At 43.1% G+C, this 144,179-nt stretch overlaps 3 protein-coding genes and 1 pseudogene across 7 annotated transcripts; 2 read left to right on the plus strand and 2 right to left on the minus strand.

The window, feature by feature from the left end:
• The first annotated feature begins 17,267 nt into the window (after nucleotides 1–17,267).
• CDC16 (cell division cycle 16) lies at nucleotides 17,268–46,072 on the plus strand. 5 transcript variants are annotated; one of them, XM_038570146.1, is made up of 18 exons: nucleotides 17,269–17,414; nucleotides 18,971–19,025; nucleotides 19,126–19,223; nucleotides 20,236–20,274; nucleotides 20,632–20,772; nucleotides 22,420–22,579; nucleotides 23,541–23,632; nucleotides 24,019–24,152; nucleotides 25,007–25,086; nucleotides 26,425–26,474; nucleotides 27,367–27,440; nucleotides 29,512–29,637; nucleotides 36,545–36,697; nucleotides 38,258–38,321; nucleotides 40,679–40,740; nucleotides 41,782–41,917; nucleotides 43,411–43,501; nucleotides 45,592–46,072. In XM_038570146.1, the coding sequence occupies exons 1-18, from the start codon at nucleotides 17,367–17,369 to the stop codon at nucleotides 45,849–45,851; spliced, it is 1,863 nt and encodes a 620-aa protein (XP_038426074.1). In that variant the 5' UTR covers nucleotides 17,269–17,366; the 3' UTR covers nucleotides 45,852–46,072. The 5 variants fall into 5 exon arrangements, with proteins under 5 accessions (XP_038426077.1, XP_038426076.1, XP_038426075.1 ...); XM_038570150.1 differs by having other exon boundaries at nucleotides 17,350–17,414; nucleotides 19,110–19,223; XM_038570149.1 differs by lacking the exon at nucleotides 36,545–36,697 and having other exon boundaries at nucleotides 17,268–17,414.
• An 8,349-nt stretch (nucleotides 46,073–54,421) lies between these two features.
• Nucleotides 54,422–87,936, plus strand: UPF3A (UPF3A regulator of nonsense mediated mRNA decay). The gene is given in 12 exon segments (XM_038570154.1): nucleotides 54,422–54,508; nucleotides 54,510–54,626; nucleotides 55,234–55,340; nucleotides 56,832–56,938; nucleotides 57,805–57,903; nucleotides 58,021–58,131; nucleotides 61,032–61,087; nucleotides 61,178–61,336; nucleotides 75,195–75,352; nucleotides 77,348–77,642; nucleotides 79,220–79,367; nucleotides 87,164–87,936. Coding segments are annotated over 11 exon segments (1,428 nt in total). The 3' UTR covers nucleotides 79,352–79,367; nucleotides 87,164–87,936.
• LOC106557591 lies at nucleotides 69,372–69,740 on the minus strand (annotated as a pseudogene).
• A 12,830-nt stretch (nucleotides 87,937–100,766) lies between the features above and the next one.
• CHAMP1 (chromosome alignment maintaining phosphoprotein 1) lies at nucleotides 100,767–111,949 on the minus strand. The gene is made up of 2 exons (XM_038570152.1): nucleotides 111,828–111,949; nucleotides 100,767–104,337 (listed from the first exon to the last, which is right to left on the minus strand). The coding sequence occupies exon 2, from the start codon at nucleotides 104,281–104,283 to the stop codon at nucleotides 101,809–101,811; it is 2,475 nt and encodes an 824-aa protein (XP_038426080.1). The 5' UTR covers nucleotides 104,284–104,337; nucleotides 111,828–111,949; the 3' UTR covers nucleotides 100,767–101,808.
• Nucleotides 111,950–144,179: the final 32,230 nt, after the last annotated feature.

Raw genomic sequence — 144,179 nt, forward strand, 5'->3', positions numbered from 1 at the left:
TAAATAAAAATAAGATTCCAGAAATATGCCTCTCATTGACTTGGCAGAGAAAACTACTCTTCTCTCCGAGAGCCTGGCTCCTTCTCTTCAATCAGTGTCTCCTAAAGCAACACTTCCTTTCTTAATTTGCTGAATGGCTGCACTGCCAGCAATCCTGGATGCCTCAGCTTTTTTTTTTTTTTCTAGTTTAAATATTAACTTGCAATATATCAAAAATATTTTGAAGGAAGGATTTCAACTTTCATCCTCGTTTATCCCTAACTCCAAAGAGAAATTACTTAGCTAACTTGGTACCCGTTTTTACCCAGAGAATAAGATTTCTATAGAATCATCCCATAAAGCTCATTAGCCAAGAAACAGACTCTTAACTACAGAGAACATGCTGGTGAGTACCAGAGGAGATGGGGAAATAGGGATGGGGATGATGGAGGGCACCTGTCCTGATGAGCACCGGATATTGCATGCAAGTGTTAAATCTCTACATTGTGCATCTGAAACTAATATTACACTGTAATATTACACTAATATTACACTGTTAACTAACTGGAATTAAAACCTTAAAAAACGTTATAAATCATTAGCTGACCTGAAATCTACAAGAACCTCAGTTAACTGAAAGTATGTATCCCTCCAATCCAGTGCCCCAGCCCCAAATAACCACACACACGAGAAGGAAACACAAATGAGACTCAGCCAGGGAGCATTAGTCAAACGTTGATACAAGTTATGCAGAGGGGTGTGCAGCAAGCTTGCTCAGCCCAGTGAACCTCCCAGAAGAGGATTTGAACCACCTCCCAGAACTCAGGTCAGGAACAAAGGAGTAAAAATGACTATAGAAGTGCCTGAGATTAACTTGGCAAGTAGTGAAATATTTCTTTCTTTCCTTCCTTACCATATGTATCTTCCACACAGAATAAAAACGTTACAAAAAAAAAAAAAAAAAAAAAAACCATGGTCAAGGCAGCATTATTCACAGTAGCCAATAAATGGAAACAGCCTGAGTGTCCATAAATAGGTGAATGGATGAATAAAATGTGAAAAATAAAGAAAAGAAAAGGTAGTATATACACACACACACATCCACAAATACATACACACTCACACAGACATCCATACACACATGCACACACATACATACACATGCATCCATACACACATACATGCTTCCATACACACACAGATGCACACATATACAACAGAATATTACTCAGCCACAAAAAAGAATGAAATCTTAACCATTTACAGGAACATGGATGGACTTCGGGGGCATTATGCTAAATGAGGTAAGTGAGACAAAAACAAACACCATCCAATCCTTCTCATGCGTCAAATCTAAAAATAAAACAAACAAACAAAAACAAGCTAATAGATACAGATAACAGACTGGCAGTTGCCAGGGTGATGGGGGTGGTGAATAGACAAAGGGCTCAAAAGGTGGAAAAAAAAAAAAAAAAACGTAAAGACAGCATTTAACATTTGTGCAAACCCTAAGTTCTGTTCATAGGAAATCATTCAAGGTAACATGAGATAGGCAAATAGTACCTTAAGTCATTGACTCATCTCAAGTATTTTATTTCAATGTGTGTGTATGTGAGTGTGCCTGTGTATGGATGTGTGTGTCTGTGTATGGATATGTCTGTAGCTATGTGTGGATGTGTGTGTGCGCGTGTTGTAGAAATGCATATGGAAAGAAATGGGATGATGAAAAGTAGGTGTCTTGTTAAGTTTATTCAATTTTTATATGACAGTATCAAACCAGAGATAGGGGAACATTTTTACTTAGATAGTTGGAATCAGAATTTAATTATTGAAATATTTCTGCATCATCATTCAACAAGTGTTCCTTGAGAACCTGCAACATCAGGCATTCAGTAGAGCTCCCAATAGGGACTTATCATTTTTGGTTTGTGGTTAGAGCCAGAAGAGAATCCAATAGGTTCTTTTGAAAGGTATTAACCATTTACAATATTGGAAAAAAACCTTAATGTGGTTTATTTCAAACCATAGAAATATCTGTTACTGTGTTTATTGATATGGCTTTCAGCTTACCCCTTGACCTAGTAGGTAGGTTTGGATAATATTTTGTGATCATCTTGGCCATCCTTTGATGGGTTCTTTGCCTGATTATATCTTAACTATATAATGAAAATAAACAAAACTGTAAGAATTCCACCCCTAGCATTTTAGACAATTTGTGCACTGTAGCCCCACATACACCATGAAAGTCAGGTAACTGGACTATCTCAAGTGAAGAGGTGGCCTAATTCTCCCCTAAGTCCAGATGGTCCTATAACAGAGAAAGAAACCCCATTCCACCTCTTCTCTGAATGCCCTACCATCCAGATTTCTCCACAGATGATTTCCAGCACAGCCTTCATAGAAGGATGAGGGAAGCAAATGCAAAGAACCTGAGGTCGGTGACATTCTGAAGACCCTGTACCACCCAAATCAGTGAGCCAATGGGTCTCAAAGTGCAATTGTAGAAGCACTGGTGTAAAAGTACTTCAGCGCATTTTAGAAGGATATTCAACAACAAAATTAAAAGAATAAATGATCATCTATTATTTAAATAGACATTTCTTTTAAAAAAGAAGCACAAATGGCCAGCAAGCCCATGAAAAGATTCAGTATTATTACGGAAATGCACGTCAAAACCATAATGAGACCTCATTTCATACTCACTAGTTGACCAGAATCAAAAGACAGAACATAACCAGTGTTGGTGAGGGGTATGGGGAGCTGGAACTCCCCTCGTCTGCTGGCAGGTGTGTAAGTGCTCAATGGAGGAGCCAGGTCTGGCTGTTCAAAAATGTTAAGCATAAAGATACCATATAACCTATCAAGTCCACTGCTTAGTAAATACCCAAGGGAACTGAAAACACATGCCCACACAAAACTTGTACAAGGATATTCATAGCAACATTATTTATAATTGTCAAAAAGTAGAAACAACCCAAATGTCCATCAACTGACAGATAAGCAAGATGTGATATAACCATCCAATGGAATATTATGTAATCATAATAAGAATAAAGCTCTGATACATACTTCTTTGTGTGGGTAGTCCTCAAGGACATTAGACTCTGTAAAAAAAAAACAGATACAAAAGGCTGTGTATTGTATGATTTCATTTATATGAAATGTCCACAATGCAAAAACCCACAGAGATGCAATATAGATTATCAGTTCCAGGGGCTGTGGGAAGGGAATTAGGGAGGAGGAGCTAAGGAATACTGTTCGTTTTCTTTTGGCAGGGAAGGGTAATAAAAGTCTTCTAAAATTGGATTTGGTATGATCGCACAGCCCTGAATATACCAAAGCCACCTGAGTATATACCTTAAAAGGATAAACTTTATGGTATAACATCATGTCTTGATAAAGCTGCTATGTTAAAAAAAAAAAAAAAGACTATATGATTGATTCTAAATGAAATTGAATTGTCAGTAAATTGAAATATACCATTTGTATGAAATTGAAATGCACCATTTCCTTTGCATTCTAGTAAATTGATATTTTACTGCCCTTGCCTAAGGAAAGTGTTTGTTTCCAATATGTAGTTTTGATCCAATAGGAACTGAAACTATTTAGCAAGGCATATCCAAGCCTGAACCCAAAAAGTGAAGGGGGAGGGAAGGACTCAAGACACAAACTGGAAAACAAAGTCAAGTCTGAGAAGTGTGGCAGGGAAAATGACAAGGTGACCGTGGGCTCCTCGAAGCCACACGCCCTCTGGGGTGCCAGCTTCTGAGGCCAGCCAGGCCCTCCCCACTGTTATCACACTCGTTGTGCATGAGACAGCAGTCTAAAACCATGCATGTTTACACAATATGCCTGACCTGATGATGCAGCAAAACTATTGTTTGTACTTCTTAAGTTGGTAATTGGAAACCAGTTACACAGAGGAGTAACATTGGGAGCTATAGGGTTTTGAATTAAATTTTTTTCTCTAGCCACTAATACTTGATTACCTTATTTAGTGCCGTTGGGTATTTGTTAATGATTCTCAGGTGGATTTGTATGTTACCTTAAAAACCTGTGATTGTAACTTGAACAAATATCTAAATAAAACAGATAAAAACTCCTCCATGTGGAGAAACTACACCAGACTCCAGAGCACACAACCCTGAGACATAAAAGGAATCTGGGGTCTTGGTTGGACCAATTGAGTGTTAACAAAACTATCTCAGAAAATTCTTACTTTCTCTGTCACACCCAAAAAGACCTCCCTTGTGCTGCTCTACAGCAATGAACATCTATTGTATAGGTAATGCCTCAAGAAAAAAATGATCAAAAGACTCATGCATACCTCCATTCATTTATTCAAAAATTAAATCTAAAATTTAATTTGGGGGCAACCCGGGTGGCTCAGCGGTTTAGTGCCACTGTTGGCTCAGGGCGTGATCCTGGAGACCCAGGATCGAGTCCCACGTCGGGCTCCCTGCATGGAGCCTGCTTCTCCCTCTGCCTATGTCTCTGCCTCTCTCTCTCTCTCTCTCTCTGTGTGTCTCTCATGAACAAATAAATAAAATCTTAAAAAAAAATTCCCAACTTATACAAAAAAATAATAATAATAAAATAAAACTGAATTTGGTAATGATTGCATGACTCTGAAAATAACGAAACTACTCAAATATACACTTTAAAACGGTGATTTTTATTGTATAAAATTATGACTCAATGAAGCTACTATTTTAAAAAAGATTGTATGATTAAGTTGAGACAAAGTGCATGTGCCAGGCACTGGGTAGGCCCAGGATTCAAGATGAAGAAGATAGACATGACCCCTGCCTCACGGAGCTGGACTCCTTAGAATGTTGCAGAACCTAATCACTCCTCACTAGATTTAACTCATACTGTAGATTTAGGCTGAATTCTTTATTTAAAAAACAAAAAACAAAAAACAAAGAAAGAAAAAGAAAAAAGGAGTTAATTTCATTCCTTTATGCACAAACCCTTGAGAGTATATTTGAGCAACACTAGTTGAGTCTGCTTTCAGGTTTCTGTGTCCAAACAGTGTCATTCCAGGTCCTTCCCTGCAGCTTGCAGGCAGGACTTTTCTGACAGTGGTGTTTCAAACCATAGCTCTAGAGTCAGATGGACCAGGACATGCATTTTGACTCCTCAACCGATTAGCTGAGTGGCATTGAGCAGATGACTCACCGTGTCCAAACCCCTCATCCACAGAGCAAGGCAGAGCCAGAACCTGGCTCGCAGCTGCCCATTAGGCCTTCTGCGTGCCATCGGTGTGATGTTCCTGTCCTGGAACCTCACACTGGGCACAGAGCTGTGTTGAGTCTAGCACTCAATTTGGTAGAAAAGTGGCATCTTGGCAGTGACAGCGTACTTGCCTTACAAGCCCTCATACCTGCATCTCCTTTTTAACTGTGGCAATTGAGAGGTCAATCAGTAGCCCTCCCTGACTGTACGGCCACTGTTTTTCATGTCTCGCTCCTCATCTCAATGACTACATTATTCTCAGAGTTGTATCTTATTAACCTACTCTCTTCAGCCTTCTGCTGAAAAACCCCCATTTGTGAAAGTTAAACTATCTCTCACAGAGCTGGAGACTCTGATATTTGGTCATAAAAACATTATTCCATTTTTCTACCTACCACTTCCCAGGGAACCGACAGGTTCTAAAGGCTACCAAACCTGGTTGAGCCCTTACTTCACATGCTCAAGAAACAGCTCTCTGCCAGAAATGGCACAGGTCTCCCCATTACAGGGTGACTTTGGCCCTTACCTCCCTGAACTTTGCTCAGAGTCTTTAGTTGATGAATGGGTCTTATTTCACACATGACTCTTAGGGAGCTTTGATTTTATTTTATTTCATTTTTAAAAATATTTTGTTTATTTATTCATGAGAGACACAGACTGAAAGAGAGGCAGGGACACAGGCAGAGGGAGAAGCAGGCTCCACGCAGGGAGCCCGATGTGGTACTTGATCCCGGGACTCCAGGATCACACCCTGGACCAAAGGCAGGCACTAGACCACTGAACCACCCAGGGATACCCGGGAGCTTTTATTTTAAAGGCAACTTGAAAAAACAAGGTACCAGGTGTGTTTTTAGGTGAATAGATGTGTTTGTCCCATCACACTGTGCATCAAATTAGTTTAAATTATACATTTAATTGGACATTGGAATGCTTTAAAATCACTGTAACTATAATGAATGAGGACAGCGATGGATGGGGAAGGATGGCGAGGGTGATGGGGAGGATGAGCAGGAGAAGAGGTGCTCATCTGTGCAGCAGGCAGAATCGAGGAGACACTCCCCTGGGGGACATCAGGGTCTGACTGTACTTGGGATCCTCATTCCCTCTCGATCCCTAGGCCCCTCCTCTGTGTCACCCAGCATCCAGAGACAGCTCCACAATGCAGTGGCCACTCTCTCTTTTGTCAAAGACAGTGAGACACGGGACTGCCAGAAACTTCAAAGTCTATTTTAGGACCAGAGTAAATTTTATAAGAGTTCATAAAATCTACTCATAAGTAGATTAGGGGTAACCACAAGCAGTACTAACCTTCCAAACAGTGGCTGAAACAGAAAGAACCCTAGGAGCTGTTAGGCTCGGAGTTCTGGACCTCATGACGACCTTCTGATGTCCTTAGCCTGATCAATCGCCTGTCAGGCCAGAGACTCGCACAGAAATGAAGTCCTGGACCAGCTATGGTCCCCTGAAACCCTTAGCGGAAAACCAATGGATGTGTGCAGAAGTGGTGGTCACTACTGGTGCTCCCTGGAACTGTGGCTCTAGCTCCTGAGCCAAGATGCCCAGATGGGCAAGAGGCTCAAACCATGAGGCACTTCCAAATTGTCCAAGGACCTTCCTGTTAAGATCTTCTCTCTCTCTGCAAGTGTGATGATGCTGTTTATTTTCCCACACATCAGACCCAGCTCCCCAGCAGAATGACTCCTGAGCACAGACAGTAGTTCCTGGTAAGGTTCCTGTCAAGTCCTATGGGCATGAGTTACCTTGATTCCCACTGACATGCATATGTGATGTGCCCCCAATCATGTGGCCTAACTTTGACCAACTGAATAAAATAATAAACGAACCAATAGTATTCCATGATGGAAACATGCTCAACCATACTGCATACACTCATACACTCAGCTGTTAGAGTGTCACAATGAACAAGTTATCAATTTCCCTGTGCTCAAGTGAGCACAGGTCCCAGAAGCAGTCAGCAGTACTCTGAAGATTCTGAAATGATCATTTACCCTAAACTATTTCCCCCAGAACTTGCATTTTTTTTTTTTTTTTCAGAACTTGCATTAACCGCACTTAGAGTCGCTAGTGGACAAGACAACAGAAGTCATTGTTGTCCTTATATCCACCTTTTAGCTGTGGCTTTGTGGTGATTGGCTCTGTGATCCTGAGCAGGCAAGTTACTCTTGCAAGGGTCTCAGAGCAGGTATCATAAGGCTGTACATTTATGAGCCAACATAAAATGTCAATTTAAGTTAACATTTATTTATCAAATATTATTTATCTATATGGAGATTAATTTAAATGATACTTATTAACTAAGAAGATTTTGTTTTCTCCTCAGGAAAACAAAACTGGATTCTTGCATTATCACATGGAGCCTTCCTGGGGCCCTGGCATCTGGGCAGGTAGCACTCCAAACTACCACTGCCTAGCTCTGCTGGAGACACTGACAGCTCATCAGAGCTTACAAAGAGCCAGCTGACCAATGTCTAACCAGCTGTTTGGTGTAGATGCTTAGGAAGCCTGCAGCAAACCCAGCATGACACAGGAAAATGTTACCAGTAGGAGAGAATGGAGGTCTTGGTTCTTGGATTCCCCATGAAAGATTTGCATGACAATAGACATCGGGGGTGGGGTGGGGGTGGGGAACCAGCCAGAAGGAAGGTAACAAGCACAAAGCAGTTCATTAAGGACAGAACACTTAGGGTGTGAGATCAGGCAGGCCCAGAGGTGGGGAGTGCAGGGGGGTGTCTTTTCTTTTTCCATTTGCAGAGGTTATGGGTCATAGAAGGGGGGTGTCTCCGACTAGGTTGTTTCCACCTCCTCCTACCAGTTGTGAGGTGAGTATTTGGCCCTACAAGCTTCTTGCTGAACTGTCAAGGCCGTCTGTCTGGGGGAGAATGGGTCAAAACCACAGTGCAAACATATGATAATGAAGCTGTAGGTCACCCTAGGTCAGAGGTGGAAGAGTAGAGCTCTTGTTCTGCACCTGTGGCTCTCTGGCTACAGCCCTGGGGTGTTGGAAGCTCTGAGGCCAGAATGTGAAAAACCAGAGTCAGGATGTTGTGTCATCTAATATCTTCTAATATATCATCTACTTATCACCTTCTTTGCCTCTAGCAAATGTCTAACTAACTGCCCACTCTATCAAAACCATAATGAGTGGAGACTTGAAGTTTGGTTAATTCCAAATTTGTACAATTGTCATGTCTGGGTGGCTCAGTGGTTCAGCAGCTGCTCTCAGCTCAGGGCGTCCTGGGGTCCTGGGATAGGGTCCTGCATCGGGCTCCCTGCAGGGAGCCTGCTTCACCCTCTGCCTGTGTCTCTGCCTCTCTCTCTGTGTCTCTCATGAATAAATAAATAAAATCTTCAAAAACATTGTCATGCAAAGTGACAAGAGAGATATTTGCAAATCATTGGTGTTCTAATAAATTTATATCCTTTCAAAGCCTCAGTATTTTCCAATTTCAGCCAATAAGAGTCTACCAATTCTTAAATTACTCTCCTGTGGTAACAATGTCACACTTTTCAATCCAATGAATAAGACTATTGTTCTCTCTTTATTTCAGAGAATTTAAATTCTTGAGAAACTACTTGAGATATTTAATATTCTGGTCATACTGAAAATCCATGCCTTGAGTTCCTGACTGTATTCCATGGGCAGTTTAAGAAAGGAATCATAAAACAGAAACAAAAACAGCAAGACAGATTTATGTATATGAAATTTCACAAAATTTAGACTTGCATACAAATATCAATGTACAGCTGTTCCCCAGTATTTGGCTGACTTCAGACTAGTTAAGACACCAGAAAAAATCTTGGGTTAGGGGTTTAGAAACCCTTGAATGAAAATGTATTACTATCTAATATAATTTGTGACTTGATTGGTGACCTCAGTAACCTGTTCTCTTTCTATACATGACTCTTCATCGTCCCATTTTGAAGACAGTGAGACTTACTCCTGTAGAAAAGCAGACTATTTGAGGGTAAGCCATCTTTCCCACTGCCCCATGTCACTCTGCTGGCCCTTGCAAACAGTCTCTAGCTGTTCCTTGGCCTTTACTATACCCTGAGACACCTGAGCAGTGACGCCTGACTGGTGCATTTAGGTCACGGGTATAGGTATGAGGGATAAAGTGGAGGGAAGATTGTGCCCAACACCAGCACATACCCTCCCTGGTTGTATATCTTTTTAAATTGCTGCTACCTAAAATAATTCAACTATCCCTGCATGTGCTGAGTCCAATGAACACCATGGGTATTGGATACCATTTTACTTCACATCCTTGATTAGAACTGTGAAGATGAATAGGGTGGTTAGAAAGTCCACAGGTGGTGATCTGATGAAATGTGAAAGGCAGGGAAAACAAATTTAACAAATTCAAATCCTGATTAAACTGTTATTCCAGAAAGAAAAAAGTACTGTTCTTTCTGTGGTAGGATTCCAATGTAGTCAAAGTGCCATGAAGTAGCTGACTGGGCCAAGGTACTCCAGGGCCCGTGAAGGCTCAGGATTACATGCCTGGCTATGAAGCATCAGGTGAGGGAAAGCATCAGGTGAGGGAAAGCATGCCACCTTCTTACTAACACCGTGGAAGGAGAAGGAAGAGGAGGAGGAGGAGGAAGAAAAGGAGGGGAAGGGGAGGAGAGGAGGAGAGGAAGAAAAGGAATGAGAAGAAGGGGAGGAGGAGGAAGAAGGAGGTAGAGGAGGAAGAGGGGGAAGAGGAAGAGGAGGGGAAGGAGAGGAAGAAGAAGGAGAAAAGGGGAGGAAGAAGGAGGAGGAGAAAGAGGATGAGGAGGAAGGGGAAAGAGGAGAAGGAGGGGAAAAAGAAGAGGAGGAAGAAGGAGGAGAAGGAGGAATAATGGGAGGAGGGGGATGTATAACCCCTTGTATAGCTGACAAGTTCACCATCTGGCCAGATGCTCCTTGAGTTAGACCTTCCATCATTGTGTTTCCCCTCCTACACTTACTAACTTGGTAAAGCCAACTGATATGGCTTATAAATACTTCCAGCAACAATGTTTGAAATGAGAAATGATAGTAACTAGAACATTCTGAGACTCACAGTCATTTTACAATAGCAAGTACCCTGCCTGTGCCTCCTGGGGAATGTCCTGCAAGCTCAAGATTCAGAGTGAGCCAGTACCCTGGTGCCAAGTGCATCCAATCTCTGAGACTCAGAGCCCATTCTCCACGGTGAGGCTGATGCTCCACAACACAGGAAGCTGTGAGGGGAATAACATGCTACATGGGGAGGTACTTTGGAAGTGGTTGGTATTAATGGGTTTTTATCTCAGAACTGTATCGTGGATCCCGGAATTTCCCCCAAATCCATCTATATCAAATTTGTAGAAGTAGAGAGGGATTTTCTTTCCGCTGGCTCTTTAGTCGAGTGCCTGGAAAAAGCCATTGGGTACCCCTTAAAATTTAACAACTGAATGTCATCCTTCATAAGGATTTGGGCTCTTACCTCCCTCTTCTCTACTCACTTGGCATTACTCAGACTGCCTCTCATCCAGATGCTGCCATCAGGCTCTTCATGGGAACTCTTACCACCATTGGGCCAGTACAACTTCTACAGAATCATACTAGACTTTGGGCAGAAAAAAAAAAAAAAAAAACAGACCTCACCTGAAAATGCTCATTTTGAGCAAGCAAGATATACAGTGAACTTGCATGGTGGGTTAGCTGTTTTCTTTTTTAAAAACAAAAAACAATTTTTAAATGGATTTTAGAGCCCTGATATAAACAAATGTAGGTACATTCCATATTGGACAAAACTTATACTTTGAGTTTCATATGAAATTGAAAAATTGTATTTTTTTCACAATGTTTCATTTTTACACATCTCTATGTCTCTATATAAGTATTATTTACAACCCTGAATAAATAAGCAATAGATAATGGCAAGTTAAATCTTGAGTCACAGTAAATAAGACTGTTTTTCAATATCACCCTTAGCTACGATTGTATATAATTTAGAGTCTCATTTTTTTCACCACCCAAGTGTTTTGCTATTCCCAATCAGTGTTGCCTGCAAAGACCTTTGTTTCTGTGATGTACCAACTTTACGGTTGTGTTGCCATTTAAACTTTTTAAGAAAAAAAATATTAAAGTAATTCTTGACCTCTTAAAAAAAAAAAAAAAAAAAAAGGAAGTGGAGAAGCCTCCTATAGAAATTGGTTACTACTTAAAGATCTTGAGGACTTTGAAAAGAAATGGTCCATGGTTCAGATTCTTCAGATAGTCAGATGTCTCAGCAATCCCCTGATTGAAAGTGGAGAGGACACTGGAGCTGCCCTCAAGAGCAAGAAAGAACAAGGTGGGGGGAAAAGGATAAACTGTACCTTCAAGGGTATGTGTGTACTCTATGAAGTCTCTTTGCAGCAAAGCTTTTAATACAAGAAGACAGTGGGAGAGCCTGGCTGTGCAGAATGGAATAAGATGTGTGCACTTCAACACATCTGGGAAACAGCAAAGTGATTTAGTTACTAAGGGCTTGTAACCCAGGTGGCCGGTTAGCTCAGTTGGTTAGAGCGTGGTGCTAATAAGGGCTTGTAACCCAAACTGAATTCACTATTTTGTCTTTTTAGAAATGAGTTTGATAGAGAGAAATTTTTAGACTCTATCTGTGATTTTGTTATTCATCTCAAATATGTAACTGGGACATATATATTAATAAAAAATGTTTGGGATGCCTGGGTGGTTCAGTGGTTGGGTGCCTGCCTTTGGCCCAGGGCGTGATCCTGGAGTCCCAGGATCGAGTCCCACATCAGGCTCCCTGCATGAAGCCTGCTTTTCCCTCTGCCTGTGCCTCTGCCTTTTTCTCTCTGTGTCTCTCATGAATCAATAAAATCTTTCCAAAAAAATGTTCAATAAAGACTCTAAACTTGAAAAGTCACCTGGCCAGCCTTATCACAACAGAAAAACTCCAGACCGATCTGAGTTTGTTTGGCAGCTTGGTCACTACTTTTTAGCTGTTACATAGAGTGGAATAGCCCAGAAAGTAAACCAGAACTGTCATGGCTCAGAGACTTCAAATGACACGGGAGTAAAGTGTCCAATTTTGAGATGGACCTGGGAAATGGCCAAGATAAATTTCTACGCTGCTACTTTCTGTTCCTCAGACTTGCTTTCAAGACTACTACTACTCCCACTACTAATAATTGCCATTAAAAATGTAATGCAATGGAATGTAATGCCATATATATATATATAATTACAGTATGTTCAGCGAGATCCTAGCACTTTAAATTATCTCATTGAATCTTTGTATGTATCCCTACAAAGTGTGAGCTGTTATCATCCCCATTTTACAAATGAAGAAATCGATGCACAGAGAGGTTGAGAAACGTACCCAAGATCTGAACCACCACAGGGCTATCCTCCAGCAAGAAGTGGGTAAATTACTGGCTATGGTGTTGAAAAGAAGAGATGAGATGGTCCTTGGAGGGGTAGTCTACGTACTTTGAGTTGGTTTCAAGGCGGAAGGGTGGGTTTTCTCGGATCCACCCATATTTTCTGACTCTTGTAATAAAGGCATACCTTTCGGTTGGTGACTTGGTTAGGTAGGGTGGAGGGCAGAACAGCCCCAAAGATATTGAATTCCTGATCTAGTTAGTGTTACCTCAAATGGCAAAAAGACTGCAGAGGTGATTCAGGTAAGGTTGTTAAATAAAGCAAATATTCTGGGTTATTTGGGTAGGTGCAAGGTGATCACAAGGATCATCATAAGTGAGACCAGGTCAGAGTCAGAGAGATTTAAAGATAGAAAAAGAAGCCATACAAAAAAAGAAAAAGAAAAAGAAGTCATGCAGGCAGCCTCTAGAAGCTAGTAAAGCTGAGGAATTGGGTTCTTCCTTAGAGCCTCTAGAAGGAAAACAGCCCTGCCAACACCTTGACACTAGTCTGATGAGACTCATTTCAGGGACTAATTGAAGATTAGGAAACAAAATTAGAACTCTGCCAAATGTTTGAATACCCAAGTGTGGTTTGATTAATTGAGGAAATTCTATTTTCCTCTCCTTACATTGTCCCACAGTACTTACCTTCAAGAACACAGATATGGAAAAATGAACAGGTAGTTACGATTGTGTTTCTACGAGGAAAATACAGTGTTGGGGGATCCCTGGGTGGCGCAGCGGTTTGGCGCCTGCCTTTGGCCCAGGGCACGATCCTGGAGACCCGGGATCGAATCCCACATCGGGCTCCCGGTGCATGGAGCCTGCTTCTCCCTCTGCCTGTGTCTCTGCCTCTCTCTCTCTCTCTCTCTCTGTGACTATCATAAAATAAATTTAAAAAAAAATTAAAAAAAAAAAAAAGAAAATACAGTGTTGGGATCCCTGGGTGGCGCGGTGGTTTGGCACCTGCCTTTGGCCCAGGGCGCGATCCTGGAGACCCGGGATCGAATCCCACATCGGGCTCCCGGTGCATGGAGCCTGCTTCTCCCTCTGCCTATGTTTCTGCCTCTCTCTCTTTCTCTCTCTGTGACTATCATAAATAAATAAAAATTAAAAAAAAAAAAAAGGAAAATACAGTGTTATAAAAAGTATAGGAGGGACACATAAGCCCAGCTTGGGGACCTCAAAGACTCCTTAACTGAAATGGCCATTGTATTGCTCTGAGTTTCCCCAAGAAACTGAACCAGTAGGAGAGAGGAGTGTGCGTGTTTACATACGCGATTTGTTATAAGGAATTGGTTCATGCAGTTACAGAGGCTGAGAAGTCCTGAGATTGGGAGTCGGCAAGCTGGAGACCTGGGAGGGTCAATGGTGTGAGTCCCAGTCTGAGTCTGATTCCCAAGGCAGATGATCAATGAATGTCTCCACTCAAACAGTTAGGTGAAGACCAAATTCTCTCTTACTCTACGTTTTTGTCCTATTCAGGCCTTTAATGAATTAGATGAGGCCCACGTTAGGGAGGGCAATCTGCTTTACTCAGCCTACTGATTCAAATATTAATTTTATCGAAAACACCTCACAAACCCAGGATCACATTTGACCAAAGATATGGGCATTCTATGCTCCAGTCAAATTGACACATGATCTTTTTTTTTTTTTTTTTTTTTTTAATTCATGAAAGACACACACAGAGGCAGCAACATAGGCAGAGGAAGAAGCAGGCTCCATGCAGGAAGTCCGATGTGGGACTCGATCCTGGGACTCCAGGATCACACCCTGAGCCAAAGGCAGACGCTCAACCACTGGGCCACCCAGGCATCCCAATGACACATAATCGTAACCAACACAGCCACTTAGGTGTGACTTGAAGGATTAGTTTGTATGGCGTCATAACCCAGCCTGGTCTAATGAATATGACATAACACACTTTTTAGTTGTTGAAAAGATAAAAGGAGGTCCCGACAGGGAAAGATCTCTAATGTATACCAGTGAACCAGGCAATTCTCAGAATAATTATATGTCATATCATCCCTTTTTTTGTAGAAAAGCGATATTTGTACATTAAAAGTACAGAAAGTATGACAATAATTGACAGTGTACAGCAATAATTGACAGTGATTATTTCTGGGAAGAGGTGAAGAGAAGGGAAAGATATAGAAATTTCAACATGTTACCAGTGTATGTGTATGCACAGAAAAGGACATGGCAGATTACTCACAAAAGTGCTAAGAATTTTTGAGTGAAAGGGATGCTTTATAGGAAGTTTTATGCTGTTTTCATTTCTCTGCAATTTTTTTGGTGTTTTCTCTGCATTTTCTTTCTTTCTTAGGCTTTTATAACGATTATATCTACCTTTAAAACGTAATATATGTACATGGTCAGAAATTCTAGAGGCACAACAAGATATCTAGGGAAAATCCTCTCTCACAGTTCCTCACAGCTCCCAGTGGTCATCTTGGAAGGCACTGCACTGTGCCAGGTTTCTAATTTGTCCTTCCAGGGTTAAAGGATCTTCTTACTTATTCTTTGGTTAGTTTCCTATTTTACCCAAATGGATGCATATGAGAAACACTTTCCTAGGCCTTGCTTTGCCCCCCTTAGTATTTGTTGGAGATTGTTCCATATCCATACACAGAACTGCCTTGTTCATTATATATTTTGAAGTTTAAGTAATCTCTCTACCCAACATGGGCTTTAACTCATGACCTTGAGATCCAGAGTTCCATGCTCTTCTGACTGAGCCAGTCAGGCACCCGTGCCTTGTTCTTATAAGCAGTTGCAGGGTATTCCACTATGTGAGCACATTGTGACTTCTTTAATGGGTTTCTACCTGTCAGATTATTAAATTGTTCCTAACCTTCTATTTTGACAGACAGCTCTATAATGGTTATCCTTAAAAAGCGGATCATTCTACACATGTGAAAAATGTATCTCTAGGAGGTGTTTCCCAGAAGCGGAAGCATTAGAGCAGAGTATGCACATATTTAGTTTTGGAAGACATTCAACTTGCTCACCACAGACAGTAGACCAACGTCACTTGAAAAAATTAATATGTGAGGGAGTCTGTTCCCTCACGCTCCAAGCAGCAAAGCGTCACCAATATTTTGATCTTTGTTGTTGTGTGAGAAGTGGCATCCTACTATAATTTTAATTCTTATTATTATGAAGTTAAGATTTCTTTCATTTATCTAGACTCCATTTGCATTTCTTTCCCTGTGAACTGTATTTTCACCCATTTGCCTATTTCATTTCTTGAGCCTCTGGTCTTTTTATAGTGCGTTTGCATCTAAAGGAAATGAGCATCTTACGACAGGTTTCCAATTTATCTTCTGACTTCATGTGTGGTTCGTTCAATTACGTTAAATTTCTTTCTTTCTTTTTTTGGGGAGTGGAAACGGAAGTGGGGAGGTACGCGTCACTGGTCAAACAAGGTTCTGGCGCGCGGTCTTTGGGGTTGCTGCTTGGGCTTCGTTTTGAGGTGTTTTTGTAGCGGTCTTTGTCGTGATGTTGGTCTTTTTCTTTCTTGGTCGTCCTTCTTTCTCTTCGCCTCCCTCCTTTCTTTCTTTTCTTTCTTTTCTTTTTTTTTTTTTTTTCTTTCTTTTTCTTTCTCTTTTCTTTTTTTTCTTTTCTTTTTCTTTCTTTCGTAATGAGAGTGCATTGCCTTTATTTTAAAACTGCAGCGTCGTTAGGAGGAAAGGCTGCTCACACCCGGTCCACCTCCGGCGGGCGGGAGCTCCTCGTGGTCCGCGCTCCCCGCGCCTGCTCCCTCCTCGCGCGCCCACGTGGGCTCCCCTGCAGGAGGCCGAAGACCTCTGTCCGGGCACACGGGCACACGGGCACACGTCGGGCGGCCCCAGGGCAAGGCTCGCGGGCAGGGCGGGTGAAGCTTCCTGTCCAGCTCCCGCTTCCGACTCCTTCGCAGGCCCGTCTCCAGCCTCGCGGCCACACGAACCCGTCCGCACCCCTTCCCGAGGCCCTACCCCGACCTCGACCGCACCCCTGCCCCGCTCCTCCCCGACACCCATCCGCACCCCTGCCCGCCGCCGCTCCACCGTCTCCGCGGGTTGCCTCCTTCGGGAACTTCGCCCCAATGGGTGAAGAACAGACCGGACGTGATGCCCCTGGAAGCCCGGCAAGGAGGGCCTCGCCCAGGGCCCCAAAACGGCAACGAGCGCGGGCTCTGCCCCGACAGGCCTGGGGCCTCCAGCCGGCGCAAGGGGCGCAGGGGCCGCAGAGGGCGCAGGGGCCGTAGAGGGCGCAGGGGCCGCAGGGGCGCAGAGGGCGCAGAGGGCACAGGCGCAGAGGGGCGCAGGGGCCGCAGAGGGCGCAGGGGCCGCAGGGGCGCAGAGGGCGCAGAGGGCACAGGGGCCGCAGGGGCGCAGAGGGCGCAGGGGGCGCCGAGGCAGCCCAGCGTCTGCGGTCTCGGGGCCCCGCCGCTGGTGGGCACCGCGTCCTCGCGGCCCGAGGGCGCCCCGGCACGACTCGCTCTCGGCTCCCGGACTCGGCCACAGCCCCGTGCCCCCGGGGTTCCGCCGCAGGACAGCGCGCCCGGGCTTAGCCCGGAACTCCGGCCACCTGGGGGCCGAAGGGGCGCCTCGGAACCAACGGCTCGACGCCGGCTTCCACGCTAGAGGGGACGCGTGTGCGGAGGACTTCCGGGGCGGGGTCCGGCGGGAGCGGAAGAGCCCTGGGGCCGCGCGGGGCCGGGCGGGGAGCGGGAAGGAGGCTGCGGGTGCAGGGGCTCGGCCATGAACTTGGAGCGGCTGCGGAAGCGCGTCCGGCAGTACCTGGACCAGGTGGGCCGCCGACCGGGAAGGGGGAGCCCCGGGGCTGGGGAGGCCGGTCCGCTCTGAGCCCTGGCCCGCGGGGGTGACTGTCGTCGCGGTCTCGGCGGCGCCGGGTCCCACCCGGCCTGGGCCCTGGACCCGGGGTAAAGCTCTCCAAAGGAGGGGCGCAGCCCCCAGCCCGCAGGCCCCGGCCCCCAGCACCGCAGCCCCCAGCTCTTCAGCCCTGCCGGGTCCCAGCCCCCAGCCCCCCAGCCCCGCACCCGCACTCCCCATCACCCCAGCCCCACAGCTCCCCAGCCGCCCCCCCCGCCCCCGCCCCCCGCCTTGTGGATGAGGGACCGTCAGCCGCGCACGTGCCGAGTCCTGCAGCTGGCCTCCCTGCTGGGCACAAAGTAGCTGCTCCGTAACACAGTGCTCGCTGCAAGGTGTAGGCTGGCCTTTGAATTTAGCTGGTTAATGAACATTTTTGAGAAGTTTAGTTGTGATTCTTATTTGGCAGGACTTAAGTGAATAAAAATACAAATAAGTGTGTTTTGTGGGGTCAGTATTCTTAAAAATTCATGTTAACAATATCTGCATTCCCTGCACTGCCCTTGAATGAACAGCAGCAGTGTTTAAGAAGTGATTCCAGCACTTAGGTTTTGTCAAGCTTATACCCTCCAAATAAGCTGGAAACCAAGAAGGGGAGGGAAAAGCATATTTGATGTGAGATGTTTGGAGTGAATCTGAGATTATGCTGCCAGATGCCTGCCGTACACTGGAGGCTGTATTTTGGCAAGTCAGTTAAATGGAGCAAATGCCCTGAGCACTTTCCCTCGGGCCCTGCAGACTGAATAGGAAGGAGCCTGCCTGGTTTCCACCCTTGGGGGCACCTACAAGTGAGCAGAGGTTTTTTTTTTTTTTTTTTTTTTTTTTTTTTTTTTTTTACAGTGAGCAGAGTTGTAACCATTCTGGAAGCATTCCTCTTCCCAGATTGACTGGCTACACAGTACCTAGTTGGCACTCAAGAACTGAGAACCATTGCTAACCAGATACTGCAAAATAATTGTTTAAATTTTCTAGTGTTTTAGGTACCTACTGATCTATTTTTCCAAAGTATTTTTTTTTTTTTTAATTTTATTTATTCATGATAGTCACAGAGAGAGAGAGAGAGAAAGGCAGGCAGAGACACAGGCAGAGGGAGAAGCAGGCTCCATGCAGGGAGCCCGACGTGGGATTCGATCCTCGGTCTCCAGGATCGCACCCTGGGCCAAAGGCAGGCGCTAAACCGCTGCGCCACCTAGGGATCCCTATTTTTCCAAAGTATTAAACTTCTACAAAGAAAAGAAATCCTACCTTCTTGAGCTATAATTATCAAAGATCTTACAGTAATGTTCTTATTGCACCCCTGAACCAAAACTCACCTAGCTGCAGGTAAAATGGAGATATGATTGGTAGATCCCTGGTACATGTAAACCATTTTTGTATTAAGATGTCAATTTATTGTATAGCAGTCCAATATTAGATATCTGTTGAAAATTATTGAAATAACAGCAGTTACTTTTTTTTTTTTCTTTTTAATACAGCAACAGTACCAAAGTGCTCTATTTTGGGCAGATAAAGTAGCTTCACTTTCTCATGGTAAGTGACAACTTTAAATTTTTTTTCCTGATTTCTGTATTTTAAAAGGCTTTATAGTTTTCCTTGTACCTCTGACCAATTAAGTGATTTTGTCTTCCAGAGGAGCCCCAGGACATTTATTGGTTGGCTCAGTGTCTTTACCTAACAGCACAGTATCATAGAGCAGCTCATGCACTTCGGTCACGAAAACTGGACAAAGTAAGTGTGTGAACTTTAAAGCTTCCCAAAGCTTTTCAAAATTGTCAATAGATTCAATGTCAAAATTATTTTAAAGGATTCAGTTTTTCTGATTGAATGAGACATTTTCTCATTCCTAATCTCCATTTTGTCCCTCCAGCCGAGTCACTTCGTTTTTAAAATTCTGTTTTCTAAATAACCCTGAAATGATGGATATTCCTTTCCGTTTCATTACTCCTCGTACTTGTCAGGTCTTTCGTCTGTTTTGTCTTAGCCTCTTGTCTCTCTAGTAACATCTTTCCTACTTCTACTTTCCCTCTCTCTTTTTTTTTTTTTTTTTAATTTATTTATGATAGTCACAGAGAGAGAGAGAGAGAGAGAGAGAGAGAGGCAGAGACATAGGCAGAGGGAGAAGCAGGCTCCATGCACCGGGAGCCCGACGTGGGATTCGATCCCGGGTCTCCAGAATCGCACCCTGGGCCAAAGGCAGGCGCCAAACCGCTGCGCCACCCAGGGATCCCCTTTCCCTCTCTTTTTAACTGTCCTTTAAACTATCACAAGGGTGATCTTCCCAAAACACAGAAACACAGTCCTGATTATAGCACTCACCATATCACTAAGTGATTTTCCATCATCTACAGGGTCAAATCAGATGCATTAATAGTCCTCTGTGATTTCTCTCCAGTCTGTGTTGAACCCAGTCATACTGACTACTTGCAGTCCCTTAGACCTACCCACTTTTTTCTCCGTTTAATTGGCTAGTATTGCTCATGCCCTTCTTTCAGAATTTATGTAGTTTATGTCTTCCTTCCAGAACCTCCTCGAGGGCAGATCCTTACTCCTTTTTGAATCCTAGGTGCTAGTGAGGAGTAGGTTCACCATGAGTATGGTATTAAAAAGACTGGATTTGGGTTTTCTGCAAAAGTAAAAGGACAAATTAGGAAGGTTGCTTTCTTCATTTTATGCTTATAGCTTTCTTTTAGAATGGGAGTATGTATTATCTTGATCTCTTTTTTAATAATTTCTTTCCTAGCTATATGAAGCATGTCGCTACCTTGCAGCTAGATGCCATGTAAGTGTGCCCTCAGTTTCAATTTTCTTTGGTAAGAGTTTAATTATGTGAATGTTATGCATTCCTTACATATGTGTAAGGATTCTGGTGATCGGGCTTGGCAGATTAGTAAAATACTTCATGAGGAAATGTTCTTTTCTTTAGTATTATTTGCTATAAAATATCCTCAATTTACTAGAATCTGACATGCAAGAAGAAAATTGTTTTAGAATTTTAAAATTTAAATTCTACATTTTAAATTTAGGTAATGAGTTGGCATGATATATTATTAACTTTTGAAATATACACATAGTATTCATGTGTATATCTAGTGTTAGAAGTCATGGGTGATAAACAGTATTTCTGGTTTTTACACAGTATGCTGCAAAAGAGCATCAACAAGCTCTTGATATTCTTGATATGGAGGAGCCAATCAACAAAAGGTTGTTTGAGAAATGCTTAAAGGATGAAAGTGGCATGAAAGACCCCTCTAGTGACTGGGAAATGTCACAGTCCTCGGTAAGTCACACTGTAGTAAGCATGCTTCAGTAACTTTGGTGAGAATTACCCACAGGACATGGCAAACAAAAACCACCTTCTTTTCTTTGAGTATCACCATGTTAAAACAGTTTGCTTTCCAACTTATTTGTCGCTGAAACACAAAAACATACTGAGGCATTTCTGAGTCCTTAGTTGGAAGCTGTAGTTATGTCCTCCTATGCCTGAATCTGGAATAGGGTGACTTGGTATCTTTCTTCTCATACTTGATGCCTTAAGCTACTTGGGCAAGTGGACCAACCCTTCCCCTTCTTTTTTTTTTTTTTTAAGATTTTATTTATTTATTCATGAGAGACACAGAGAGACAGGCAGAGACACAGGCAGAGGGAGAAGCTGGCTCCATGCAGGGAGCCCGATATGGGACTCGATCCTGGGTTTCCAGGATCAGGCCCTGGGCTGAAGGCAGCGCCAAACCGCTGAGCCACCTGGGCTGCCCTAACCCTTCCCCTTCTTACTGTGTTGCAATGGCCTACCTGCAGCCTGCAGAAAACCTTGATTACCTTAGTTTGCTTCCTTCCAGGGAGTGGTCAGGTGTTACTATTTATGTTATGTTGTATATTTTAGTTTGTAGACTTCATATCTGCCCGCAAATTCCTTGTTGACAGAGGTTATATAATGTAGCCTAATCAATAACGTTCACAGTCAGATTACTAATCTGGACTGTTATTCTTGTTTTCTTTCTTTTTTTTTTCTTTCTTTTTTTTAACAGCCTTCTTGAGATAATCTATTTATGTGCTAAGAAGCACATTCATTTTTCTGTTAAGAAAGGTATTTTTGAGGGAGCTTGGTTATTACCATTATTATTTTTGGACTGCTTATCTGTTAATTTATCTAAGAAATGCATGGTTTGTTTGTAATGTGTTATTTATGAAATCACTTTTTAAAAAAAATTTTAACAAGTCGTAGGGTACTGAATAGGTCTAAGATTTGCTTGTTATATCCTCTGATATTTTTAGGTTTGGATTTTCTGATGAATCTTCTTTGCCCTTTACCAGTTTTAGCTGCCTATCTTTGGATCATCTATAAGTCTAGTTACATATTTCTTGAGGGTCACAGTCTGAAATATGGATTACCATACCCTCTTGTTAATGGTAGTGCAGTGGCGACTGTGCCTACACCTTAATGTGTGCTTACACCTTCTGGTTCTCACAAGACCTTGTAAGTAACGTGAGGGAAGGAAACCTGTCTGGAGTCACTAGTAAGCATCAGAGCTGGGATTGGAACTCAGGTCTGCCCAGTACTACAAGCCCATGACCATTGTGCTGTGTTGCTACATTAAGTTTCTTTCACTGAGATCTGCCTATCAAACTGAGTTTGATTTAATATTTGTATGCTCTTTGCTATCTCAATCATTACCCTCTCTGAGACAGGATAGGAACAAAGTGGCAGTGACATGTACTCTAGTTATAAAGATTGTTGAAGTGAGGAGAGCTTAAGAAAGATTAGTTTTACTTTGTTTTCCTGTTTTAATTTATACTAACAGTTGGGATGGAACAAATCCTTTTAAAGGTAAAGAAAAGTCTCAGCCTTCAGGTAATATATAATTCTTGATCAAAAATTAAGTTTAGAAGTATTGATTTAGTATGTGACTCCTCATTTTTCCAACAGATAAAGAGTTCTATTTGTCTCCTACGGGGGAAGATCTACGATGCCCTGGATAACCGAGCCCTAGCTACTTATAGCTACAAAGAAGCTTTGAAGCTGGATGCCTACTGTTTTGAAGCATTTGATCTTTTAACATCACATCACATGTTGACAGCCCAAGAAGGTTTGGAAACTCAAGTGTTTTCATGTTTAGCACAATTAATAGTGTTTGGATTTTTTTTTTCCTCTGAAGTCTGTAGAATCGAGCAGACAATGTTGCAGGTTTAAATAGACCTCTTAACTTCCTTAGCATCTTCAAATGTGAAGCACATTACAAAGGACAGTTTTTTACAGTGTCCCCTTGCTGTCAGAGTCTTTAGGGGTTTTGATGTATAAGACCATCTTTTTGAGAAGTGACTTAAGGTAGTGTCAGCCGAGTTCTCAGCTTCTGATTCAGAGGTGCCCAACCCGGCTGCACCTCAAAGCCCTGAAGAACTTTAAAAGCATCAGTGTGCAGGTCCCGACTCCAGGCAAGTGGAATGGAATCTCTGTTCTTGGGGCCCTGGGTCAGATGTTTTAAAGTTCTCAGATGACCCTGAGGTACAGGTAGGGCTGAGAACCATAGACCTAGTATGTGAGCAGTAATACGAAGGGAACATAACGCAAGAAATGGAGAGAAGGTGGAGATGTTGTATTAATGGGACTCAAGCACATTTTAGCCTAAGGCAGTGGTTTTGCCCTCTAGGGACATTCTTGATTTTTACAAATTGAGAATGGTAGTGGGAGGTTTGCTACTGGCATCTAGTGGGTAGAGGTGAGATCCCGCTAACCATTCTGTGGTGCTTAGGACAACCAACATGACAGAATTGTTCACTCAGAGTGAGGCTGGGAAACTAGCCTGGTGGTCCTTGTATCTGGTGATGTGCAGCATCGCTTAAAAGGCTTCATGGCTCAGCCCTCCAGGTAGTTCTCACCACCTGGGTCTGGAACCACTGTCCTAGTTTTTCTAGTACATTTTGATCTTGTTATTTTCTCTTCTGAGTTTGATTTACTTAGAACAAGAACTATAGAAGAATATTTTTCATCGCTGATGTTTTTTTCCCCCATAAATATTGTGAGGATTTTTTTTTTTTAACATTTTTAAGAAAAAGAACTTCTTGAGTCACTACCTCTTAGCAAGCTCTGTACTGAAGAACAGGAATTGCTACGCTTTCTGTTTGAGAACAAATTAAAAAAGGTAAGTGAAAACACTGTATTTGCTTTATGTAAATGTTTTACTAAATTTGGCCTCTGTTCTTTTACTAGCTAAATTTTTAAAAGTTAATTTTTATTACCTTAGTACATTTGCAAGAATAGATTTAGATTGCTTAAATTAAATGATGATTCCTAAAAAAGCTTCCAAAAACGTGTCTTTCTCCTACGGACACATTCCTACCCTGGAATTCCGTTGATAAAATTGAGAGGAGAGTTCAGCTAATTGAGAAGAGGACGAATGAGCAGGAAGTTAAGAGCTTCTGAATCTCACACTTGCCCTGTGCACAGCCTTGAGCCCTCGAGCCAGATTGAGGCTGTCATTTGATTTGTGTCACTCATTGAGTTCATGTCTACCTTTCTCTGTTGCAGTATAATAAACCTAGTGAAACTGTCCTCCCCGAGTCTGTAGATGGTTTGCAAGAGAATCTGGATGTGGTAGTGTCTTTAGCTGAAAGACATTATTATAACTGTGATTTTAAAATGTGCTACAAACTTACTTCTGTGTAAGTATATCCACTGTTTCTATGTAGGAACATAAGAGTCCTGTCCCGTTTTACCTAAGGAGTGTATGGGACTGCTTTCTGAGTAATCTTAAAATGGGTGATAATTTAAGTTGCTTTTACCTTTTATAGATTACTAGAGGGGTAATTGTTTCTTAAAAGAACAAATTACAGGTTTATGCATGCTTGTAGTTTTATTCCATTACTTTAGGAATAGACATGTCCCTCATCTCAGTCTTCTATAATTTGCAAGTTTGAAAATACCGTTCTGGCACATAGTCTTATAAAATCCATTCTTTGTTAAAGTAAGGACTAGTAAAATCCTCTAGATACTGGGTATTCAGTCAGTCTCACTAACTAGCCAAGCCATCCCTCATGCCAGTTTTCCAGTGCACCTGATTCAAACTTGTCTCTTAGCTATATTATACATGCTATTTTTACTATATGTGCTGTAGAAGTGAACACACATATGCTATTTTGAACGAATCTTTAGGATTGCTTTAAATCCTTGATTTCACAAAAATTTTAAGTGACAAATACTTATCTGTTTAATATTTCGTATTGTTTTTAATCCTAAATAATTGGATTGTTCATTTTATGTTATAGTTTTAATGATTTAAAGTAAATATATGTGATAGTGTGTATTTTTATTCCTAACAAATAAACCAGAAATTTCTCTTTCACTTGTGAGATAATTAATCATTACCTTAACTGAATCAATGTGAAGTAAGAAAGTAAAAAAGTATTGTACCCCACAGTATTTTACATAATGACTGTTTAGACGTTGCTAATTTTAATGAGTTATGTTCTGTTACATACTGTTTCTGGCACAGTAAGTCTGTTGTTTTGACTTTCAGAGTAATGGAGAAAGATCCTTTCCATGCAAACTGTTTACCTGTACATATAGGTACACTTGTGGAGCTGAATAAAGCAAATGGTAAAAATTTTTTTAAATGAAAATAATTGTTGGGGTGCCTGGGTGGCTCAGTTGAGCATCTGACTCTTGATCTCAGCTCAGGTCTTGATCTCTGGGGTCTTGAGTTCAGGCCCTGTGTTTGGCATCAAATAAAATAATAATTGTTAGGACAAAAAATTTCTGTAACTCTTGAAATTTTGTCTCAAATCCTGGATATTTGAGATTGCAGGTGACAATATAATGGAGTTCTCCAATAAAAGTAGTAGGGTAAGAAAAGCTTATTAGGGCACCTGGGTGACTCACTGGTTGAACATCTGCCTTTGGCTCAGGTCTGTCTCGGGCTCTCTGCAGGAAGCCTGCTTCTCCAACTCTGTTTCTCTGCCCCTCTCTCTGTGTCTCTCATAAATAGATAAATAAAATCTTAAAAAAAAAAAAAGAAAGGCTTATCAGAGTGACTGAGGATCAATTCTATTATGCCAGCAGAACAGTTTCTTTATCTGTGCCTCCTTTTCTCAAATGTAGTTTGTGGTTTAAGTTATTTAAGCTTTATAGTGTTGAGGCCAGTTTTTTCCGTTTTTTTTTTTGTTTTTTTGTTTTTTTTTGTAAATATCTAAGAAAATTGATAAGATAGCAGGCAGTAACTATTTAGAAACTGGAGGGGGACAGACTTTTTTTTGCTTGTGCTTTCCATATTTTAACATTTCAGAAACATTTAGTTATATTTGGATGATATTTGCCCTTAAGTCTTTTAAGCTGAATAGTGGACTCTGTCAGGATTTTAAAAAGCCAGACACTCCCATTCCAGACCCCTGCTGCTCAAACCGTGGTTTGTGAACCAGCAGCATGACATTTCCCAGAGGTTTGTTATGGATGCAGTCACTGGCTATCTTAGTCTAATGCGTCCAAGTCTGCATGTGGGAAACATCAATGGCATGTTATGACTTACACATTCCTCAAGAAGAAATCATTGTGCTGATTTGATAAACTTGAAAGTTTGGTTACTCAGATTGATTGTGGATGATATGGATGCTCCATAAGGCCATAGGGTTAGAGACCTCAGTTTTTAAGATAGGTCAAAAGCTGTGAAACTACTTTTTAAGTACCATGACGTGCTCTCTCATGTGCCACTCCAGAAGCACTCAGCACCCACTTACTGGGTAAGGAATGGGGGGAGTGAATGAAAAATCTGTAACAGCTGCCTTGTGCAGTTGGTATATCTCCTTACATAGAAAGAAGGAAAAATATAAAATTTTTGCTGTGAGAACAAAATCTGTGTGATTGTGAAGAGTTGTAACTGGAGGAAAGTCGTATCTTAAAATTCATTGGATCTAATTTTTTTTTTCTTTTTCTCTAATGTAGAACTTTTCTATCTTTCTCATAAGTTGGTGGATCTATATCCTAGTAATCCTGTAAGTAAGTGTAAAACTTTTTTTATTATGGTATTTTTTACGTAATAGCTTATATTTAAGTTCAAGCAAATAATGTTTTATTTCAAGGTGTTGGAGGAGAACCTCCTAGCGCTATGATAATTAGAAGCAGCATTAGCTTTATCAGTCCATGAGCTTTTTTATTTTTCTAAGTATCTTCAAACAAGAGCTTAAGACAAAAATCCTTTTTTCTGGTTATAGAAATTATATACACTTATTTTAAAATACTTGACATACAGAGAAAGAAAATATTGAAAGTGAAAGTCATACTCTCACCTCTTAATGAGTAATGCTAATGCTTTTTCACACTGCACATGTAAGATACCTTACTGAACAATGCAGTGATTGAAATCAGTGTCTCCACTGCTGTGGGTCACAACCACCCAGACATTGAAACTGGAATCAGGAACTAGGTCTTTAGAGACAGAAGTCAGGGATCAAGGCCTAAGGCTCTCATAAGAATCCATCCTCGGCCAGCATGAAAGTAATCTAGAAGAAAGAGGCAAAACCAGTGCAAGAGAAGTCAGCTAATGAGGTTGATCCTGGTTTGTTCCTGCTTGGAGCGAGGGTCGAGCCAGGGAAGACATGACGCAGGCTGGCATTTGAACTCTGGGAGCCTCATCTTCTGTTGAACGCTACACAGACGTCATTGAAGGCACTTTGAGGAAGAATCTGTTCTTTTTTCATCTAGGACTCTTTTTTCATCTAGGACTTTTAATAGCCTGTCTCAGAGAAGTTTCTAACTTGAACTAGAGTAGCTCGAGCTAGAACATGTATGTGATGGAACATCTAGTCCATGCTCTGGCCTAATCTGTTAGAGATTTCCATTTCCAACGTAAGCATCTTTGGTTACAGTAAATTTTGAACTTTGTAGGTATCTTGGTTTGCGGTGGGATGCTACTATCTCATGGTTGGTCATAAAAACGAGCATGCCAGAAGATATCTCAGGTACGAATCTGTTGTCTTCCTCCCCCTGTAATAAGCCCCTATAGGCTTCCTATAAAATGATTTCTTGTTCATCCTTTTAATATAGTAATTAGCTAAGTAATTTAAAAGCAATATGAAAGAATGATTTGTTTAGCAGATTCAGTTCAGTTGTATCAATTATGTACCTTTTTATAGGATGTCATGAGGGGAGATTCAAGTCAGTGGTCGTTGACCTTGTTCTCAAGGAACTTACAATACATTTAAATTATTATTTATAAACTTGAAGAAATATGAAACAATAATGTAATTTGAAACTTGTTTTTCATTTACAAAGATAATAAATATTATAACCTTTTACTTTTAGGACTTCTTTTGTTAACAGTTGTGAAATTATATGAAACCCTGTGAGATTAGGATCACTAAATGTGACTATAGAACAGAATTCTTGGGGGTGCCTGGGTTGCTCAGCGGTTGAGCATCTGCCTTTGGCTCAGGATGTGATCTCAGAGTTCCGGGGGGATTGAGTCCTGCATCAGTCTCCTGTATGGAGCCTGCTTCTCCTCCCTCTGCCTATGTCTCTGCCTCTCTCTGTGTCTCTCATGAATAAATAAAGCCTTTTAAAAAAAAAAAAAACAATTCTTGCCATAGCGAACTGGTTTATATGAGGGTCTGTTGTGGTCTTACCTTCAGGAACTCCATGCAGCCAAGTGAAGCTAACCAGTGTTAACCAATTATTATTAACCAGTATTATTCAATTATTCAAGTACAGAAAAATGGGAAAGTGTATGGACTTTGGACCCAGATTTGAATTCTAATGCAAGTCTTGCCACTTACTAGTTAATTTCTCTGACCCTGTTTTCTTTAAAATGGAAATGATACAATACTTGTATCCCCGGCTTATTAGGAAAACTGGCAGGTGACACGTAAAGAAGGATTTTGCACAAGGAAGAAAATAGGGAGAAGTTCTCTGATCAGTTGAGTTTTGCATTTTAGAAGAACTTACTGTGTTTTTCGTGGAGTAGGAAGGTATGCTTCTCTGATTTAGTGGTGGACTCTCCATGAAACAAGAAATATTTGAGTAATAGAAAATAAAATGCTGGGAAATGAGAATCTCATCCTTTGTGTTTTCCATGTTTTGTGGTATGTGTCACCAGTATGTCTGCTGACTGAATACTACTTATAACTGTTTGAGACCATGCAGTCCAGTCTGCAGAATCAGAGTGACTCTCTTACCACCATCCATGGGATGTCACTTAATGTTCTCAGGCTCAGTATCCTTATCTTTAAAATATAAATAATTGTGGGGATCCCTGGGTGGCTCAGCGGTTTAGCGCCTGCCTTTGGCCCAGGGCGCGATCCTGGAGTCCTGGGATCGAGTCCCACGTCGGGCTCCCTGCATGGAGCCTGCTTCTCCCTCCTCTTGTGTCTCTGCCTCTCTCTTTCTCTCTCTCTCTCTCTCTCTCTATGTCTATCATAAATAAATAAATGTTAAAGAATAAAATAAAATAAAATACAAATAATTGCAAGTTATTAGAAGTAGGTGATGCATATAAGGCACCTAACATGGTGCCTCATTAAATGGTTGCTGCTACCACCATTAGTGAAACAAAGCTCCTAGATTAAGTAATATTTCGGTACCAGATGCCGTTGGGTTCAACTATTTTAGCTAAAAAACAGTGGATCTCGGGCAGTCCTGGTGGCCCAGCAGTTTGGTGCCGCCTTTGGCCCAGAGTGTGATCCTGGAGACCCGGGGTCGAGTCCCATGTTGGGCTCCCTGCATGAAGCCTGCTTCTTTCCCTCTCCCTCTGCCTTTGTCTCTGCCTCTCTCTCTCTGTGTGTCTGCAATGAATAAATAAAATATTAAGAATAAATAAATAAATAAATAAATAAAAATAGATCTCTTAAAATTTCTTAAAATTTTGCTTGTACTATTAAGCACTTTTATTTCAAATGAATTAACATAGTTGTTATGTGTTTAGTATGTTGGGAGCTCATTTATTTATTTAATTCTAATATCTTCGAAGCCATCAGCTTATATAAGATTAACAATTTAAGAATGAATATATTACTAGAATGGCATCTCTCGTTTCAGCAAAGCAACAACACTTGAGAAGACTTACGGGCCTGCGTGGGTAGCATATGGACACTCATTTGCAGTTGAGAGTGAGCACGACCAAGCCATGGCTGCTTACTTTACAGCAGCACAGCTGATGAAAGGGTATGACAGAGCAGGTGGTAAAATCCATGAAGGATTGCTTTTGCTCACAAAATGAGAATTCCACTATTACTGCCACTCCCATTTAGTTACTGAATCAAATTATCTTACTTGTGTCTTGTTAGTAGCTTATGATTTAAAATAACTATTGGAAGTTGAGGGAAAGAGAGGCTGCTGTAGTGATTTTGCCTAGCAGTTCACCTTAACCAATACAGAAGGGAAATAGGAAATAAAGCTGAGGGAAGAGGTGAGGATACAAACTCCTTCTGACATGCTTATGCAAGAAGGAAAGTATTCATGAGCAAATTGTTAATTTATAGTCTATTTAAGTCCAAAAGGTATTTGCTCTGGGCTTAGTGGACTATATTTGCCAGTGTTCCAGATTTCTATTGATATATCAATATTAAGTATATTGATATTCCGTGATGTAAGTGTGCCCTAAGAGTATCTTACTTTGGGGAGTGGAGTATTGCTGTTACTCCTATCAACTCTCTTTGGACTCCCCTCACCCGAGGCCTACCATATTCTTTTGTGTGGACTGCCTCCATCTCTGGAGAGGCAGTAGGAGTACAGCAGTTCAGAGGGCTGGTCTAGAGTCACTACCTGGTGATCTTGGCAAACTATGTACCCTCCTGAAAATAGGTGTAATCACAGTACTTATTCCTGGGAGTCATTGAGACAATAACAAAGACTTTGAACAACACCTGACATGCAGAACATACTCAGTGAAAGTTAGCTGCCTTCATTTGTTTGCTCGTATTATTCAGGAAGGGGATCATCTATTCATTTGCACTAAATGTCCTTTTGTTAGGTTTAACCCTTTTCAGGCTATCAGACTTATTTTGGCACCCAGTTCTGCATCTAATATTCATGATCCCCAGATTTTTTTCAATTCTTTTAGATTTGATGTATATGATTTTTATATCTAACTTGTCATCCCTGCACATATTGTAAAGGAAATAGCTCCCTAGTTGCGGTAGTCTCTTTAGCCTGCCTTAACAAAGTGCCAAAGACTGGGTAACTTAAAAGAATGAAAACTTATTTTCTCACAGCTCCAGAGACTGGGAAACGCTGGTCAGGGTGCTGTCCTGTTTGGTCCTCGTGAAGGCTCTTCCTGACTTGCAAATAGCCACTTTCTCACTGTCCTCATGCGGGGGGACAGAGCTTTGGCATTTTTTCTTTCATAGGGGCACCAGCCCTATTGTGATCATTTAACCTTTATTATTTCCTCACAGGCCTTCTCCAAATGTAGTCACATTGGGGTAGGGCTTAACATGAATTTGGTCGAGGTGGGGGATGTATAAATTGAGTCCTAATACCAGTGTACTAGAAACAGTCTTCAAGAGGTACCTGGGTGGTTCAGTCCGTTAAGCATCTGCCTTCCATTTAGGTCATGATCTCCGGGTCCTGGGATCAAGTCCCATGTCAGGCTCCCTGCCCAGCGGGGAGTCTGCTTCTCCCTTGGCCTGCCCCTCCCCTCCAATCAATCTATATCTGTATCTGTATCTATATATCTATATCTATATCTATCTTAAAAAAATAACTCTCCAGGTTAAAATTGTTCAGCCCCTTATCGATTTACCTACATCGTCCTCAATACTTAGCCCAAGATTCTCCAGTTTATCCACCAAGACGTGTGACTTTTTCCAGTGCTTTGCTAAAGCTTGGCTCCCATATCTATGTAGACAGACCTAACAAATGACAGATCTAATCTGTCAATCTGATAAATTGGCAGGAAAAAAAAAAATCTCCATAATTTGCCATGGGTTGTTTCTTAGGAGCACAGGCTAGAGTATGCTTTCTTTTTTTTGTGGATGCTCACAAACCCACAAGAGTTAGTTGTTTGTTAGTTCCTACCTAAAAATCAAAACCAGTGATACTTTCCCAGTTTAACAAACTTTATCCAAGTAAATTTTCAAATCAGCTCATCAAGATAAGCATTATTCTTTTTAGTTCTTCTTCATCAGAAAAACTTTGCATTCTCTTAACTTGCCCTGTGTTCAGATAAATGTTTGACATTGTGTAAATATCTTAAGTTTTCTGTATGATTCCTTCTTTGAGCCACTGGTTATGTAGAGTATGTTTAATTTCCACATATTTGTGAATTTCCCAAATTTCCTACTCAGGATTTTTCATTTAATTCCATTGTGGTTGGAGAACATACTGCATGTATTTCAATCCTTTCAAAGTTCTTGAGGCTTGTTTCATGATCTAACATGGTCTACCTAGAATGTTCTAGGTGCACTTGAGAATTCTGCTTTTTTCCAGTACAGTATTATCACTGTAATCCCTTGGGTCTGATTGCGTTTCCTTTTTTTTATCCTCCATCCATTATTCTACCAGTTATGACAGATGGAGTATTGAAGCCTCCCAACTATTACTGTTAAACTGCCTCTTTTCCCCTCCAATTCTGGCAGTTTTTGCTACATGTATTTTGGATCTCTATTGTTCAATTCTCCATGGATTGAGCCTTTTATTATGGAAGGTCATCCTTCATTGTCTCTGGTAACAGATTTTGTCTTTAAGTCTATTTTGTCCAATATTAGTATAATCACCTCAGTTCTCTTTGTTACTGTTTGCTCGGTCGGTCATTTCCCATCCTTTTACTTTTAACTTGTTTGTGTCTTTGAATCTGAAGTATGTCTCATAGATAAAATGTAGTTGGATTGTGGTTTTATTATCCATTCTGTGAATGTCTTGCCTTTTGATGGAATTTTATTCATTTATGTATTATAAAATTACTGATAAGTTTAGAATTTATGTTTGCCATTTTGCTCTGTTTATGTCTTATGTCTCTTTTGTTCTTTCTTGTTACTGCCTTTTGTTTAGATATTTTGTAACATACATTTTAATTCCTTGGTTTTTCCTTATAGTATGTTTTTTGAGCTCTTTTTTGTGGTTTTCTTGAAGATTATAGTTAACATCTTAAACTAGTCTAATTTGGATTAATACCAAAAATGGGACTTTCCAACACCAACAACCAGTTCTCTGATTCTCTGGACATGAGCTAAGTCCTATAAGTCAATTCAGTTCTTTTTTATTTTTTATTTTAAAATTTTATTTAAATTCAATTAACATATAATTATTATTAATTTCAGAGATAGAAGTCAGTGATTCATCCATCTTAAATAACACCCTGTTCTCATTGTATCATGTGCCCTCCTTAATGTCCATCACCCAGTGACCTCATCCCCCCACACTTCTCCTTCCAGCAACCCTCACTTTGTTTCCTATGGTTAAGAATCTTTATGGTTTGTCTCCGTCTCTGATTTTTTCTTTTTTCTTTTTCCATCTCTTCCCCTATGATCCTCTGTTTGTTTCTTAAATTCCATATATGAGGTCATATAATTGTCTTTCTCTAATTGACTTATTTCACTCAGCATAATATCCTCTAACTCCATCCATATTGTTACAAGTGGCCAGATTTCATCCTTTCTGATGGCTGAGTAATATTCCGTTGTATATACAGACCATCTTCTTTTTTTTTTTTTTTAATAGACCATCTTCTTTATCCATTCATCTGTCGATGGACATCTGGACTCCTCCCACAGTTTGGCTATTAGGGAGATTGTTGCTCTAAACACTGGGGTGCAGATGCCCCTTTGGATTACTACTTTTGTATCTTTAAGGTAAATACCCAGTAGTGAATTGCTGGGTTGTAGGGTAGCTCTATTGTCAACTTCTTGAGGAACCTCCACACTGTTGTCCAGAGTGGCTGGTTCCTACCAACAGTGCATGAGGGTTCCCCTTTCTCTGCATCCTCACCAACCTCTGTCGTTTCCTGACTTGTTCATTTTAGCCATTCTGACAGGTATCTAATGGTGGTTTTAATTTGTATTTCTCTGTAGCCGACTGTTGGCTCAGTTTAGTTCTGACATTAGCTGGACTTAGTGTAGACCTCACAGGTTAAGTGCTTGGCCCCACAGGACTGCCCCTCCCCACTTCAGATCCCAGTGATAAGTCCCAGGCCACTTTTACTTCTGACTGTCTATGAATCAGAGGTTCCCGTTTACCCTCTCCTGAGATTTGATGATTTGCTAGAATGACCTACCAAACTCAGGAAGGCATTTTACTTACATTTTCTGGCTTATTATAAAGGATACACTCAGGAATAGCCAGATGGAAGAGACACACAGGACAAGGTATGTGTGGAGGTGCGCATGGCTTCTACTCCTCTTCAGGCATGCCACCCTTTCAGCACTGCTTTGTGCTCACCAATCCAGAAACTCTAGGGCTCACTGTTTGAAAGTTTTTATGGAGTTCAATCTCCAACCCTTCCCTTCCTGGGAGGTCAGTGGGTGGGAACAAAGGTTGCAACCCTCTCATCACATAGTCCATCTGGTGACCAGCCCCATCTCCAGGCTATTGCAGGGTCCTACCCTAAATCACCTGAATTAGCATAAACAGATATGATCAAAAGCGGTCATGAATCACAAAAGAGACTCCACTCCCACCACTCAGGAAATTGTGAGGGTTTTAGGTGCTCTGTATGAAGAACACGGGAAGACCAAATATATTTCTCATTTTACCACAGCAACTTAATTCCAGTAGTACATAAAAACTTCACCCCTATGCATCTCTGTTTCCTCCTCCCTCCTTTGTGCTGTTGTCTTATGCATTACATTTACACATTGTAAATCCCTTAACACATATCTAATTGTTACGTTATCTATTAAATCAGACAAAAATACATTTGTATTGTCTTATGTCGGGGCACCTGGGTGACTCAGCAATCGGGTGTCTGCCTGCGGCTGGGTGTGATCCTGGGGTCCCAGGATCGAGTCCCACATTGGGCTTCCTGATTCTCTGGACATCCTCCTTTGTCTCTGCCTCTCATGAATAAATAAATAAAATATTTTTAAAAATGCATTTATATTGTCTTATGTTTACCTATGTGGTTACTTTTAGTAAGCTGTTTTGTTTTTTTTTTAATGTGAGATTTGAGTTACTGTCTAGTGTCCTTTTCATTTCAGCCCGAGGGATTGATTCCCTTCAGTGTTTCTTTTTTTTTTTTTTCCCTTCAGTGTTTCTTATAAGGTAAATCTGCAACAGGATTTCTCAGCTTTTTGTTGCCCTGAGAAATTTTTGATTTCACCTTCATTTTCAGGAATGGTTTTGTTGGATATAAAATCTTGGTTGGCACTCTTTCTTTCATCGCCTTGAATGTCCTCCATCTGCCTTCCTGGTCTCCAGGTATTGGATTAGAAGTCAGGTGTGAATCTTAATAGGAATCTCTTGTGTGTTATTGGTTGCAGTTTCTTTTCTTTCTTTCTTTCTTTCTTTTTTTTCTTTTTAAGATTTTATTTATTCATGAGAGAAACAGAGAGAGAGGCAGAGACACAGGCAGAGGGAGAAGCAGGCTCCATGCAGGAAGCCCGACGTGGGACTCGATCCCAAGTCTCCAGGATCAGGCCCTGGGCCTAAGGCAGGCGCCGAGCCGCTGCGCCACCCAGGGATCCCCTGGTTGCAGTTTCTTATTGCTTTAAAGGTTGAGGGGTGCTTTATCAGTAGTCTGACTATGGTGTGTCCAGGTGTGGATCTCTGAGTATTCTATTTGGAGTTTTTCTTTTTCTTTTTTCTTTTTCTTTTTTTTTTTTTTTGAGCTCAGATACTATTTGGTTTATATTCTTCCTGCCCCTTCTGTCTCCCTTTGCCTTCTGGGGCTCTCATCATGCAAACTCTGGTGTGTGTGGTGGCATCCCATAGGTGTCTAAAGCTCTGTTCATTTTTGTTCACTCTTATCTTTCTGTTCCTTAGACTGGGTAATATCAGTTGGCCTGTCGTCAGGTTCACTGATTCTTCAGCCTGTTCAAGCTGCTGGCAAACCCTTCTAGTGAATTTTTATTATTTTACTTTTCAACTCAGAATTTTCTATTTATTTCTATTTTCATATTTAAAATAGCTTATTTAAAGTGTCTAGAACATCCAACATCTGCCCTTTGTCACAGACAATTTCTGTTGACTGATTCCCTCCTTCACCCCTAGCCCCTAGATTGCTAATTGTTCCTTGTGTCTTTGCACACTTCAGCGGTTTTTCTAGAATAAACACCCCTCAGATCATTGGTGCCTTTGGTTAACTTCCAAGTTTTAAAAAGTTTTCTTTTGATAATTTAGCAGTGTTGTTGCTTTTTATTGAGTAGTTTGGCCATTTCAGATGGACTTTCTCTAGCTAAATGACCCCTTCTGTAAGTGATTGAGTCTTTATCTGAGTCATGATTCTTGATTAAAACCAAAGCACATACTAACCAGTTGGTTACTATTTAGACATTCTTAGATCTGTCTTCAAAGAAATACTATTATGTTTGTTTTGTTGTAATTACTGGTCTGACAAGAGATGAAGATTCAGTTAAGAAGTGGTTGGTACTTTTTGCCTAGAACTCTCAGAGGATGTGAAAATGGGGTATATACGATATATTTCTGAACTGATAGTAATTGAGATGATAGGAATCCACACAAGGGAGGATCTAACCTAACATTTAGGTTAGAAAGTCAGAAGCATTTCACAAAGGGAAGTGGAACTTGAATACATCACGGTGTATCGAATCAAAAGAAGAGAGAGATTGTCTAAGCTAAGGGTGTGACATTAGCATCCTGGAAGAAAACAGGAAGCACACATCTGCCCTTCTGCTTCAGACAGTTCCAGTTTTGTTTTTTGTTCTGTTTTGTTTTGTTTTTACTGTAGAATGATGAAAAATAAAGACAAGTAGGTTGCTGATAGATTCTAGAAGTGGCAGCTGATCAGTCTAAAAATTATTAGACTTTGATTAAATATCAGTAAATGAAGTGTTAGAAAAAAAGGAAGTACCTTGTTTTTGGCTGTTATCTTGCAGACAGGATTTAAAGTTGGTAAATTTCTGCTGAATTACCAAGTTTTAGGTGTTGAATATGTGAAATTTTCCAATATTTTTAGGTGTCATTTGCCAATGCTGTATATCGGATTAGAATATGGATTGACCAATAACTCAAAATTGGCTGAAAGATTCTTTGGCCAAGCACTAAGCATTGCCCCAGAAGACCCATTTGTGATGCACGAGGTTGGTGTGGTTGCATTTCAGAATGGAGAGTAAGTACTGAAAGGCTGGGAGCCCTTCCATTTTCCTTCTATAAATGAAGTTAAATCTCAGTCACGAGAGGTTTTACTCTCCTCAGTGATCTTTCATTAGATTTTTGTTTTTAAATATACCATTTTAGGAGAAGGAGGTGGGCAGTTTAAAAAAAAAAAAAAAGAAAATACAAAGTGTTATCTTAGATTTCTTTAAAATACTAAACAGGAGTTGGTTTCCATGGACATGCGCTGCCACAAGCTAATAGTTCCAGGAGCAGGAAAGTTGTTGCTGAAGGTGAAGAGTGGCCTTAGGGTTGCTTGGAGGCGTGGCAGACCCCTTTGTCATCTTGTTGATTTGGGAGCTGGAGTCTTATATTGGAGAAGGATTTCTTTCCCACAATTGTGAAACAAAAATGCTCGTTTAGTTGCTGGTTAATCCGAAAATTAATCAGAATGGCTCAGTCTCAGAGTTTCCTGGTCATCTGAGGCAGTACTGCATCCTTGGATATTTATAGAATAAGTAATTCAGCGTTACATTCTAAAGAGAAAAATATTTGAGTGCTTCGCACTAAATTATACATAAATTTAAAAAAATAAATCAGTACTACTGTAATGTTTTTTTATGGCACGTGTGTGTATTCTAAAAATTGGATTATCTGCTATATTTAAGAGCAAGTTTGAAGCTGTTTTAAAATAATATATAGGGCAGCCCGGGTGGCTCAGCAGTTTAGCTCCGCCTTTGGCCCAGGGCGTGATCCTGGAGTCCCAGGATCGAGTCCCACATCAGCCTCCTTGCATGGAGCCTGCTTCTCCCTCTGCCTATGTCTCTGCCTTTCTCTCTCTCTTTCTTTGTCTCCCATGAATAAAATAAATCTTAAAAAAAAATAATATACAGTAATGATTTAATATGTAGTCCATTGATTTGTAAGCCAGAGTCAGCTCTCCTAGCACTTACACATTTGTAGACAGATGTATGTTCCTAGCTGAGGTCAGAGATGACATTCTGCCTTCCTATTTCTGCACCCATACTGTAAATGAGCATTTTTTTGTGCAGTCTATTATTTTGTGCTACATTTTCCACATTTGTATGCTTTCTGTTGATGATGTTACTATTATAAATGATCCCCAAGCCTGGTGTTGACGTGCTGTTAGTCGCCCTAATCATAGGAAGGCTGTGATGAGCCTGTAGAGGAAGTACCTGTGCCAGATGCGCTTCTTGGCTGGCCATGTTCAGTGTTAGCATGTGGAAAGCAGGTTATATGTTGGACAGTTGACCACAGGTTTGTAGGAACCTGACCCTATATTTCTGCCAGGAGCCATAGTTCAGTATTTGCTAGAACACTGTTTACAGTGACTTTATGGAATATAATTACCAGGAATCATGAGAATTAACTCTCTTAAAATCTTGATCTCTTACAATATTAATGCCATAAAACTATCTGACCTTTAAATTTGAATTTTAATAAACTGTTTATAGAAATTTATTTCATTTTCCTTTCATTTTTTAACCTCATTTTTTCTTACAATGTTTATACTTGCTAGTTTGGAATAATCTGTAAACTTTCCCTTCTATTTTAGATGGAAAACGGCAGAAAAATGGTTTCTTGATGCTTTGGAAAAAATTAAAGCAATTGGAAATGAGGTATTCTTTGTAATACCTGTAACTCAAGTATGTTTGCTGTTGAATGAGAACGTTAATGTGGACAATCTGTTTTGCCTGGAAGACAATGGGCTAAAATTTATACTGGCAAATGGCTTGTTAATATTTGGATTTCAGGCACTTATTTTGCTACATGGTATAAAATGAGTGTGTTTCTAATTGAAAGGGTAAGTGTGGGCTCTTTGCTTTGTTAGAGGCTGTAGTTTTGATTTATGGGAGTAATCAAAATGTATCTATTGGTTATTTGATATAGGGAATATGTGGTAGTGAACGCTGGTAGACACCGTACCATCTAACATAAGATGTCCTTCTCTGGACCTGAGGAGCCTCCTCTTTGATTAATGAGTAAATATATAGGCCATGTATCACTTTGTTCAGACCTATCATGGCTTTTCCTTACCTTGTACTTAATACATATTTAGACCTCTCAGTGTTTGAAATATTTAACTAGGTTTTCCCATATGAGAGATGTATGCTCATAAATTAACTTTCCAGCTAGTTTGGATGTATATACATGGGTATTGTTTTAAAATAATAATGATGTTAGATATTATCAATTTCTGTAGGTAAAGGATTTGCATATTGGTACTTTTCTGATTATTGATTCTTTTTATTTACATCTATTTTATTTTATTCTGATTGCCACTTCCCATTTTCACTCTGTTCCTTTTCTTACTTATAGATCACATCTTCCTTGGCTGTTGGTTCCTTTTTACTGACACAGACACAGCTCTCTCTGGACCTGTGCCAGTTGACAGTCCACTTGCCCCTTTAAACAGCTTTATCTATTTTAGTCTTTTATTTGTCCTGTGAATTTAAAACACCCTGTTTCTGTGTGTTGGTATGTGTATGCATGTAAAACAGGTTCTTGAACAGCTCAGTCTTGGGCAGCCTGGATAATGTCTTTTGTTAATACGGGATTGTCACATATCACCTTGCCAATTTTTAGAGTTGGATACCTTAAAACCTTGCTACTTTAACTAGACCAACTGCATCAGCTTCACCTGGGAGTTGGTTAGAAGTGCACAATCCCAGTTCCACTGAATCACAGTCTGCAGTTTTAGCAGGATCCTGAGATGATATGCACAAAAGTTCAAGCCCCACTGTCACAAACCACACTTAGAGTTGGAACTGTTTTTTGATGATCTGAGGACACTGGATTCTTAAGAGAAATTTACAGTAATGGCTTTAAGTACAAATGCACAATACTATTAAACTGATAAAATGCCTATTAGAAAGTTACTTGAAAAGAGGGAGATATTGTTTGTCCTCAATTATTAACTGCAGCAAATGTCAAAATAGCCACAGGGAAGCAATGGTTCGTAAGGATCAGAAAGAGTTTGTTTTTTGTTCCCATGGGCTGTACCTCCTAGAGTCAGGCTAGGGAGCTGGAGCATGTGGCTGGAGTCCAAGCTGTTTCTGGTTAGCTTGGACTGACTGAGGTGTGTTGATTGTGTCCTAAGCTCTGAGTGAGATGTTGGGAGGCAATAGGAAACTAGTGAGATAATTCCTGCCTTTAGACCTGTTGGGGATTACAGATAAGTAAATTGCAATAATTATACAGTGCACAAAAAGGGCTGTGATTGAGCAAATAAAAGTGCCTACACAGAGGGGCCAGTAACCCAGACTTGAGGATGGACCAAGAAGGCCCCTTGGATATGGCATCTTAAACCTCCTAAAACAGGAGCAGACATCAGCCAGGCATAAGTGAAGAGAAAAGGTCATAGAAGAGATAGAGAATGGCATGTACTGAGCTGGAGTGAAGCCAGTACAGCTTGGAGTTTAAGTTCATAGAGAATATCGAGGAATGGAGCAGAAGGTTAAGTGTGGATCATTAAGGGCCTGGTATCTTATCCTGAGGTGGTGGAGCGCAGATAAGACTTGTCACATGGGGGTTGGCGTCACACTGAGGTGTCCTAGGGGTTAAGGATGATGTGGGCGCCAGGCATAAGAAAGCAGGCACTCAGAAGGGCTGGAGGTTGGGGAACTGGGATGGTAGGACAAGGGATAAAAGGTTAGTGGGTGACACTGGATTTGCAGTGTTTGTGAGCTTTGTAAGTAGGAGTATTTAGAGGGCAGCTGGAAAGCTTTGGGCTAGAAATACAGAGGTTGAACTACTTAAGCATAGAGGGGCTCATTAACAAAGTGGTGTTAATAAAATAATAGCATCCTCAGGAAGTCTCTTTAAATAGGAAAGAAAGAGAATCCAAGAAATACTCTGCTTTGTGCTGTGTAGGCTCCGGGAAAGAAGGCAGCCTGCACAGGTGCGGGTGATGATCAGGTGGGTCTGGCTGAAAAATGCATCTGTGAGTCATGGCTTTGATGATGCTTTGTTTTAGGTAACAGTGGACAAATGGGAGCCTTTGTTGAACAACTTGGGGCATGTCTGCAGGAAGCTTAAGTAAGTAAAGTAGAACATTTTCAGAAATATTCTTTTTTACTAAGTTTATTTAATTTTGGGCAGTCTTGTCCATATCTTTTTTGTTTGTTTGTTTTTAGGATTTAAAATTTTTAAGTAATCTCTACACCCAATGTGGGGCTTGAGCTATGACCCCAAGATCAGGAGTTACATGGTACACTGACTGAGCCAGCCAGCCACCCTTTAACTTATTTTCATTTTGAGATCTTCCAACTGTGTACTTTGCTGCTCAGATATAGCAAGCACCAAAATAATTATCTCTAGTGGCTTTTGTTATTTCTTTATTTTTATATTCTGGTGGTACATTTATTCTAGAAATTTGAAGAATTATAATAACTTTTCTTTTATTAAAAAAAATTGGTGTTCAAAGTTAATTTGGAAGAATTAGGATAGTAGGGTTTAGTTAAAACCATATGCATATTCTAACTTTTTTTCTCTAGATACCAGTTTTATGGTATGATAAGCAGCAGCATTTGAAAAATAACTCTTTGGTTAAATAAGTTTAAGGAACTCTAGGCTACTCAAAATAGAATAGGCTTTTCTGTTTCAATATATCTTGGAGTCTTTACTATTTATTAGGAGTGCAGCATTTCCCAAACTTTAGTGAACTTTTTTTTCCACAAAAGATTTACAGGCAGGTATTCCAGGGAACTTTGGGAAATGCTGTCCCATGTAACTTGTTTGGACCTTAAAGCAAAAATGTTTGGTTGCTTTTAACCACCTGTGGCGTGGGAGGTTTGTCTCGCCACAACGGAGGGCTTGCAGTGTATTGGGATTCTGGCTCATCTTGGGTCCCTGCTGGAGTGGCCTTGGCTGGCTGGCTGACTGGTGGGTGTCCAAGTACGCAGTGCTGGATGTGAAGAACCATTACCAGTCTAAACTGTTACTCTGATGTCCCAAAGTGTTTCTGATGTTCTTACATGGATGACCTAACAACTGAATGCTTTCACTGTACCTACTAATTGTTTTTTCTTCCTTCCCGATCTCCCTGCTCCCAACTCAGTCTTTCATCTTCTCTTACAGAAAGTACGCTGAGGCCTTGGATTATCACCGTCAGGCACTGGTGTTAATTCCCCAGAATGCGTCCACCTATTCTGCCATTGGGTATATCCATAGTCTGATGGGCAATTTTGAAAATGCTGTTGACTATTTCCACACAGTATGTCTAGTTAACATTTACCGCCTTTTTTTAAAAGATCTTTTCTAGGCAATATTGGGAGTGTTTGTTCGTTTTTCTAGGCAGTGTTTATTTTGCCATCTTAAAGTTCTTCAGACGACCTTGTGCTTTCTTCTTTCCTTTCAGAGAAAAGCATGTGTGTGTTGTGCAGTACTCATCCAACTGCAGATAAATGTGAGACTTGTCCTAAGTGTGCAGTGAGACAGACATGTGTCTGTGCTATTTGTTGCCCTGTCTAAGCAGGAGAAAAGAAATTTAGGATTTAGAATTAATTCCCTTAGTTACTTTGTTCAGTGAACGAAACAGTCTGTGTTCATCACAAGGAAAGAATTTCTCCTAAATTCACATGCCGTATCTCACCAAATGTAAGACACCATTAATAAGCAAGTTGCTCCCCCCCACCACACACACATTCAGACAGACACACACAAATAAACCTTTCAACTTTACATAATTCTAATCTCTCAGTTTTTAGGTACTTAGAAAAAGTGCTCTTTTTGAACAAATGAGGACATAGATTTTCATCAGGAATCACTCTAGTATCTACATAAAAAAGAAAATATATGTGAAACAGATACTTATAGCACTCTATTCTTCACATTCAGAATTTGGTTCTTTTAAATCACTTTTGCACCAGGTGGTCAATGTCTCTGCTTTCCTGGTGCCAGTATTCACACCCTGTTCTTTACTTGTGTTTCTCCCAAAGACATTGGCTCTGCAAAGCTTATTCTGCCAGAAAATGTCAACAACAGGTTTTTAGACAAGAATGGCAATTCCTGTATTTTTGAGTGTTCGTATGGTTTGTGGTCTAGTCTATATCTTCATGGTTGCCACATCTAGGCTACCCAAACAGGCCACCATCATCATGGCTGTGGCCAGCTGACAGCAGTAGTAAGAAACCACCAGATATTTAAGGCATCGAAGTTCAGAAATGTTAGAATTGGGGGGGGGGGGCGGCAGGAGTGCGTCTTAGAATCAATGAAATAATGGTATTTGAAAAGAAAGATAAAAATATGAGAAAACACGTAGGGTTGGTTAAAGATTTTCAGGTGAGATCAAGTCCTGAAAGTGCCACTATGATAATGAGAATACTGAGCTAGTAAGAAGTGTGGACTAGCAGCTTTTCTGGTTTGTGTGATCTTTCAAATGTGTACGTTTGAAGATTGTATAATTCACCTCTGTTCTGTGATATAATTAATCCAGAAGGTTTAGAAGGCTCTATATTGAGATATGATTTTGAAAATCTTTTTTGGAGGAGTGTGATTTCAAACATAAAAGAGAATGGTGTAAAGACCCTCCACATGGCCATCATCCAATTTCAAAAGACATCAACTTGTGGCTACTCTTGTAGCCCTCCTCCCCTACTCCCCCTAATTCCTTGGAGTGTTTTGAGTTGAGTCCTGCAGGAATATTTTTAAATGAAAGAGAAGGAGATACATTTTCTTGTAATAACAATGCTGCATCTTTTCTGGCAGGCCCTTGGTCTTAGACGAGATGATACATTTTCTGTTACAATGCTTGGTCATTGCATTGAGATGTACATTGGTGATTCTGAAGCTTACATTGGTAAGATTATAATTATTCTAATTGACATTTTATTCTATTCTTTAGATTGTTGTATATCTCTGTTTAGTTTTCTCAAATCTCATGTAAGGTTCTCAGTTTATCTTTCTAACTATTTAACTATATTAATATCAATAAACTCCATTTATATTGTTGGAATAATGCTGTAGGAATTAATGACTCATTAAGTATTTGTACAGTTTAAAATTGAATACTCGGTATATGCAAAATACTATTACAGAGTACATGTAGAGTGCTGTTGTGATATAGGAGAATATAATTGATAGAAAAAATCTTGGAGACTTTTATTTTCAAATAATTTCTAATATATGAAAAGGCTCTGGCCTTAATACTTTGTAAAATGGGGCTTATAGCATATTAACTTTTAAACTTCAGTGGAATATTAAGTTGGCTTACATTCACATTATAGTACAATGTAATTTAAATAATTTTTTGGTAATAAGCAAGTCTTAAGATAAATCTGGATAGAATGCTGCACTTGGGCACTCATTTGGTTACAAATTTTGTAAGGTAACAAGGGTATGGTGAGGTTAAACCTTAAGACAATGTAAAACCATGAGAAAAAATGTTAATTTAATTAGGCTTCAATAAAATGAACTTCTGTTCATTAAAAAGGCAGGTCATAGACTGGGAGAAGTTATAATTTGTAGACTGTCAAAGAACTTGTGTTTAGAATACAAAAAATCCTATAGAGCAATAAGAAAAAGTTAAATAAGAAATGGGTTTATATTATACTACATATTAACTAGAATTTGAATAAAAATTTGAAAGGGAAAAAAAAAAGATCCAAAATGAGCAAAATATTTGAACAGGAGCTTCACCAAAGAGGATATCCACTGAAGCAAATAAATATGCTCAGTATCGTTACATAATCACGGAAATGAAATTATAAAACCATTCTGAGATGTCACTGCATACCTGCCAAACTGGCTATAGATAGAAAATACTAATAATGACTAATGTTGGTAGTGATACGGAGCAGCTGGTACTCTTGTGTATTATTGGTTGTCGGTGGACTACATGCAGGTAGAGCTACTTTGGAACACTGTTTAACATGTCTGCTAAAGTTAAATAGGCCAATTAAATCCATTATGTGTTGCTGCCTGATGAATCACTCCAACCGACAAGGATGTATTAGTTCTCACAGCTCTCTAGGTTGATTGGTGGTTCATTTGCTGGTCTCATTCAATGCAGCTGTGGTCAGCGGGCACCTGATGGGCTGACAGTCTAAGATGGCCTCATGCATAGATGGGGACCTCAGCTGACACTGAGAGCTAGGCCTCGTACAGGTCTTCTATCTCGGGCTTCTTCATAGCGTGGAGACCTCAGGGTTCTAAGGACAAGAATGAAAGCCTCAAGACCTTTTGAAAGCTGGAAGTGTCACAAAATCACTTCCATCATATTTTGTTCAGTGTGGGTCACATGATTGAGGGCAATGTCATCACGGGTGGGGCTAGGAGGTGTGGTTCATTGGGGTGTTAGGGTGGCAACCTGCCACGCTGCTCTTAGGATGTAGTAATTCTCCCAGGTGTGTGCCCAGTGGTATAGGGGCCTCAGGAAGCCAATGCTCACACACAGGATTGTTTCCAGCATCTATGTTCGTAATCACACCTAACTGGAAATAACTGAATGTCTACACGTATGTAGCAGAGGAGAAAGGAATGCTAGCAAGCTTACCCAGTAGAGTACTACACACTTAAAAAGACCATTAAGTCATGTTGTAACATAGGTGAATCTCCTACATTTTGACAAAAAGAATATACGCCAATTATTTATTTATTATTTATTTATTTTTTAAATTTTATTTATTCATGAGAGACAGAGAGAGACACAGGCAGAGGGAGAAGCAGGCTCCATGCAGGGAGCCCGATGTGGAACTCGATCCCGGGTCTCCAGGATCAGGTCCTGGGCTGAAGGCAGGCACCAAACCGCTGAGCCACCTGGGCTGCCCTGAGCTGTGCTCTTAAAAGTACAGTTTTACTAAGTGGTGGAGGGAGTGCTGTGTAAACATGGAAATGATGGATAAATGACGGAGTGTCTTACTTTATTTTCCTTGTGGTGTTTCTTTTTAGGAGCAGACATTAAAGACAAATTAAAATGTTATGACTTTGATGTGCATACAATGAAGACACTAAAAAACATTATTTCACCTCCGTGGGATTTCAGGGAATTTGAAGTAGAAAAACAGACTGCAGAAGAGACAGGGCTTGTGCCCCTGGAAACCTCACGGAAAACCCCAGATCCCAGACCTTCTTTGGAAGAAACCTTCGAAATTGAAATGAATGAAAGTGACATGATGCTGGAGACCTCAATGTCAGACCACAGCACATGACTGCAGACAGGTCTCAGCTCCATTTTGTCCTGGGGGAGGTCACGGTTTCCTCATATCCTTGTCCCATCTTCAGAAATCCCCACTTGTTAACACAAATGCAGACAGCACTTCTCCACTGAAGAGTGGAGACCTGCCAAGAGGCTGGACCATACACCTTTGGAGCAGATATTTTCTCGTCCCACAAAGCAGTTTTGTGTAGAGGAATAAAGAGGTAAATTGTGTATTATGTCTTTTTTTTTCCTTTTTCAAACAGTGTTTCTTTTGGACTGATTTTAGGTTTTTGAAAAAGCTACAAAAGGTTTCTCCCTGTTCACGTCTTATGTGACCGAAGAATCTTGTCATAAAAAAGAAATGCATGTTGGGGATCCCTGGGTGGCTCAGTGGTTTGGCGCCTGCCTTTGGCTCAGGGCTTGATCCCAGGTTCCTAGGGTCCTGCATTGGCTCCCTGCGTGGAGCCTGCTTCTCCCTCCGCCTCTCTCTCTGTGTCTCTCATGAATAAATAAAATCTTTAAAAACAAAAAACCAAATGCATGCCTGTACTCCACAAGTAATGCCACTCCAGGCTTAACTTGGATTTCACTTTTTGTCCATTAATGTCCTCTCAGCTGTGACCGTATCCCAGGCTTCTCTGGTCTTTCATGACCTAGATGGATTGCAGAGGACTGGTCAGTTATTTTGTAGAATGTCTCTTGATTTGAGTTTGTTTGATGTATTTGTCATATTGGACTAGGGTTCTTGGTTTTGGGAAAAAAGTACCACAAATGTGGACAAGGTACCTTTCTTATCACATGTCAGGGGGTCACAATATCAACATGACTTATCACAAATGTTGTTAATATTGATTACTTGGTTGCCGTGGTGTCAACCATTGGTTTTTCCACTGTAAAGTTACAGTTTTTCCCTGTCTGTAATGCATGCTTTAGAAGCAAATTATGAAGTAGTTTTTGTTTTTAGGACCAAGAGGTTTAAGCTCCACCCTCTGGAGGGGAGATATTTATACATATTATTTTGGAATTCTTGTGTAATGCAAATTTGTGTCTCCTATTTATTCAACCATCTGTGTGGACTCATGTATATATATTTTTACATTTTAGGTTATGATCCTATACAATATTATTTTAGGGCTTCAGTTGTTTCAGCATTGACCATTGGGAACTCCTTCAGGTTGGCTCCTATCTCCTTGTGATATACCCCCATCCATTTTTCTTTTTTTGTTTTTCTTCTGGTAAAATATACATAACATGAACTATGGACTTCAGTTAATAATAATGCATCACTAATGATACAAATACACCAGTGCAAGGTGTGGATACAGGTGTGGGTGGGGAGTACTTGGGAATTGTGCCTTTTGTAATCCTAAACTCCTCTAAGAAATAAAGCATGTATGTGTTTATAGATGGACAATGATAGCCATCTTAACCATTTTTTTTAAAGATTTTATTTATTTATTCATGAGAGGCAGAGATACAGGCAGAGGGAGAAGCAGGCTCCATGCAGGGAGCCTGACGCGGGACTCGATCCTGGGTCTCCAGGATCACACCCCGGGCCGAAGGCAGTGCAAACCGCTGCGCCACCGGGGCTGCACTGTCTTAACCATTTTTATGTGTACAATTCAGTGACATTTATTTCCAGGTTTTTTTCATCATCGCAAATTTTGTACCTGGTAAGCATTAACTCCATACTCATCCCTTGTGCTGGTCCCAGATAACCTCTAATCTACATTATGTCTCAATTTGCTTATCTAGACCATTTCATGTAAGTGGAATCAGACAATATCTGTCCTTTTGTATCGACCTTACCTAGCAATTGTTTTTTTTTTTTTTTAGATTTTATTTCTTTATTCGAGATAGAGTGTGATTAGAGACAGCACAAGCACGGTGGAGGGGCAGAAGGAGAGGGAGAAGCAGACTCTCCACTGAGCAGGGAGCCTGACATGGGGCTCATCCCAGGACCCTGAGATCATGATGAGAGCCGAAGGCAGACACTTAACTGATTGAACCACCCAGGGGCCCCTATGTAGCATATTTTTAAGGTTCATTCCTGTTGTAGCTTTTACCAGAATTTTATTCCTTTTTATGGCTGAGTAATATTCCACAACATCAATCACGTATACCGCATTCATCTCTGGATGGACATTTGGGTTGTTTCCACATTTTGGCTATTGAGAATAACATTGCTGAAAACGGGAGTGGATAAATACCTGAGTCCCTATTTTCAGTTCCTTTGGTATATGCCTAGGAGTGGTATTGTTGGCTCCTGCGCAAAGTTGTACGTAATTTTTGAGGAACTGACAGACTTCCTACAGTGACTGCCCGTTTTACATTCGCACCACTAGTGCATGATGATCCACTTTCTCTGCATCCTTACCAGGGCTCTTTACTCCTTTGTTATTATAATCATTCTAGTGGGTTGGAAGTAGTAGCTCTTTTGGTTTGATTCCTATTTCCCTGATAACTAGTGATGTTGAACATCTTACCCTGTACATTTGCCATTTGTATGTCCTCTTTGGAGAAATGTGTTCATATCTTGTGACCACTTTTAAATTGGGCTGTTTATCTTTTTGTTGTTGAGCTGTTGGAGTCCTTTACCAATTCTGGATATTCTCAGGGATGCCTGGGTGGCTCGGTGATTGAACGTTTGCCTTTGGCTCAGGGCGTGATCCCAGGGCCTGGGATAAAGCCCCACATCAGGCTCCCTGCTTCTCCCTCTGCCTGTCTCAGCCTCTGTGAGTCTCACGAATAAATAAATAAATCTTTTAAAAAAAATTGATACTCTCAGATATGTGGATTTGCACATATCTTCTATTATTTGCATTCTTCTCATTCTCTTGATAATGTCCTTTGATGCACAAATTTTTAATTTTATGAAGTTTGTTTGTTTACTATGCTTTTGGTATTATATTTACAAAAGTGTTGCCAAATCCAAAGTTACACAGATTTTCACTGTTTTCCTCTAAGATTTCCTTTTTTTTTAATTTTTCTTTTTTTTCTTTTAATTTTTATTTATTTATGATAGTCACACAGAGAGAGAGAGAGAGAGAGAGAGAGAGAGGCAGAGACACAGGCAGAGGGAGAAGCAGGCTCCATGCACCAGGAGCCCGACGTGGGATTCGATCCCGGGTCTCCAGGATCACGCCCTGGGCCAAAGACAGGTGCTAAACTGCTGCGCCACCCAGGGATCCCCTCTTTTTTTTTTTTTTTTTAAGATTTTATTTATTTATTCATGAATTCATGAGAGACAGAGAGAGAGGCAGAGACACAGGCAGAGGGAGAAGCAGGCTCCTTGCAGGGAGCCTGATGTGGGACTCGATCCCTGGACTCCAGGATCACGCCCTGGGCCAAAGGCAGGTGGTAAATCACTGAGCCACTCAGGGATCCCTTTAAGATTTCCATAATTTTAGCCCTTAAACATAGGTCTTTGATCCATTTTGAATTAATTTGTGTAAATGTTGTAAGTTGCATTCACTTTTACTCTTTGGAGTGTAGATATTGTTTTCCCAGCACCATTTTTTTTTTTTTTTGAGATTTACTTTTTTTTCAAATATGGATTCCTTTATTTCTTCTCCTTGCATAACTGCTCTGGCCAGAATTCCAGTGTTGTGTTAAATAGAAGTGACAGAAGCAGGCTTCCTTGTCTTGTTCCTGATCTTAGGAGGAAGGCTTCAGTCTCACCACTGAGGGTGATGCTAATCTCAGGTTCTCACTGACACCCTTCACAGTGTTGGAGAAGTTCCCTTCTATTCCTAGCCTGTTAAATGGTTTGTTGTTGTTTATTAGAAGGTTGCAGATTTTGTCAAATGCTTTTTTTTTGTTGGATCAGTTATGATAATGAGGCGTAATGAGTTCTAGGATTTGGGGTCTGTTGAGGGAAAAACATGACCAGTAGCACATTTTGTTTGGCAACTATATTTGACAGCTCTTTGGGGGCAGTGTGGTGGCGGTATAACAGTGAGTCTCAGGGTTAGAGAAGTCTGAAGTGCAGTGGTAGTGTGGTCTTTCTAGTCCTGAGGTTTGTCTTTATTTATAGCTAGCAGATGCTGGGTGTAGATTTGCCTGGTATGCAAAACAGGCTTTAGATGGCTAACGATATGCTTGTTTAAGCTACATTTAAAACAATTGCATAAAAAAAAAATAAAACAATTGCATGTACACTTGATGGGATGAGCACTGGGTGTTATGTGTTGGCAAATTGAATTATTGAATTTAAATTTAAAAATGTAAAAAATAAAACAATTGCATGTGAAAAATTGGATTTGGCATGTTGGGCTTGAGCTAACCATCTCCACCTGCTGTGAAGAAGTAAACAACATAGTGGTCAGTATGCAGGGGCCATCTCTGGTTCATTTATATGTCTTGTAGGCTTTTTCTTTCATTCTGCTAATGTCCTCTATTATACTGATTGGTCTTCATATGTTGAACCACCCTGGTGATCCTGGGATAAATCTTGTTTGATCATATTGTATGATCCGTTAAATGTAATGCTGAATACAGTTTGTTTTTTGTTAAGTTTATGTATATATTCATAAGAGATATCTGTTGGTCTGTAGGTCTCTTGTAGTGCTTTTGGCTCTGGTATTGGAGTATTACTGGCCTCATAAAGTTAATTAAGTAGTATTCTCTTCAGTTTTTTGAGAAGAATTGAAATTAATCCTCTAAATATTTGGTGGAATTCACCAGTGAAGCCACCTGGTCCTGAGCTTTTCTGTGTTGGGAGATTTTTGGTTATTGATTCAGTCTCCTTACTTGTTATAGCTGTTTCTTTTTGAGTCAGTTTTGGTAGTTTGTAGGTTTCTAAGAATTTGTGTTTGAGTAATCCCAATTTAGCATTGATAGCATACACACACTGCTGCTATGCGCCTCCCTTCCCCCATCTTTTTTTTTTTTTTTTAAGATTTATTTATTTATTTATGAGAGACCCAGAGAGAGAGAGAGGCAGAGACACAGGCAGAGGGAGAAGCAGGCTCCATGTTGGGAGCCTGATGTGGGCCTCGATCCCTGGACTCCAGGATCACGCCCTGGGCGGTAGGCAGGCGCTAAACCGCTGAGCCACCCAGGGATCCCTCCTTCCCCCATCTTAATATTGCTATTGTTACATTCATTGTTTTTATTCATTGTTCCCATTGATTTATAATTATTGTTTTAATCATTTGCCTTTTAAATTATACAAGGAAAAAAAAAGCGTTACAAGCCAAGAGTACACTAATACTGGCTTTTATATTTGCCTATATAGTTATCATTACCATTGTTCTTTATTTATTGATAGGATTCCATATTAGTGTTTAGCATTCTTTCATTTCAGGCTGAACAGCTCCCTTTGGTATTTTTTGAAGGGCACTTGGACCCTTCAGTGACAAACTCCCTTAACTTCTATTTATGGGGGATGTCTTAAATTTCTCCTTCCTTCTTGAAGAATATTTTTGCCAGATAAGAAATTTTTGGTTGACAGTATTTCTTATTCAGAGCTTTATGTCATCTAATAAAGAGGATTATATGCTTCATTTGTTGAAATCCTCGCAGGTCCTCATCCTGATACTGGAAGGTACAGTATCCTACTTTTTGACGGTTCCTGAGACATTTATTCAGAGTATGATTAATGTGTTGTACAGAAATGAATTTTCTGGGGTGTCAGGGTGGCTTAGTTGGTTGGTTATGCCTCCAACTCTTGATCTCAGCTCAGGTCTTGATCTCAGGGTCATGAGTTCAAGCCCCATATACTGGGAATTGAGCCCACTTAAGAAGAAAAAAATTTTCCTGACATCTGAAATGCTGTCTTAAACACCAAAACTTTATCTTCACCAAAAGTATTCCATATATATCTACCTTAAGGTGAGGCAAAACAAAACAAAACAAAACAAAAACAAAACAAAACAAAAAGGCCGTCATCCCTTGAGGTTACTGAGTGCTAACTCCAGGAGGTCTTTGTAAGGCTCTCTACATTTGAGGAATCTGAATGCACCTCTCATGCTTCCAGGGCCCAGCATCTGGACTGTTCTGTTTCAGCTCTCTCCACAGTGACTGTCAGCTTAATGTAGTAATGCATTTGGATCCTGAGTTCCCTACTGTTTTTTAGACTCAAATAGTGAGGTTTGAGTTTTCATTTTTCTATTCAATGGCTTTTCTCTGTCTCCTCTGTCAGTATCACATGTGCCTATTTTTATGCCTTCTGTCTTTAGCTGGGGCTAGAAAATCAAGTGACTAAACTTAAAATAGTTTTCAAATAGGTAAAATGAAGGTATTAATACTGTTTTCACATTTTTTTGCCTTCCAGACCAAAATACTGCTTCACGTAATTTCTTCATTGATCATGTGGTGTGATTTTTTTTTTCTTTTAGGTTTCTGAAAAAGCAGACTCCTGATAAAGGAGCTATTTCCATATTGACAGTGCCTTAAGAAATAAAAGGCAAAATCCAAGCTGTTTTTCAGATCAGCAGTTAATACCAATGTTTAGGCTTCAGAGTATCAAAGAAAGGTAATGTGTAGTTGTACTGTCAAGTATTTTTCTATTACTACCTAATTTTTACTCCTTATAGTTTCCTATATAGTTTCCTATATAGTTTCCTAAAAAGGCATCCTTTTTGACAACTTCAAAGTGACCATACTGTCATTTTCAGAGGAATATGGGAATGTTATGGTCACTGCTGCTTTAAACCACATGAAGCATGTCCCTCATTTCCCGCGGGCTGGCTACTGGGCCGATCTTAGAGGACTATCAACCAGAAAATGAGTGTGTGTATTTGGGAGCAAAGAATTGCAGTTTCAGGAGCAAAGATCCAGATGGGGTGAAAGGAAGGGAGGAGGTGCAGTTACAGGAGTTAGGAAAATTTTCTGGGCAGCCCGGGTGGCTCAGCGGTTTAGCGCCACCTTCAGCCCAGGGCCTGATCCTGGAGACCCGGGACTGAGTCCCACGTAGGCCTCCCTGCATGGAGCCTGCTTCTCCCTCTGCCTGTGTCTCTGTCTCTCTCTCTGTCTCTCTCATGAATAAACAAATAAAATCTTTAAAAAAAATAAAAAAGGATTTTCTATGAGTGTTAATATATATTGACTGACTACTAATTGTATCTTTAGAAAGTTCACAACTACCAGACTTGTCATCAGGTTGTTCTGCAGACTTCTCAAACACTTGCTTAAAACTGCCATTTTGCCCAGTCCAAAGGCAGAGAAGGTGGTTTCTTTCCAATAGCTGTTCAGACTCGACTTTATTTTTTTTTTAATTTTTATTTATTTATGATAGTCACACAGAGAGAGAGAGAGAGAGAGAGAGAGGCAGAGACACCAGCAGAGGGAGAAGCAGGCTCCACGCACCGGGAGCCCGACATGGGAATTCGATCCCGGGTCTCCAGGATCGTGCCCTGGGCCTAAGGCAGGCGCCAAACCGCTGCGCCACCCAGGGATCCCCAGACTCGACTTTAAAATCGCTCCAAGGCAGCCCGAGTGGCTCAGCGGTTTAGCACCACCTTCAGCCTAGGGTGTGATCCTGGAGTCCCGCGTCGGGCTCCCTGCCCGGAGCCTGCTTCTCCCTCTGCCTGTGTCTGTCTCTCATGAATAAATAAATAAATCTTAAAAAAATAAAATCGCTGCAGTCACATCAGTCTCCCATTTGTTTAGTCTGGATGAAGTCTACAAGCCAGAGAGTAAAGACTTGCAGACAGGTTGAGCGCGGTCCCCTAAGAGATGGTCCAAGTAGGCTCTGTATTTAAGAACTATGGAGACATTCGTGTTTAAATGAACGGTTTCCACACTTTTCACCATTAGCCGCTTCTGCATCTACTTCCTATTAAAGTATTTTCTCTGGCAACGATACTTTCCTTTTCACCACCAGAGTTTGGTTTGAGCGCGCAGGCGTGGGGCGGGAAGGGGGAGACGAGCAGACCCCACGCGGGTTCCAGCCTTGCAGCGGGAGACCGTGGGCTCCCCAAAACCCAGCGAGGCGCCCCCCAGCCTGACTTTTTTGATCGACATCCCCATCTCTGTATGGAGCTAATTGGAGACCAAAAAAAAAAAAAAAAGAGAGAGAACGGTGGGGAGGTGCCCGGGTAGCTGCCTCCAGCTCCAGTGCGGACCCCAGGGTGCTGGGCCCAGCCCCACGCGGGGCTCCTGCTCCCCCGCCCCCTCCGCCCCTCCCCTTGCCGGTGCTTGCGCGCTCCGACCAGTAAAATTTCAAGAACAAATGGAAGCCGCGGATCCCGTGTGTGAGGACTCCCGGGGGCTGCGGGCAACTCGCCGCCCGGCGCCGCACCGCGGGTCGCAGCTGCAGGAGGGCCGAGCGCCCCGAGCGCAGTCGCTCCTCCGCGGGCCTGGGACACAGGCAGCGCGACGCCAGCAGCCGCGACGAGCCCCCGGGCTTCCCGGCAGGCACCTGCTCGGCCTCGGGCCACCGTCCGGCGCCCTCGGAAAATGACAAGTGGCCGTAGACGCTCCCCGAGGCGCGCTCCCGGTCTCCCGCGGGGGGCAGGGGCCCGCGGCGTCGGACGGGGACGTCACGGGCCGGGGGCGGGGGCGGGGGCGGAGGCCCAGTTCTCGCGACGTTTGGAGCCGGGCGGGAGGCGGCGGCGGCTCCGCGGCGGGTGCGAGATGCGCTCGGAGAAGGAGGGGGTCGGAGGCCCTGGGGCGGCAGTTCCTGGGCGGGGCCCGAGCGGGAGGGAGAGGCAGTCGGCTGTGGGAAGTCCAGTTCCGCCGGGAGTCGCCGTGGCGAGAAGCAGAGGCACACCCAGCCTTGTCCTCCGGCGGAGGGGTCGGCACGGGCAAACCTCGCGAGGAGAAGACGGCTCTGAGCAAGGTGGGGAAGGGGCGGGGAATGCAAACCTCGCGAGAGGAGGAGGTCGGCAACCGCTGAGACGACGGCGGGGGCGGGGGGAGGGTGGTGCTTGCAAGTGTCGCGAGAGGACGGATGGTCTCGACCGGGTGGGGGCGGAGCCGAGGGGTGTGTTCCGGAAGCAGGTGGGCGGGGCGGGGCCAGGTGGGCGGGGCCGGGTGGGCGGGCGAAGCTTGCGGGATGAGGGATGCTCCTGAGCAACCGAAAGGTGGGCTCGGGGTTTGGGGTGCGCCAAGGGACGGAGGCCGCCGGCCGTGTGGTCAAGGGGGCGGGGCCGGGCCCCTCCTCACCGCCGTGGCCGTTTCCGCTCGTCCGGACGCGGCCAGCGCCTGGAGCCCGCGGTGATCCCGGAGGGGGCTGACGCCGTGAGGCGCTGGGCCCGGGCCGCGGGGGTCGTCGGTCCCCAGGGAGGAGCTGCTTGTGCGCGCCGCTCTGACCGCACCGGGCCTTCCTGACAAATGCGTGGGTTTCTTGGCCTTCCCAAGAACGCGGGTCAGATCTGAGCCTGACGCGGGGGCGCCAGGTGATGGGAGCGCGGGAGGGACCCAGCGCACCGCCGCCCTCTCCGCAGGTGGTCATCCGGCGGCTGCCCCCGGGCCTCACCAAGGAGCAGCTGGAAGAGCAGCTGCACCCCCTGCCCGCGCACGACTACTTCGAGTTCTTCCCCGCCGACCTCAGGTGAGGACCCGGGGGCGCTGGTCCCTTGCTGGGAGCCGTCTTCCCCCGCAGGTACCCAGAATCCGCGCGGAGCCTACTTGGAGCTCTCCCCGCCTGGGCCGGCCCCTCGGCTCCTCCACGGGAGGTTGGGACGATGCCGCTCCTGGCACCGCCGCGGTCTAAGAAGAAAAACAAACACCGAAACGCTGTGCTCCTCCCACGCGGTCGCCCTCCCCCCACCCCACACCTTCCAGGTTGTTCCTTTTTTTATTCCCTTCACAGCTTGGTGGAAGGGTGACTCTGAGACCTCCTTTTATTAGCAAAGAGAGAACCCAGCCAGATTGTGTGATTTTCACTGTGTTTACTACACCTTTTATGATCATTGTTACCCTTTTTAGCTCCAGTGTGTGAGTTTGCATTTGGGATAGCCACATAAGGCCTCCTGAATAAATACCTTTAAGTAAAGACTTAAGTCGGCCTATTCAAAGAAAAATAGCACTAACGGTGAAATACAAATTTGATCTTAAAAAAAATAATAGGTGATTTTCAAATGACTAAAGTTGAAGAAAACTGGTACAGTTAAAGGACAGGCCCTGGACACTCGGAGTGATTCGGTTGGAATCCCAGTCCCGCCTTTTAACTTGCTGCACCTTTTGCACATACTGAATTTCTATGAGCCTCAGTGTTCTCGTCTCTGAAATGGATTGAAAGTTCCTCCTAGGAAGGATGTTGGTAGTTGTGAAATACTAACTACCACATTACCAATAGGAGAAAGGCTTAGTTCTTCTGTAGTCCCCAAACCGTGTGCTGTGGTTCAGAGTCCCTCTAAAGTACATAAATGTGTTCTCTAAGTCAGTGAAGAAGCTCTTATAGGATTGAACGTTTTCATTATGAATAAATCATGACTAGCTGGTGTTGGGTCTTGATGTGTGCTAAGGAATGACCTTTGAATAAGCTTTCCTTTGACTTTTCAACCTTGGAAGACCAGTATTTTAACTCTGGTTCTGTGTAGTAGAGATACTGACCTTACATGTCTTTTCCAAGTTATTAAAAAGATTTCCAGTAATGTTTATTTTTGCTTTTTTGCTAAAGAATACCCGGATTGGAATATAAATAATAGTGAAAGGGAATATAAGGGAAGGGAAAAGAAATGTGTAGGAAATATCAGAAAGGGAGACAGAACATAAAGACTCCTAACTCTGGGACACGAACTAGGGGTGGTGGAAGGGGAGGAGGGCGGGGGGTGGGGGTGACTGGGTGATGGGCACTGAGGGGGGCACTTGACAGGATGAGCACTGGGTGTTATTCTGTATGTTGGCAAATTGAACACCAATAAAAAATAAATTTATTATAAAAAAAAAGAATACCTGGATTGTTGTATTTAGCTGAGAAGTGATTCTTTGGCATATAGGTTTTATCTGAAATAGTTTCTTGTGCCCAGAAAAGAAAAAAAAAGCAAAATTAAAGAAGTCTTGCAGTTTTTACAATTTTCATTGTTATCTTTTATTTCAGTCTTTATCCTCATCTCTACTCAAGAGCATACATTAATTTTAGAAATCCTGAGGACATCCTTCTTTTTAGAGATCGTTTTGATGGCTATATCTTCATTGACAGTAAAGGTTGTATCATTGGCTTTTTAGACTCTTTATTATCATCTCAAAGCATGTTAATAAAGTTTTGCTGGAATGTTTGTGAATTATAAGTAAGTTTTCAGATACCAACCTATTTTTTTTTTTTTTTTTTATTTGACAGAGTGAGTGTGCGTACACACATGCACAAGCAGGGGGAGAGGCAGAGACAGAGGGAGAAGCAGGCTTCCTGCTGAGCAGGGAGCCCAATGCTGGACTTGATCCCAGGACCCTGAGATCATGACCTTACCCGAAGGCAGACACTTAACTGATTGAACCACCTCAGATGGTGCCCTCTCAGGTACCAATCTAAAACAAGTTCATAAATTTCGATTGTGTTACTGTGCTTGTGTGCTTATGTTGAAAATTAAAATTATACCTAAACCAAAGAACTCTAGCAATTCTTTGTATCAGTGACAACCTAATTATCATTGGAATGATGTTTTTCACATAAATGAGTTTTCTAGATAAGTGATCTTCAATTATGTACCCAAACTAAATCACTTTCCTCATGTTCAATAGAAATTTTCTAGGATATGTTATTCATTTACATCTGTGTCCTTTTAAACAGTACTCTTGGGGCACCTGGGTGGCTCACTGTGTTAAGCATCTGATCTTGATTTCATAATCTCAGGTCATGATTTCAGGGTTGTGGGATCGAGTCCCGTGTCTGTACTGGGGTTCTGTACTGGTGTGGAGCCTGCTTAAGATTCTTTCCCTCTCCTTCTGTCCCTCCCCACCCCCACCCCCACCCCCCAAAAAAAAGAAAAAAAGAAAAGAAAAACCTAAATCATTATTTTCCAAAATGAATATAGTGGAATTTTAGAATGGCTTTTGCAATTTCTTTTCTGCTAAAGGCCTAGAATATCCTGCAGTGGTAGAATTTGCCCCATTCCAGAAGATAGCCAAAAAGAAGCTAAAGAAAAAGGATGCCAAAACTGGAAGCATTGAAGACGGTGAGTCCCTTTATAAAGACTGGCTTATGAAACTGCCAAATTAAATATAGTGATCAAATATAATTTCTCTCTCATGTGGGGAGGAACGTGTTTCTTTTTTTCTTTTTTAATTTATAGATCCAGAATATAAGAAGTTTTTGGAAACTTATTGTGTGGAGGAAGAGAAACCTAATGCGAATCCCGAAACACTTCTGGGAGACATAGAGGCAAAGACAAGAGAACTTATTGGTCTGTTTATTCTACTTTTCTTCTCTTTACCTTATTGAGATATATATTTATTTCTTTTCCAATTACTTTAAAATTCACACTCATGACAGGTTTACCAGGGATTTAGAGTTTTTTCCAGTTGTAACAAAAATATGGCAACCTGGGAAGATATTTCTGAGCATCAGTTGAAGGAGAGTGCCAGAGCTTTCAGTAAAAGAGCTTCCAAATGAGCAGTGGAGAAGACGTGTGAGTGGCACATGGCCATGGCTTCATACGTGTTGGATTGTGGATGCCCTGAGCAGACATTAGGCTTCCAATGGGAAGGCTTTGCTCCAGCCCAGGGTGGACTGCTTGCACTAGCTGGCAGAGTCCGTGTATGCTCTGGCCAGTTGGGTGTGGGAAGAAAGGGACAGAAGGAATCCAGACTTCAAGGAGTATGACTGGAATAGATCAGTGGATGAAAGCAGCATCATTGATGTGGGACAGACTGGGGGAGAAACATTACTGGGAGGAATGCAAGATCTCACTATAGAGCATGTTAAGTTTAAGAGCTAAAAAAAAAAAAAGACAAATTAGAAATTCTAGGACTCTCCACTCTTCTTCCTTTTCCACTTTGCTGTAAATGCCCTTGTATAGAATAGCCACAGAGAAGAACCAGAGTCTTCTACTTATGGGCAGTTTTGAGGCAGTCCTTGGTGGCCAGACACACACACCATCCAGCTCCCGTCCCCAGCCCAGCTCCTGGTACACAGTAGGTTTCATAGCATTTTACAGAATGAGTAAGTGTGATTCACAATCTACTAGTCCAAGATGAGGCTAGGGAGCTTTGATCCTGTTTCTGCCCATCCAAGTTTGGATCTTAAGCAATTCAAGGCAGTTTGCCTTTTTTTTTCTTAGATTTTGGCCTTTAATGGATTCTTATGATCTAATCTGAGGAGTGAGGGTTAAATGGAAATAGGAATCCCCTCGTAAGTGGCAGGTTAGTGCAGTGTCCTAGCAGGGGACACAGAGCAGACAGATCTGGGCTCAGTGTCCTGTTCCCTCCCAGGTGGTTGCGACAGTGCCCAGTAGCTCTCTAAGTGCTAACAGTTAGACTGTTGGTTAAATTAGTGTTCTGTTACACAGCCATGCAACCTTCTGTTGAACAAATGATATACTTCTGTGGTTTGTAAAGCACTTTCATAAACAGGTCTCATTTACCCTTCACATTGATCCTTTGGGGTAACAAGGCAGGTATTTTCTTCGGAGAAGGGGGAAGGCGGGTGTGGTCTTGGCATCAGCCCCTCCACCCACCCAGTCTTGGTCCTGCTCTTTGCTGATAAATCCAGAACTCCCACGGTGCAGAGCAAGAGTCCTCCTCAATTTAAAGCAGGCTGCGTATTACAGAGCCTGTGCTCATCCTGGGTCAGAGCTCATGGTTAACACAGGAGCCACTCAGGGAGGGAATGGGCTCTTGTCTTGGCCCCTGTACCTGGGATGAAATGTGGGCATTTTCACAGCCTTATATCTGGGGCAGAGCTTTCCTGGCAGAAGCCATTTGATACATTGTGTTGAGGTGTTCAGGAGTTCTTAATTCCCTGCCCAAAGTCTCTCTTACAGAATTCCTGATTAGTTCCTGATCTAAGAATTTGAGAAATGTCATGGCCAGTCTCCAGTTTTTCCAGGGAATTTTCCTTCCCCCATTTAATCTTAGGTTTTGAAAGAGCTGTAGAATAGACCCACTCTTCCACCTGTATCCTCAGCTACTGCTATAGGGAACACATTTCTCAGAACCAGTCCCTCTGAGAGGCTATGCCTTGAGGCCCACCATATTTGGGTGCCCCATTCCAGGTTAGGTCAGACACATCTGGTGCCTGAAAGCTGATGATGGAGTTTGAGTTTACAGAGAGGTTCATTCCTGGGTGGTTAGTGCTGCTTAGATGAAGTGCCATGTGAGATCACTGTCTAAACTTTCACATCTGGTTTATTTTGGTTTGTGGAGCGTATATGATAAGAATCCACATTGCTTAAAATCATTGTCAAGAGAGTAGAAAAAGAAGAAATTTCCAGAATATGTTCTGAATCGAAGTGAATCTATAATGTTATGTAATGTTTAAAATATCTGCAAACATGTGAAGATACTTATAACAATTGGAAAGTTTTTTTATTTATTTTTATTTTTATTTATTTTTTTCAATTGGAAAGTTTAATGTGTTGTACTCATTTTTCTTTTTTTTTGCTTTTATAGTCTCTTTGTAAGTAATATGAAGAGTCCTTGAGAATCAGGAATTTGTTGCTTACTATTTATAGAGTTGTCAGTACCTCCAAATAACTTGACTTTATAGTGATGGAATAGGAACTCCCTATTACTAATACGGGATATTAGTATTCCCTATTATTATCCCTATTATTATTAGGGATAATAGGGGAATACTCTCTATTCCTAATAGGAACTCCGAGATACAATATATGCTCATCTAAATTTTATGTATTTATGTATGTAGGTATTCATTCATTTATTTATTAGAGATTTAATTTTTAAGCAATCTCTACACCTAACATGGGGCTCGGATTTACAAGCTGGAGATGAGGAGTTACATGCTCTTCCTTTTTTTTTTTTTTTTTTTTTTTTTTAATTTTTATTCATTTATGATAGTTACAGAGAGAGAGAGAGAGAGAGAGGCCAGAGACACAGGCAGAGGGAGAAGCAGGCTCCATGCACCGGGAGCCCGATGTGGGATTCAATCCCGGGTCTCCAGGATCGCGCCCTGGGCCAAAGGCAGGCACCAAACCGCTGCGCCACCCAGGGATCCCGTTACATGCTCTTCTAACTGAGCCATGCTAATTTATTTAAACATTAAATTGAAAACAAGTATTTAAAATGAAGGAAAAATAAATCTTATTTTAGAGTTAAATCTTGCATAACAATTTTTGTGTTTTAGCTAGAAGAACTACACCTCTTTTGGAATATATTAGAAATAGAAAATTAGAGAAGCAGGTAGGTCTGCCCTCTTACCTGATGAGTATCCTTCCTGTCTCTGCCGCGTCCACACAGATCATTTATACACATGCTTTCCCACGTCTCTAGAGGATTCGAGAAGAGAAGCGAGAAGAGCGAAGGAGGAGGGAACTGGAGAAGAAGCGTTTACGGGAAGAAGAAAAGAGGAAGAGGAGAGAAGAGGAGAGGTGTAAGAGGAAAGAGGCAGACAGAGAGAAGAGAGCTGCTGAGAGAGAAGTAAGGATTAAGGTAATTTTGAGGAGATAGCTCATTTCTTTTTTCTAAAGCCAGTTCTGCTACAGTTATGCCTTTTAGGTATTTAGCTCTTCCAACTTGTTTTTTTTTTTTAAATATTTTATTTATTTATTCATGAGAGACACACAGAGAGAGGCAGAGACACAGGCAGAGGGAGAAGCAGGCTCCTTGCAAGGAGCCTGATGTGGGACTCAATCCCAGGACCCCGGGGTCATGCCCTGAACCAAAGGCAGATGCTCAACCACTGAGCCACCCAGGCATCCTGCTCTTCTGACTTATAAGGACATTTCCAGTTAGCCCTTTTGTTATTATGGTACTGTTTCTCTGGAGTACAACATTGGTTCTCAAACTGTGTTCCCTGCGCCCTGGGGGTTCCTTGGCCATACTGTGGGGGAGGGGGCCCGGCCTCCTGGGTGTGAATGATAGCACTTCACCCAGAGGAACCCCACACTTACTTGTCATGGATTGGGTTTCTGCTTACATTTTCCTTTAGAGAAAAGACTCCCTGACTAAAATGTACACATTTGGAAACCACTGGCTTGGTGTGTACACTGGCTTTTCTAGACAAAGGCTTACTCCTGGAACTGGTTTTTATTGTTTCTTTTACAGTAGTAGCAGTGGTTTCTACACCTCTTGCCCAGTTTCTCCTTTGACGGATATGTTCATTTAGAAGGGTGGGTTAGTGCATAGAAGTTGTTCTTCCCCTGTGTAAAATATGTTGTTCCAGTGTGAGTCAGCCCTTCTTTGTTAGTATTCTGCTCAGATGACCTTATTAAACCTAGATTTCGACCTGATGTGCATCTTCCCTCATTCCATAAAGGGTTTGAACTGCTCTTAGAGATTCTTTGAAATTGTATCATAAAAAGAAAGAAAATAAAAGATCAGTACTTTGGGGGAAGATAGAGTAGAAAGGGAGAAGATGGGGAAGAGGTCAGAGTTGCCATAGATTAGTTCCTTTTTTTTTTTTTTTTATTTTTATTATTATTTTTTCATTTATTTATGATAGTCACACAGAGAGAGAGAGAGAGAGGCAGAGACATAGGCAGAGGGAGAAGCAGGCTCCATGCACCGGGAGCCCGACATGGGATTCGATCCTGGGTCTCCAGGATCGCGCCCTGGGCCAAAGGCAGGCGCTAAACCGCTGCGCCACCCAGGGATCCCTCTTTTTTTAAATATATTTATATTACATATATTTTTAACTTCAATTAATTAACATATAACAACATATTACTAGTTTCAGAGGTAGGGGTCAGTGATTCATCCATCTTATATAGCACCCAGTGCTGATCCATACCACGTGCCCTCCTTCATGTCCATCACCCAGTTACCCCGTCCCCCGACTCTCCTCCCATCCAGCTACCCTCAGTTTGTTTCCTGTGATTAAGAGCCTCTCATGGTTTGTCTTCTGCTCTGATTCTGTCTTGTTTTATTTTTCCTTCCCTTCCCCCATGATCCTTTGTTTTGTTGTTTAAATTCCACAGATGAGTGAGATCATACAATAATTGTCTCTCTGATTGACTTATTTCACTCAGCATAATATCCTGGAGTTCTGTCCACATCATTGCAAATGGCAAGATTTGATTCTTTTTGATGGCTGAGTAATAGTCCATTATATATGTAGACTACATCCATCATAGATTAGTTTCTGATATGCTTGATCAGAAACATAGTTTCATTATCCATGAGGAGAAAACATGTCATTTCTTCAAGGGAGGCAAAGCTTTTTCTAGGCCTTTGCTTCTAAGTCACTTTCTCCTGAAGGTGGTCATATGGGACTCACTAGCAGGAGGGAACAATTTCTTAACAAAATTCCTACGAAAACACACAAGCATGTGACTGGGTTTTCTGCAGTAACAGCCTCACAGCTCACTGGTTCACGTAACTGGATCTGTTGTTGGTATTTCTTGGCCATTGTATGCTGCTCACCATTGCCATCTGGGGACTCAACAATGGAGGCTCCACCATGGCGCTTGCTTCCACAGTCCCTTATGATGGGGAAGGGAATGTTTAACACAGCAGATTGTACCCTGGTTCTTAAATCACATGGAAGAGACACAGCCCTTCTGCCCACATGGCATTGGCCATAGCAAGCCACCTGGTGGCACTTAATCTCAGATCGGGAGGCATATTCAAGAAGCGAGCCAGGAAGAGAACCAGAAATATCTGATGAACACACTAATGAATGATTTCTGAAGACTGTTTCTGGAAATGCTTCTCTTTAAGTTTAAAGACATTGCCGAACACCCTTTCTTGATGAGAGGTCACATCCCTTGACCACATCCCTTGCTATGAAGACAAATCCTAGATGTGCAAGATGTCCCACAAAAAGTATTTCATAATCTGATGATAACTGATGAGATTGAGGAACCCAACCAAGACTATCAAATAAAGATGATCCATTCCCCATTGGCAAGAACATGGCAAAACCAGGGTATTCCTCAGGGAAATAACTCTGAGGGGGTGTTTTCTGTTTGTCTATGTGGTTTAGGACCCACAGAACTCTCCCAAGAAAATTGTAGCATCTCAACTTCCTATAACTTGTCATTTCCAGTAGCATAAATGAACAGTTCTGGAATGGTAATAATAAAAACGTTAATATAGGGAAATCTTTAACATTAATTGTGGTTGGGGGACACCTGGGTGGCTCAGCGGTTGAGTGTCTGCCTTTGGCTCAGGGCGTGATCCTGGAGTCCTGGGATCGAGTCCCACATTGGGCTCCCTCCATGGAGCCTGCTTCTCCCTCTGCCTATGTCCCTGCCTCTCTCTCTCTGTGTCTTTCATGAATAAATGAATGGAATCTTTAAAACAAAACAAAAAAAAAAACATTAATTGTGGTTGGAATTCAGCTCTGTCATGTCCAGGCATAGAGTAGGTATTTGCATTTAACGCAGATTTTATGGTCACAGATGGAAACATTTTCTGACCTTCTCTTTGACCTTTCTAAACACATAATGGCTAATCTAGTGCCTAATCTTTACACTCTCAAAAGCACTTTTTTCAGTAGCTTTGAGAGTTTTTCAGGAATAATGTTTGAAACTTGTAGCTTATAATTTCAATTATAATTTTAAGAAAGAAAGTTTTGGAGTGTAGCATTTTACTTCTATATTTTATATTATGAAATTAGAGTCCAAAAATAAGCCAAAGGAATAAAAAATTAAGTCAGTTAAAATAAACATATACTCTTTCATATAGAAAAAAAAATAAAAAAAAATAAGTCAAAACATAGAGGAAGAGAAAAGGGTATTCTTTTTTTTTAATATTTTATTTATCTATTTATGAGAGACAGAGAGAGAGAGAGAGAGGGGCAGGCTCCATTCAGGAAGCCCGATGTGGGACCTGATCCCGGGTCCCTAGGATCACGCCCTGGGCCGAAGGCAGACGCTCAACCGCTGAGCCATCCAGGTGTCCCGAGAAAAGGGTATTCTTATCCAAGTCTGGTCAAACAAAATCTTAGTGGCAGACCCCAATGACATGAGTAATCAACAGCCTCTGTCTATGGAGTGTCTGGTATCCTGACATGACAGCACTCACCTGAGCCCAAAGTTTGCCCTTAGTAATCATCTGGGCTCATTGTAGGAATGTCTGATTTACAAATAATTTGGAAAAGTAGCTTTTTTTTTTTACCTGAAAAATAAAATTAATGAAGAAATACTAAAAGAGTTTGTATTCATATCACAAAAATACAAATGCAGAGAGAGATCTTCAGGTCTATTTTTTAAAATAAACTGATTCAAGCTGTTTTTATTTTCCTCTGAGGATTCTTTTTTTTTTATTATTAGTTTTTAGGGTATAGATCCTTTACCTCTTTGGTTAGGTTTATTCCTAGGTATCTTATGCTTTTGGGTGCAATTGTAAATGGGATTGACTCCTTAATTTCTCTTTCTTCAGTCTCATTGTTAGTGTATAGAAATGCCACTGATTTCTGGACATTAATTTTGTATCCTGCCACATTGCTGAATTGCTGTATGAGTTCTACCAATCTTGGGGTGGAGTCTTTTGGGTTTACGTAAAAAGTACAGTATTATGTCATCTGTGAAGAGGGAGAGTTTGAATTCTTCTTTGTGAATTTGAATGCCTTTTATTTCTTTTTGTTGTCTGATTGATGAGGCTAGGATTTCTAGTACTATGTTGAATAGAAGTAGTGAGAGTGGACAACCCTATTTTGTTCCTGATCTTAGGGGAAAAGCTTCCAGTATTTCCCCATTGAGAATGATATTTGCTGTGGGCTTTTCATAGATGGTTTTTAAGGTGCTGAGGAATGTTCCCTCTATCCAGTGCTGGATAATTTCTGAAGAGTTTTGATCAGGAATGGAGGCTGTATTTTGTCAAATGCTTTCTCTGCATCTATTGAGAGGATCATATGGTTCTTGTTTTTTCTCTTGTTGATGTGATCTATCACATTGATTTTTTTTTTTTTTTACGAGTGTTGAACCAACCTTGCATCCTGGGAATAAATCCCATTTATCATGGTCATGGTGAATAATCTTCTTAATTGGAGAAGATTGGATCCTATTGGCTAGTATCTTGTTGAGAATTTTTGTATCTGTGTTCATCAGGGATATTGGTCTATAATTCTCCTTTTTGGTGGGGTCTTTGTCTGGTATTGGAATCAAGGTGATGCTGGCCTCATAGAACGAGTCTGGAAGTATTCCAAGTATACTGTTCCAAGTATTCGGAGCAGCTTTAGTAGAATAGGTATTGTTTCTTCTTTAAACATTTGATAGAATTCTCCCTGGGAAGCCATCTGGCCCTGGATTTTTGTGTCTTGGGATGTTTTTGATGACTGCTTCAATTTCCTCCCTGGTTATTGGCCTGTTCAGGTTTACTCTTTCTTCCTGTTCCAGTTTTGGTAGTTTGTGGTTTTCCAGAAATGCATCCATTTCTTCTAGATCACCTAATTTATTGGCATACAGCTGTTCATAATACGTTTTTTAAAATCATTTGTATTTCATTGTATTGGTTGTGATCTCTCCTCTTTCGTTCATGATTTTTATTATTTTGAGTCTTTTTCTTTTTAATAAGGCTGGCTAATGGTTTATTTATCTTATTAAATCTTTCAAAGAACCAACTCCTGGTTTTGTTGATGTGTTCTACAGTTCTTCTGGTCTCTATTTCATTGAGTTCTGCTCGAATCTTTATTATCTCTCCTTTTCTGCTTAGTGTAGGTTTTATTTGCTGTTCTTTCTCCAATTCCTTTAGGTACGAGGTTGTGTATTTTGAGTTTTTTCCAATTTTTTGAGGGATGCTTGTATTGCGATGTATTTCCATCTTAGGATTGCTTTTGCTGTATCCTGAAGATTCTGAATGCTTGTATCTTCATTTTCATTAGTTTCCATGAATCTTTTTAATTCTTTTCTAATTTCCTGTTTGGCCCATTCATCTTTTAGTAGGATGCTCTTTAACCTCCATATGTTTGAGTTTCTTCCAAATTTCGTCTTGTGATTGAATTCTACTTTCAAAGCATTGTGGTCTGAAAATATGCAGGGGACAATCCCAGTCTTTTGGTATCGGTTGAGACCTGATTTGTGACCCAGCATGTGGTCTATTCTGGAGAAAGTTCCATGTGAGAAAAATGGAATTCCACTTGAGAAAAATGTGTATTCAGTTGCGTTTGGATGGAAAGTTCTGTAAATATCTGTGAAATCTATCTGGCCCAGTGTATCATTTAAAGCCCTTGTTTCTTTTGTGATATTGTGCTTATAAAATCTGTCATTTGCAGAAAGTGCCATGTTGAAGTCTCCTACTATTAGGGTATTATCTAAGTATGCCTTTACTTATGTTTTTAATTGATTGATACACTTGCCAGCTCCCACATTAGGGGCATAGATACTCATGATTGTTAGGTATTCTTGTTGGATAGACCCTTTAAGTATGATATGGTGACCCTCTTCATCTCTTACTACAGTCTTTGGGATAAACTTTAATTTATCTGATATGAGGGTGCTACCCCAGCTTTCTTTTGAGGACCATTTGAATGATAGGTAAATGGTTCTCCACCCTTTCACTTTCAGGCTGTAGGTGTCCTTAGGTCTAAAATGAGACCCGGGATCGAGTCCCACGTCGGGCTCCCTGCATGGAGCCTGTTTCTCCCTCTGCCTGTGTCTCTGCCTCTCTCTCTCTCTCTCTCCCCCTCTCTCTCATGAATAAATAAAATCTTTAAAAAAAAAAAAAGTCTCTTGTAGACAGCAAATAGATGGTAGATGGGTCTTGCTTTTTTATCCAGTCCAAAACCTGCGTCTTTTGATGGGATCATTTAGCCCACTCATGTTCCAAGTAACTATTGAAAGATATGAGTTTAGTGTCATTGTAATACCTATTCAGTCCCTGTTTTCATGGATTATTTCTTTGGGCTTTGTTTTTCTTTTACAAGATCCCCCTTAATATTTCTTGCAGAACTGGTTTGGAGGTCACATATTCTTTCATTTTTGCCTGTCTTGGAAGCTCTTTATCTCTCCTATTCTGAATGAGAGCCTTGCTGGATAAAGTATTCTTGGCTGCATGCTCTTCTCATTTAGGACCCTGAATATATCCTGCCAGCCCTTTATGGCCTGCCAGGTCTCTGTGGAGAGGTCTGCTGTTAATCTGATATTTCTCCCCATATAAGTTAAAAAATCTCTTGTCTCAAGCTGCTTTAAAGATTTTCTCTTTATCTTGGGAATAGCAAATTTGACTATTAAATATCGAGGTGTTGAACAGTGTTTATTGATTGTGGTGGGGGGTGTCCTCTCTATCTCTTGGATCTGAATGCCTGTTTTCCTCCCCAAATTAGGGAAGTTCTCAGCTGTGATTTGTGCAGATATACTTTCTGGCCCTTTGTCCCTCTTGGCATTTTCTGGAACCCCAGTTATATGTAGATTCTTCCTTCTGAGGCTGTCATTTATTTCCCTTAACCTTTACTCATGGTCTCTTCATTGTTTTTCTCTTTTTCACTCAGCTTCCTTCCTTGCTGTCAACTTGTCTTCTATGTCACTCACTCTTTCTTCCACCTCATTAACCCGTGTCGTTAGGATCTCCACTTTGGATTGCATCTCAGTTAATTGATTTATAACCTCGGCCTGATTAGATCTAAATTCTGCAGTCATGAATTCTCTAGAGTCCTTTATGCTATTTTCCGGAGCCACCAGTAGCTTTAAAATTGTGCTTCTGAATTGGCTTTCTGACATCAAATTGTAATCCATATTCTGTAACTAGATGGAAGAGAGTACTGTTTCTGCTTCTTATTTTGTGGTGAATGTTCCTTCTAGTCATTTTGCTCAGTGCAGAGTGCCTGTATGAGCAGGCTGAGTCAAGAATATCAACCACAGCAATGCCGGGGTGGCTCGGCAGTTAAGTGCCTGCTTTGGCCCAGGACGTAATCCTGGGGTCCGGGGATTGAGTCCCACATCGGGCTCCCTGCATGGAGCCTGCTTCTCTCTCTCTGCCTGTCTCTGCCCCTCTCTGTGTCTCATGAATGAATGGGTAAAAATCTTTTTTTTTTTTTTTGAGTGGGAAAGATCCTTTTATTGGGGTGGACACGGAGTACGCACTAGTCCATGATAAAATGACTTAAGAGAAAGATCCGGAAATGCCGACTTCTCCTCCTGGCACACATTCAGAGCAAAGCCTGGGCACAGAATAGGTCCCAGCCAAGTCTTTAAGGCCCGGACTGGAGAGCAGGAGCAGGGAGAAAGGCTCCCACCCATGCTGCTGGGCCACAGCAGGGCCCTGGCTCTAGACCCTTGCAGACACACTCTGTTTTTCCGGAGGAGAACTGGAGGGGGTGGGGGAGTAAAAGGGGGTTCTGGGTAGTGGGGTTTGTGAATAACAATGTTTTTTAAAAAGCATCTACCAACTTCACACTACTGGATCTGACGTCCCCTTTAACCATCGCTTACAGCATAAATAAAAACTCAAGGAAAATAAATACATCGGCTCCTATGAGGTTGAAAGTGGTATGGATGGTCAGGTGTGGGTGGGCTGGTAGGGGCAGGGCAGGGGGCGCTTAGAGAAGGCGGGCGGGTGAGTAGCAGACAAGACAGGAGGCGCCTGTGGGGGAGTGAGAGTCTTAGGTGTCTTCATGCATGTCTGGGCTATCGGTCCGTGGGACCTTGCGGAGGGGTGCAGAGCTCTCACCCTCAAGGTCCACTTACTCCTGGTCTCTCTTTGCGGCATTCTTTTTGTCCCATTGCTTATGTAGGTAGCGCAAAAGAATGTTTGTCTTTTCTGTCACAATGATCTGTTCAGATGGGTACTCCCGGGTGGGCAGGTAGACTGAAGGATGCCGGTTCGAAGCTTTGCACACAGAGTCAGCATGAAATCGACTAAAATTGCTTTTGTTGTAGACAGGCAGTCCTTTCAAAAAATCTGCCATCTTCTGTTTCCTCCGTCGTTGCCTCAGCCACCACCACAGCCGCCTTCTTAGCCGCCGCCGCCGCACAGTAACCGGATACAAATCTTTAAAAAAAAAGAATATCAACCACGACCTAAGTAAATTTCACCCTAGATGATTCTGACAAGGTCAGAGACCAGAAAAATGAAAACAAAGATCAGAACAAAATAAAACAAAAGGACCACTAGAGTGAAAAATTTTAAAACAAAGTAGTAAAAAATAAAAGGCCAAAAATCCCAAAGAAGAAAAAGAATAAAAAGGAAGAGAAAAAACAAAAGTAAAGTGGAAAAAGAAAAACAAGAGAAGAAAGAAATAAAAGGAGGGGATTGGGAGATGGTGGTGGTGAAGAAGTTGTAGTGGAGAAAGAATATAGTCCACCTAAAGGGTCCTAGAGGGTGATCCTCTTGGTTCTGAGTGTATTAAGTTCTGTATGTTAGAGGATGCTCAGTCCCAAATTTATATAAACCAGCGATACTTGTAGAAAGCCCCAACATTGACCACCAAAACATAAACAAGATAAAAGAAGGGGGCAGAATGAGAATGAAGAGAGAATATACTCTCACAGAATGAACCAGCATGGTATTCCACTTGGTTCTGGGTGCATGCTGGTCATGTTTTAGAAGGTATTAACTTCCACCATTGTAGAACAAACTGAGGCAGAGAAAAAACACAAAAGCCCATATCTCATATATCTCCCAAAATTAAATTGAGTATGTTGAAGGGAATTCAGAAGTGGAAAATATATCTAGGACCTGTAATTGTAGAAATATGAAAGTCAGAAAGGAAGAAACCTAAAAATGAAGAGGTGGTAGAATATTGTAGTTAAGGTGGGAAAAGAGAAAAAATATTGGAAATTCTTAGTCTGATATAAAAACAAGTTGTACTGGAAAAAGGGGGGGGGAAAGGAGGGTACCCTCTAGTTCTATATACTGTAAATCCCTCAACTTCCCCTGGAGCTTTCCAGTGCTGCTTGGTCAAGAGCTTGCTCTTCCCCTGTCCTTACAAGCTGCTCTTCTGGTTGAGGGGCTGCTGTGCTGATTCTCAGGTGTGTGCACCTTGTGTGCACCTGGGGGAGCTGCCCTGCCCCCTGCTGATGCTGGGCTTAGTGGGAGCTATTTATCCTGTGAGGCCCCCGTTCCCTGGCCTGCCCCCCCAGGCACAAGGTGACACAAGGAGGAACAACACCACTGGCGGGGGCCAGGTCTCCAGCTCTGGAGTCAACTCCCTCAATAACCACCTGCAGCTCCCAGTCTGCACTGGCCTAGGTGCTCCTGGGGCAGAGTGGGCGCTGTTGTGCACAGCTTGGGGGCACCCGGTTGTAGGAGAGTCCTCACTGTCCTGTGCCCTCCCCACCTGCCTCTGCCAGTCCCAGGGGGAGTGCAGGATTGGGGGCTGTGTCTCCCGTGCCCTGGAATCTGGGCCCTGTGCTGCTGGAATCGGGTTCCCGGGGCATGGCTCCCGAAGGCACCAGGGCACAAGACGCCTCAGCCTGGAGCCCCACCCGACCCACCGGCTTCTCCCGAGGCCTTGCTGGGTGTGCGCTCCAGCCCTTTACTGAGATCAGCTGTGGTGTGTGGTGAGCTCTCCCCCAGGCGCCCCTCCTCTCCTAGTGAAGCCAGGAATCTTTTTTTTTTTATATAATAAATTTATTTTTTATTGGCGTTCAATTTGCCAACATACAGAATAACACCCAGTGCTCATCCCGTCAAGTGCCCCCCTCAGTGCCCATCACCCAGTCACCCCCACCCCCCGCCCTCCTCCCCTTCCACCACCCCTAGTTCGTTTCCCAGAGTCAGGAGTCTTTATGTTCTGTCTCCCTTTCTGATATTTCCCACACATTTCTTCTCCCTTCCCTTATATTCCCTTTCACTATTATTTATATTCCCCAAATGAAAGAGAACATACACTGTTTGTCCTTCTCCGATTGACTTACTTCACTCAGCATAATACCCTCCAGTTCCATCCATGTCGAAGCAAATGGTGGGTATTTGTCGTTTCTAATGGCTGAGGAATATTCCATTGTATACATAGACCACAGCTTCTTTATCCATTCATCTTTCGATGGACACCGAGGCTCCTTCCACAGTTTGGCTATTGTGGACATTGCTGCTAGAAACATCAGGGTGCAGGTGTCTCGGCGTTTCATTGCATCTGTATCTTTGGGGTAAATCCCCAATAGTTGAAGCCAGGAATCTGAAGGCTTCACCGCACTCTTGTGGTTCTGCCCCATTTCCCTGCTAAGCGCCTTTCAGTCCGGGAAGAATCCGGCACGGGTTTTTAAAGTTCCTGCTCCTCTAGGGCTGGGCTTTCCTGTCCTGGAGGCTCTTGCCGAGGGCCTTAGCCCGGCTCCTCTCAGGGTCCCTCCCCTGCTTGATTCCTTTTATTATTTTTTTTCTGCCTTCTTACCTTGTTAGAAGCAAAAACCCTTCTCTCTGCAGCATTCTAGCTGCTCTGTCTTTAAATCTCAGGTTGAATTCATAGGGGTTCAGGATGATTTGAAAGTTACCTAGTTAAGTTGGTGGGGCCAGGTGAGGTGAGGACCCTGTTCCTCTGCCATGTGGCCCGCCCCCCTCCTCTGAGGATTCTTAAGTTGGAGTAGGAAGTTACAAATAAAATTCCTGAATATACAGATTATAGGCAATAGATTATATTAACGAAGTTGTGCTATCTTTTTTCACAAAGCTTATTAAAAACAAATGCCGGCTGGAGGGAAGCATAGAAGATCAACTGCTTTGACCTCCTCCTATGCTGGGCTCCTCTTCCTTCTCCTCCTCTTCCTCCTCTTCTTTCTCCCTTCCCCATTCCCCTTCTTCTCTCCTCCCTCTCTCTCCTCCTCCCTTTGCCAATCTGATTTACATCAGGCCTCTGCTTGCTTCCCTCCACAGGGAGCTTACTCCCAAGACTTATGGCTTCTCAGAAGTGTTTCCTCATTATCTGGTCTCCATTCATGTCTTACCTCCACGGAGAGGCCCTTGAACTCCTTGAGAAGCCATCCCCTCTCACACCACACCTCTCTGTCCTTTTTTCTGTTTATTAGATGTTTGTAGCATTTCATGACTCCTAAGGTTATCTGGTCCACTTTTTCTGTGTATACCTTTCTTCCCCTCCCTCCAGGGCCACCGTTCTACTGCTGTAGAATGTCCTGTGAATTCCTATAATGGTCACTTTTCTCTTACTCACAACTGTATTCCTAGCACCAAATATAGGGTCTTTTTATCCGGTTCCCAGCACATAGCTCATAAAATCCTTGTAATCTCTGGGGTGATGAGTGTCTTCTATATGCCAGTGAGATGACAGGTGACTGAAGACCTGAGTAGCTTCAGGCATCTGAAATGGGGACAGTTTTGTCCAATCTGACATTAATTCCAGCTAGCTAGTGTCAAACTGAATGGAATTGTAGGATACCCAGTCTGTGTTGGAGGGTTGGAGAAGTGGTATTGGAAAAGACACCACACATTTGGTTTCAGAAACAAGTAAAACAATTCATAGGTATACAAGATTCTTTATTGGAGAGATGGGTGGAAACAAACTATTATACCTATGGTTTGCTTTTATTACCAGTGTATATTACCATTTTAATTAAAATATATGTCAGTAGGGATGCCTGGGTGGCTCAGTCAGTTAAGCCTCTGCTTTCAGCTCAGGTTATGATCAGGGTTCTGGGATTGAGCCCCACATCGGGCTCCCTGCTCAGTGGGGAGTCTGCTTCTTGCTCTCCCCTGCCTCTCTCCCTGCTTGTGTTCTCTTGCTCTTTCTCTCTCTCTCTCTCTCTCTCTCTCAAATAAATAAAACTTAAAAAAAAAAAGTCAATAGATATCTGAAAGGAAATGTTTACATTCACAGATCCCACAGGCAGATTAAGAGCATATAAGGTGACATAGTACACACCTGTGATGAGAAGCAGCTTTTCGTCCTTGGCTTTAACATTTTACCTGTTTCATTCTTTTTTTTTTTTTTTTAATTTTATTCTTATTTTTATTTATTTATGATAGTCACAGAGAGAGAGAGAGAGAGAGAGAGAGAGAGAGGCAGAGACACAGGCAGAGGGAGAAGCAGGCTCCATGCACCGGGAGCCCGATGTGGGATTCGATCCTGGGTCTCCAGGATCGCGCCCTGGGCCAAAGGCAGGCGCCAAACCGCTGCGCCACCCAGGGATCCCTAAAGATTTATTTATTTATTCATTCAGAGAGAGCGAAGAGAGAGGCAGAGACACAGGCAGAGGGAGAAGCAGGCTCCCTGCAGGAAGCCCGATATGGGACTCGCACCCCGGGCTGCAGACAGTAAACCGCTGCGCCACCGGGGCTGCCCTACCTGTTTCATTCTTTTTTTTTTTTTTTACCTGTTTCATTCTTAAATGAACTTACGTAATTGAAATTTATCTGTGTATGATTTTGGTATAGTACAATTTAAAATATGTTCACTTTTATAAGTTAGAAAAAAATTCTCAGAAGTATACCTTCTACTTTTGTTTTATGAACTGACTTACTGTGGCACTTGGATTTCAAAGATTAAACTACTCAGGAAATTGGGGATGGGGAGTCCCAAATTCAAAGACAGCAACCTGCTCAGGCTGATTGGAGAAAGAGTAAGAAGTGTTTTCAGAAAGTTTATTCTAGGGATCCCTGGGTGGCGCAGCGGTTCGGCGCCTGCCTTTGGCCCAGGGCGCGATCCTGGAGACCCGGGATCGAATCCCACATCGGGCTCCCGGTGCATGGAGCCTGCTTCTCCCTCTGCTTGTATCTCTGCCTCTCTCTCTCTCTCTCTCTGATGACTATCATAAATAAATAAAAATTTAAAAAATAAAAAAAAAGAAAGTTTATTCTAAAAGCCATCAATATAAAGCAGCAGTTTATTTTTACATATTATAAAAGCAGTGCGTATTCATTTTAGAAGAAACTAGAACTTGTTGACCAAAGGAAGAAAGATCGGGATGCCTGGGTGGCTCAGCGGTTGAGCATCTGCCTTTGGCTCAGGGCGTGATCCCGGGGTCCTGGGATCAAGTCCCACATCGGGCTGCCTGCAGGGAGCCTGCTTCTCCCTCTGCCTGTGTCTCTGCCTTTCTCTGTGTCTCTCATGAATAAATAAAATCTTTTTTTTTTTTAAATAAAATCTTAAAAAAAAAAAGATCATTTCAGTTCCACCACCTCACAGTAATCACTATTAACACGAGAGTTGCTAGCCTTTTAGATATTTTTGTGTGTGTATAAACATATAAATAGAGACCAGGTCATTATTCATCAGCAAGAACCCCTTCTCATCACATCAGCTGTCCTAAATTGTTGTTCATAGCTATAATGTTTCATTGACTGAAGGTTCCCCTAAGTACTTAACCAAAAACCTGGTTGCTGTAACTTTAGCTTACATTTTTTGCTATCCAAACATTTGTGCTCAACTGTGTTGTTTTATATTTTTAATTTATTATTAAACAACTTCATTTATAAAATACTCCAAAAGTGATATTTTACTGACATTATAATTTCTTAGCTTCTTAAGAAACCAGAAAAGGGGGAGGAACCAACTGAGAAGCCAAAGGAAAGAGGAGAGGAAGTGGATGTTGGAGATGGGAAGCAGGAGATGAGTCTTAGCTATGCTGTCCTGAAGCCCATGCCCTTGGAGAGCTCGCTGGAGAAGCCCAGGAAAAAGTAAGCCCAAGTTTTTGTTGCTTTGACCACATTAAAGATCACAGAGTGTGGCTGAGAGTCAGAGACACATGTCCTTTTTCGGTACAAGTGCTTGTATTTCATACTGCTGGTGGAATTCAGGGATTTTACCAGGATATGCTTGTCCACGTCTTCATTTCTCCTTGGTCATGCTAGGAACTTGGTAAACTCATTTCGTCAGCAGCCTCAAGTCTGTCTTCAAAGCAGGGACATGTCCTGCTGGTTCCTTAGCTGTGCCTGTCCTGGCCTCTTCCTTCGGATTCCTGTTCTCCCCGTTTAGGTCTTCAGGATCTCCTTCCCAGTCTCCTGTCCAGGTGCTAGGCTTCCTTTGTTGGCATTAGTGTCCTTGTGGCCCTTCCATAGAATTTTTCCAGCCGCTGTGGATTCTACTGTTCCACCAGCCCTGCCTGCCTCAGGCTAGAGGTTCTTGGTCATGGACTCCTCTGCCCGCTTGTGACATGCTGCTCATGAAAGGAGCTTGAGCAGGGCTTCTGTGGGAATGGGACAGACACAGTCTCTGCACGGGGGCCAGAGAGGCCCTTCAGAATCTTGTCAGGTGGGAGTACCTCGCTCCTGTCCGCAAGCCTCTCTGCGGTTTGGTCACCTCCCCACAACCAATGGGGGGCCATGTGTGTCTGGGCTTCTTGTTCCCCTGGCCCAGGGCTCTTACCTATGCATGGCATCAGGACACCCTTGGGGCTTCCTGGAGCCCAGGGCTGCTTTGCTTCTGAGGGGTCTGAAAGTAAAGTTATGTTTGCAGGCAAGACAGCAGGGTCATAGGATTAGGCTGCCGTTTGCCCAGAAAACCAACAATCTGAACAACTTCTTACAGTCTTTATTACATACAGAGTTGTGATTAAAAAAAAATTTCCCCTCTTTTTGGGGGTTCTGATTTATTTATTGGTTTGTTTATAAAATTAATTTATACATGATTATGAAATCTATGATAGCACTGTTTCTGTTGGAGGTATTTCTATTATTGCTTATGATATAAGCAGTGCTTTTTGTCATGTTTCTGGTGTGAATTCACACTTTGCTTATAGATCTTTTTCTCCCCACCAATCCTGTTGCTTCTGTTTTGTGGGGAAGACACAGACAATGTGTGAGGACTTTTACCAGTGTGTGGGCTTTTTTTTCCTTTTACCTGTGGATTGTGGAGGGAAAGACTTTAAGAACCAAGGGAGCTAAGCAGCCACTAATTTATATAGTATGCATTTATCAGTTTGATATATGTATAAAAATCAGTAAATTTCAATTAATTTTAGCTTCACTTGAGGCAGAAACCAAGCCATCAGTGTCAGCTCTGTGTCATGATGGAGGTGGACCTGGGCCACTTTCCTAGTCAGATGAGCACTTTGGTCTCCTGTACTTTATCTGTAAAGGGGGACTTATATTTACTTTGGGAGGTTCCCTGAGAATTAGAAAACTAAATATATTTGCCTATTACTTATGGCATTCATATTTTTTTTCTAATTTATTTTTTATTGGTGTTCAATTTGCCAACATACAGAATAACACCCAGTGCTCATCCCGTCTGGCATTCATATTTAACATTAGGTAGTGTTGTTACTATTGTTGATTCATCTTTCAGCAATTTTGTCTTAAGATTATTTATTTATTTATTTATTTATTCATGACAGACTCAGAGAGAGAGAGAGAGAGAGAGAGAGAGAGAGGCAGAGACACAGGCAGAGGGAGAAGCAGGCTGCATGCAGGGAGCCCGATGTAGGACTCGATCCCGGGTCTCCAGGATCACACCCCGGGCTGAAGGCAGTGCTAAATCTCTGGGCCACCAGGGCTGCCCAGCAATTTTGTCTTAAATGCCTGTTTTGTGTCCATTACGTGCACACCTGCTGACGTGCTGATGAGCAGACTTAGGTATTCCCTGCCTCTTCTAGAACTTGCAGTCTGAATGGGAAGACAGGTAATGGACAAGCAGTATACCTAAGGTTCCTGAGAATTTGTATTGAATCACAGGTCACAGAATGATAGTGACAAAGAGCAAAGAGAGATGGAGAGAAGACTTCGAGCAAAGGAGCCTGAGACACAAAGATGCCACATGGATGGCAGCATGCACAGAGCGCACTCTGAGTTTAACAGGTTTGCGAGGAGAAACGAAGAAGAGCCGAGATGGGGGAAAGGAGTCCCCCCAGACCGAGGGAAGAAGGGGAACCAGGACAGTAGCATCCCTGTGGAGGCAGCAGAGTGGCCTGGGAGAGAACACAAGAGTGAAGGTGGCCTAGCACCCAGCATGGAGCGCCCAGGAAACAAGGTCTCCTCTTTGTTTGGGATAATCTTTCATTCATCAATCCTAAAAGTATAAGCTACACGTCTGCCTGCTTACACCTGCTTTGCTAAACAGAAGTTCTTTTATTTAGCCAAAAGCGAAAAATCTATAATAGGCTCACATACTCTGTCATGGGAAGTCCACCCCCACTGGGTATTGTGCTCATAGGGAGTGCACCACCCTGAGAGTTTGCTTTTCATGACACTTTGTGGAGCTTTCCCTTACGTTGTTAATAATGTACTGATTATTAGTAGATAGTGGCTCATAAATACTCACGAGTTAAGTCTGTGCAGTTGACACAGGATTGGAATTACCCACTTAGACCAACAAATGGCTTTTTTCCCCCAAGAGTTTGAGGTTAATTTTTATTCAGATTACATTGTTGCAGAGAAGCACTGTTAACTGGGTCCCCTCCCTTCCAGGGCCCAGCCCCACAGTGCCAGTCAGTCCCCTATACAGCCCAGCCAACCAGTGACTAAGGGGACTGAGGCTGCCCGAGCTGCAGGCCATGCCTCCCACCCTGTCCCAGCCTCAGCAGGCACACTGTCCTCTGCATGATTTTGTCATTTCAGGGATGCTATATAAGTGGAGATACACAGTGTGTGACCTGAGATTGGCTTTCTCACTCAGCGTAATTCCCTTCAGATCTACCCAAGGTGTTGTTGGTATCAGTGATGTTGATTTGTAAAATGTTTCCAGCAAAGGCAAGGGCAGAGCTATAGGCAAAAAGGGAGCCTTCTTATCTGCACCCTTGCCTAATCACGTCTGTATCACTCAAAAGGTTTATGTGGTTACCTTAACGTCAGGTAACCTACCTTAACAGCAGGGCCCCATGGGTCTTTTTGGTGGGGCTTGTTCACATAAACACTTAAGTTTCAGTTGTCTGTTTATATAGCAGCACTGAGTGATCTGTGTTTGCACAGCTTTAGATGTTGGGACTTCTCTCACTTAACTGTGATGCTCTGTTGGTAATAAGGTGCCTTGTGCATAGTGGCTCATTTCTTAGGAGGCCTTGCGAGTTACACGGTCCTTTCACCATCTCTGCACACCCATGTTGCCCTGGTGAAAAGCAGGTCTCTACATGTCAGCCTCGGGCAGGAGGTGACATGGAAACCCTGCACATCTGTGTGCACAGGGATTCAGATCCATGAGGCCTGCCTTGCCCTTTCCTACTCTCTCCATTGGCTGGGCTTTTTTTTCCTTAGTGGAAGGCGCTGAGGTGTGCTTGTAAGTCTCCACCTCTCCACCTGGGAGGAGAATACCATGATTCTGCTGGCCCCAGGGGTGTTCTGGGCTTGAGCAATAACATTTTCCCAGACTCTAATTTTACCTTACTTCGAGTTATTTTAAGTATTAACTGTCGTCATGGCTTTTTTTTTTTTTTTGGTCTTTAAAATGCCTGGTTTTTGAGATAGTGCGGTGAAAAAAAGGCAGATTTTTTTTTAGCTGTAAGACTGATTGCTTTAGATGATTAGGATCATCAAACCCTGGAAATAGAGATGTTTTGCTCCCTCCTGTGTTGCCAACCTTTGGAAGAGTAACCCATCCCTCTGTCCTAGCAGGATTTGCCGGCCTTGCAGCTGTACCAACCAGAAGCTCACATCCGAGCACAAGAAAGTGGTGGGGGAATCTCTGTTGAGGGCCGTGATGGGAGCAGGGGTGAGGCTGAAGATTTGGCACTAGCTGAAGAGTGAAGAGTGAAGAGGCAGGGTGAGTCAGCATGCACATTTGATGGGGACATCCCATTCAGTGTTCTGTGGGTTAGAGAGGGCATTCCAGAAATGTATCAATCAGTGTCAAGTATAACCTGCAAGGTGAATTTACTCTTTATAAAGAAATCAGAAACTAGAAATATACATCTAGAAACCATTCTTAAGAAAAAAGCGCTTTTAAAAAATTGAAAAGTTGTCATAGATGTTACTGTTTCTAGTACAAACTAGTATATACTGTTTAGCCAAAACAGAACAAATAATATCCTTTGGAAAGTAGAAATGTATGATTAAAACAGGGAAGAAATTAGTACTGTACCAGTGTGGACTCTGAAGCACTTTGAAACGTGTAGGAATAACATGTACTTTGAATTCTGCACATTTATAAGTAAGTGATCTGTCAGGATCCGGATCACATGTGTGTGAGCTGCACTTTATAAAAGGGAAGGGAGCAGCTCTTAGGCCTTTGTAACCTGGTGATCCAGCCCCTGATGCCAACTGTGTGCCGTAGCCCTGAAGCCAGGAACCTTACCCCTGGGTAAAGTCTGACCACTTTAAGTATTGCCCCTATAACAATGTGGCTGGTATTTTCACAGTCTAATGATGGATGTGCTGCTCACGGTTTATAACCACTTACGTAAAGGCTGCTGAGAGAGCATAAGGGCATTATTTGGGTACAGCGATAACTTAGGTACAGCATCTGGCGTTTTCCTTTTTGCAGACTGGGACAGTTTTATTTTGAAAGAACATAATGGAGTTTTCTGCAATTAAATATTCACAGTATTTTCTAATGTTAGTGAAATTTTAAAACATTAATGTATTTTTGGCACTATGCTTTAGAACACTAATTTTAGTTGCTATGGATTTGAAGTCCAGCTGTGGTACTTTTCCTACATCAAATTTTACATAATAAAATATTTTCAAAATGTAGCTTTAATTACCTGAGCACTTTGTTGATTATTCCTTACTAAATATGAAATGTTTATCAAAAAATGGAGAATTACTCATTTATCATTAAAGACGTTTGACTGTGGGACATACAGTCCGTCCCTTGGCATTGCTATGCTTTTGCTCTTGACTCTGGAGCTCCAAGAATTTGGTGGAGGAGGAGTAAGAAGGACTTGCTGTGATTTAATGAGGTCCATGTGACCCAGCATGGCCAGCTGTGGTGGAAAAGGGGTAGGTAGTAACTATTGTAGACTTTGCCAGCTCTCTGGTCTCTGTTACAGCTTGTAAACTCTGCCATTAAGCAATACATAATGAATGGGCAGGGGTGTGTTTCAATAACATTTTATTTATAAAAATAGGCAGGCCATATTTGGCCTATGGATCATAGTTTGTTGACCTCAACTTAGAGTATGGATCAGGCTGGATCTCCTGATGAGTGAGCCACTGTATTCTCACTATTTGTTTGGGCTTTGATCTGGAAACACAAGTGCAGCTCAAAATGGACTGAAGACTGGAACATAAGACACGGAACCATAAAATTCCCAGAAGGAACTCCTTGTCACCATTCTTGGTGATAATTTTTTGTATTTGACGTGAAAAGCAAAGGCAATAAGAGTAAAACTAAACAAATGGAACTACATTGAACTAAAAAGCTTCACGTGAGAGGAACTCATTTGTAAAATGAAAACACAACCCATGGAGAAAGAAAACATCTCCACACAACACACCTAATAAGTGTAAATATCCTAACCCAAAATATATGAGGAACTCCTACAACTCAATAGCAGAAAACCAAATTAAAAAGGGGGCGAAAGACCCAAATAGACATTTTTCCACAGAAAACATCCCAGATAGCCAACAGGTACATGAGAAGATGCTCAACACCACTACTCATCAGAGAAAAACAAATCAAAACCTCAAGGAGATATCACCTCACACCCGTCAGAGTGGCTAAAACCAGAAAGACAAGAGAGCAAGGCTTGGCAATGATGTGAAGGAAGGGGAACTCTTGTGCACTGTTGGTGGGAATGCCAGTTGGTAGAACCACTACAGTATGCCATTATGGAAGTTCATCAAGAAATTAGAAATAGAGCTACCATACTATTTACCTGTTCCACTGTGGGCATAGGTCCAAAGGGAGCAGAATCACTATCTTGAAGAGATAGCTGTTCACATGTTTTTCACTGTTATTCACAGTAGCCAAGGATGGAAACAACCTTAGTGTCCACTATGGATGGGTGGATAAAGGAAATGGAACATTATGTGGCCTCATAGAAGGAAGCCCTGCCATTTTCAGCAACATGGGTAAACTTTGGAGGCCGTTGTGCTAAATGAAGTAAACCAGACAGAAAAAAGACAAATACTGCATGTATCACTTACATGGACAGTGTAAAAAAAAGTCAAACTACTAGAAACAGAGTAAAATGATGGCCACCAGGACTAGAGTATGAGGGATATACGGAAAGGTTAGTGAAAGTCCTAGGTTATTCAGTTAGAAGAGTAAGGTCGAGGATCTTATGTACACATGATGATTGTAGGTGATAACACTGTATTGTAAATTGAAATTTGCTTAAGAGAGAATTTTCTCACGCAAAAAAAGTAAGTATGTGAGGTGATACTCAGTGTGAATCCTTTCATAATGTATACATTTTACAGATCAATATGTTGTGTACTTTATAAACATTACAAATTTGTGAATTATACCTCAGTAGAGCTGGAAAATAAGTAAAAATTAGTTACATGCTCTGAAAGTTTCCTGAGATGTGTCCCCAGGGCTTCCCAGAAGTCACTTTGAGATAACTGATTTAAAACAATAACACAGGGATCCCTGGGTGGCTCGGCAGTTTAAGCGCCTGCTTTCATCCTAGGGCATGTCCTGGAGACCTGGGATCGAGTCTCACGTCAGGCTCCTTGCGTGGAGCCTGCTTCTCCCTCTGCCTGTGTCTCTGCCTCTCTCTCTGTCTCTCATGAATAAATAAATAAAATCTTAAAAAAAAATAAATTAATTAAACAATAACACATTTGGATAATGAGTTATTTTGGTATAAAACATTTCCATATTTACTTCCCAGTTTTGGCTTAGACTCACTTTAGAATTGGTTGGGCAGGACATACATGATGTCCCTGTAAGTTTAGATATCTGGCACCTGTTGTTGGCAAAGTCAAGCTGCCTTCATATTTGTAGAATTTTTATTACTAATAACCCTAAGAAAAGGTTTCTGAGTTTATCACCTGTCTAAGAAATGGTAGAAATGTTAAGAAAGAATATTCTTCACACGCATGGGAGTTGGACTGCAGTGCTCAGTGTGACCGAGGGGTGGCATGGGGCTGGCCACCTGTTGGTTTGCCTTCTAATTGGCTTTGCAAAACTTTCTTTTTCCTATTGTTTCTCATTTTAGATGCCAGTCTGGTTTTATTCAGCTACCTAATAATTTTAATAATTTAAATGTGAACATAGCAAAGCAGAACATTAGCTATCAGTATTTTAATGGATCTCAGTCTTGTTAGTAAATTATAAACACTAGCTGACTGAGGTAATTCCTCAAATCTGACATGAAATAGGCACCTTGAAGAATCTCATATCTTTGGAAACAGGTTTTCACTTGCTTGATAATAGTCCTCACCAAGTCATCGTCTCCCACTTCCTGAGTCAAATGACAGTGAGACCCTTGGGGGAAAGTGAGGCAGAGGCAGCTCATGAAGCGGCATGTTCTCTGTACAGAGTGCAAGGCCATGGCCGGGTGGCCCTTCTGGCCACCATCTTTCTGCATATGTAGAGGACCCTAGATGGTGAAGGGTGTGAGCTTTTTCACATCACACCCTGAGGAAGGATCTTTTATTTTCACATCTATCATGAACTCTCATTTGTGTCTGTCTTCTCAACTCTGATGAAAAGAGATAAGTATCAGGTATCTACTTCAGGTAGATTTGTTTTCTGTTCTTCCTGTCCAAAATTAAGAACATGTCAGAGATTAAAGTGGAAAATTAAGTAGGTATTTGACCTATTTGATCTGTGTTAATAGCAAAAAACAAAGAGAAAAATAAGAGAGAATAAGTTTATTTTCAGAATAGTATTCAGAGTCAAGAGGGGTTTTTTTTTTTTTTTTAAAGCAAATTAGCCCACTTAAATCCACCTGGTAATTCCTCAGTCCAGTCCCAATTATAGCAAGATCTAAGGGGATAGTAATTGTTATATGAAAATTCAGTTTTAAATCTTTATTTTGAAACTTTTGTCAAGGATCCCTGGGTGGCGCAGCGGTTTGGCGCCTGCCTTTGGCCCAGGGCGCGATCCTGGAGACCCGGGATCAAATCCCACATCGGGCTCCCGGTGCATGGAGCCTGCTTCTCCCTCTGCCTGTGTCTCTGCCTCTCTCTCTTTCTCTCTCTGTGACTATCATAAATAAATAAAAATTAAAAAAAAAACAAAACAAAACTTTTGTCACTTCAATGAAGTTTAGAAAAATGCTGTCTGCTCTGTGTGAGCTTCTGTTGGCTGCATTTTGGTGGAGAGCTAACAGCTTCTTGTAAGTGCTCCTCCTTATCTTTGTATCAGAAGCCTGTTTATCATACAATGTTTTAAATTTCTCCCCAATTCTTTACTGTGACAAGTCTAAAAGAAAAATAAGTACATTAGTTACTCTGTATCACAAAAGCAATAAAAGATGACCTGGCAGACTTAAACACAAGCAGTCTTTCTCATAGAGGAATGGCATTTTTCAATGATAATAGCATTTTTAGTAGAAGAAATTATTGTCTTGGTGGAAATGTCAAGGTGCCAAACTGAGAGATGTGTGCCTACATATAATTACCCAGTTACACACACCATGTAGCCATTTCCTACATCACTGGGACCATACTTTTCTGAACCAAAAAGTGGAACAACTGATTTGACAAAGGTTTCTTGTGCCACTCTGGGGTGTGAGGGATAGTCTAGGAGATGTTTGGGTACCAAACTGCTGGCATTTCTTGGATGTCTTAACAGATGGTAGAAACCATGATATTCAGACTCAAGCCTTGTTAGAGACTGAACTCCCCAACTCCTTCACATGTTGAAGCCCTAACCCCCCACTGTGTGGCCTATATCTGGAGCGAAGAAGTAGTCAATGTTTATGGGGTCATGAGGATGGTGCCCTGATCTGATAGAATTAGCATTATTGTAAGAGGAGACACCAAAAGGTGCCCACCTGCAAGCCAGGAAGGCCTTATCAGGGACCAGAACAAGTGGCGCTATGATCTTGGACTTTAAACCTCTAGAACTGTGAGAAATAAGTATGTGTGTCTGAAATTGCCCATCTGTAGTATTTTGTTAACAGTGGCTGGAGCTGACTGAGACAGGCCTGTTCCAGGGAACCTGAGGACTGAGAGGGTGCAGAATATCAGGAAGGAACCCAGTGGTGGTTCCCCTCTCCTGGATCATTCCAATAAGATTTGGTCATTCCTATGTTACAAAGAAAATTCTTTGGGCAAAATTGCCATATCGAGACATAAAATGGAAATATCCTCACACCCAGCATGTGAACTCCTAACTAATACTATATCCTACAGACAGACTCGCACAAGTACAGACAGTAAGCATGCCAGCTGTCCCTATGCCCGGTCCTAACCAGAGAAATGGAGACTGCCCACTGCTCAGCAGCAGTGGCTGGCTGGCAGAAAACTGACACTGAAATGTCCACAGTGTGTTAAAAATTTAGAAGTGCAAGATTTGCTTTAAGTAGTTTATAGACACATAGGATATTTGTGCTAGAAAATGTCTGCAAAGATGTGTACCACTGTAGAAGTATATGGTCAGTTAATCTACAACAAAGGAAGCAAGAATACATGATGGAGAAAAGATAGTCTCCCCAATGAATGGTGCTGGGTTCTGGATAGCTGTAGGCAGAAGAATGAAACCAGGTCATTTTCCTACAACACACACAGAAATAAACTCCAAACAGATTAAAGACCTAAATGTGAGACCTGAAACCATAAAACTCCTAAAGGAAAACATAGGCAGCAATCTCGTGGTCATCAGCCTTAGCAACATATCTGTGGATATATCTCAGGCAAAGGAAACAAAAGCAAAAATAAACCCTTGGGACTACACCAAAATGAAAAACTTCTGCACAGCAAAAGAAACTACCAAGAAAACAAAAAGGCAACCTACAGAACAGGAGAAAATATTTGCAAATGACATAAATGACATATCTGATAAAGGGTTAATATCCAAGATATATAAAGATTATATAAATCAATTCTGGAAGAACAATCTGATTAATAAGTGGTCAGAAGACCTGAAGAGACATTTCCCCAAAGACACAGATGGTCAAAAGACACATGAAAAGATGCAGAACATCACTAATCAGTGAAATGCAAATTAAAACCACAATGAGAAATCACTTCATCCTGTTCAGAATGGCTAGTATCAAAAAGACAAGAGATAACAAGTGTTGGAGAGGATATGGAGAAGAGGGAACCCTTGTTCACCGTTGGTGGGAGTGTTAATTGGTGTAGCCACTATGAAAAATGGTACAGAAGTTACTGAAAATATTAAAAATGGAAATCCCACGTGATTCGGTAATTCTACTGCTTTTATTTTCCCAAGGAAAATCGAAACACTAATTTGAAAAAATGCATGTGTGTTTTTTGTAGCATTATTTATAATAGTAGAGATATAGAAGCAGCCCAATGTCCATCCATGAATGGACGTGGTATGTATATAAATGGAATATTAGTCACAAAAAGGAATGAGATGTTGTTTTTTGTGAAAACATGGATGGAAAAAGCAATACAAATTATTTCGCTTTTATATAGAGTCTAAAAAAAATAAAACAGGGATCCCTGGGTGGCGCAGCGGTTTGGCGCCTGCCTTTGGCCCAGGGCGCGATCCTGGAGACCCGGGATCGAATCCCACGTCGGGCTCCCGGTGCATGGAGCCTGCTTCTCTCTCTGCCTCTCTCTCTCTCTCTCTCTGTGTGTGTGACTATCATAAATAAATAAAAAATTAAAAAAAAAATAAAATAAAAATAAAAAAAATAAAACAAATGAAACAGACTCCTAAGTAAGAGAACAAACCAGTGGTTGCCAGAGGGGAAGGGGGAATGGGGGGATGGGCAAAATGGGTGAAAGGGATTAAGAGGTACAAACACAAAAATAATCTTTTAGGAAAAATACAGGACACATACTACAATTTAATAGCAATTGGAGGTAGGATTAAGATGATTTTTAGTTGTTTTCTAATTTTTAAATAATAACTGTGTACAAAAATAGATTTTCATTGCTTCTCATTCCAAATGAGTTCAAAACTTGTTACCAAATATATATATACAAATGCCTGAAATAATACATGTGAAATGAGGAATTTGAAAACATTCCTTCCCCAGGGGTCTTTGCTAATCTGCCAAGTTTCTCATTGAAGGACACTAGTGAAACCAGCATTTAGGAGCTTCCATACAGTTTCTTTTTCTGTTTCTAGTATTTGCTTAAGTTCAACTAGAAGCTATAATAGTACTATTTTTAACATTTTCCTCAAATATGTGTGTTAATACCCTTTACTTTGACATGCAGCATGATGAATTTCTTTTTGCAGGAATAGGTTTGTCTACAACACTTACTGACCTTATGTTTTACAAATGACCACCTTATCATTCTCTCTGATGTGCCACTTTTTTGCCTCTTGAGCAGTAACCTAACCAGTTTCTTAGGCTGTAAGTAAAACCTATTTTGTCATTGCCCAAATCCAGGGTTTGTCATCACATGAAGTTAGGGTTTTCTAAATCATGCTCCTTCTCTTTGGAATTCTGTATAATATTTACCAGTAAAATACATCTATTTATTTTTTAAGGCCTTACCTTTTGGAATTTTTTGCAGGTTTCAACAGCTGCCCAGTGTCATCCAAATAAAAAAAAAGAGAAGATCTGTAGGACTATGTTGTCAGGCATGTGAACTAACAAATCAAATTTTCCCCAACACAGATTCAAAGAAGAATCCTCCTTGAGGAATAGGAGGATTCTTTCCCAAGCACTTTCCACACTTGACCTAAATATCAGCGAGAGAACAAGACAGCCATGGGCAGAGACAGGACAGGTTATGACAGGCCAACTCAATCCCACCCACTCTCTAAAGAAGTCACTTGATTTTGAAAGTACCTGTGCTTCTTCACAAAGGGAATAAAGCCATATTCCCACTGAAAAGATGGTCCTCATTAAGAAATAACAACTGCTTCAGTGAAATGATGGAATCTCACCATTAGGACTCCCTCACATTTCGTCTGACAACAGCTCTTTGAAGAGGCAATTTCGTCACTCTAGGATGTCCATTCATTTACTCATTCATCACATTTGCAGTGAACGCCTCTGTGGGAGGCGGCACTTTTGTAGGCATCAAGCCTGCAGCAGTGAGCAAAGACCAGCCTCTGACTTCTTGGGGCTCATACCCTTCACAAAAGGAGGAGAAATACCTAAAAGGGAGGGTCTTCCTCACGTCCTCTGAGTCATAAATGGCAGAACTGAGTCCTCTAGATCAGGAATCCTTAACCTGAAATCCACATTGCATGCTGTTGTGACGCTGCTGTTCTTGTGGCCATCCACGGGCTCCCTAATTAACCTCACCATATTATGAATAAGAAGATCAAACATTTTTTTTCCTCTGGTCTGGTCTATATTAAGCTTTTGTCAGACCCTCAAAGGAACAACTTTTAAAAAGTTAAAAGTCTCCTACATTAGGCTGTCTGTAATCCAGTGCTAAATGGTTTCCACAGGCCTCTTGCCATAAACATAACATGGAGCAATTGAGCATTCTAGGCAAAAACTGTCACCTAAAGTCACAGACACTTCACTGCCAAGTAGGCCTATGATCCCTCTTGCCTGCTTTCTTCTGAACAGAGCCCCTAGCAGCCTGCCCCTGTCTGATCTGTGCTGCCCCCAGATGCAGCCAATCTGCTCTGGACCTGTGTGGGGCAGCTGTCCCTGGTCGGGTGGTGGGTTCATGGCCTCTGTGAGTGCAGGGAGCTCATCTCCTGTGGACTCCTGGGTGAGGGGGTATCCTTGTTTAAGCTGTTTGAGTGACTGTGTCCATTACTTGCAGTCAAATCTGATCCTGACTGACAGGTTTTGTTTTGTTTTAACGTATATGAAAGCTTTCACCCTGAGGAAATCCACTGCCTGCACAACAGTGCGGTACCCCACCCTCAGCAGCTCCTGGGGGACTTACTTGAAATAAGCATTCCCAAGTGCTGCCTAAGAACTTCTGATAATTTTGGGCCCAGCTCTCATCCTCCATGTGGTTCTGAAGCCTCCAGAGACCCTCTTCATCCCACCATGCTTTCTGTAAGAACCAGAGGCCACACCAGTGCGCAGCCATGACCTCCATTTACAAATGGATGCAAAGAAACAACCCAAAGGCCTGAGGTTGTAATGTGATAAAGCCATGGTTCCTCTTGCAACTCTTGCTAATTAAACAAATATTTAGGGGTGCCTTGGTGGTTCGGTCAGTTAAGTGTCCAACTCTTGATTTTGGCTCAGGTCATGATCTCAGGGTCCTGGGATTGAACCCCACACTGGGCTCTGCTCTCAGTGAAGAGTCTACTTGTCCCTCTCCTTTTGCCTCCTTCTGCTTGTGCATGCAGTTGCTCTCTCAAAAAAAAAAAAAAAAAAAAAAAAAAAAAAATATCTTAAAAAAAAAAAAAACAGACAAGAGAAATACAAAGTCCTCCAAATTTTTCCTGGAACTTAAGCATTTCCATTTTATACACATTTCCATAATCCTCTTATGCTGCTTCTAAGAGGTGAATTACAAGTTCTGCCCTCTAGGAATAAGGGACAGGGCTGCATCTTCTCCCACAGCACAGACAAAACCCTTCACCTGCCATGGGCAGCCCCACAGCCTACACCCCTCTACTTCATTGCTTCAGTGAAGATACACTGGTGTGGGTGTCTATGTCGTACCAGGGACAGGTGCTGTGTGCTCAGGTTACAAAGCACAAGAGTTTTGCTGACAATGAGCTCTCTGTTTGCCAGGGAAATCCACATAAGTAGATGAAGAGACAATTATGGTTCACTGACATAAGGGCTGAAGTGTACACAGGAAATATAGGTATTTCCTGACTTTTTAAAGTCATCTTCCCAGGGACACTGATCTATTTGGGAGTAATAAAATTTGGGATCCCTTGCCCCTGGCAACAGGAAGCCAAAGCTCAACACCCCATGACCCTGGTTTGGGAATGATGCAGAGGTGAGGCACAATGTGGAGCCACTGAAGGCAGCAGCATGTGGTGGCACTGGTGATAATGGCACCCAGTGGCAGGGCCCGGTGCAGCTTCCTGCACTCCACCCTGTCCATTGGTTCTGAGCCTCATCTCATTCTCTCTTCACGTTCATTCTCTGAGCTACTTATGATCCTTCCAATAATTTCCCTTTTCTGCTTAAGTCAGCTAGGATCAATTATCTGTTACTTAAAACCAAGAACTCCACAGGAAAACAGATAAATAGGGAGGGAGTTAGAGGCAACAGTAATAAGGAAATCTGGGGGAAGAAGTTACACTGGCTTGAGTACAAGTACCATTAGTATCCAGGAATAAGAATCTGGCAGCCTATACCCTATGGTGGTAATCATCTGTGGTCACCTGGAATCAACTATCCACTGGTTCAGGTTTGTGGAAATCACATTGCTACCACCATGGAACAATGTAAAAGGCGAAAGGAGTGCAAGATATGGTATGGGGTGGCGATTTCTAGCAGCACTGAATTGGAATGTAAACCAAACAAAACCTCTAAATTCTTAAAACCTAGAAACTGGGAGTTGCTATGCAAGTGGTAAAATTGTTGTATGGTCACATGGTGAAAATAGCCACAAAATATGAAAGTTGGTTCAATAATATAGAAAGAGTGGCCTCTGTGCCAGAATAGAGGTATTTAGGAGTCTTTGACAGACTGGCAACACACCAGGCTGTCCCAACACCCACACCCCACTGATGCTCTCATGCCCTTCCCTCCCCAGGGAAGCAGATTCTCTCAGGCTCCTCCTAACCCACCAATGTTATCAGACCTGAAATACAGGTCGATGCTGGGAAGACTCGGCTTCCACAAAAGAACAGAGTCCTTTACCTGTCAGCAAAGATGAAGGGAAAAAATGGAGGAATGGGTTCTGAGTGTGGGAGTCTAGAGAATAAAATAGGCTGATTTTATGAATAATGTATTGGTTTAAACAAAGGGGAGGTTCTACTTGCTGATACAACTGGTTGGTAGGAGCCTGTATTCAGTAGTGGCCAAATGAGGTTGAAATATCCAAAATTCTTATCACACTTGAAGTGAGCTCTGGATTGGGCTGGGAAACAGCCCAGGAGGTGGCCACATCCTAGTCTTTGGAGCCTGTGAAGGTTACCCTATATGGGGAGGTAAAGGGTTTTGTAGACATGATTAAATTCATTAAATTCAGGGTCTGACATGGGGAGATTCTCCTGGGATGTGCAGGTAAGGGAAACAGGGAAGGGTTTCACCCCCAGTGAAAAAAATGAATAAATTCTCATGAGTAAATAAAATTTCATATTTTGTGTTCAGAAGAGAAGGTGACATGCAGACACCATCACAAGCCAAGGAAGCCTGCGGCCCCCAAGAGCTGGAGGAGGCCAAAAACAGATGGTTCCCCAGGGTCTCCTGTGGGAGCAAACCTTGCCGACACTGGCCTCCGTAATTGTAACAAGAGTAAATTTCTGTGCTTTTAAGCCACTAAACTTGTGGTCATTTGTCACAGCAGCCATAGGAAACTACCGTAGGCACCCTGGGTTTAATGGGAAAGGAGGACCCAGGAGTTTAGTGGCAAAGCCGAGAGAAGCTGACTGTAGCAGGCAGAAGGGCCAGGTGGCAATCAGAATGGCCTTCCTCCGGATGACTCTGGGGGTGACTGGTTACCAAGTGCCTGGGGCAGGAAAGGGTAAACTGCCTGCTAGATTCCTGCCTGCTTGGCATAATCAAACCCTACGTCAGGTCCTGTAAATATAGGCCTGATTTGAGCAGCGCTAAGAGATACCTGGCCCTTCAACCAGTTTCTAGACTAGAATGGTTTCACAGACCAGAGATCCTCAGCTGTCCAGGAGGATAGCTACACTCAAGGAACCCTGTGAGAACAAGTCTATTCTGTGACTTTTTCTGTAGGCATTTACTGCAGGTTGGCAAAGACCCACAAGCTCGACAGTTGGCAAGACTGCGCCTTTGTCAGGGTATGGAACCTGCAAGACTCCAGCTCACTGACGCTCTGTGAGCAACTGTGGAGTTGACAGTCTCAAGTAGAGGACACAGGGGACCAGCATGGGTGTCAGCAGTGCGGGGTGGTTTAGGGATGGCACTGCTGTGACCCTGAGTCATCTGAGATGACCCGTGCTTTGGGACCATCCAAGCTTTCCTGGGTGCTCCTTTCTGTGTCCAGCACCTGCATGCTGCCTCCACTGCCATCTGCTTGTGCCCTTGTATCCTAATGTGCCTTTCCCTACATCCCTACTTGTTGGAGGGTACAGCATCTCCAGCCCCATGCAGGCCTTCTGACCCCACAAGGCTCCCAGGCTCCACCCTCACCTCAGGCTGTGAGCCAGCTGCTCTAGACCAGTCTTCTCAGTGCCCTGACTGCCCGGGCCTCCCTGAGAAACTCACTCTTCACTTGAGAACAACTTAGTGTTCACTCAGCCTCTCTATTACCACTCTCTGCCTTTGAATACCACAGAAGCTGGCTGCTATATTCATTTCCTATCCCCGAACCTAAAGCTGGTTCTGACACACAGTGGGCACTTTCAAAGGAGTGAACAAATCCATGCATCCTTCATTGGTTCCACTCTGGGACCCTCCTAGGATAGAGCAAGAAATGTCTGACCGAGCCCCCAGACAGGAGGTCACGTGGCTGCATCACAGTTCTGCTGGGGGCTGGTGCAAACCCACAGCTTGTAGGAGTTCAGCCAAGTGGGGCAGCCCCTGGGCTCCCTCACATCCACCAGCCAGGCCTCTAGAGCCAGGAATATGGGCTTTCTTTAAAGAGTGAGGAAAGAGCAGCCATGGGAGCCTGAGACCACTGGAAATGCTGCAGGCACCCCCAGAGTGTTCCCCCGCCACTGCTACCACACTTGCCCTGCTGCTTCTTGTTCAGCTGGAAATCTGTGTGGATGTTCCTCACCTCTCTTGGGAGAGTTGTTCTAGGTGGAGAGAAAACTGTGACTTCCAGATAAGCTGTCCAGAGAAGCAGACACATGCCTTCTGGCACAGTAGTTTCCCACTGTGGGGGCCCATCACTGGTAGTCTGCTACAGCACCTGAATTGACAATATCCCTCTGTGAATTAAAAACAGCAGCATATTCACAAGCTGGTTGAAGCTGGTAAGGATCCATTTCACTACTCTCTCCACTTTTATGAATGTTTAAAATTTTTAGTAATAAAGTGTTTAAAAATTCATCTCAGATGGGGATTTTTTCCCACTTGGTTCATATGTTGACAGATTAATTGAATGAATTCTTAGTACTGATACAATAAGATGATGCTGGACAGTTCTATTCTAGTGTTTCATTTTCATTGTTCTAATTGCTGAGATCATGTTGATGTAGTAGGGACCAGAGGGGTCTTGTAATAGAAATACTACCTAATTCTTTAAGTTTCTTTCAAATTATAGGCCAAGTGTTCAACGTATCTATAATCAAATATTACTTGTAAGGGTTTTATCATTTGATAACTCTTTCAATCTTACTGAAAACAAAGACCCAACTTTTAAAAGGGTTTGCTATTCAGTTGGACTCATTCATCTTCTGTCTCTGGGAAGCAGACACAAAAAGCTCGCAACTCAGTGTCATGAAGAGGTAGGCCAGGGCACCTGGGTGGCTCAGTGATTGAGCATCTGCCTTTGGCTCAGGTCATGGTCCCAGGGTCCCAGGACCGAGTCCCACATCGGGCTCCCCACAGGGACCCTGCTTCTCTCTCTGCCTGTGTCTCTCATGAATAAATAAAATCTCAAAAAAAAAAAAAAAAAAAAAAAGGAGGTAGGCCATAAAATCTTAATCTTTCACTATTACTTGCCCCACCAGTGGTCAAAATTCTCATTAGCCCGATTCAATCAGAGCATGAGGTAACAATGACATCCGGTATTTATGAATTACATTCAGTGTGCCAGTAACTTTACTAAGTGCTGTCTTACTCCACAAAAACCTTATGAGGTAAGTCCTACAAGTAAGCCCCATTTTGCACATGAGGATAATAGCTTGTTCAAATTCACATTCAGGCATGCACACACATACACAACAAGGGAGGCAGGTACAAATGTGGGTTTGACTTCACAGCCCAAGCTCTCAACCACTGTGCTCATCATCCCCAGTAGGAAAGTAGGTGTGTGCTCATCAAGCATTAAAGTTGTAATGTCCAAGAAGGTGGGTCCTTAGCTTTGCTGGTGCCTCACCTCACTTTTGGTGATGGCCAGGTGGTGGAAGTCCTTGCATGGAGAGGGAGCCTGTCTTCTAGTCTTAAACAGATCATAGGGTAGGAGAGAGGAGGTCATGAGCTCCTTCTGGAGTTCCACAACCACAAATAGTATGCATGGCCAGGGTGGTTTCTGTGCTCACCACTCTTGCTTTTTTTCTCACCAGCTTTTTTTCTCACAGTATCCTGTTCCAAGCAAAGTGCTCTCTGCCCCCAGCTTCACAGGAGCAAACAAGACTGTATGGAAGAGGGTTGACTTTCCTTTTTTTTTTTTTTTTTTTAAAGATTTTATTTATTCATAGAGACAGAGAGACAGAGAGAGAGAGAGGCAGAGACACAGGCAGAGGGAGAAGCAGGTATCATACAGAGAGCCTGACGTGGGACTCGATCCAGGGTCTCCAGGATCATGCCCTGGGCTGCAGGCAGTGCTAAACCGCTGCGCCACCAGGGCTGCCCGAGGGTTGACTTTCCATTGTCACTTACATTCCATAAAGGAACTCGGCTGGCCAGCGTCACGTTCCTGGTAGCCTGTGCCTGTTTGTGGAAAGGCCATTCACTCATGTAATCAGCCAGTGTGTACTGAGTGCGTACAATGTGCTGGGCACTCTGGAGCCAGGAGACCATGTTAGTTCCCACCTGCCACCCTCTGCTGGCTGTGAACCTTCGGTGGTCATTCAGCAGCGCCAAATCTGCCTGGCAGAAGAGAAAAGCCCCCTTTCCACCAGCATAGCCTTCTGGGGGCCTGGGCTGCCCCTCCTTCTCCTTCCTATAAGGAGGGCTCATGGTCCTCAGTCCAGTTCTTTTTTGCTAAGGTGGGAAGTCTCCATCTCATCCACTAGATGAGACATTCTGCTATTTGTTTTGTATATGCCCTGTAGCTTATAGGGCATACGGAATGTAGTTTTTTCCTCATTCCTATATTTGTTTCTTTTGCATGTAGTTGATTTTTTTAAGTGAAATGTTTGAATTCCTTCTTAATTCCCTTTTGCCTGTAATCTCTGGCAATTTTGTGATTACCATGGGGATCAACATCCTAAAGTTATTCTAATTTGAATTTATAGCAGCACAACTTCTATAGCAGAAAAACTCTCCTTCACAACTCCATCCCCTCGCCCCTTTGGGTTGTTGATGCCACAGAATTACATCTTTATACCTGTGTGTCCCAAAACATAAAGTAATAATTTTTAGGTGTGGGTGGGAGGTAAAAAAATAAATAAATAAATAAAATAAAGTAATAATTTTTAAAAATGTGTTAGTCTCGAGAAGCCTGGTGGCTCAGTGGGTTAAGTGTCTGCCTTCGACTCAGGTCATGATCTCAAGGTTCTGGGATTGAGTCCTGCATCGGGCTCCCTGCTGAGCCCTGCTTCTCTCTCTGCCTGCTGCTCCCCTCATTTGTGCTCTCTCTCTGACAAATCAATGAAACATTTAAAAAAAAAAACAAATAAATGCATTAGTCTCCTAAGTAATGTAGAAAACAAATTTTGGAGTTAAAAGCCAAGTTACAAATACTAGTTTTATAGTAGTCATTTTTCCTTTATATGTGTTAATCTTTTAAATCACTTAGCTAGGGACGCCTGGGTGGCTCAGTGGTTGAGCATCTGCCTTTGGCTCAGGTCATGATCCTGGGGTCCTGGGATTGAGTTCCATGTCAGGCTTCCTGCAGGAAGCCTGCTTCTCCCTCTGCCTCTGTCTGCTTCTGGGTGTGTGTGTCTCATGAATAAATACAATCTTTTAAAAAAATCACTTAGCTAAGAAAAAAGTACAGTTACAAACCATAGTTACAATAATACTAGCTTTTATAATTGCCCATATATTTACCTTTATGAAGATATTCATTTCTCCATATTGGCTTTGAGGTAATGTCTAGTGTCTATTCATGTCCCCCTACAGGACTCCATTGAGCATTTACTGAGGGGGTACAACTGGAGGTCACAGAATCACTCAGCTTTTTATTCTGGAAATGTCTTGATTTCTCCCTCACTTTTGAAGGACAGTTTTGCCAGATATTGAATTCTTGGTTAACAGGGTTTTTTTTTTTTTTTTTTTTCTTTTAGCACTCTTAATGCATTGATCCAGTGTCTTCTGGCCTACAAATTTTGATAAGAAATCTGCACATATTCTCATGGAGGATCCCTTGTATGTGGTAATTTTCTTCTCTGTTATTGCTTTCAAGATTTGTTCTTTGGCTTTTAAATGTTTGATTATAATGTGTCTCAGGGTGGGTCTCTTGAGTTCATACTACTTGGAGTTTGTTGAACTTCTTGGATATTTATATTCATATATTTCCTCAAGTTTGGAAAGTTTTCAGCCATTTATTTCTTCAGATATTCACTCCTCCCCTTTCTCTCTTCCTTCTCTGGGATGCCCACAATGTATATGTTGGTCTACTTGGTAATGTCCTACATGTCTCAGGTTCTGCTCACTTTTCTTCAATCCTTTTTCTTTCTGTTCCTCAATCTGGATAATTTCCATTGTCCTATCTTCAAATTCATGAATTCCGCTCTGCCTCTGAATCCCCCTGGTGAATTTTTCATTTAGTTGTGGTATTCACAGCTCCAGAAGTTTTTAGGTTTTCAGTATCCTTGTTAGTATTTCCATTTTGTCCATACATCCTTTTCTTGACTTTCTCCACCTTTCTTTAGTCCTTTGAGCATCTTTAGGACCATTGTTTTAGAGTCTTTGTCTAGTATATCTGCCATTAAATCTTTCTCACAGATTCTGCTGAATTATTTTCCTTTGAATGGGTCTTTGTCTTGTAATATTTTGTGAAACACTGGACATTTGAATCTAAAATGTGTAACTGTGGAAATCAGTCTCCTCCTTCCCCAGGTTTTGCTATTTTTTGTTGTTTTCATTTTATTATTGTAGGTTCTGTGCTGAGATCAGCCTGAGGTATAAACAATGTCTTATGTCTCTTCTGAGACTTTCCTTTGGCATTCATAGCCACTTTCTAATTTTCCCTGTACATGGCAGCTGTTTTTTAATGTCCTAATATCTGGCTTCCCAGAGGAAAAGCAAAACTGAGGCTGGGGTGGGGGTAGGGTAGTAGTGGTGGTGGTGGTGGTGGGGAGTCCTGCCCTTTAAATCTCCTGAAAGTCATTTCAGCTGGAGGGAGAAGGGATTGCAACAATGAGGGAGATGCAACCAGAATGGCTGCTTGCCTCTTTGATCAAAATTAGGAATCAGCAAAGTGCAGATCCCCAACATTTGGAAGACAGGGTCCTTTTTACCCACCCTAGCTCCTGCATGTTGTGCGCAAGATGCTCACATGGCCGAGGGTGGGGATGGGTGCCACTGTGTGAAGAGCTAACATTTACTGTCCAAGCCTTCCCCTGCGAGTTGCAAGCTTTCAAGAGACTGAAGTTCCAAGGTTACATCAGAGAGGTTCTCCAGTGCAACTGTTGTCTACCTGGGGAACAGATTCCTGGTGCTTCCTACTCTTATCTTCCCAGAATTCTCACTTCTTGACTGCCTTTGATTTGCTATTTTCCTAGGTAGAGGCTAGTGGCTTTCAGTTAGTCTCTTCGACTGTAATAGCTCTTACCCCACAGGCCAGGGAACCCATGTGGGGATACTGCCAGTTATGGAACATAGCTACTATAATTCTATACTTTCCAAGCTGGGGCAATAACCACAGGACGGTTTATGGGCCCACAGAGCCAGTTGAGACAGCCCTGAGCTGACACTGTGGAAACCTGACCTGCATGAGCCCCTGCTTGGAATGGAGGGCCCACAGGGACACTTGGGGTCTCCTGAGATCACTCCAGTCCAGTCCATGTCCAGGTATCCCTGAGGGTCTATTTCCTCTCCTCAGCTCACAGTTGTCCTGCTCCAAAGCCATCAGTCCCTTGGGTGAAGGTTAGGAGAAAGGCTAACTATAAAGTTTTGGCAGTGTACTTGGGCCCTTGCTCAAGGGGACCAGGACTCCCCTGCATCCAAAGGGTTCTGGGTTTGTACACTAGCTCAAGTCTGGGAACTGACTGAAGGGCCAGGGTTCTCTGTTTTTGATTCAAATACGACTTTTGTTCACTTGACTTACAACTAACTCTTCCAATTATACAAATCAAGAATTTACTAGGCTTCTATGTATTTCATCTAGTCTTCTTATTGGTCCATGGCAAGCATTTGCAAGAGATCAGCTAGTGATAGAAGCAAGTTAATTAACATTATGCTCAAGCCAACTAAGCCACTAATTGGTCAGGATCAAAAGTGTTGAAATGTATTTATTATTCTATCCCAACTTTTTTTCAGTTTTAGTCTGGAGAACTTGTAATGTAAACATAGCATTCCTGCACTGAGTCAACAGTAAAAGAGGCCCAATTCATTTGTATAGGGTTTTCTCTTCTTTCTCCAATTCACTTAAAAAAATTTTTTTTAAAGATTTTATTTATTCATAAGAGATACACAGAGAGACATAAGCAGAAGACGCAGACTCCCTGCAAGGAGCCTGATGTGGGGACTTGATCCCAGAACCCCAGGATCATGACCTGAGCCAAAGGCAGATGCTCAACCACTAAGCCACCCAGATGCCCCATTCTTTCTTGTTCATAAAAAAGTTTGGGAAGAGTAGCCCTAGGTGGAGAGAATTGTGCTAAGCTTGCTTAGTGAGTAGCAGTTGTATGTGTGTTTTTAAGACTTGTCTATTTGAATGCTGTATGTTGGCAAATTGAACTCAAAAAAAAAAAAAAAAAAAAGACTTGTCTATTTGAGACAGAGAGAGATTCAGCAGAGGGGAGGGGCACAGGGAGAGGGAGAAGCAGACTCCGACTTCCCCAGAGCAGGAAGCCCAATGCAGGACTTGATTCCAGGATCCTGAGATCATGACCTGAGCTGAAAGCCGAGGCTTAACCAACTGAGCCACCCAGGCATCCCAGGGTGGCAGTTTAATAGGAAACAGGGAGCACTTTCTTGGGGGGAAGAAAAAACAATGAGCAGAGTGGGGTTTGAAGGTTGCTTGAGTAAGGTCTGGTTTGTCAACAGAAGACCTTAGTAACTGGACCTTAAATGTGCAACATAAAATCAGTCTTGTGGAGACCTTATTTCAGTGTGTAAAGGGTGAATGTGAATTGACACTGAATTCCCACACTCTAAGCAGTCTACTGTACTAATAGATTTACACAGTGATGAGGGCCTAGGCCAGTAAGGTGGCAACAGATGTATTGCTGAAGAAACCTGTCTTGCAATAAGCCAAGCAGAGGAACCAAAACCCCAAATTTCAAGCCCAGGTCTGGTCCCAATTGTCAGGCCTTACGACTGTGGCAGTTTAAATGGCAAAGGAGATTTAGGTTTGCTAATCAGCTGACTTTACAATAGGAAAATCATCTTAGATTATCTGGGTGGCCTAGTGTAAACACATGGAAGATGCTAGGTGCTAGGAAGGGCACCATGAGCTGATAGAAAATGCAAAGCAAAGGGAATGGATGCTCTTCTAGTGCCTCCCTGCTGACACCCTGGCTTTGGCCCAGTGAACTATAGAAATTTAAGAAAACAAATTTATGTTCTAAGCATCTGAATTTCATGTAGCTTGTCGCTTGCTTAGATCCAACATGGTAAGCATCCTTCTATGTCTTCATTCAAGCCCATGGGGTATAGTAATTACTTAAAAAAAAAAATCTTAAAAAACAAAACAAGCAGTATCTGCTAAAGACATCCCAGTTCACAAGGGGTAGTAGAAGGGGAAATGGAGGGGGATGGGGTGACTGGGTGACGGGCACTGAGGAGGGCACTTGACAGGATGAGCACTGGGTGTTATACTGTATGTTGGCAAATCGGACTTCAATAAAAAAAAAAGAAAAAAGAAAAAAAAAGACATCCCAGTTCAGGTAAGAGTCCAATTAATGAAAAGGAAGTAGGTCACCTAAAATATAGTGGTTATCAGGTCCATGAATGTTGAGTGAAAGATGGTACATATTTCTTATAATTTTCTAATTTTCTCATATTTATAGAATTTCTCATATTATAGAAAATCATTGGACTGAGTTTATTTAAAATAGTTATAATTACATAGGAAAGTAAGAAAATGAAAATGTAGACAGGGTCACAATGACTAAAGGCATGTGACTGTACAGGAAGCAAATTGCCAAGGTTTAAAAAAAAAAAAAAAAGTATTAGGTTATCCTGATCTGAGACGTAAAAGAAAAAAAAAAGTAGAAAGCCACAAATGAAGTGAGGCCAAGAACACAGTGGCTTAACCAAAGGCCAAAACTATTTGTGCATCTTCAGCATATCCTGAAGCATATCCTGATATACATATCCTCTGTATTATGAAAAAACCCACATGAGATGGCAAGTCAGGGGATGTAGTTGGCTCCACCTTGAGTAAAGATCTAGGAAGGGTTCTGTGAGAAGTGTGCACCAAAAGTGTAAAGTCCTAAGGAAATAATGTCACACATAACACAGCTGGTTTGAGACTGCAGGCTTCAAAACGGTTTCTGCATGCTCCACACCTTTGTATGTTCGTCATAATTTTAATCAAGCCAGCATTGATGAGAACAGGACTGTCTTATCCAAGGAACCCTACCTGTCCTACTTGCTGGCCTAGAAGGAAATGCCAGCACTGGAAGCTTGTTCTGAAGGGACCCAAAATAAACTGACGACAGCTTAACTACTCACCCAGGTGGTGAGACCTGGAGCCTGTAAGTTCTTCCCAGTATTCTATAAACACTAAGTCTTCTCAATTGGCATATTACTTTGGAGGTTATGAAAAAAAGTGCTCACCGTTCAAAAATGTCTAGGAACAGCTTAAATAAATGTAGTCTCTCAACCCTTGGGTGCACAGGAGAATCCTTATGGCACTAAATGCTTCACACTGTTTACACAAGTCCACCAGGTTGTGGATCTTCCACAAGGAACACTGCCAAGTGTGGCATTTCCTTCACTTACCTGACCACAGAACTGAGAAAACCTAGCTTTAGGAAATGCTGCTCCAGATAGGAAAATTAGCATGCTGAGAACAGGGGGAACAAGAAAGAATAATGGAATCTGGGTGTCATACAATGAAAATTACACAAAAGAATACACACACATGAGGATGCTGCTGACATGATAGCCTTTGCTTTTAATTTGGTTGATACACATTTGACAAAATAGTTTAGAACAAAAATAATCAACAAACAGGCACAAAGTATTTACAGTTAACAACTGTGGAAAACATACAACTGACATACTCTCAAACAGAAATGTCTACTTAAAAAATTTTCTACTGTGAATCTGGAAGACTCTCAGTTCCTACTCATCACCAGGTCTGAAACCCCACAGGTGACGTGTGAGGCGCAGGAGCAGCAAGTGCAGTTCTAACACATTTGGCGGTTAAGGATCATCTATAGGTGTGGGCTCACAGGGAAGAGAAGAACCAGAACTGGGGGTGGGGTGGGGAAGGCGATGTAGAATGGAAGACTCCTCAGAAGGAAACAACTAAGGACAAGACCGAAGTCACACTCATCTTTCCCAGTTTCCTAGAGGAAGCTGCAAACCTTTAAAAACTTACTCTACATCTCTTTTAGCAGAAAATCAGCAAACCCTGAGACTCTAATTTTCCATGACGTAAAAGCTAATAAACATCTAGAACTGCTCAAGATTTATAAATAACTTCATATGATCAAATAGGAACTTCAAAATAACTTTTATGATCTGAAAATACATTTAAGAGAAAATTTCTGAAATTTTTCATACCTAATTCTTAAACATTCCAACTAATAATTTCCATTGTCTGGAGTTAGTTCCACAAAAAAAAGATACAGACACTTTGATTAGATGTTTCAAATTGAGTACAACTTGCTATTGATTGTTAAGTGGACCACCTACATTTTCATATTATTCAAATATATTTAAAAGGAATTAGAGAAATTTTATCCATCTGGAATACAGTTATGAATTTATTGACTTACAAGATAGTCACATAAACAGAGACCATGAAAAAAAGAACCAAATGCTTATTCTCTGTAACACTACTGAGACAATTAAACACAATACACCATACACATCAACATCTACTGATCCAACTATGCTATTAACTATGCTTTACAGTTTCAACAAACAACTTTGTAGATCATATATCCACACCATGTGTAAAAATCAAATTTGCTGCTCCTCCAGTGGCTGTTCAAGAGCTTCCATTAGCTTTTTATTTGCTTCTTCATTATGCCGGCTTTGACAGTGAGTTAAATGTTTTTTAAAGCCTCTTGGGAAATTTGATTCAAAATTACAACGTGGACATTTAAGTAAACTCTGCCCATGGGCTGCTACATGATTTTTAAGGAGAGATTCCAAAAGAAAAGCCTTTCCACAAATTGTACATTTGTAAGGGCTATGAACATTATGTTTATTAACCAAATGATGCAAAACTGCACCTTTTTTCATAGCTCGACAGCAACAAATTTTGCAATAATACTTTCCTTTTCCACGCTTCATATACTTTGCAATCTCTTCTTCAGAGATAAAAGCCTCTTTCTCTTCAGTAAATTGTAACACATTTTTGGACTGCTCTGGATTAGTCATATCCATTTTGTTCTCTTTACTGAAATCAATAGATTCCACATCTACCTGCTCTTGATCACTGCTTGATTCTTGGCCCTTGCTGTCTATCACATCTAAATCTGCTTTTATATACTCACTGCTACTAAGCTCAGCATCTGAGTTCTCTTGGTTGTCTTTCTTGAGCTTTTTTGAGGAAGGAAATAAAGTGTCTTCTAAGAGTTTTTTAGGTGTAGCTAGTAGTTCTTCTTGAACCAAAATATCACACTTTTGATCATCTATGGCATCTGTCTGTAGTTCATCACCAAGCTCAACTGCCTTCTGAGACTCTGAGAAGATAGCAGATTTGGGAAGTTCAGGGAAAAGGGCATGTTTCCGGGGCTCTGGAAAAAGAGCACGTTTTCGTGGTTCAGGAGAAGCTGGAGGGGCTGTTTTGGTGGGCTCAGAAAACAAGGCAGGTTTTCTAGGTTCAGTATCAAGAGAGAGAACAGGCTTCCAGATATCGGAACCTGCTTTAGGGGACTCAGATGGTCCAGAAGGTTTCCGGGTCTCAGGGAAGACAGGTTTTTGAGGTTCAATAAAAAAGGAAGACTTCCAAAGGTCAGGGGAACCACCACGGGAACTCTTCTGGGACTCGGAAAAATCAAGTGAAGCAGGAGAAGTTTTTCGCTGATCAGAAGAAAGCTTCCAAAGCTCTGGAGACCCTGAAGGTTTTCTGAGCTCTGGAGATCCTGCTGGACTGCGGATCTCTGGGGACAATGGTGGGCCTGGTTTGCGAAGTTCAGGAGACAAGGGAGGTCCTGCTTTACGAAGCTCAGGGGACACTGAGGGAACTGTCTTCCAATGTTCAGGTGACAAGGTGGGAGCTGTCTTTCGGAGTTCTGGTGGGCCAGACTTCCACGCCTCAGGAGACGCAGGGGGAGACTTCCAGGAACCAGGTGAAACCGATGAAGACTTCCAGGATGCGGGGGACACAGAGGAAGTTGGTTTCCATGGTCCAGGTGAGATAGAAGGAATTGGCTTCCAAGGACCAGGAGACACAGATGGAGCAGGTTTAGCTGGCTTCCAAGGTCCTGATGATGCTGAAGGACTAGATTTCCAAGACCTCGGGGACCCAGGTGGCCCTGGCTTCCAAGAACCTGGTGACACAGCTGGGGCTGGTCTCCTGGGCTCTGGAGAGACAGCAGGGAATGGCTTCCAAGGTTCAGGAGATTCCGATGGGGATGGCTTCCTTGGCTCAGGGGAGATAGTCCGGGCTGGCTTCCGAGACTCTGGAGATGCAGTTGGGGATGGACCCCAAGGTTCTGGAGAAGCAGCTAAAACTGGTGACTCTGGAGATGAGCCTGAAGGTGGCCCCAATGTTTCTGTGAAATGGGAGTGTTTTTGAGGTTTAGGATTAACAAGAGTGGCCTTTACTGGCTCAGGAGATATAGGACCAAGTTTCTGCGGTTCTGGAGAAGGAACAGGGACTGGTTTCTGAGATTCAGAAACGAAAGGGACTGATTTTGGAAGTTCAGGAGAAGAAACAGAGGCAGATTTTGGAGGCTCAGGAGAAGGAAGAGAGGGTGTCTGTGGCTCAGGAGAAACAACAGGGCCAGGCTTCTGAGGCTCTAGGGAAGTGAGAGGTGTAGGTTTTGGTGATTCTGGAGACAAAATCGGGCCAAGTTTCTGTGTCTCTATGGAAAGAGCAGGTATAGGTTTTGGGAGTTCTGCTGAATTTGAGGACATTTTCTGGTGCTCAGGAAGAGGAGGGCTTTTCCCAGGATCTGTTTCTTTGCTTACTGGATTTTTTGGTTTCTCATTCCACTTCTCTGGGCCTGCATGTTTGGATGTAATGTGATAGTACACATTAGAGTACATCTTGCTGGTGAAGAAGCACTTATGGCAGTGAAACAGCTTTGCACTTTTCTGGTAAAAAATCATTTTACCTAACCCACCAGCATCCATTTCATCACAAAATTCTGGATGGATGGTACCCATGTGGATTTGTACATTTTCATAATCTGTGCCTCGAAAACTGCAGTGGTCACACTCCAAACGTGATGATGGTTTACGGACTTCCTGGAATACTTCCATTTCTCTCTCTGTCACAACACACACGATTATATTCTTTAAAAACTTTCAACAGTGCTGCAACAAAGTAGAAATTAATTATTTTCAGGGAACCTAATTTTGAATAAAGTGCTGTTCTCTGTCCTAAACCTGCATAATTTTAAGTCTCATATGGCATGTACATTTATCAGATAATACCTTAATAGAGATTTTGAAGAGAAAAGAGAGAATGAACTAATTTTTAATCTTCCTAACACTATGACTCAGTATTACTTTTATTTGCAGATGAAGAAATAGGTTCAGAGGTGCCTTACCCCAGTAATAGGACTGCCAGTGACCCAACCTTGATCCCAGAATCACCTAGCACATGCCTTACAGCCTGACTGTGAAATCTGGAATGAACAAGCAGTCAACATATAAAGCTGAGCCAACATCAAAATTAAAGCTAGGCAGTTTAAGGCTGAGCATGAAACTAGATCCACTTCAGAAATACTTTAACTAAAATTATGAAAAGATGGCTTTTAAAAAATATCAAATTATTCTGTAATGTTTTATCCAACCTAATATAAAGTATTTCATTCATTCATTTCATAAATGAATTATTTTTTTGTGCCCTACTTTTCTAGGGTTTAAAGGGTGTCTTAAAAAAAAAAAAGAGGTGTCTTATACTTGGTGGTTACATTAGGTGCAAAACCAACTGTGAACGTAGAGAAGGCTGTCAAGGAAAGATGCTCAAGCATTGATCCTGAATGATGTAAAGGAGTTTGCCTAGCAAAGGGCAATTCAGAGAGATGACTAACCCTTAAGGTAGGAACTTGCTTGTCAGTAATTATGACTTTTTAAAAGTTTAAGCAAGTCTTCTAGGGTGGTAAAAAGTAACAGGAGCTTATAGCTAAAAATGGGATATTAAACACACTGTTCTGCAACTTGTTTTCATTTAGGGAAGAGAAGATGCTTCAGGAGAAAGAAGACCAGCTCCTGAGGCTTCACGGTGAGAAGTGGAGTTTCAGTGATTCTAGAAACCAAAGAAGGCCAAGTTTCTGTGTTTCTACCTAGAGTTCTGTTTCTACTTATACAGAGAGCAAGCACTAAATCTTCTTGTGCATATCTTGAGTGTGAGGGTATTTCTGAAGAGAAGATTCCTAGAAGTGAATTACCTGAGCCAAAGGTGATTTACATTTATAATTGATAGATTTCACAGAAGTCTCGAAAAGTTATAATACTATTATGTACCAATCAACAAATGTATATACCGTGGACAATTCCCCAACTCCCTCACCAATACTGAGTATTATTAAACTTCTAATCTTTGCCACTTCTTGGGTGAAAATTGGAGTCTCAGCATTATTTTAAGGTGCTTTACTTTAATAAGAAAGAGTGAAGGGATCCCTGAGTGGCGCAGCGGTTTGGCGCCTGCTTTTGGCCCAGGGCGCGATCCTGGAGACCCAGGATCGAATCCCACATCAGGCTCCCGGTGCATGGAGCCTGCTTCTCCCTCTGCCTGTGTCTCTGCCTCTCTCTCTCTCTCTCTGTATGACTATCATAAATTTAAAAAAAAAAAAAAAAAAAAAGAAAGAGTGAAAATTTCCCTTGTTAGCCCTGTGTATTTCTTTTGTAGGATGTGCCTTCTCCTTTTAATTATTTGTAAATAGTATGCATAAAAGAAATCAGCTCTTTTATTGAAAATATTTTCATAGTTTATCATGTCTCTTGACTTTATGGTATGTATATGTATATATATGTGCGCTTTTTCACACACAACTGGTTTATGGAAAAATTAAAAACTTAAAGGTGTCTTCCTTACGATTGTTATATATTATGCTTTCCTATTCTGATACTTTTTAAAGCAGTCAATACTTTTTTACTATGATTTTGAGGATTTCATTCTTTTTACATTTGTACTTTTTTGAGGGAGGGAAAGGGACAGAAGGAGAGAGAGAACCTTAAGCAGGCTCCATGCCCAGGGTGAGACAGCCCAACATGGGGCTCGATCTCACGACCTTGGGATCAAGACCTGAGCGAAAACCAAGAGTCAGACACTTAACCGACTGAGCCACCCAGGCACCCCCTTACATTTATATATATATATATATATTTTTTTTTTTTACATTTATAGTTTTACTTTATCTGGTAAAAGGAGGGAGATAGGGATTCAGCCTATTTTTTCATCCCAAACAGACAATTCAGTGGTCTCTGCAACCCTTTTCCTCACTGATATGTAATGTTCCATTTTGCATTTACTAAATTTTGTGTTGATAAATCCATTCTGGATTCTAGTCTTTCTTTTTAAAATTTTTTTTAGGCAATCCCTATCTTCAAAACAGGGCTCGAACTCACAACCCTGAAATCAAGAATCACATGCTCTTCCAACTGAGCCAGCCAGGCATCCCTGGACTCTTCTATTCTCTACCATTTCCATCTTGTATGCTCTTCTCAGCATGTGAACTCAACAGCTGCCAAAACAGATTCTGTAACACAGTTGATGAGTTTATCCAAGTGGATCACAAAGTCTTTTCTCATTAAATTATGTCCTATCCTTTTTTTTTTTTTTTTTTTTTTTAAGGAAGGCGAGATTTACATTTGTGTCCAGGAAGTCAGAAGCCCCTTTGCGCTTCCTTTTTTTTTTTTTTTAAGATTTTATTTATTTATTCAAGAGACGGGGGTGGGGGGCGGGAGGCAGCGGGGAGCAGACACAGGCAGAGGGAGAAGCAGGCTCCATACAGGGAGCCTGATGTGGAACTTGATCCCAGAACCCTGTAAAGGATCTATACCTTAAAAACGATAGAACTCTTCTGAAAGAAATTGAGGAAGACACAAAGAGATGGAAAAATATTCCATGCTCATGGATTGTGTAAGAATGAATATTGTGAAAATGTCAATGTTACCCAGGGCAATTTATACGTTTAATGCAGTCCCTATCAAAATACCATGGACTTTCTTCAGAGAGTTAGAACAAATTATTTTAAGATTTTGTGGAATCAGAAAAGACCCCGAATAGCCAGGGGAATTTTAAAAAACAAAACCATAGCTGGGGGCCTCACAATGCCAGATTTCAGGTTGTACTACAAAGCTGTGGTCATCAAGACAGTCTGGTACTGGCACAAAAACAACACATAGATCAATGGAACAGAATAGAGAACCCAGAAGTGGACCCTCAACTTTATGGTCAATGAATATTCGACAAAGGAGGAAAGACTATCCACTGGAAGAAAGACAGTCTCTTCAGTAAATGGTGCTGGGAAAACTGGACATCCACATGCAGAAAAATGAAACTAGACCACTCTCTTGCACCATACACAAAGATAAACTCAAAATGGATGAAAGATCTAAATGTGAGATAAGATTCCATCAAAATCCTAGAGGAGAACACAGGCAACACCCTTTTTGAACTCGGCCACAGTAACTTCTTGCAAGATACATCCACGAAGGCAAAAGAAACAAAAGCAAAAATGAACTATTGGGACTTCATCAAGATAAGAAGCTTTCGCACAGCAAAGGATATAGTCAACAAAACTAAAAGACAACCTACAGAATGAGAGAAGATATTTGCAAATGACGTATCAGATAAAGGGCTAGTTTCCAAGATCTATAAAGAACTTATTAAACTCAACACCAAAGAAACAAACAATCCAATCACGAAATGTGCAAGAGACATGAACAGAAATCTCAGAGGAAAACATAGACATGGCCAACATGCACATGAGAAAATGCTCTGCATCACTTGCCATCAGGGAAATACGAATCAAAACCACAACGAGATACCACCTCACACCAGTGAGAATGGGGAAAATTAACAAGGCAGGAAACCACAAATGTTGGAGAGGATGTGGAGAAAGGGGAACCCTCCTACACTGTTGGGGGGAATGTGAACTGATGCAGCCACTCTGGAAAACTGTGTGGAGGTTCCTCAAAGAGTTAAAAATAGATCTGCCCTACGACCCAGCAATTGCCCTGCTGGGGATTTACCACAAAGATTCAGATGCAATGAAACGCTGGGACACCTGCACCCCAATGTTTATAGCAGTGATGTCCACAATAGCCAAACTGTGGAAGGGGTCTCGGTGTCCATCGAAAGATGAATGGATAAAGAAGATGTGGTCTATGTATACAGTGGAATATTACTCAGCCATTAGAAACCACAAATACCCACCATTTGCTTCAATGTGGATGGAACTGGAGGGTATTATGCTGAGTGAAGTAAGTCAATCAGAGAAGGACAAACATTATATGTTCTCATTCATTTGGGGAATATAAATAATAGTGAAAGGGAATATAAGGGAAGGGAGAAGAAATGTGTGGGAAATATCAGAAAGGGAGACAGAACATAAAGACTCCTAACTCTGGGAAACGAACTAGGGGTGGTGGAAGGGGAGGAGGGCAGGGAGTGGGGGTTACTGGGTGGCGGGCATTGAGGGGGGCACTTGACAGGATGAGCACTGGGTGTTATTCTGTATGTTGGCAAATTGAACACCAATAAAAAATGAATTTATTATTACAAAAAAAATAAAGATTTTATTTATTTATTCATGAGAGACGGGGGGAGGGGGCAGCGGGGAGCAGACACAGGCAGAGGGAGAAGCAGGCTCCATACAGGGAGCCTGATGTGGAACTTGATCCCAGAACCCTGGGATCATGCCCTGGGGATAAAGGCAGGTGCTAAACCGCTGAGCCACCCTGGCGTCCCTGTCCTATCCTTTACGAAAAGTATCAGCTACCACCAAGAGCATTTAATGTGCTCTGTGCTAATAGTAATTACAGGGTCAAAATGTATTCCTTCCAGGTTACTGCTCCTCAAACTACAATACAGATTAGAGATACTTATTTATATTAAGAGGATCCCCTTTAATAATTTCAGAAACAATAACTTAAAAAACTGTACAGTATTTCTAATTTTGAGAACTTGTCTTGAAGATGTTATTGCCTACAACACTGTTTTCTATCACCTATATTACCGGTTTATTATTTGCATTTGGGGGTAGCAGTTTAAATATAAAAAGGTGACAAGACAGTTGAGGAAACAAACGAGTGCTTTTCAGAAAGTATTAGCTCCTTCAGGAGCTTCAGGAGCTGCAACTATCCTGGCTTTCAGAAAATTGTTTTTAGGGCTCTATGGGCTGACTAAAAAAAGAATATAATCACTGAATACTGAATAAAAAAAATCTCTGAAACTTGCAAACATAATGAAGATAACATGTAGAAAGAATGTGCAGGTTAACGATCCACCTAAAACCCAGTGTCTCATAAAAGTATAAGAATGTTATAAGAAAAGGCAGCGATTTCTCAATAACCGCATCTGGCCTAAACGGCCACAATCAACAGTCAAGGGATGTTCATAAGGGGGACATTACATATTAAAAACCATCATTATAGTATAATAAACCCTAAGTTGCATATATATGACACAGAGGTTAAGACCTCAGGCTTGTTGGGTTTGAGTGAGTCCTGGTTCCAGTATATGGCTTTTGTTAGGTTGCTGAACTTACGTTTCAGGTTCCTGGACGGATGTTAATATTTTGTAGCATATTTAGAACAGTATCTCATGGTGAACTGTCGGTGTCAGCTATGATTATTATACTAGAAACTACAAGGGCATCCTCTAACCAACAGTTCAGTTTCTGGTAAGTAAATATTGCCCAATGACCTTGCTAAAGTTATGGCTGACCAGCACGCAGTATCTCATCTGAAATATACTCAAGTCCTATTTATGACAGGAAGATAGACTTTGTACTTTCACAACTTGCGTTTCTTAAACTTAAACTGTTAACTATGAAACTTTTCCCATCTTCTCAAGAAACTAGTGTAGAGTGGGAGAAAGTATCTTACTCAGTACCTCTCTATTGTCTTTGCCTAATTTACAGTCCTATCAACAAAACAACTTTCATTTCCTGTATGTTAACTCATCAACTTTTTACCAATACTAGTTCATAAAATAGAGGTTATCAATAAGCCCAATAAGTGTATAATACAGGAATCAGATTATGAACTTTAAGAGTAAAGCATTTTGTTCTCTTCCTACAGAAATTACTGAGCACACTATTCTGTCATCAGAAAAGTTTTTAAAAAATGCTTCCATGGCATGCCTGGGTGGCTCAGTTGGTTAGGAGCCCGAGCCCACCTTTGGCTCAGGTTGTTATCCCAGTGTCCTGGGATGGAGCCCTATACCGGCTTCCTGCTCAGTGGGGAGTCTACTTCTCCCTCTGCCCTCCCCCCACTCATGCTCTCACTCTCTTGCTAATAAATAAATCTAAGGGAAAAAAATGTTTCTGGCAAACTTACCAAATGAAAAAGAAAATAAAACCACATCTCATAAATTGACATCTCTAACATTAGTGCAACAACTGGAGAACCACACCCCCTGTTCCCATTCCTATGAAAGAATTGTGGTTCCTTTCCTTTCTTTTTTTTTTTTTTAAAAAGATTTTATTTATTTATTCATGAGAGACACAGAGAGAGAGAGAGAGAGAGAGTGAGAGGCAGAGACACAGGCAGAGGAAGAAGCAGGCTCCATGCAAGGAGCCTGATGTGGGACTTGATCCCAGGACTCCAGGATCACATCCTGGGCCAAAGGCAGGCACTAAACCGCTGAGCCACCCAGGGATTCCCCTTGTGGTTGCTTTCTATAGGCAAAACTCTACCACTATTTCTGCTTACTTCTACTTTCCATTGGCTGTATCTCTGTTTCTTGCCTCTCTGGAAATTTTACACTAACCCTACATTTTATTGCTGCTTCTGTAAATTAGTTTATCTTTTTTTTTTTTTAAAGATGTATTTATTTATGAATGATAGACACACACACACACAAAGAGAGAGAGATAGAGAGAGAGAGAGAGAGAGGCAGAGACACAGGAGGAGGGAGAAGCAGGCTCTATGCCTGGAGCCCGACCTGGTCAAAGGCAGGCGCTAAACCGCTGAGCCACCCAGGGATCCCCAATTAGTTTATCTTTGATGAATACCACTTGCCCTAATTCCTGCTGCTTTTGCCTCCAAGTGGCCCCCAGCCACCTCAGCTTGGATTCCTTTTGTCCTTAACTGCTGCATGTTAAATCATCAGCTCTCTCACCCTCCATGGAGTGCCAATCAGTTCCTCACCGATCCTGCTCCCTCTCAATCTGTGTTAATTCCGATGGCTCCCTAGACTTGGGTGTTTCCCATCTCCCTCACCTGCCCCTCTCTATTTCTTCCTCTTCTTACCATCAACTCTTCTGGCCAGTCTCAAAGTGTCTATTTCCCAGCCTCATTATCAGACCCTAGTAACCCCTTACTCAAAAAAATTTTTTAAAGAATTGTTTAAAATTCACTTCTCAAACCCCAAACTCTGTCATATATATGCATACCTGTCACATCTTCATGCATCATTATGTATGCACATATGTGCTTTTGTAGATTTTCCTTAGGTGTAAGCACTTCTCAAAAATGTTCACATCTTAAACATACTCTCCTAATTGTTATAAAGCAAACAAAAACAATATGCAAAGTAAAGCTGGTAAAATAACACTATAAATCCAGGCCAATTCCCTTTAGAGCAGGGAAGAAATAAAGACCAACAATACTTTCTCTGGTAGACTTACCAGTTTATCTTCCTAGAAGCCTTGAAAGTATGTCTTCAAAGGGCAAGCAAGTCTACATGGCTTCTGAGTTAATTATAGAAAATAGTTTGTAGTACATGAAGAACAAAGATGATAAGATGGACCTGGAAAAAAAGAATAAAGGAACTGTAATCAAAACTACATTTCTGTGATAATCTATGCAAAAGAACTCTGCCTATTTCTCTTGCTGACCTGCTCCCTGCCAACAGTGACTGGGGTCAATCCACTTGCTTTAATGAAATAATACCAAAGATAACCATGGATACTACCAATGACACCACCCACATCTTATTCCATTTTAAAATCCAGGACCGAATCCTGAACCCTTGTCTATAACCACAGCAAATTCATCGTCTCACTTCAGCTGCCGAGACCACAGGATACAGGAGCAGCTGATGTTTTGTCCATTATCCACACTACACTGCAGAGCAGTAAAGTAACAGGTAGTGAGGAAGGGACAAGATTGTCCACAGGACCAAGGGGCAAAGAAGGAAGAGGCATCAGAGGATAAGGAAGGACAGTGGTGCTCCAGTGACTGCACAGCCTCTTCAAACATGGATTTCAGAGAATGTGTCAGGGTCCGGGTAAGCTGTTGACTTGAATAGCAAGAACAAAACTGGCCATGAACAAGCCAGGGGATAGTGCACAGCACACCACTCTACCCATGGTCAAGCTGTAATGTGGATAGCTGTGCTGTCTGTGCCTCTCTAGCCTTACTTCCTCGCCATCCAATCGCCATACTGTTTCCAGTCATCTTCCAAATACAACCTAATGCCATTGGCCTGCTCACAGTTCCTCAAAATATCCCCCAACACCTACAGAAGACAAAACCACGGTATATATAGCCCTTCACAATCTGTCTGTCCCCTGACTGGACTTCATTCCTTTAAATACAAACCTAGCCTCTGGACTTTCACACAGGCATTTCCTCTACTTTATACTCCCTGGCATGGTAAGTTTACACACTCGGCCATCGGGCAAGTTTCTCCATCCTTTAGGAAGAATTACTTCCTAAAAAACAATGGCCAACACCCTCCCCAACTCTCTTTGTGTGCACACCTTCCATGTAGGCATTACTCTCTTGCACTACAAGAGTCTGGCTCTCAGAGGGCCTGTTCACCCCTGTAACCCTTGCACATTCTTGGCACATGGTATATGCTCATAAAGTATCCGTTCGTTACCTCTAAACATCCCATCATGAAGACTAGAGACTTGATCTTAGATTCATAGGACTTTAAAACTAGAAGAGACCTGTGCTACCATCTAGTTTACAAATCATTGTGATTCAGAGCAGAAAGACCTCAGGGATCATCTACTTTGAAACTTCAATTTATGGCTGAGAAATTCAAACCTAGACATTAAGTAATTTGCTCAAGATGAAGCAAGTAATCAGCATCTCACAAAGGACGAGATTAAAGTTCTGTCATCTACCTAGGTTCTTTCTAATATATCTTGACTAAACTAATACACTAGAACCTAGAAGATCTTGACAAACTAGTGTAATGGACAAAATCAGTAATACGAATCGACAGAGAACTGCACTCCATCATCTACATCAGACAGAATGTCCCAGTGGATCACTGTCTCCAGCTCTGGGCAGGAAGGATGAGTTTAGAATACTAGGCAACATGCAAAAGAAAGCAACCAGGATGGCAGGCAGTCTTTAAAAACATGTCTTGGGCAGCCCAGGTGGCTCAGTGGTTTAGCGCTGCCTTCAGCCCAGGGCCTGATCCTGGAGACCCGGGATGGAGTCCCGCGTCCGGCTCCCGGCACCCGGCATGGAGCCTGCTTCTCCCTCTGCCTGTGTCTCTGCCTTTCTCTCTCTCTCTCTCTCTCTGTGTGTGTTTCCCATGAATAAATAAAATCTTAAAAAAAAAACACACACAAAAAAACATGTCTTTTCTGAGTACGGAAACTGACTAATTTCAAGTGGAAGAATTATGGGTAATATGTAAGGTATCCTAGAAGCAACAAGTGGAAGCCAGCAGGAAAACAGATTCCAGCTTAAGAAAAAGTTTTACAAACTACTCAATCATGGACTAGAATGAGTTGCATTCCCAGGTAAGAGCCCTCCATAACCGCAAGCCAATGGTCAGTATAGGACTGAAAGGATCCTCAGATGACTTGAGTCTAAACTCTCCACTTTAGAATCGAGAAAACTGATGCTGATGGAGAAAAGTGCTTGGGATCACAACAGTTAGGAAGGTCAGAGGATGCCTGATCCTGGACCTTTGCTGAAATACCATGACGTCTTTCCCATCAGCATGCTGCAGAATTCAGCTCCTGGGTAGACGCTGGACACTGAGATTCCTTCCAGCTTTAAGATTCTAGCCATTTCCCACCCTAAATTTCAGAGCTCCTAAGCCTGACTATGAAAGTAACTCTACAGTGTCCACACTAACAAGTTTCTCTCATCCTACTTCCTGCCTCTACAGACTACATGCTGTTCCTAAGAGAGGTTCTAAGTAGGTTTGCCAGTCCACCACATCACACCTATCTCCTATCCAACAGAAAAAATTCAAAATTCTCTACTTAAAAAAAAAAAAAAAGTTTAAAAGAGGGAAAGTTCTGTACTTTCATTTACTTCTTTCCTCTTGTGCACACAACTTCTATCACCAACATACTGTATTAGTACATTTGTTACTACTGAAGAAGGAATCCTGATATATTTACTAAAGTGAAGTTTAGTTAGAAGTCACCTAACCTGTTGTCCTGGCCTATGGGTTTCCACAAACAGTGTCACACACCCAGCATTAGACAACGGAACAGAATAATTTCACAGCTGTGACAGTCCCTTGTGCTCCTCATAACCACTGCTCTTTTTACTGTCTCTGTCGTTTTGCCTTTTCTCAGACTTTTGTTTTGTTTTTCTTCGGATTTTATGTATTTATTTGAGAGAAAAGGACAGGGACAAGCAGACTCTGTACTGGGCAGACAGCACTACCGCAGGACCCAAGATGTCATGACCTGAGCCTACACCAAGGGTTGGCGACTGGACGGGCCGCACCACCCAGGTGCCCCCCCATGCATTTAAAAAAAATCATGGTAAAATACAACAAAACTTACCATTCTAATTTTGAAAAGCACAACTCAGTGGCATTAAGTACATCACAAGGCTGTACAACCATCCTCATTACCCGTTTCCATGACTTTTCCAGAGCACAAACAGTGACCGGTAATTCCCCATTTCCCCCACCCCCACGAGCCCCCGGTAATCTCTATTCAGTTTTCGGGCCCCGCGGGGGGGGGGGGGGGCTCACACGTGTGTCCTTTTGTGTCTGGCCGACTTCACTCCCCACGTCTACACCACAGCAGGTACTGGAATCGTTTGTATTTTCAACTCTGAATCGCATTCCACCGCAAAGACCACAACCGACTCGATGGACACTCGGACTATTTCCCCCTTTGGCTCCTCTGAACAAAGCTGCCGTGGTCCCGGCTTCAGCTCTTCGGCGTGAAGAGGCAGGAGCGGGGCTGCAGGATCCCGGCTGGCTCGCGGCCCCGGGGCCCTCCGCGCCCCCGCGGACCGCCCCCCCCCCCCCCCCGGCAGGACGGCACACGCTCGGGTTTGCGCCCCCCTGACCGCCGGCGGCCGCGCGCCCGGAGTGCCCCGGGCAGCCCCCGCTTCTCCCGAGCGGACCCACGTCCCGCGGCCGCGTGCACGCCGGGCTCTCGAGTCGCCGAGGCGCCGCTCTCCGCGCACGCCGTGGACACCAGCCCCGGCCGGCTGCTTCGGGGCTGCCCAGCCCGTTTCCAAGCGGCAACAATGACAAAAGCGCGCGCCGACCAGGGCAGCGAGAGCCGCGTCCCGAGTCGAAGTGGAGCGCGTGCCTCCTTCGCGGGGCCCGCCCGCCCGCCCGGCCCGGCCCTCCCCGAGGGGAGTCGCGCTGCGCTTCCCGCCCCCGCCGACGCCGACGCCGCGGGGCCCGCCTCGGCCCGAGGCCCACCCGCCCGCGGACTCGGCGCAGGCCGCTCCTCGCCGCACGCCCCGGGCGGGCCTCCTCAGAGGGACCCGAGCCGGCGACGGCGCCCAGCCCGGACGACGCCCCGCCCCGCTCCTCACCGGTGGGCCGCGGCGACGTCCACACCCGAGAAGGACGGGGGGAGCCGGGCTCGCAGTCCCGGGCTGCTCCGCGAGGCCCTGCGGCGCGGCGGCCTCCCGAATGGCGGCTCGGCGCAGGCGCGGGCTGCGAGCGCGCGGACGTGCGCGCCGCCGCGGGACGAGCCGCGGGGGCCGCTGGGAAGCGAGTTTGCGCCGCGCGCCCTCCGGCGCGGCCCAATCCGGCCGCTGCTCGCCGGGCGCCGCTCGGCCGGGAGTACGCAGGCGTGCGGAGCAGTCCGCCCCGCCTCCGGAAGTGACGCGCCCGGCGCGACCCCGACGGTGCCTGCTCCTGACCGCCTGGCGGGTGCGGCTGGGCCTCCGGAGCGGCGGGGCCTCTCTCTGCTTCTGCTGAGCTCTGGGACGGGGCTGGGCCCGCCGGGCCTCCGCGTCGCTCCGCGCTCCTTCCCGATCGCCCGTTCTCGGAGAATGGAGGGCGTGCTTTGGGGCTTGTCCGGTTCTTGCAGTGTCTACGTAGTCATGGGCGCATTTTAGGGAATTTTGGGGTATTTGCTTGTGTGGCAGAGCCATCCACATCCGAATGCGACTAGATCCAACAGCTTCAGAAGAAAACTCTCCCCAAAATTTAAAGGTTGAAAGGCTTGGAGTCGTGTTTCTCGCCCGTGCTCCGCGGGTGGCTGCAGGCGCCTGCCGGGGCGTGACGGCGGCGTTGCCGGGGCGACCGCGGCCCGGGGCTGGGGCTGCGGCTGCGGCTGCGGCTGCGGCTGCGGCTGCGGCTGGGGCGAGCGGGCCCCGGTCCTCCGGCGAGGTGAAAGGAACGAACCTTTTGGAAGCTCTTCACGAAGAGAATTTTATTCGAGTCCAAACGAGGACAGCTGCCCAGGATCTAGCCTTCTCCCGGAGACCGTGCCCTGCTAGGGGAACGTCTGCTGTAGGGTCCCACACGTGACAGCAGAAGTCACGAATTAGCAGACGACTTTTCGGGAAGTTGCAGACTTTTCGCTTCTGGTACAGGCAGGGCTGTGTGACTTTGATCTTCACGGGGACCCAAGAAGTATCTTACTTTATCTTTTCTGGTCAGAAGGGCCCTTTTTGGTTATTTTCTGTAAACGAAGCAGAGGCACAGTATGTGCTGGGGCAGAAACAGAGCCCCTGCCCTGAGGTTTTCGCAGGTCATGTTGACCTTGGGAAATGTGAGGTACAGCTTCCCCGAAGGCCCAGAAGTAGGTCCCCCACATATTAAAACTGTGTGGAGGTTCCTCAAAGAGTTAAAAATAGACCTGCCCTACGACCCAGCAATGGCACTGCTGAGGATTTACCCCAAAGATACAGATGCAGTGAAACGCCGGGACACCTGCACCCCCATGTCTCTAGCAGCAATGTCCACAATAGCCAAACAGTGGAAGGAGCCTCGGTGTCCATCGAAAGATGATGAATAAAGAAGATGTGGTCTATGTATACACTGGAATATTCCTCAGCCATTAGAAACGACAAATACCCACCATTTGCTTCGACGTGGATGGAACTGGAGGGTATGATGCTGAGTGAAGTAAGTCAATCGGAGAAGGACAAACATATGGTCTCATTCATTTGGGGAATATAAATAATAGTGAAAGGGAATATAAGGGAAGGGAGAAGAAATGTGTGGGAAATATCAGAAAGGGAGACAGAACATAAAGACTCCTGACTCTGGGAAACGAACTAGGGGTGGTGGAAGGGGAGGAGGGTGGGGGGTGGGGGTGAATGGGTGACGGGCACTGAGGGGGGCACTTGACGGGATGAGCACTGGGTGTTATTCTGTATGTTGGCAAGTTGAACACCAATAAAAAATAAATTTATTAAAATAAAATAAAATTTGAAAATGCCCTTGTCACTCTATCTGGGCCGACACCTCCCATTCTCCCCAGTCCCGACTGTGGTATGAACAGTTTGTTCACAGTTGTTTGTTATCTCCTAACATAACAAGACTTTCTTCAGGGAAAAAGGACAATGACCACTTCATTAAATACACAAGGAAAAGACAAACAGCTTGTTCCCCAGAGAAGAAACAGAGATGTCCAATCAACAGTGATAGAAATTCGATCTACACGTTTTAAGCTATGGATTTTAAATGTAGAAAAATGAGAGACTTTTCTCTGATCATTAAGTTTTGCATCCGCACTTTCAAGATCGTTACCTTCAACAGGAAGTTACGTCGTCAAATTCAGTATGGACATCTATGTAGTGCTGTAGGTCCCTACTTGAACAGTCTCCTAATAATTGCAAGTGTTGCTGCTGTGTCAGTATTACAAAGTCACTTTCTTTGTTACCCCGAAGGCCCCCTCCTAGAAGTCATGTAATTTGTCATTCACATCACACAATTGCTAGTTAAAGAACCTGTGCAAAGACCTGAGACTTGGCTACATACCAGTGTCTGATTCCTTCAGTTGCTGAAGAGCCGTTGGCAGACACGCACTTGTTCTGAGCTCTACTGTCTGCAGCCAGGAGTCCCTGGGATCTGGAGGTGGTTGCCAAGTGCATGGATGCCTCTGGACCACTGGAGTTCTGGGTTTCTGTTCTTTCAGAAGCTTCTTTGGAGCTTTTTACATTTGTTTTGAAGTCCAATTTCAGAAACAAGGTTCATGGTGGCTGCAGGCAAGAATTTGAACAGCTGATGTACTGTTTTTCTTCAAGTGTTAGACTGAGTTGATCATTTCAACAGAACTGTGAACAAATCAACGTCTAGCATAGGGCAACTCTTGGAAGCCAAATATAGATCGTGACAGGGCAGTAGTTGAGTCTGTTATATTGAGGTTTTCTTGATAAATAAACAACAAAATAACAGCAAAATGCTCTCTGCCATTATTTTGGATTGAAATTATGTAAAAAGAGCTGTTATAGGGTATATGAATAATTCAAGATGAATGCTTCAAAGGGCACCTGGGGGGCTCCATCAGTGAAGTGTCTGCCTTCAGCTCAGATCATGATTTTGGGGTTCCTGGGATCAAGTCCTGTGTCAGGCTCCCCACTCAGCAAGGAGTTGCTCCTCTCTTCCTCTGCCCCTCTCCTCTGTGCTTTCTCTTTTTCATATAAAAATATTTTTTAAAAAGGATAAATGAATCAGATGAACTCCCATTTATTGAAATCTTGGTCTTTTAGAGTCTGTCAGTATATTGGCCTAAAGTTGAAGTAACCCAAGAAATTAGCCTCCTAAAACCCTAGGCCTTACAGACTTTTATTTTTTATTTTATTTATTTATTTATTTATTTATTTATTTATTTATTTATTTAATTAACTTTTTTATTTTATTTTAATTTATTTTTTATTTTTTTTATTTTTATTTTTTTTACTTAGACTTTTAAAGTCCAGGTTAACCCTCCTATTTAGTGCATACTTCTTAAATTATTTGGGTGTTTTCTCAACTCATACTAGATTCCAGGGCCCAAGCTTGAAGTACAGAATAGGGGGAGGCAGGTGAGCTAAAATCGCAGCACAAAGTGATCACCTCAGGAGGAGTCCAGCACACCTGAAATGGCTTTGGGCATTGTCATCTGTTACATGTTTCTAAAAACTAATGATGTTAAAAAAAAAAAACAAAAAACTAATGATGTTGAGCCTGTGTGCATACTCAAAGCATACACAGAATCACAATCGCAAGCAGTGCAGTTTGTCAATTGAAGGTCTAAAATCATACAGTTTTTGTCAGAAAAAGGCAGATTTAAATTTTAATTCATGCTAGAGCATTTTAAGGTACATCTCAGGAACATCATAAAAATGACTGAGAAATGAATATACACACTTACACATGGTAACTGTGGTGTTGTTTCCCAGTATGTAATTCCTGAGAATGGCTCTCTACCTGCGTGTGTGTTTAGCCCTCTTGAGGTCACATCTGGTCCTTTGATTCATTCCAGCAGCAGGGCTGCTGAGTTTTAGGTCTCTCTGGTTTTCTGTCTTTCCCATAGAATATGGAAGTTACTAATACTAGTATTGTTAGAAAAGGATGGTAGCAGGGATCCCTGGGTGGCTCAGCAGTTTAGCGCCTGCCTTCGGCCCAGGGCGTGATCCTGGAGTCCTGGGACAGAATCGAGTTGTGCATCAGGCTCCCTGCATGGAGCCTGCTTCTCCCTCTGCCTGTGTCTCTGTCTCTCTCTGTCTCTGTCTCTCTCTCATGAATGAATAAATAAAATCTTAAAAAAAAAAAAGAATGGTAGCTTGTTCTTGGGGTAATTAGGAATAAGCATTGCTCAATTTCAAAACAAGAAATTCAGATATCCCTAGTTCTCACATTTCTCTTTGATGCACAAGGAAGCAACTGTAGAAGCCCACTGTAATCTGGGATAGAATTGCGTCTCATCTTTTGCAAGGATGCCATGGGGGGATAGAACAAACTGGGACACTCCTGCCTTTCTATGCCTTTCATTTTGACTAGCTGGGAAGCTCTCCAGTCACCATATGAGAGTGGATTTTAGGTGAACAAGTGCCTGGAGTAGCTAGAAGGCCACCCTTCTCTGTCTTCAGGCTAGGCCCTGGGCCTTTTGGAGAGATTAGTGTGTGAAAAGGGTAGAATCCATTTATCTTGCAAATGCATTGTACTTCCTGCCTTATTTTCGGTTTGCCATCCAACTCTGTGATAGCACTGGTCTTACCAACATTAAAGATAACTTTTCTTTTTTGTTGTTGTTGTTGTTGTTGTTTTAATTTAAAGACTTTATTTATTCATTAGAGACACAGAGAGAGGGAGGCAGAGACATAGGAGAAGCAGGCTCCCTGCCGGGAGCCCGATTTGGGACTTGATCCAGGACTCCGGGATCACGACCTGAGCCAAAGGCAGGTGCTCAACCACTGAGCCACCCAGGTGCCCCAAAAGATAACTTTTTTTATTGTCCCGTGAATGGTTGGAGGCAAGTGGAAATTTCAGAAGTCCAGAAAAAGGCCTAAGGGAGATGGATGTGTGTTCTGCCACAGAAACCAGATAGCTGTCTTTACTAAGGCTACCAACTTCTTTTCAAATCTAAAATTCAGAAAATGCCACAAAACCAGACACTACAGGGACCAAACTTTGCAACTTTTGCCTAGACTGACAGGTGATGATTCACTGCTTTTTTCGTACTCCACAGGAAGCAAGGCTTCCAGACTGTGGGGGCTCCTTGAGGCATGTCATGAATGATTGGGGACCCCAGAGTCATCCTTGCTGCCACAGGATTTGTCCAGTGACCACATGCTTGCTGTTTGCCAAGGAATAAAGCTCCCCATTGAAAAAGCCAACAAAATTCAGAAGGTTTGAAATGCTATGGAGAAGAGGGAAACATGGAACTTGGAAATTAGCTGAATTGTAGCTGTTTATAAACACCTGAGGCTCCGGTGGGTATTTTCTTGTTTGAAATGGATCTATCCTTGCTTCTAGAAGGCAGCAGAGGAGGAGAAAGCTCCTGGAAATATTTTCAGGGACCTCTTTTAGACTGGTTTGCTGAAAAAGAGGTACGATGATGCATTTTAATAATATCTAAATTGATTTTAAAAAATAAAAAATGCAAAGAGTGTGAGAAGCATGAGTGCCACAGAATTTACTGCTTTCGAACATCTTGGACTCTTTGGCACCAATTAAATCAAAGTTCTTTAATTATGAGAAGGTATATTCTAGTTAATTACTGTGGCTAACAAAGAGTAAACATACACTCAAACACACACACATTCACACCTCCATTTCTGAACATCATTGCCATGTAAACTTCAGTGAATTCCCAAGCTGCAGCTGATCATCTGATTTAATGAATCAGACAGCACTTTTAAAATCACCTGGGCCCTCCACGGTCATTTAATTAATACCACTTCCATTGGGTTGCAGACATGGATGTGCCATTGCAAGGTAAGTTAGAGTTGAAATACCACTGAAAACCTTTTTCTGGAGAGCTGGCAGGAAAATCTGGGAGAAGCATTCCTCCTTTGCATAGAGTGTGCCTCTACAGGGCTATGTTCCCACGTGTCCAAAGCAGAGGAACCTTTGCTGGTGAGGATGGTGTGGGGATGCCTGGAGGGTGATGAAACGATTAATTTATAGTATTGAGTAGGTCCCAAGTGATGGCTTAGTATTAAGTATTCTACAGAGTATAATGGCTGAGAATGAGCAAAGTGTAAACTGGTTTGGACCACACAAGGGAAGGGAGTGTAGGGAGTAGGAGGTGGGGATTGCAGCGCTGGCCAACCTGGGTCTCCAGCTTACTTAGGTTCAGAAGGTACAAGGGTTCAGTGTCATTTCACTGTCAATAATCTCACAGATAAAGGATATGCCTCTTGTGTGGAGTGTGGCCAGACTTGTTGCAAGTATTTTCGAGTTAGTACTGAAGTAGGAGAGAGCAACAGTCTCCGTTTGCTCGGACATTTCCATAAGAGGCTGAGTGCTCTCAAGGTGTCTGGCTTTCTCAGGGCTCGCTTTGAGCCTGCACATGGGACTGACGAGGACCGATATAGGTACTGTTCTAAGGATGGAGCATTGGAAGAATGTGGTGCACCTTGTAATCCTGGGAAGAGAACAGATCGGGGGATCCCTGGGTGGCGCAGCGGTTTGGCGCCTGCCTTTGGCCCAGGGCGCGATCCTGGAGACCCGGGATCGAATCCCACGTCGGGCTCCTAGTGCATAGAGCCTGCTTCTCCCTCTGCCTGTGTCTCTGCCTCTCTCTCTCTCTCTCTGTGTGACTATCATAAATAAATAAAAAAAATTAAAAAAAAAAAAGGAAGAGAACAGATCTGGAGTCCACTGTGGAGTTACTTGGTGAGAGTGGTGGTGATCTGCAATATCCAGCTGATGATTTGTCTGTTGTGGGTGTGGTTTCTGTGACTTTGTCCTAAAGGTTAGAATTTCCAAGGAGTGAGATTTTAAGATATCTGTCCCTGTAAGAATTGGTTCCTGGGGAGAGGGCCAGTCCCGTTTTTTTGCTGAGAAGTGTGTCTCTGCGGTTGGAGTGTGCATTATAAGTCTCTAGGTAAATGGTGGGGGTGGTTACAGAGGTCAGCAGGCTCTTGTCATTGATGATTCTAATGGATGGATTCCTTATGGTGAGATGTTAGGTCTTTTGGACAGGTATCCTCATAATGTGCCCATAAACGGTGCTTTTGTTAAGTTTAATAGTAGATGTATTTTTATTGCTTCCATTAGCCCTCCTTGTACTTGGTATTCCAATGAGCAGTGTGTTAACATTGCTTGCATTGTATATATTTGCATATTGAAAATGTTGATGACACGTTACAGATAGTAACCTGGCATCCATTTAGTTATTAATAGAATTTTATTTTTGACAATGAAATAAGTATCCTTCTGTGATTCTTAGTTGAAGTCTGGGGTAGGAGGCCCTTTTTTGGTATCAGTACTGAGTAATGACAAAGGAAACTTTCCTTTTTAATGTTTGTGGGCCTTGCCCAGGGAACCTACACTTTAATATTTGCCAAGGTCAAAATGACTTGGCAGAAACTCAAAGTATGGGCTCTGTTTTTGCCCTGAGCACACATTGTATGTCTGCTTCATTAAACAGACAAACAAAAAACCAAAAAGGAGCATTCTGAGCACAAGATAAGAAAAAGAAAGAAATTCCCTGGTTCCTATAAGATTAAAGTCACACAGCCTGGCATGTACTAGAAACATAAAATAAAGATAAAACTTTCTGGAATGTCCTTCATCATGATGATTTTTAACTTTCACGTAAAAAAAACATATGTAACACTACACCAAATGTTCCTTCTCCTGAGTGCTTTCTTCTTTGCGAAGATTGTGTATGCTTGCCAGCTGTCCCAACTTGGGCTCAAATGAAACTTTTTTTCCTTTCTTTTTAAAGCATTTTAAAGCGTTTCTTCATTTTGCATCAATAATACCATAGTCCTTCCTAGGGAACATTAGCAGATTCTATGGGAGCCAAACTTGGTCTTTGTCATTATGGAAGAGTAAGGATTACAGGAATTGTTTGTCTCCTGTTTCATATTCCACGAGTCCTGGTTTTGGTTTCACACCTTCCTGAATCACACAATGATCCCAAATTTAGTATTGACTCATCCCTCTGCAAAGGGTGTGTTTGAGAGAAGGTTGCATCTCACAGACTAGCATCACAACACTTTGGGTAGGGAGTTCCTGGGACCCTAAATCTGAACCTGCTCATGACACCCAGAGTAAATATATTTCAGATTTAGATCCTTTGGGAAGAAATTTTGTATCATTGATGACAACCTGAAGCAAATTTGTAACCTCTAACCTTTACCCTAGCCCTTAACTTGAATCCTGAACCGTGGACCCAAACCCCAATCTGAACCCCTAGCCTTGAACTTTGAACTGCAAACCAAAACCCCTGATGCCAACACTGAGCCTGAAACCTGAACCTGAAACCTAAGCCCTGAACCTGTAACAGCTAACCCCTAGCAATGTTAATAATAGCCCAAATGTAGAAAGTATGCAAATGTCCACCAGTGGTGAATGTGCAAACAAAACGTGGTTAAGGTTTAGGGTTAGGATTTTATTATTAGAAGCATGGTTTGGGGGCAGGGTCAGGCTTGAGATAACTTAGCATAACTGCTTTCTCTAACCCCCTCCATCTCTCTGGCCCCCCGGCCGAGCAGGACTCACCCAGGGTCACACGTGCATCAGAGGTTGAGCTGGAGCATTAGTTTTAGGCCCTTCAGTCCTGGATACTAACAGAAGAAGAGTGAGATGTCTGTCTGGTCACTCACTGCTTCAGATCCCACTCCACCCCAGTCAAGGCTGTGAAGGGCCTTAGAGGTCCACCCACCTGGGAAGGGGGCTGTGGGCTGCACTCTGCCTGGGCAGCCTCAGGTTTCAACACATCCCTGACCCACGAGGGCACTCAGTAGACACATATGGACTTATATAGGACTGGCTGCAGTGGACTACCTGCCCCCACGTGCAGCCGTCTTGTGGGCTGATGGTCACTGGCTGGATCCTCTGTACCAGCCGTGCAATCAGCAATAGACAGTCAGGTCTTACACAGGACAGCCTTTGGCCTCTGACCATCCAGACAGGCATCTGTGGTTCTCCAGTTCAGGTCCTGACAACCCCCATGGCCAATACTGAGCATACTGTGCTCCTGGCAATGTAACAGTTCCATGGGCAGTGTAGACAGCCCCTTGGGATGTTTCCATTCCCAACGTCTGTATGGTTGAGACAGGAAACTCCTTTCTCATAGCCTCATAGCCTTCCAAGAGAGGTAATAGCCATCCAAACATTGAATGTGGCCCCTGGCCACAACAGCCATACAGCAGCCTGGCCCTGCAGTCATTTGGCCTATGGTTATTATTATTTTTTTATTTATTTATGATAGTCACACACACACACACACACACACAGAGAGAGAGAGAGAGAGAGGCAGAGACATAGGCAGAGGGAGAAGCAGGCTCCATGCACCGGGAGCCCGACGTGGGATTCGATCCCGGATCTCCAGGATCGCGCCCTGGGCCAAAGGCAGGCGCCAAACCGCCACACCACCCAGGGATCCCTGGCCTATGGTTACAATGTAAATATTGAACATGCATGCTTGTTAACAATCAAGGATGCAGGCGTACTTGTGTCTCTCAGTGGGCAGTTTCTCGATGAGGCTGCATGGTCTCAGAGAGCTGCATGCATGACCCAGGGTCTGTGGCCTTTGAAATGCCTGCCAAGTGTGGATTCTGTGCTGTGGAATAATCTTGAGCCTCCCACTGCTTCACTGAGCAGTAATTTCCTAGCCATCCTTGCATTTGGCCTCTGCTTTTTTGTAAAGGAGAGAGAAGAGAGTAGAAAAAGGAGCCAGTTTGTTCTTTGGGGATGGGTGATTAATGTGGTGGAGGCGAGGGCACTGGAGTGACTCCTGGACTCTCTCCTCCCAGGGACACAAGTGAGGTCTGCATGGCTCCAGTCTCTGAGACGTGAGGATCTGATGCCTGAGGCAGGAGCCTTGAGTTCCCTACCAACAGCAAAGTTACTTTTTGAGCAAGTCGAAGAGCATCTTGCCATCTTGCATCTCATGGGAGGACAGTAAGAGCACTGGATGGGCAGCTGTAGCCCCTGATCTTAAGTGAACCTCTTCCTTTTCTTGGGATTCAGATTCCGCAGCTGCACATTCAGCCACCAGTGATGCAGAATCTGATGCTTTCCCAGGCTGGCATTTGTTCTCACGTCCACATCCAGCACCTCGGCTTGCCTTTGGGAACCACAACTCACTTGCCTCCCATCCAAACAGTTCCAGAAGGCAGACCCCACATCCCACCCACCTCAAAGATGGGCATAGGATATAAGTCCACCCAACTCCTTGCTCCATCCTTTGAGTGCTTTGATTGCTTCAAAGAGGAGCATGTGACCAAAACCAATCGGTCACTTTTTTTTATTTTTTTTTATTTTTATTTTTATTTTTTTTTAATTTTTTTATTATTTATTTATGATAGGCACACAGTGAGAGAGAGAGGCAGAGACACAGGCAGAGAGAGAAGCAGGCTCCATGCACCGGGAGCCCGACGTGGGATTCGATCCTGGGTCTCCAGGATCGCGCCCTGGGCCAAAGGCAGGCGCTAAACCGCTGCGCCACCCAGGGATCCCTGGTCACTTTTTTTTAATTGGTCACTTAAAGGTATGGCTTTTTTGTGAAACTCAAAAGAAAGAAAAACCCTTTCTTTCTTCTTCTTCTTCTTCTTCTTCTTCTTCTTCTTCTTCTTCTTCTTCTTCTTCTTCTTCATTTTTTTTTGATATTTTATTTATTTATTTATTCATGAGAGACACAGTGAGAGAGGCACCAGCAGAGGGAGAAGCTGACTCCATGCAGGGAGCCTGACATGGGACTCAATCCCAGGACTCCAGGACTGAAGGTGGAGCTAAACCAGTGAGCCACCCTGGCTGCCCAGAAAAACCCTTCCTATTAGAATAGAGGTAAGTGTCCGCCTGGAGTTGCTGGAAGTCCCAGATGCAGTGAGAGAGAGACTGTGCCTGTGAATGGGGCCACTCCAGAGCGCTTAGTAGAATGGAGGGTTAGAGACAGTCCTGGTCATATTGTCAGAGTGTGAGCCTCTGGGCCTGCCAGATCCAAGCACATTCTTAAACTTGTCTCTTGCAAGTATTAATTTATTTCTAACATTTAAATATTATTTTATCTAACTTCAGTAAGTGTGTCAAGTCCCTTGCCATCCGAAAAATGCTAGTCTACACAATAGTCCCTGAGACTCCCTGCGCATGGTGTCCTCACTGGGTGGGCCATGGCCAGGGAGAGGAAGACAGTGGGTGCAGTCAGGTCTCAAGGGAGCTCCAGAACAGCTCTGTCTCTGTTCCTTCTCTGTCCCCAGAGTGGAAAACCCCAGAATAGCAAGAGGAGAACCAGCAGGAGGAAGAGGTCCCTGGATGGCTATTTGGTCTGCTTGTTTTTTCCTTATTTTAGGGCGCATTTTGTTAATATGTATTTTTACTAGGAGATCACCTATTTCTTCTAGGCTTCAGTCTGATTTCTCCTCTCTTTCAAGTTTTCTACAAAATTGCCACAATTAATGAACAAATATTGATATGTTATTATTTACTAAAGTCCATACTTATTCAGGATCCCTCTGCTCTAACTTCACCTGCTCCAGTGATGCATGCACCACATGACATGTGGTCATCACGTCTCTTTAGGCTCTTCTTGACTGGGATAGTCCCTCACGCCTGTCTTGTTTCAATGACCCTGACAACGTTGAGGAGGACTGGCCAGGTATTTTGTAGAATGTCCCTTATTGGGATTTACTTGGTGTTTTCCTCATGACTAAACTGGGTTTATTGGTTCTGAGGAAGCAGGTTATGGAGGTGAAATGCTCTGTCATCACGTTACATTAAGGGAACATGCTCTGGAGGCCATTGTTCCCTTTGGTCACCTGGCTGAGGCAGCGTTTGTCAGGTTTCTCCACATGAAATTACTCTTTCCCATGTGCACAGTGTGTCTGTGAGTAGGAAGACACTGTGCAGAGCTCACATTTTAGGAAAGGGGAGTTAGCTGTACTGCCTTTGATGGATGGCTCAGTGTCTACATCTATTATTTGGAAATCTACATAAGTGAGGTCTATTTGACCCAATTTATAAAAAACAATATAATCTGTTAATAAAAATACAACTCAGTGATTAAAAAGGTCGCATTGGCTCTATTCAATGATTCATGTGTTGGGCAGCATCTCATCTAGCAAATAGAAAGGAGCTCCTTTAAGCTGCAGGAAAGGAAAGATTTTTAGAGGTAGAGAGAATTGAAAAAAGAAAATTATCAGCAAGGGATTTGTTTTTTGTTTTATTTATTTATTTATTTTTTAAAAATTTTATTTATTTATTTATGATAGTCACACACAGAGAGAGAGAGAGAGAGAGAGAGAGAGAGAGAGAGAGGCAGAGACACAGGCAGAGGGAGAAGCAGGCTCCATGCACCAGGAACCCGACGTGGGACTCAATCCCGGGTCTCCAGGATAGCGCCCTGGGTCAAAGGCAGGCGCCAAACCGCTGCGCCACCCAGGGATCCCCTGTTTTTTTGTTTTAAGCAAGGTCACCCTACAAAGGGGAACAGAGGGGCCTATCAGTAAATTTTCCAGGTTGACTGGTTAAAGGTTACAAGGGGTGTGTGTGTGAAACTGCTATTAGGTTACATTGTAAAGCTTGCTTCACTGAGTGTCTCTCTCTCTCTCTCTCTTTCTCTTTGTAAAATATTTATTTATTTGAGAGAGAGAAAGAGTGCATGGCAGTAGAGAGTGGAGGCAGGGGTGGGTAGGAGCAAAGGGAGAGGGACAGAGAAACCCAAGCAGACTCTGTGTGACTTAGAGCACACACAGAGGCTCAATAATGAAATTGAGACCTAGAGAAATAAACGACCAGTGCAGGCAGTTTTTATACTTTTAGACAAAGATATAGTAAACCTGTGTGGAATTCATAGGACAAAGAAAACAACCTTGGGAGCTTCAGTTAGTAAGGGATTCTATTCTTTTTAATTTTTATTTATTTATGATAGTCACAGAGAGAGAGAGAGAGAGAGAGGCAGAGACACAGGCAGAGGGAGAAGCAGGCTCCATGCACCAGGAGCCCGATGTGGGATTCGATCCCGGGTCTCCAGGATCCAGCCCTGGGCCAAAGGCAGGCGCCAAACCGCTGCGCCACCCAGGGATCCCAGTAAGGGATTCTAAACAGAATTTGGGCTGAGGTAAATTAGTAAAAAGAATAAGAATGGTTGTTCATACAGCCTTCGTGGTTCTAAATTTCCCATCTCTGTTGATAAGGAAGTCTTTTCACCTCTTGGTACAGGGAGATCTCCACATGGGATATTTATTTCCTGTGTCCAGGGTGATTGGAATGGAGGATGGGGGAGGGTCTGAGTGTCCTGGCATAGGCTGATCATTTTATTCAAAATGATCAGTATGCCAAAGTGGCACATTTAAGGCAGCCTGCTCTTGGACCCTATGCCATCCTGGGATATACCCACATCCTAAATAATTTAAGTAGATTATCATTACTGTATGGGATGTCAAAATACTTAGATTTTGATAGATGCATAGTGGAAGGTATAAATCCCTAAAATATCATGGAATACTTCAAATCCCCCATCTTTCAATCCTGTTATCCTGTCTGTAGTTTTGCCTTTTCCAGGATATCATATAAATGGGGTCATACAGTGTGTAGCCTTTTCAGACTGGATTCTGGCACTTACCAAAATGCATGTAAGATTCATCTGTGTCATTGTATGGGGTGATGGTTCATTCCTTTTTATTGCTGAATAGATAAACAGAAGGAAAACAAACAGAAGGTTAATAATATGCATATATCCTGTTTACATGGGAGATGCCTAGCAAAATGGAGTAACTCCCTGAAGTGGCCTAGCCATCACCCTAAATGCCATCTTCAGCTAAAGACAAAAAATTTGGGTGGTGGGAAGGACAATTAAGGGATTATCAAGCCAAGCACAGTAAAGGAGGGTGTGTTTGTTACACAGATTCAAGTCTGTGCCTCCTCCTTTGGTAAGAGTGTCTATTCCTGGTAGAGAGCGGGAGACATGCTTAGGAACGGAGCTTTCTTTTATAAGTGTACATTTCACTTACCAAATGGCAACTTCTGCTCAGTTTTCAGAGACCTCCTTGTCTGCTGTTTCTTAAAATTAATCAGCCCCAAATAATCCTTGTGCCAAAGAGGCACATTTGAGGTAGCATATTCTGCTTTCTTCACATCGATGCGCCCCAGTTTGCTTAGGGATTTATTTATTGAAGGACATCCTGATTTCTTTAACTATGAGATATAGAGCTGCTGTGCATAACTACACACGAGTTTTTGTTTAGAAATAGCTCTTAAAAGCAGTTGTTGAAATACCAGAAGTGTGACTGTTGAAATTTATTTAGCTTAGGGAAAAAACTGCTAAACTGTGTCCCAAAGTGGCCATATGTGCATTGACCCAGTGTGAAGGACAGTTGCTGTTATTTCTCTCACCTTCCAGCAATTGATATTCTTGTTTTATTTATTTTTTATTTCTTTATTTTTTTTATTTTTTTATTTTTTAATTTTTTTAATTTTTTTATTTTTGCGGTTTAGCATTTCTAATAGGTATGCAGTACTATTTCACTGTTTAAGTAATTTTGTAATTTCCTAGTGTTAGTGGATGTTGAGCATATTTTGTGTCCTGATTTATTATCTGTACATCTTCTTTACCCAGGCATCTATTCAGATATTTACCTGTTTTTGATTATTTCCTTTTTCTTGAGTTCTGGGTTTTGTTTTTTTTTTTTTTTTGTATATTTTGAATACAAATATTTTATCATAAGTGTGTCTTGCTAATATTTTCTCCCAGTGTGTGGCCTGGTTTTTAGTTTTCTGAGTGAAGTCTTTCACAGAATAGAAGTTTTAATATTAGGAAGTTCATGGTATCAATATTTTTCTTTTGTGGATTGGCTATTGGTGTTGTGTGTTAAAGGTCCTCAGCAAACCCAAGGCCATGTAAATTTTCCTTTATGTTTTCTTTTGATATTTTGATAGTTTTGCATTTTAAATTTATCTACAATTTTGAAGTTTGGTATAAGTTGTAAAGTTTGTATCTCCCATTATTTTTTTAATTTTTAAAAGATTTTGTTCTAACTCTCTGAAGAAAGTCCATGGTATTTTAATAGGGATTGCATTAAACGTGTATATTGCCCTGGGTAACATTGACATTTTCACAATATTAATTCTTCCAATCCATGAGCATGGAATATTTTTCCATCTCTTTGTGTCTTCCTCAATTTCTTTCAGAAGTGTTCTATAGTTTTTAGGGTATAGATCCTTTACCTCTTTGGTTAGGTTTATTCCTAGGTATCTTATGCTTTTGGGTGCAATTGTAAATGGGATTGACTCCTTAATTTCTCTTTCTTCAGTCTCATTGTTAGTGTATAGAAACGCACTGATTTCTGGGCATTGATTTTGTATCCTGCCACGCTGCCAAATTGCTGTATGAGTTCTAGCAATCTTGGGGTGGAGGCTTTTGGGTTTTCTATGTAGAGTATCATGTCATCAGCGAAGAGGGAGAGTTTGACTTCTTCTTTGCCAATTTGAATGCCTTTAATGTCTTTTTGTTGTCTGATTGCCGAGGCTAGGACTTCCAGTACTATGTTGAATAGCAGTGGTGAGAGTGGACATCCCTGTCTTGTTCCTGATCTTAGGGGAAAGGCTCCCAGTGCTTCCCCATTGAGAATGATATTTGCTGTGGGCTTTTCGTAGATGGCTTTTAAGATGTTGAGGAATGTTCCCTCTATCCCTACACTCTGAAGAGTTTTGATCAGGAATGGATGCTGTATTTTGTCAAATGCTTTCTCTGCATGTATTGAGAGGATCATATGGTTCTTGGTTTTTCTCTTTGTGTGGAATCAGAAAAGACCCCGAATAGCCAGGGGAATTTTAAAAAAGAAAACCATAGCTGGGGGCATCACAATGCCAGATTTCAGGTTGTACTACAAAGCTGTGGTCATCAAGACAGTCTGGTACTGGCACAAAAACAGACACACAGATCAATGGAACAGAATAGAGAATCCAGAAGTGGACCCTTAACTTTATGGTCAACGAATATTCGATAAAAGAGGAAAGACTATCCACTGGAAGAAAGTCTCTTCAATAAGAGTGCTGGGAAAATTGGACATCCACAAGCAGAAGAACGAAACTAGACCACTCTCTTTCACCAGACACAAAGATAAACTCAAAATGGATGAAAGATCTAAATGTGAGACAAGATTCCATCAAAATCCTAGAGGGGAACACAGGCAACACCGTTTTTGAACTCAGCCACAGTAACTTCTTGCAAGATACATCCACGAAGGCAAAAGAAACAAAAGCAAAAATGAACTCTTGGGACTTCATCAAGATAAGAAGCTTCTGCACAGCAAAAGATACAGTCAACAAAACTAAAAGACAACCTACAGAATGGGAGAAGATATTTGCAAATGACGTATCAGATAAAGGGCTAGTTTCCAAGATCTATAAAGAACTTATTAAACTCAACAGCAAAGAAACAAACAATCCAATCATGAAATGGGCAAAAGACATGAAGAGAAATCTCACAGAGGAAGACATAGACATGGTCAACATGCACATGAGAAAATGCTCCGCATCACTGGCCATCAGGGAAATACAAATCAAAACCACAATGAGATACCACCTCACACCAGTGAGAATGGGGAAAATTAGCAAAGCAGGAAACCACAAATGTCGGAGAGGATGCGGAGAAAGGGGAACCCTCCTGCATTGTTGGTGGGAATGTGAACTGGTGCAGCCACTCTGGAAAACTGTGTGGAGGTTCCTCAAAGAGTTAACAATAGACCTGCCCTACGACCCAGCAATTGCACTGTTGGGGATTTACCCCAAAGATTCAGATGCAATGAAACACTAGGACAACTGCACCCTGATGTTTATAGCAGCAATGTCCACAAGAGACAAACAGTGGAAGGAGCCTCGGTGTCCATCGAAAGATGAATGGATAAAGAAGATGTGGTCTATGTATACAATGGAATATTCCTCAGCCATTAGAAATGACAAATACCCACCATTTGCTTCGACGTGGATGGAACTGGAAGGTATGATGCTGAGTGAAGTAAGTCAATCGGAGAAGGACAAACAGTGTATGTTCTCATTCATTTGGGGAATATAAATAATAGTGAAAGGGAATAGAAGGGAAGAGAGAAGAAATGTGTGGGAAATATCAGAAAGGGAGACAGAACATGAAAACTCCTAACTCTGGGAAATGAACTAGGGGTGGTGGAAGAGGAGGAGGGTGGGGGGTGGGGGTGAGTGAGTGACGGGCACTGAGGGGGACACTTGACGGGATGAGTACTGGGTGTTATTCTGTATGTTGGCAAATTGAACACCAATAAAAAATAAATTTATTTTTTAGAAAAAGATGAAGCTCACGTGAAATGTAAAGGAGCCTGCTAGCCAGATGCCAGAAGTAGGTAACGTGCCCCCACCTCACCGGCACTGTGGGCCCCAGGTGGCCCCCTCCTGGTAGGGTAGTGAGGCCTGCCCAGCTCACCAGGAAGGGGGATTCTGTCTCCTACCCCCTGGGGGCCTGGGTGATGAGGTGAGAGAAGCCAGGCAGGAGCTCTCTCTCTCTGTCTCTCTCTCTCTCTCTTTCTCTCTCTCACACACACACACACACAGCCGGGTGCCCACACCCCCTCGGAGTCTTGCACCTCATCTCAGAGCCACAGCCTCGGGTTCCCCTGGACCTGGCCTCTGGCCAGGTGTCTCTGGGCCCTGAGCAGAACCTCCTCCCTGCTCTGATGCAGGGGGCATCCCTGGTGGCTGCTTGGGCAACCAGTCCTCAAACACACGTTCTCGCCCTGGGAGCCGAGCCCAGCCTCCAGAGCAGGAGGTCCAGTTTCGAGAATCCATTCACACCCTGCTTCCAGGCCCCTGCCCCTACTGCCACCCCCATGTCCCAGGGAACCACAATTCCCTCTGGGGGCGAGGATCAGGGCTCAGGATTTCTAGAAGGCAGGTCCTCCCCAGTTACTCTGGAGCTTCTTAAGAGGGGGACACGGCCTAGCCTTGCTCTTGTAAATCACAGGGAAACAGGACCAGACCTGCCACGACTCAGGGCTATTTCTGCAGCCTCCGCTAATTTGCTTTCATTAATCAAACTCAGCAATTCCCTGGAGAGGCCGTACAGCTGGGAGAAGCCCCAAGCCATGGAGACCGTCTGCTAGTCCCTACTCGGCCTGGTCCAAGGGAGCCCAGCGCCCCTGGCCCTGCTTCCTCAGTGGTCCACACCTCAAAAGTAGGCCCAGACCTGTCCCTCGAGCCACTCCCTCCCTTCCTTCCATGCCCGCAGCTGCCTGAGCCAGAGAGCCAGAGCCAGAGCAGAGCCAGAGCAGAGCCACAGCTAGAGCGAGAGCCAGAGCAGAGCCAGAGCCAAGGCCAGAGCAGAACCAGAGCAGAGCAGAGCCACAGCCACAGCCACAGCCAGAGCAGAGCCAGAGCCAGAGCAGAGCCAGAGCAGAGCCAGAAGGGAGCCAGAGGGGAGCCAGCGCCTGTCCTAGGTGAATACCTTAGGTTGTCACCGGCTCCACACTAGACAGCCACCGGCTGACAGGAGAGCTTCGGGTCTCCCCAGGTGTCCCTGGCTGTGGATCTTCTGCTCTCTCTGGGTGTCTCTGGCTGCGGATCCCAGCCCCAGGCCTTGTAGGCACCAGCCAGACTCACTGCCAGCACCCCCCTCACTGCGCCCCATCTTCTCTGCCCCAATCTTTAATTCCCGTTTGCGAGAATTCCACACAACTCTGCCAACTGGCTTCTAGGTTTCCCACCGGCCCTGAGTGCCCCTGATTTACTCCACATGCCCTCCGCAGCTCCCCCCTCCTCCCTCCTCTCCCTTCCCCAGGAGGGGAATTGAAGACCGTTTAAAATAGAGCAAATCAAAGTGCAGAGGCTGATGCCAAGTGCAGTTCCGCAGGAATCACTGGGAGGCTGGCTCCCTCCTGCTGGAAGGCCTCCCCAAGGCAGGCATTGTGCTCCCCTCTGAGCCTCCCACCTCCCTCCCACCCCCATGTTTGAATCCTGCCAGACTTGCATGCGGCTGGTAGAGATGATGTTCAGACTGCAGATTGCTGGCAGGGCTCGGGGAGCCAGGAGAGAGGAGCATGAATGGGTTTAGATGCGGCTCTGTGGGGCTCGTCAGCCTCCACCTCCACCCTGGAGGCCCTTCTGTGAGCTGAGGGCCCAGGGAAATGGCAGGCCGCGGAGGCAGCAAGCAGGGCAGCAGGTTAGGAGAGGCGCGTAAAATACAGGACTCCCAGCTAAGATGGAATTTCAGACCAACAAGAAATACTTGTCAGTATTAGTATATCCCATGTCGTATTTGGGATACACTTACACTAAAAGATGTGTTTGTGGTTGATCCAAAATTCGCATTTAACAGAGTACCCTGTTCTGTTCTTTTCTGTTTTGTTTTGTTTTGTTTTCTGTGTGCTAGATTAGGGCAACCCTAAGGTAAACCCTGATGGTGTCTCTTAGACTCATGCCCCTCCAGCTGCATGGAGGGAAGAGGAATGAGCGGCCACACTAGCTTCCCAGGGCTGCCCTCACTAAGCACCCCAGACCGGATGTTTAGCATCTTATATTTATGGAGGCCAGAGGTCTGCAATCCAGGTGCTGGTAGAGCCATGCTCTCTCTGAACACTTGAGGAGAATCCTCCCTCGCTGCTTCCAGCTTCTGCGGGTTGCCAGAAATCCTCGGCATCCCTTGGCTTGCGTCAGCATCGTTCCAATCTCTGTCTCTGTCATCATGCGCTGGTCTCCGTGTGTGTCTCCCGGTATCTGTGGTCTCTGCTTGTAAGGATGCGAGTCTGTGGAGCAGGGCACACCCCGGTCCAGACGGGCCCCATCTGCCTTGACTACATCTGCAGAGGCCCCATCCCCAAAGGAGGTTCCTGGTGGATGTGAATTTGAGGGGACACTGTTCAATCCGGTCGACATTCCCTCTGCGTTCACTGACACCCATCTCACTGAAAGCTTTCAGATCCCGATGATCATAAAATCGACCAAAAAACAGATATCCCATATCTGCTCCGAGTCCATGAGGCCACACTCGCGTGAGTCAGGGCGGCAGGAGCTGTCCCTCTGAAACAACTCTGGCGTGAGTGGGGGAGGCCGAAGCTGCCTCTCTCCTCTTCCTGCAAAAAGCCCATCAGAAACGACCCCCCGTTGGGCCTGAGAAACACACCCGATGCCACCAACACCACCATCACCACCATCAGAAAACCGGGCCTCGGTGTTCATGCACCTGGGCCCATTTGCCGAGACGCCCCTGAATGTTTGTGCGAGGCTGAGAGGCTGAGTTCTCTCGGAGGGAAAGGAAGCCTCTTCTGAGGTAAAAACTGCATCTGGACCTGTGTACAGGCTGCGTGGCCTGAGTGCCCCACGCCCCTGACCGGTCCTGCTGTCACTCTGACCGGGGCGTGAGGCCTGGCTGGGGAAGTGCCCGCAGCTGGTACAGGGAGGAGGTTCACGAGCCGCACAGGGTCCGAAGACGATGCCCTCAGAGGGGGCAGATGGGAAGCCCCCAGAATCCCGCGGAGCCCCCAGAGCTCCAGGCCTCTGGCCCACCCACAGCCGTGGCTCAGCCCCAGTGTCGGTTCTGGGCCGGGACTGTGTCATGAACACCCACAGTGCTGCGCGGCTGACAAACAGGCCTGCTTGGGGCCTTTCAGAGGGGAGAAGTCCTCACTCCAGTTCCTTAGTATCAATAACTAATTAATGGGGCCCATCGCCTGGGTCCACAATAAATACTAACAGCAGAGAGTAGTCCGTGACGAACCGCAGGAAACTGCCACACGGGCACACGCATGTACAAACATGCACACAGGCATGTACGCACACTGGGCAGCTCCTTCTCAGGGCCCTGTCTGCCTCCCTCCCCTCGACATGTCCCTCTGGCCCCAGGGCAGCCGGACCGGGCAGCTGGGCAGCACCCTCTGGCCCCACTGTACCCGCCACGGGGAGAAGGCATCATTCTTTCCCCGGGGCCTGGTGACCCGTCTCAGGGGTGAGTGGGGTCAGGCTGGGGCTACCTCCCTATCAGCTGGGTCTGCAGGAGAATACTTGATTTTCTGGGCCGATGGCAGCTTCACTCTGTCAGGTAAAGGCCCAAAACATCTTTCATCCCATCCTCCTGGCCCGAGGCCCTCCCCCTTACATACCTGCGGGATTCCTCATAGAAATGGGAATTCAAAGCCTTGAATCCTCCATTATGCGACCTCTGCAAATGGCTTCATCTGGTATTGAGAAACTCAAATGAGTAGGTCTTTTGGGCACCTGGGTGATTCGGTTGGCTAAAGGTCCAACTCTTGACCTCAGGGATGTGGGATTGAGCCCCGAGGCAGGCTCCACTCTCAGCGGGGAGTCCGCTTGAGATTTTCTCTCTCTCCCTCTGCCCCAGCCCCCTCTAAAATTGAATACATAAAACTTTATTTTTTAACAGATTTTATTTATTTATCCATGAGAGACACACAGAGAGAGGTAGAGACACAGGTAGAGAGAGAAGCAGGCTCCCTGCAGGGAGCCCAATGCGGGACTCGATCCCAGGACCCCGGGATCATGACCTGAGCCAAAGGCAGACCCTCAGCCACTGAGCCACCCAGGCATCCCACACATAAAACTTTAAAACAAAAGAAAGCAAAACACAAAAACAGAGGGGTAGGTCTTTGAAGCACTTAGGATGCGCTGATCTTTCTGAGCATTCCAGCACCTTGAGTGTCCTCCTACTGTGCCAGGATCTGTGTATCATTTGTAAAGCGGCATAATGTGAACATGACGGGCCCTGACATAATTAACAGAATATTTTAATATAAAGAGGAGTAACTCGTGTCTGAGTAACCCACACACACCCACAGGGACCCCATCTTCAGTCAAGTTTGTTGATTCAGAGACAGACTTTCTCCCTCTGATGGGGAAGTGATGACACAGCCCACCCCGACCCAACGGGAGGACCGAGCCCAGAGACACCCCTGTGCAGGGGAGAAGCAACTTCAAGAACTGCTGGAAAGAAAACAAAGGATCCTTGAGTCCCCCAGGCCCCCTGCCTCAGGCCAGAGGGAAGGGGGCACCAGTGGAAGCCAGGGTCTGTGACAGCAGGGAAACCCCAAATAACAGGAGCCCCCAAAGAAGTCAAATATGGGGTGGGGTGAGGTGGAAGGAGCCGTGAGCAGGAGCGGCCGCTGGGCTGGCCTCCCTGGGACTCCGTCGCTCCTCACACAGGGCCTTCCTGCGTGTCCATGATGAGCAGCCACGGGAGCAAAATACAGCTGAAGCCCGAGTTTGCAAAGCCTGAGACAGAAGACAATCCACTGTGGTGGTTGAAGAAAGCTTACAATCCACGTCATCTGACGCAGACGGGACGGTGGGAGGAATCGCCATCATGCTGTTGGCCCTTGGGTCTGCTCGCTAATCACTTTGCCTAAGTGACTGTCTAGGGTGGCCCTGCCCGCGGACCCACTGAGCATTTCTGGGGTCTGCACAAGAGGGGCCCTCCAGCAGCAATGCTGCCCTTCCCTTGACCCACAGGCCTCTAGCCTTCTGCTCTTTGGGCAAGGGCCCCCCAGGGCCAAAACTGAGAGCTATCATGTCTCCTTTCTTTGCTTCTCTTCTGGGACGTCCCTTAACACTAAGCAAGATTCCAGGAAAGGCCATCTGTGAGCCAGTGAAAACCCCTGTCGCCTTCAGTGACTCTGTTTAATTAGACTGCTTGCCTAACACCCAGCACTGAGCCAAGAATGACTGAGAAGGTGGCGACCACATCCCAGGCTTCTCCAGGCACCATGTGTTGGTTCACACAAACGCAGAGGAATTCCACATGGCGTACCGTGGAAAAAAGGCGGGAGAAATTATTCCAGGTCTGGCATTTATTTATTTATTTATATTTTATTTTATTTTTTGGGTCCGGCCTTTAAAAAAAATCTTTTATATATTTTTTTAATCTATTGGATCCAGAAGGAGAGAGTTGGATGCCGTAGCCAAGTTTCAAGTAGAGTTGTGCTTAGGGCCTTCTTCCCCAGCATTCGGATCCCCTCCAACGCTGGCATCCTCAGAAGGAAACCTCCATGTCAAACGCTTTCATTTACAAGAGTAAGAAACCCCAGCTGAGCTCACAGTCAGGAAAAGTGATTTCAAGGGAGGAGCTTTAACACGGGAATTGGTCGTATAGGTGATGGAGGGCTGAAAGGGAAAGACCCGGTGAGGGACACTGGAGCACAAAAGATGGTCATAGCAGGCAGGTACAAAGCCTAGCATGTGGGGAACAATGCAAGGGGCCCCACGGAGCAGGGACACTGACCTCCCGGCCTGGGTGATGTCCCACTAGCTGCGGGCTGGCATCTCTAACAGGCATCAGGAGGCAGGTTCAGGGCGCAGAGGTGGAAGTGGCAGTGGAAGGAACCGCTGCTGCGCCCAGGACAGGACAAAGTGCTGCTGCTGGAGCAACAACCACAGGAACAGGGACCCAACAAGAAACAGGGAGTCCCCCTCTCCCTCCTCTTTCCCAGCTCCCGCCTCCTAGGGGCCATTTGGGCTGAACAACCGAGCAGGAGCCCGCCTGCCAAGGAGATCTGCAGGTTTGTAATCCCAGCCTTGGCAGCACGGAGCTGAGAACAGGAGCCTGGCTTTGGGGTGAGACGGGGGAAACAGGCACAGAAGTCGCTGCGTCTTAGCACCCCCGCCCGCCCCCCATCCCCAACCCAGCATTGGGCACCGTCCTCTCTCCCAGGGGGCCCGCGGCTTCCTCGGGCCAGAAGCTTGAGAAACAGTTACTGCAAAAGATGGGTCAGAGGAGCCGCGGATTTCAGATCACAGCAGTAGACTGAGGTCCTTAACCCCCCCCAACCCCGCCCCGCTGTCCCGGGCTGTCCTCTGTGAGCACCCAGGTCGCTCCGGGGCGGGGAGGGATGCAGTGGCAGGTGCACGGGCAGGGCGGGCCGCAGGCTGCTGTCCTGGCACCGGCCTCGTCCGCGGGCCGGCCGCCCGCGCCCCGGTCCGGCCCGGCCTCCCGCTGCCTCTGCAGGTGCTGGGCGCCCCTACACCCCGGCACCCCGCGCGGGCAGCTCCAGCCCCCAGCCCCGCTCTGCCTCAGGGCGCCCCGCGGGCTCCTCCCGGGGCTGCGCGGGCACTGGGACGACGCGCCCCCTGGTGGCGGCCGGCGGAACTGCTCACATCCCGGCCTCCCCTCCCGCCGCGGGGAAGGTCGCAGGGTTCCTGGCCTGGCCTTGTGTGGTCAGACGACTGTCCTGATCGCAGATCCCCTCCGAGGGGGCCCTCCTGTGGAGCTCCAAATTCCGGATGGAGGCCATTAAGTTCTTTTTCTTCTTTCATTAAGGAGTCAATCCCATTTACAATTGCACCCAAAAGCATAAGATACCTAGGAATAAACCTAACCAAGGAGGGAAAGGATCGACACCCTAAAAACCACAGAATACTTCTGAAAAAAATTGAGTAAGACACCAAGAGATGGAAAAATATTCCATGCTCGTGGATTGGAAGAATGAATATTGTGCAAATGTCAATGTTACCCAGGGCAATTTACACGTTTAATGCAATCCCTATCAAAATACCATGGACTTTCTTCAGAGAGTTAGAACAAATTATTTTAAGATTTGTGTGGAATCAGAAAAGACCCCGAATCGCCAGGGGAATATTCAAAAAGAAACCCATATCTGGGGGCATCACAATGCCAGATTTCAGGCTGTACTACAAAGCTGTGGTCATCAAGAGAGTGTGGTAATAGCACAAAAACAGACACATAGATCAATGGAACAGAATAGAGAATCCAGAAGTGGACCCTCAACTTTATGGTCAACTAATATTTGACAAAGGAGGAACGACTATCCACTGGAAGAAAGATAGTCTCTTCAATAAATGGTGCTGGGAAAATTGGACATCCACATGCAGAAGAATGAAACTAGACCACTCTCTTGCACCATACACAAAGATAAACTCAAAATGGATGAAAGATCTAAATGTGAGACAAGATTCCATCAAAATCCTAGAGGGGAACACAGGCAACACCCTTTTTGAACTCGGCCACAGTAACTTCTTGCAAGATACATCCACGAAGGCAAAAGAAACAAAAGCAAAAATGAACTATTGGGACTTCATCAAGATAAGAAGCTTCTGCACAGCAAAGGATACAGTCAACAAAACTAAAAGACAACCTACAGAATGGGAGAAGATATTTGCAAATGACGTATCAGATAAAGGGCTAGTTTCCAAGATCTATAAAGAACTTATTAAACTCAACAGCAAAGAAACAAACAATCCAATCATGAAATGGGCAAAAGACACGAACAGAAATCTCACAGAGGAAGACATACACATGGCCAACATGCACATGAGGAAATGCTCCCCATCACCTGCCATCAGGGAAATACAAATCAAAACCACAATGAGATACCACCTCACACCCGTGAGAATGGGGAACATTAACAAGGCAGGAAACCACAAATGTTGGAGAGGATGCGGAGAAGGGGAACCCTCTTATACTGTTGGTGGGAATGTAAACTGGTGCAGCCACTCTGGAAAACTGTGTGGAGGTTCCTCAAAGAGTTAACAATAGACCTGCCCTACGACCCAGCAATTGCACTGTTGGGGATTTACCCCAAAGATACAGATGCAATGAAACACCGGGACACCCGCGCCCCGATGTCTCTAGCAGCAATGTCGACAATAGCCAAACTGTGGAAGGAGCCTCGGTGTCCATCGAAAGATGAATGGATAAAGAAGATGTGGTCTATGTATACATGGAATATTCCTCAGCCATTAGAAATGACAAATACCCACCATTTGCTTCAACATTAATGGAACTGGAGGGTATTATGCTGAGTGAAGTAAGTCAATTGGAGAAGGACAAACAGTGTATGTTCTCATTCATTTGGGGAATATAAATAATAGTGAAAGGGAATATAAGGGAAGGGAGAAGAAATGTGTGGGAAATATCAGAAAGGGAGACAGAACATAAAGACTCCTAACTCTGGGAAAGAACTAGGGGTGGTGGAAGGGGAGGAGGGCGGGGGGTGGGGGTGAGTGGGTGACGGGCACTGAGGGGGACACTTGACGGGATGAGCACTGGGTGTTGTTCTGTATGTTGGTAAATTGAACACCAATGAAAAGTTAATTTATAAAAAAATTAAATTAAATAATAAATTGGAGTTCGATTTGCCAACATATAGCATAACACCCAGTGCTCATCCCATCTGTGTACCTCTCAGTGCCCATCACCCAGTCACCCCGTCCCCCTCCCCACCTCCCCTTCCACCACTCCTTGTTCATTTCTCAGAGTTAGGAGGCATTAGTATTAGAAAAACTAGATTAAGACCATGGACAGGCTGATCTTTGGACTAGGAAGAATGATGAGAGGGGCCAGCAAGTCTCGCCCACACCTGTGTCTCTTGCATCACCTAAGTCCTTCATCTCGATTGACTGTGAAGTGACACTGTTGCAGCTCAGTCTGTCGCTGAGGGCCAGAAGTGCCCAGATTGCATCCTGAGGCCATGTGAAGACCCCCTAACTACTGACATTTTTTTCTTTTCCCCATAAAAAATTCCTTCATTCTACTCAGACCCCAAAATTTCTATCCCCTCCTCCAAAAAAAAAAAAGAAAAGAAAAAAAAAAAGAGAAAGGAAAGAAAAGAAAGAAAATAAAATAAAACAAATTATAAAAAAAATAAAATTAAATAATAAATTGGAGTTCGATTTGCCAACATATAGCATAACACCCAGTGCTCATCCCATCGGTGTACCCCTCAGAAAAGAAAAGAAGAGAAAAGAAAGGAAAAGGAATGGAAAGGAAAAAAAGCCAGATTCTCAGAATACTTAATTAATCTAAAAAATTCTCTGGCTGGAGAGATGTAAACCCATGCGTGAAAGAGCCTCACTTTCCTAGGTCAGATATTAGTGATTTTAGAACACTTGGCTCATTAAAAGAAGAACAAGCCAACAAAACAAAGGAAGGAGGGAAGACAAAGGGGAGCGAGAAGGAAGGACAGGGAGAAAAAGAGGTGAGATTTCTGTCTCCCCATGGTACTCGCCTCCTTTGCCAGGAAGTAGAAAGTAAAGCACACAGAATGCATGCAAACATCCCTATCTGCCCTTGTTCTATTTCCTATCAGAAACAGGTTGCTCCAGAGATGGGTGAAGGGCAGCCCTATCCTCTCCCTGCCCACCAGCACCTCGCCCACCAGATGTGGGGTGGCCCAGCATTCAAGGAGACCTCTTCTGGGGATGGTGCGAGAAAAATTCTGCAGCGTTTCTGCATGGAAGCTTCACAGGTTCTGGAGACCCCCTCTTGAAGGCAAGGATTCTCCCTACTTGGCACAGAGGGATGGCCTCCTGGCCAGGGCGGCCCCAGCCTGGATGCACCCCCCATACCAAGTATACTCTCAACCCCATGAGTCTCCTAATCTGATGCTGGCCAGCCCCAATGGTTAGGATCACCTGGCTTGTACTGGCTCAGAACACCTGTAACTTCCAACCTCTGGTCCTCCTTGGCTCCTGGCACCCTACAGAATAAGTCTAATCCTCCTTCCACAACCACATCTGGGTTGTCCTGGCTGCCTCCTACCACCCACTACAGCCACCATCCCTATCAAGTCTGCTCTTCTCCCATTCCTCATCCAGCCACTCTCCTCTGGACATCTACCATTTAAAAGGGTCATCATCTATCTCTGTTGAACTTGACCCACTAACCTAAGGGTGGTAGGACTAGCTCAGCTCTGAATACCATACTTAGAGGGCATCCAAAGATGCCAAACACAAGTCTTCAAGTGAATAGTGCCAAGAGCCCTGTGGCAATCCACTAGAGACATCTGCAATCCATTAAGCAACACTCCTTATTCATTCAGCCAGCTAACTATCCACGTAAGTGTGCCAACTTCCAGTTTACTTTTTCCATTTTGTGCATAAAAATTGGTGAAAAACCTTGCTGAGGTTTACATTTTTATTCATGCATGTATTCATTCATTCATCCAACAAATAATTATTGAACTCTTAATATGTGCTGGGTACTACTCCAGGGGCTGGAGCTACTGTATCAAACAAGATGGATGATGGCCCTTCTCTTAGGGAGTTTAAATCGATGGGAGGTTGGGAGAGGAGCGGAAGTGGTCAACAAACAAATTAATTAATTAATGAGATAATTCCAGAGAGTGTTTTAAAGAAAATAAAGGGACCTGGATTGTAGCACCGGGCAACATGGAAGCAGGAGATGGAGTAAGACCCTGGTGATGGCTCAGATGCGCGATGCCTGCCACACATCTCTCTCTCATCTACCAGGCTCATGGCC

This window comes from Canis lupus, chromosome 22 (assembly GCF_011100685.1).
Source record: "Canis lupus familiaris isolate Mischka breed German Shepherd chromosome 22, alternate assembly UU_Cfam_GSD_1.0, whole genome shotgun sequence".
NCBI classification, from domain to species: Eukaryota; Metazoa; Chordata; class Mammalia; order Carnivora; family Canidae; genus Canis; species Canis lupus.

What these genes read in the sequence shown, in the direction of transcription:
- CHAMP1 (XM_038570152.1), bottom strand. Translation starts at nt 104,283, where the DNA reads ATGGAAGTATTCCAGGAAGTCCGTAAACCATCATCACGTTTGGAGTGT.
- CDC16 (XM_038570146.1), top strand. Translation starts at nt 17,367, where the DNA reads ATGAACTTGGAGCGGCTGCGGAAGCGCGTCCGGCAGTACCTGGACCAG. An exon ending in GCAGCACAGCTGATGAAAGG is followed by an intron (nt 29,638 to 36,544) that starts GTATGACAGAGC and finishes CAATATTTTTAG; the next exon opens with GTGTCATTTGCCAATGCTGT. An exon ending in TTAAAGCAATTGGAAATGAG is followed by an intron (nt 38,322 to 40,678) that starts GTATTCTTTGTA and finishes GCTTTGTTTTAG; the next exon opens with GTAACAGTGGACAAATGGGA.